At 54.6% G+C, this 136,220-nt stretch overlaps 8 protein-coding genes across 32 annotated transcripts in view; 4 read left to right on the forward strand and 4 right to left on the reverse strand.

Moving 5' to 3' along the window:
• Positions 1-520, reverse strand: part of LOC103563136 (hemoglobin subunit alpha) — a 1,141-nt gene extending 621 nt beyond the window's left edge. Inside the window, exon 1 of the mRNA XM_070568895.1 lies at positions 236-520. Within this exon, the coding sequence (XP_070424996.1) occupies positions 236-330 (95 nt within the window). The 5' untranslated portion in view covers positions 331-520. The remainder of the gene's footprint in view (positions 1-235) is intronic.
• A 13,167-nt stretch (positions 521-13,687) lies between these two features.
• Positions 13,688-15,094, reverse strand: HBZ (hemoglobin subunit zeta). Its single transcript, XM_070568923.1, has 3 exons — positions 14,893-15,094; positions 14,064-14,268; positions 13,688-13,911 (listed from the first exon to the last, which is right to left on the reverse strand). Exons 1-3 carry the CDS (start codon positions 14,985-14,987, stop codon positions 13,783-13,785), a joined length of 429 nt encoding a protein of 142 aa, XP_070425024.1. The 5' UTR covers positions 14,988-15,094; the 3' UTR covers positions 13,688-13,782.
• A 10,390-nt stretch (positions 15,095-25,484) lies between these two features.
• NPRL3 (NPR3 like, GATOR1 complex subunit) lies at positions 25,485-63,415 on the forward strand. 8 transcript variants are annotated; one of them, XM_008538367.2, is made up of 14 exons: positions 25,485-25,825; positions 28,484-28,553; positions 33,189-33,227; positions 36,667-36,796; positions 38,335-38,409; positions 44,316-44,469; positions 46,082-46,163; positions 53,544-53,681; positions 54,492-54,648; positions 57,732-57,838; positions 58,308-58,437; positions 60,392-60,581; positions 61,205-61,397; positions 62,350-63,415. In XM_008538367.2, exons 1-14 carry the CDS (start codon positions 25,708-25,710, stop codon positions 62,513-62,515), a joined length of 1,749 nt encoding a protein of 582 aa, XP_008536589.2. In that variant the 5' UTR covers positions 25,485-25,707; the 3' UTR covers positions 62,516-63,415. The 8 variants fall into 8 exon arrangements, with proteins under 8 accessions (XP_008536589.2, XP_070425010.1, XP_008536590.2 ...); XM_070568912.1 differs by having other exon boundaries at positions 25,499-25,781; XM_070568914.1 differs by lacking the exon at positions 25,485-25,825 and adding an exon at positions 25,900-26,046.
• Positions 63,371-72,453, reverse strand: MPG (N-methylpurine DNA glycosylase). The gene is made up of 4 exons (XM_070568915.1): positions 72,240-72,453; positions 69,426-69,659; positions 66,455-66,659; positions 63,371-63,814 (listed from the first exon to the last, which is right to left on the reverse strand). Exons 1-4 carry the CDS (start codon positions 72,261-72,263, stop codon positions 63,438-63,440), a joined length of 840 nt encoding a protein of 279 aa, XP_070425016.1. The 5' UTR covers positions 72,264-72,453; the 3' UTR covers positions 63,371-63,437.
• Positions 72,454-74,350: 1,897 nt separating this feature from the next.
• On the forward strand, positions 74,351-92,966 carry RHBDF1 (rhomboid 5 homolog 1). Of its 15 annotated transcripts, none has more exons than XM_070568903.1 (19): positions 74,365-74,550; positions 75,127-75,327; positions 85,870-86,010; positions 86,080-86,210; positions 87,153-87,366; positions 87,790-87,999; positions 88,071-88,193; positions 88,264-88,421; positions 88,937-89,194; positions 89,308-89,419; positions 89,545-89,619; positions 89,724-89,885; positions 90,484-90,584; positions 90,741-90,804; positions 91,172-91,266; positions 91,507-91,582; positions 91,655-91,755; positions 91,882-92,035; positions 92,270-92,966. In XM_070568903.1, the coding sequence occupies exons 3-19, from the start codon at positions 85,894-85,896 to the stop codon at positions 92,687-92,689; spliced, it is 2,571 nt and encodes an 856-aa protein (XP_070425004.1). In that variant the 5' UTR covers positions 74,365-74,550; positions 75,127-75,327; positions 85,870-85,893; the 3' UTR covers positions 92,690-92,966. The 15 variants fall into 15 exon arrangements, with proteins under 15 accessions (XP_008536596.1, XP_070425004.1, XP_070425006.1 ...); XM_008538372.2 differs by lacking the exon at positions 75,127-75,327 and adding an exon at positions 86,483-86,587 and having other exon boundaries at positions 74,411-74,550; XM_070568898.1 differs by lacking the exon at positions 74,365-74,550 and adding an exon at positions 86,483-86,587.
• Positions 92,967-93,364: 398 nt separating this feature from the next.
• SNRNP25 (small nuclear ribonucleoprotein U11/U12 subunit 25) lies at positions 93,365-96,633 on the reverse strand. Of its 2 annotated transcripts, none has more exons than XR_011524970.1 (5): positions 96,315-96,560; positions 95,355-95,445; positions 95,003-95,108; positions 94,367-94,598; positions 93,365-93,912 (listed from the first exon to the last, which is right to left on the reverse strand). XR_011524970.1 is itself a non-coding variant. In XM_008538375.2 (5 exons), the coding sequence occupies exons 1-5, from the start codon at positions 96,354-96,356 to the stop codon at positions 93,855-93,857; spliced, it is 372 nt and encodes a 123-aa protein (XP_008536597.1). In that variant the 5' UTR covers positions 96,357-96,633; the 3' UTR covers positions 93,365-93,854. The 2 variants fall into 2 exon arrangements, 1 of the variants encoding a protein (XP_008536597.1); XM_008538375.2 differs by having other exon boundaries at positions 94,367-94,441; positions 96,315-96,633.
• A 59-nt stretch (positions 96,634-96,692) lies between these two features.
• Positions 96,693-100,166, forward strand: POLR3K (RNA polymerase III subunit K). 2 transcript variants are annotated; one of them, XM_070568916.1, is made up of 3 exons: positions 96,693-96,867; positions 98,025-98,112; positions 99,608-100,166. In XM_070568916.1, the coding sequence occupies exons 1-3, from the start codon at positions 96,757-96,759 to the stop codon at positions 99,733-99,735; spliced, it is 327 nt and encodes a 108-aa protein (XP_070425017.1). In that variant the 5' UTR covers positions 96,693-96,756; the 3' UTR covers positions 99,736-100,166. The 2 variants fall into 2 exon arrangements, with proteins under 2 accessions (XP_070425017.1, XP_008536631.2); XM_008538409.2 differs by having other exon boundaries at positions 96,706-96,978.
• Positions 100,167-106,533: 6,367 nt separating this feature from the next.
• On the forward strand, positions 106,534-120,265 carry IL9R (interleukin 9 receptor). 2 transcript variants are annotated; one of them, XM_070568908.1, is made up of 9 exons: positions 106,534-106,774; positions 109,575-109,688; positions 110,022-110,133; positions 110,267-110,445; positions 110,977-111,122; positions 111,610-111,811; positions 112,332-112,437; positions 113,884-113,968; positions 115,599-120,265. In XM_070568908.1, the coding sequence occupies exons 1-9, from the start codon at positions 106,747-106,749 to the stop codon at positions 116,067-116,069; spliced, it is 1,443 nt and encodes a 480-aa protein (XP_070425009.1). In that variant the 5' UTR covers positions 106,534-106,746; the 3' UTR covers positions 116,070-120,265. The 2 variants fall into 2 exon arrangements, with proteins under 2 accessions (XP_070425009.1, XP_070425008.1); XM_070568907.1 differs by lacking the exon at positions 106,534-106,774 and having other exon boundaries at positions 108,426-109,688.
• Positions 120,266-136,220: the final 15,955 nt, after the last annotated feature.

A 136,220-nucleotide genomic window follows, 5' to 3' on the forward strand; every position in this document is an offset into this window, starting at 1 on the left:
GCGGCGGCGGCGGGGGGCCGGCGTGGGTGTGGGGTAGCGGGGTCGGGGGCAGGGTCCGGAGCCTCGGATTCGGAAGAAGGTGCTGGCCGGGCTCCTCCGGCTGGTCCGCGGTCAGACCCTGAGATCTTGGGGGTCTTTGCACCAGCCGGGCCAGAACCCACCGAGGGGTTGCTGGCAGGCCCCTGGGGCGGCTGCTGTGCCCGAGGGTCCCGGCCGGGGAAAGGAGGGTCCTCACCTCTCTAGGGCCTCTGCGCCATACTCGCCAGCGTGGCCGCCAACCTTACTCCAGGCGGCCTTGACGTTGGTCTTGTCGGCGGCAGACAGCACCATGGTGACTGTTTCTGAGTCTGTGCCGGGACAGCAGTGTACGCGGCTGACAGAGCGCGCAGCTTTATGGTCTGGGCGCGGGGGGCACGCCCGCCCGGGCCGCGCTCATTGGCTGGCGCGGTGCCGGGAGCTGCGGGCTGGGAAAGCGCTGAGCAGAGCGAGGGGGGCAGGCAGGACTCCCTGCGCCCGCGCCGGGAGCCAGCTCTCCTCCGCACCCTCGATTCTCTCTCCTGTGGTTCCGGGAGCCCACGCGGGTTCTGAGCCACCCAAACCCACTGTCACTCGCCTTTGGCTCGGGCTGGGGGATAGCTTCCAATGTGTATATTTGCGGGTTCCGAAGTGAAACAAGCTGCTTTGGCACCAAACTTTGCCCCAGGCCGAGAGCTGCAAACTGTCCGTGTAAACGACGCGGGGAAGGAGATAATGTGGGGGACGTCCTCCAAGCCCTCCTCCCCCGGTGGTGGGCAGGCGCTCCCGGCAGCAAGGGGTAACGGGCGGCCTGGACCGCGTGGGCGCGGGTTTCGGCCGAACCACCGTCCGGACTTAGCCTCCAGCGTCCCCCTTCGGACTTGGGCGCCGATGGTCCCGGAACGGTCCTCATCAGAGTTTGGAGGGCTCCCAGGGTCCCTCTCCGGGCTCCTGTCCCCTTGTCCGCAGAGGTTCTGGGTTGAGCGCTAAGATTCCTGCCCCGGTGCCGCAGGCGGGAGAGATCGACCCTGGGGCCGGGCGTGGTGGCCGGGGACGCGCGGAGACTGGGGCGCCGCGGCTGCGGCTGGGTGGGGGTGGGGTGGCCGGGGCCAGCCTGGAACCGACCCTGCATTCTGATCGCGTAAATTATTTCAAAGACCCAGCGAGGCCCGAGGTTTTCCCACCTGATGCGTTAGGCTCAGATTGCTCGGGGACATGCCCAGTGAATCGAGTTGGAAACCTGTTCCGCCAGATTGCGGCCGTCGAGAAGTTCCTCCCTACCCCCATCCCTTGCCCCCAGGAGATTCAGAGGAAGGGGATAATTTGGCCCAGGGCAAGATTTGCTGCAGGCTAGGGGGAGGGGAAGCGGAAAAGGAACAGAGATGGGTGTCCGAGGAACCCAGGGCCGCAATTCTGTTTAACCTCAGGCCAGGAACTTGGCCCCTGGGCCTGGGAGCCCGCGTCTGTCTGCAAAAGGGGCAAAGATTCACGTTCCCCGCTTCCGCGCGAGGTAGGGATGGAGGGAGAATGACTGAACGAACGAATGACTGCGGACGTGCTTTGAGAAGGTGGGGCCACCGCGCAAGCCGAAGCCTGACTCTCCTCCGATCCGAGCACCCACTCTGCCCTACCACGGCCCCCCACCGAAGCTCCACCCCGCCGTCTGGAGGCGCCCTCTCCTCGGCGTCCACACCCTCCCGCCGCCGGGCCGTGTTCGCCCCCAGCCCCATTCCAGGCCGGGCGGCTCCGGGCCTGCCTCCTGGCTTCCAATCAGCCCCTGTCACCTCTCCTCTGGCGAAGGGGCCTCCTTCCCAGCCCTTGATCAGGCTTCCTGTTGACCCTTCTGCCGGAAATGCTGCCCTCTCCAGCCGTGTCCCAAGGAAGGTCTCTGCGGGGACCCTCTGCTGACACCGCCCCCAGAATGCGAGACCCTGATGCTGTTGCTGCCTGGCGCCCCGGAAGACACTTCTGTTCTCTCGGGAGAAATGTGTGCAGCCCCTCCTTGTGGGGACCTGGGCCTGTCCCTGCTCAGGCCTCAGCGGGGGTCAGCCAGACATCCGAGCGATTCACCTTTCCCGACTCATGACCTTCTCCACTGTCCCTCCTGACTGTGCCCTCCTCACTGACCCCTCCTCGCTGTCCCTCCTCACTGGCCCCTGTCCTCACTAAACTCACGCTGTCACCTACACCAGTGTCACCTGGGACACTGTCACCTGTCCCAGGCTGTCTGGCACTCACCTCTGCAGGGCCTCGGTGCCCACGGCATCCGCCTGCATGGAGATCTTGCCCCATATGGACACGACCATGGTCCTCTCAGCCTTGGTCAGAGACATGGTGATGGCTGGACTGGAGCTGGGTGTCCTCAGGACTGGCCTCCATGGTGCTCAGCCCCCAGGGTCCCCTTATATACACGGAGCTGGGGTGGGGGCCAGAGTGTGGCCATTGGTCAGGAGGGGAGGGGGCCGTGAGGGTGGTGGTCTCTTATCCGATCCAGTGACGAGCAGTTTGGGGTGAGGGGGTGAGGGTATCACCCACTGGGCCACAGCCAGAGCCCTGGCCCAGGGAGATGGGGGCCCAGGCTTGGGTCGAGGGTCCACGTGTCAGCCCAGCCCAGAGACTGGCCTCCGTAATGCTGGTCCCTCCCCTCCTTGTCCTTGCAATGGAAGGATGACCTGAAACCCGTCGGGCCCTGACAGAAGCACCCTGTTCCTTAAGCTTAAGCTTCAGCAACGCCACCTGATGAGTCACCGAGGCCCATGGAGGGAAACTGAGGCCAGGCATCACTGGGTGTGAGTGGCAGTCTTGGCCTCAGACCCTCTCCCGCCTCTTCTGTGTTGCCCCCTCCTCACCTAGATGAGGGTCTGTCTGAGGTTCTCCCCAGCATGGGCCAAGTCCCCCAGCAGCTTGGGGGGGCTGCTTTCCAAGCAGGGCCCCCAGGCCGCAAGGAGCCTGGATTCTCCCACAAAGGCTGGGCCACACGCGCCTACGGTTCCACCTGTCACAGCCTGGACAAGACCCTTTGTTTCTCTTTGTCCACGCAGCTTCGCTTCCCTTCCCTTCCCGTAAGGCGGCCATTCTAATGAGCCTGTATCTTCCTCTCAGTTCCTATGGGTTCTTGCAAAGTGCACTTTTATGCATGTATTTTTAAGTTAAATTATAGCTTGATTTGAATGTTGTAATTATAATAAACATTTTTTATAAGCACTTTTTTAAAATAGAAGATTTTTTTACAGAACATACAATATGATAATGTTTTTCAGTAGTAGAAAGGGCTGGATAGGACAGCACCAAACTAGTGACAGTAATGACCCCTAAGTGACGAGGGTTGTGGTGTCCTTGTCGGTTGGTCGGTTGCGTGTGTTGTCACTGGGTTTCCACATGGAGCACGTGTTGCTGTTCAGTGGAGCTGAGCTGTGGGCCGCCTGACCCTGTCTTTGTATCTGAGCCGAGAGTTTGGGGCCCCTGGGCACAGGGGGCTGGCAGACCAAGCCCAGGCCTGAGTCTGGTGGAGAAGCTTCTTCTGTGGCTCCTCCTGTTACACATCCCCCGACGGCCACCTCCCTGGCTGCCTCAGGGAGACCCTGGGTACTCGGAGAAAGGGGCAGAGACCCCCTCACTGCTCTGACCCTGGACTGAGCCCTAACATCTGCGTGTGGACCAGTTTCTCCCTCCCCAGCCAGCGCATGAAGGGGGATGGCTGTCATGGCGATCCGTGTGGTGGCACCTGTTTCCACTCGCTGTTGAGGTCGCACACTTTCCCACATGACAGGTAAGATCTGTTGGTCCATTCTCACTGGTCAGATGCACTCAGGTTGTATTTCTGTAGTTTGGTTTTTTACACACACACTCACAATCTCCACACACTCAGGCTTTTCTTTCTACATTTTCTTTAACACATGTTTCGTGCATGTATTTAAAATTTTTTAAAAATTTTAATTTATTGATGTAAACTATTATAAACTCAATAAAAAAATTAATTTAAAAATTAAACATTAATTGTAGTAGCAATCCTGGCGGAAGTATAGCTTAAAAAACAAAATTTCCCTTCTCACCTCCTCACCTCCAGAGATAGCCCTTTAATCATTTCCTAGGACTTTTCAATAAATTACGAATATATATATATATTTTTTTGAGGAAGATTAGCCCTGATCTAACATCTGCCGCCAATCCTCCTCTTTTTGCTGAGGGAGACTGGCCCTGAGCTAACATCCGTGTCCATCTTCCTCTACTTTATATGTGGGACGCATGCCACAGCATGGCTTGCCAAGTGGTGCCATGTCTGCACCTGGGATCCAAACGGGTGAACCCCCGGCCACTGAAGCAGAGCGTGTGAACTTAACCGCCGCGCCACTGGGCTGGCCCCACGAATATGCATGTGATAACCCAACTAGACCTGGAGTTGTTGTCCCCACTCAGAAGTTGGGGCCGGGGAGTCCGCGCCTCCGCAGCCCCAGGGGTCCAGTTGGCATGGGGTCCTCATATAAAAAACACCCTTTCTGCTCGTAAAAATGATACACGCTTCTCTTGGACCCCGGGAGGGAGTCTGCAGACTCTGGGGAGGAGAACACAAACCACTGCCTCTCAGCAATCGCTGACATCTCAGTGCTGTGCTCTCTGTTTAGCTGAATTATTGAAAACGCAGCTCCATGCCCGGGTTCCTTTTGCTATGACACATCAGTCCCCCAGTTCAGCGAGTGTGTGCGCATCACAGCTGGCCCTGAGAGTGAGCCTGAATCAGCCGCCTAGGAAGCTGACTCTGGAACCTAGACTTATAGTCCCCAAATTAGCCACTTCAGGCTCACCGTGGGTGCCTCCCCGCCCTGGCCCAGGTGCTGTCACTGTCACGGGGAGAAAGTTTGAAGTTCAGTAGAAACATGGGCGTGTCTGGCCCCCGACAGACGACAGGGACACGTTCAGGCCCCAGGCTGGGGAGCAGAAGGGACAGACAGGAGACTGCCAGCCCCTTATCTTGGAAATTCCTCCTAGGAGGGGGTCTCCAGCCAGAATCGGGGGGAGGGATTGGAGGGACTCAGAGTGTGCCAGGCCTGGGGAGTGGTGGGGTGGGCTTGTGGGATGGGGAACAGCACACAGAGATGGGAGCGCCAGGAAAGCAGCCTGGAGGAGAACCTGAGCTCCCTCCCCTGAGGCAGCGGGACCTTGACCCCGCAGGGGTTCAGGCAGGGGCAGGGGGCTGCAGACGAGACCACCCCTTGGCCCAAGGGTGCACTGGGGAGGGCCTGAGGGAAGAAGATAAGGACTCGGGCCCAGTCCCTGGGGCAGGCCCACAGGTCCCCTCCTGCAGGCTGGGGCCGTGGTCTGAGGGCCCTCTCCTTTCTCCAGTCTCAAGCCAGGCCCCAGCTCCCTCCCAGCCTTTGCCCACGTGGTTGCACCATCATGGTAGGGGCACCTTGGACCCCACAGTTCTCCACCCTTTTTTTCTTCTCCTGGATACTCTTGCGTCCTGACCCGCCAAACCTATGCGGAGGTAGTTGCATTTAACTGGTGTCTGGCTCCGTCCCCGTCTTAGCCCCTCCCTGTCTGCCCTCAGTCCACCTCCTGGCGTTAGCCTCCATTTGTGCCCCATGGCTCCTTTTGGTGGTGTGTCCATGCTGATGTCTTTCCTGAGCTCAGGCTCTTATCCAGGGAGAATTTCACGGCCTCACTTGTGTGTCTCAGACGGAGCCCCCATCTTCCCCACAAAGTCTGCGCCCCCTCCTCCTGCCCTTCCCCTGGCCTCCTTGACCAGTGATGGCAGCAACGTCCTTCCTTCCCAAGGCTCAGGCCAGAGACCACAGGCCCCCAGACCTTTGGGGGAACCCCGCCCTCCCCGCTCCTGCTTCCCGCCCTCCCCGCTCCTGCTTCCCCCCATCCTTGGCCACCTCCCTCCCACCTGGGGCCTCTTCCCTGAAAGCTCCTTCCCCAATATTGTCACACCCTCAAACGTCACCTCTCCACGTTGACAGGCCCACACCCTGACCACCCCATTTAAGATGACACCCCCCACCGCCTGTCCCATCTCCCACCTGCTTTACTTCCTCTTTTCCGCAGAAAGAAAGTTTTCGTTTATTATCCACTAGAATGTAAGCTCAGGAAAGCTGGGAATTTTGGCTTCAGTTTTGTTTACTGGTCTATTCCAAGCATCCCAAACAGTCAGGGTTGCCCGAGCAGGCTCCCCAAAACACCTGTTGAGTGAATCATTGGTCCTTGTGCCTCCGCTCTCCAGGGTGTGCTGACCGCCCTCTCCCTGAGCCGGGCGCCCTCCTGCCTGAGTCCTGGATGCTGAGCTCAGGGCCAGGAGCACCAGGAACGTTCCGTCAGAATCTGCCCAAGGTGGGCAAGGAGGCTGGCACCTGTCTTCACAGAGCTGATGGCACTCGGGTCTTCAGGTCCACCAGCACAAGCAGGCGCTGGTCCTTTAGAACACGAAGGGTCCCCTGAGTCACCTGGGGCCATGGGGAAACAGGCCCAGAGGGGAGGAGAGGCCAGCCATGGTCACAGAGCTCATTAGAGGCAGGATCGGGCCTCAGAAGAGAGGCTCCTTGGACTCAGGCCTCTCCCTGGGCCTCTCTCCATGCTGAGGCCCAAGGCCCAGCCCCTGGCAGGTGGCTCCTGGACAGCCAGCATGTGGGACCACATCCCACACCCCTCACCCTCTTGGGCAGGAGTCCCTCTGGGTCATAGTCCTCCCTGGAGAAAGGGGGCCCACTTCAGGCACCTCTCTCTGAGGACAGAGTCTCTCTGGAGTGCTGGAAACCCCCAGACCCTAAAGTCAGGCGAGCACAGCAGCAGCCTCGGGCAGGCTCCTGAGAGCCCCACCTGTTCCTCATGGGTTACAGCTGACCACCTATCCCCTGCTAGGCTGGCTCGAACAGTTGGGGACACAGCAGGGGACAGACAGAAACATGTGCTCTTGAAGCTGACATTCCGGTGGGGAAGTGTGCGTACAGGATGAGGGCGGGGGTAAGCACACCTGTGAGGAAGGAAGGCACCGGGGCCCAGGTGCTCGCTGCAAGCCTGTGTCCTCCAGCTGAACAAAAGCACTGGAACACGGGCACCAGACATGGTCACCTGCGACATGAGGCTCCGGCAAAACAGGGAGAACGAGGCCTGTCCATGCCGCAGGGGGAAGAGGGCCTCCTTACCTGTCCACACCACAGGAAAAAGTGGGTCTCCCTCCCTGTCCACACCACGGGAGGAAGTGGGCCTCCTTACCTGTCCACACCACAGGAGGAAGCAGGCCTCCCTCCCTGCCCACACTGCAGGAGGAAGCCAGCATCCCTGTCCCAGTGACATGGGGCTGCTCTTTGCCCATCGCCTCTCCAGCCTCCTTTTGCTCCTGTCATCTTCTAGGTTGTTAAAACACTCCATCGGAGGATTACTCCCACCTCTTGCAGCATCCACTCCAGAGCGAAGCCCTGCGTCCTTGCCCTGAAAGCAGCCAACACCAGGCTCAACCTCTGACTCAGACGCCCACAGTTCCCTGTGGCGGGCAGTCCCCTCCGAGGCAGCGAGTTAACACACCCAGCTGTGTTTGACTGCAGGAACGTTCCAGGTGGCCTCTGGCTGGATGGTGCTGACGTCAGGACAAGGCAGGGAAGCTTGGCAGGTGGTGCTGAGGGGACTGCAGTGTTCGAGAAGGTTCTGGGGAAGGCGTCACTGAGAGGGCACATTTGAGCAGACGTTTGAAGGAGTTGGGAGAATAAGCCGTGAGACGTTTGGGGGAAAAGTGTGTGGCGAGGAGAGGGAACAAGCAAGTACAAAGGCCCTGAGAGGCCATCCTCCACTGATCAGGGGACAGCAGGGAGGCTGGTGGCCAGGGCAGAGAGAGGAGGGTGACAGGAGCAGCACTGACGGCCAGCCTGGTGGAGGAAGGACAGTGTCATGAGCCCCTGGGGCCAGTAGTTCAGCACTCGCCATGCTCGCTTTGTCGGTCTGTCTCGGCACGTGTCTGAGTGCTTTACCTCCTCCTGGACCGGATGGAAGTGTGTGGTGGGCGTCCAGAAGCCCCGTCTCTGCATTCCATTCCTCCCGTGTCTCCCAGAATCAGGAGTTTCTCCCACACAAATAACCACAAGTCTATTGTCAATCTAAGTGAACGGCAGCATTCCTTTGCATCCGATTTCCCCATTCATCCTCCAGATTCTTCAATTTGTTCAAATTGGGATCTGACCCAGCCTCACACGTAGAATCTTCTCTGTCTCTTTATTCTTATTCCAGAAGCTCTCCACCCCATGCACAACTCTGCCCCATATGAATGACTTTTTGCTGTCTTGTAGAATGTGTCACCTTTTGGGTTGGTCTGATGGTGTCCTTGAAGTGTTACTCAGCTGGTTCCTCTATCCATGTGTTTCTGGTGCCCCGAAGTCAGATCTAAAGGCTTGGTTAGAGTCAGCTTAAAACTTATCGGCAATGAAAAGGCAGCCCACAGAATGGAAGAAAATATTTTCAAACCATATATATGGTAAAGAACTTGCATCCAGAATATAGAAATAACTCTTACAAGTAAAGAACAAAAAGACAAACAATCTAATTAAGAAATGGACCAAGGGGCCCGGTGGCATAGCGGTTAAGTTCACACGCTCCACTTCAGCAGCCCGGAGTTCTCACTTTGTGATCCTGGGGGGGGTACTTACAGACCACTCATCAAGCCATGCTGTGGCAGGTGTCCCACACACAAAATAGAGGAAGGTTGACACAGATGTTAGCTCAGGGACAATCTTCCTCACCAAAAAAAAAAAAGAAGGAAAGAAAGAAAAATGGACAAAGGACTGGAATAGACTTTTCTCTAAAAATGACAATACACAAATAGCACATGAAAAGATGCTCAACTTCATCATTCATTAGAGAAATGAAAACCACAATGAAGTACTACTTCACACCCAGTAGGATAGCCATAATAATAATATTCAAAAAGCAAAATAACAAGAGTTGGTGAGGATGTGAAGAAATTAGAACCCTCCTACGCTGCTGCTGGGAACGTAGAGGAATATAAAGTAGAGGAAGATGGGCACAGATGTCAGCTCAGGGCCAGTCTTCCTCAGCAAAAACGAGGAGGATTGGCAGCAGATGTTAGCTCAGGGCTAATCTTACTCAAAAAAAAAAAAAAAACAAAAAAACCCATACATCCATACAAAATCTTGTACAAGAATCTTCGTAGCAGCACAACTCACAGAGCCAAAAGGCAGAAACAACCTAAGCATCCATCAGTGGATGAACGGATAAACAAAATTTGGCATATCCATACAATTGAATGTTATTCAGCCATAAAAAGGAAGTATTGGCACATGCTACAATGTAGATCAACGTTGAAAACATTCCGCTAAGTGAAAGAAGCCAGACACAAAAGTCTGCATGGTGAATGATCCCATTTATATGCAACATCCAGAACAGGCAAATCCGTAGAGACAGAAAGCGGAGTGGTTACAAGGGGCTGAGGGCTGCGGAGTTTCTGCTTGGGATAATGGAAAAGATTTGGAACCAGATGGAGGTGATGGTTATACAACATTGTGAATGTACTAAATGCCACTGAGTTGTTCACTTTAAAGTAGTTAAAATGGTAAATTTTGTGTTCTGTGTATTTTATCACAAGAAAAAAATAACATTGGCTAACATGATGCCATCGCTCAAGGACTTGCATGATGCTAGGAGGGGTCCACTGTTGGTGATGCCAGGCTTGATCGCTTGGTTATGGAGGGAACCACCAGGTAGCTCCATAGCAAAAGTATCTTTTCCCCTTTTGCAATTAGTTAGTAATTTGGGAGTAATAATGTTGACACCATGGAAATATTCTATGCCCAACACACTTCATCCTATAGTTTCAGCAATCATTGATGATCTTGCTTGACTCCGTTATTTCACTGGGGATCATAGAATTATGGTTTTCTCATTTTATGATTCCTTCCATATTAATTAGCTGACATTCTTCTGTAAAGAGGGTTTCCTCATCAGCTGGGGATGAATGACAGTTGCTCTAAAAGGTAGGATTTGTGCTTAATTATTTTCCTTTAGTTACCAGTTTTTATAGTAAGCTGTTGATGGTGGCAGATTCTTACTCAGTTTATTATTCTTATTCTTACTTACATTCTTACTGGAGTTCCCTTTTGTGAGGGATGGTATTTAGAAACCCAGATCCTGGTTTCTAAAGGTCACCTTGCTGCTGTTGGGTGTCATTTCTCCCAGGACCCTCACGGTGGACAGAACTAGGAAGTATATTTTTTTACAACATGACTTTACAGTGATACTTCCAATTCAAATTTGATATAATTTTTAATAAAAAAACTTTTTAAGTCATAAAAAACTTTTTCAAATAAAAAAATTTCATTGTTTTTATATATGCATCTATTTTCACTTACTAAAAATATTGGTTCCTAATGACATTGTTACTTATTTGCTTTTTTCCTACAGAATAGATGGCACAGTTTCAAAATTACAATATCAGCTACTGGTGCTGACTGGCTGGTGCCAGTTGGCATGAATTGGCTCGATTGAGATATTGGTAATTAAAAAGGGAATTGAGCAAATAAGTAAATATTTTGAGTACAATGAGAGCCTAATTTTTCACTATTGCAGAAGGGTGCACCAATATGGGAAGGGAGGAGACAAGAATAAACCATGTGGTATTGGATTGTAATTACAAATACTGGTGTGAGGTCATGGTTTCTAATATACTTAGATAGGGGTAGAATAGATGTAGATATAGCTATGTGTATATATTTACTTATGGGTATGTGTGTATGTAAGTGTATCTCTTCGTTCTGTCCACTGAGAGGGACTGGAAACTGTGTTACTCTGGTAGCAATGAGCACGCCCAGCCCCCAGATTTTGCTTTTCAAATATCATTCTCCACTAGGAAGAAACAGAACTATGTGGAGAAATGGCTGATTTCAGGCGGATACCGGGAAAGTACGAGATGAGCCTGGAACCTCTTATGGCAGAAATTAAGAATGTACTCAAAGAATGGTGGGGACGTGTCAAAGGAGACAGGAGCCAATTTGAAGGGGCTCCACTGTCTAAATCTGGGGCAGTTTAGGATCAAAATTAAATATGATTGGCAATAGATTATAACCCACTGAACAAAATGAGAATTATGAGTTAATATGATATAAATTTAAAGAATGGAGAAGGAAAAGCTTTTCCTTACAGTAGAATGCCTGTTAATAAGTACAGAAAGAGTGATGGAGATTTGTCATGGGGTAACCATCATTGTAACAATTGATGTAGGCAAGAATCACCAACAGATGCTAAGACCCGTGGGTGAAATTACCTAAAGAACAGAGTATTTACATAGTCTCAATGTATCACCCTGCAAAATACTTATTAATTATTTACCAATGAAAAGGCATAAAATACTTATTAATTAACTTCGCAATGGGGAAACACAGCAGACACGATTTCAACTAGGCGATCAAAGCAAACATCACCTATAAGGGACAAATCAGTGTCTTATGCCCTGTGAGATGCCTGGAGGTGGACACAGCATCACTTCTGTGATGTTCCTACCAAAAATGCGTACACTCAATCTCATCCTGAGGAAGCATCAGACAAACCCAAACAGAGGCACATTCTGCAAAATAACTGGCATGTGCCCTTCAGAGTTATTAAGATCATGCAAGGAAAGACTGAGGAGCCAGACTGAAGGACACTAAATGCAAAGTTTGACCCTGGACCAGCAAAGGACCTTACTGGAAAGGACAACATACAGATGAGATCTGGGCATCAGTTGATGAGATCAGTGTTGATCTCCTGATTTTGGTGGTTGGTCTCTGAGAATGCAGGTGAGCATTCTTGCTGATTTTAGGAAATACACAAGATATCAGGGTAGGAAGGATATTAAAGGAGCCTACTCTCAAACGGCTCAGAAAGAAAGGGTGAGTGAAGGCTAATGTGGTGGAATGTTAACAATTGGGGAATCCTGATGAAGAGTGCTTGGGAGTGTTGTGTCTTATTATTTCACTTTACAGATTTATTGAGATGTAATTCACATACCATACAATTCACCCCCTTAAAGTGTACAATTCGATGGTTTTTAGTATAGTCACAGAATTGTGCAACCATCTCCACAATCAATTTTAGAATATTTTCATTACCCCCCCAAAAAGCCCTGTACCCACTAGCAGCCACTCCTATTTCTCCATCTTAGTCTTATCCTTGCAGATTTTTTGAAAGTTTGAAAATGTTTCCAAATATAAGGTTATGAAATGACAATATCTGTGTTGTTATGACCGACAAACCACTGAATGATGTTAGAATTTCTTGGCTGTTCTTTTGGTCACAAAGTACTGTGTTTGGAAGTCACTCAGGACAATTCTTTCTTCTGTTGATTATATTACTCCATCCATACACAGGTTCATTTAAGTTGGTCTTCAGTTTTGATGTTTTCATTCTTTGCTCTTCTTAATTTTATTTTTGATGATGTAAAACATTTACCTGATGCAAAGTTCAAACCCCCTGGAGAGTAAGACGTGGAGGAGCTTGCTGCCCCTCCCCTCCCTCTCCACTCACCTCAGCAATTGTGGTCCTTTCCAGTTTACCCTTGCATGGTTTCCTCTTTTTAAAAAAACAAACACACATGAACACATGCACACTCATGAGTGCAAACACAGGGCTATAATAACTCACACACGTGCACAAATGCACACATGCAGTGTACATTCACACACGTGTGTTCAATTTCCCCTCTTTTCTTAGGGAGAAGCTACCATATTATATGTACATCATTCTACTTATTTCTTTTTTCTTTTCTTTTTTTCCGTAATAAATCCTGGCCATCACTTCACAGCCACTATTAGAAGTTGTCCTCATTCTTTTGTCAGTTCCCATCGTGTGCATGTTTGTGGTTTGTTCAGTCAGTGCCTGATCGTGGATTCTTAGGTTTTCTGTCCTTAACAAAGGAAGCTGCCCCAGTTGCTTTGTGCGTCCATGTCCTGCTCCCACCACCGTGTCGGGAGGGGCCGCCAGGAGAATGTGGTCAGTCTTGGACTTTTGCCCTCAGGTAGGTGGGAAATGGATCTCAGTGAGGTTTTACCTTTAGTGTAGTGTTTTATTTATTTATTTTTTTTTAAAGATTGGCCCCTGAGCTAACAACTGTTGCCAATCTTTTTCTTTTTCTTCTGCTTTTTCTCCCCCCCACCCCACCCCACCCCACCCCGCAGTACACAGTTGTATATTTTAGTTGTGGGTCCTTCTAGTTGTGTCATGTGGGACACCGCCTCAGCATGGCCTGATGAGTGGCGCCACATCCGCGCCCAGGATCCTAACGGGAGAAACCCTGGGCTGCCCAAGCCGAGCGTGTGAACTTAACCACTCGCCACGGGGAGACCCCAATAAATGTTGTTTAATGGATGAATGAATGAGTAAAAGATCACATTTCATACTCCTTTCTTGCTGCGATCAGACACAAACTAGGACCTAGTATAAATTCCGGAGGGAGAAGAAAGAGTACCACGTGGGCCGCAGAAGTAAAGGCCGAGGGGCGCCCTTTCTGCCGCTCCACCCGGATCCCGAGTGCCCCCCAGCACCCCGCAGCTGCCCTCTGCCCTCCGAGAGACCCTGGGGTCAGTGCGAAGGATCCCCGCAGCCCTCCCGCCGCCCCCTACCCCTATGCCGCCCCCTACCCCTATGCCGCCCCAACTCCCGCGGCCCCAGTGACCACAGAGGCGAGGTGGACGTTGATTCGTTTATTGGAGCATCACAGGGGAGCCAGGGGCATTGGGAGACCCCCGACAGCAGCGCAAGGGTCGCAGCCTATCCTTGGCGTCTGGGGTACGCTCAGCGGTACTTCTCCGTCAGGACGCTGGACACGATGGACAGGAACTTGTCCCAGGCGGCGTGGGCGTCGGCCGTGAAGTCGGCGGGGAGGCGCGAGGCCAGCGTGACCAGCAGACAGTGGGACAGGAACTGGGGGGCGGGAGGGCGGCTCAGAGCGCGGCCGGGGCGCGGCGGGGTGTCTCCGGGTGGGGGGATACCTTCGGCCCAGACCCTGCGCGCTGCGCACCCCGCGCACCCCGCGCACCCCACGCGCCCCGCCGGGACCCCCGCCCCGCGCGCACCTTGAAGTTGACCGGGTCCACGCGCAGGATGTAGGCGTGCAGCTCGCTCAGCTTGGCCAGCGCGCCCGCCACGTTGTCGATGCTCTTGACCGCGTCGCCCACGGCGGCCGCCACCTTGGAGCCGTGCGCGCGCAGCTGCGGGGAGCCCTCGTGCAGGTCGAAGTGCGGGAAGTAGGTCTTGGTCTGCGGGTAGCTGGAGAAGAGCCTGCGGGGGCGGCGCGTGAGCTGGGGGGCAGCTGCGGGGCGCAGCTTGGGGGGGGGGGGGCGAGAGCCGGACCAATGAAGTCGGTGTGGCGCTCGCCCTGGGCGCAAAACTTAAGGGATGCCCATCAACCCAGAGTCAGGATAAATCACATTTTAACGCGGGGTTTTAAAACAAAAATTAATGCAAAACATTCACATTAAACAAAATATTACAATTTTAAATAAAGACAACATCGATACGGCTGTTTTTTCCTGCTGCCCCAGGCTCCAGTGTGGCGTTGCACTTTCTCACCCTCCTGCCCCCTCATTCAGGCATTTGTTCCTTCCTTCATTCAACAGATGTTTGTGGAGACCCGTGAGAGTCAGAGTCCTATCCTCGTCTTCGTCCCCATCCTCGTCCTCTTCCTGATCGCTGATGCCGGGGACCCCTCCTCAACACACTCATACTCACTGATCTCTCCCTCAGAACCGGGTCCTCACAGTTCCCCACCACAATTACCCCTCCACACTGTCGCTTCCTCATTGCCCCCTCTTCACTGGCCCCTGTCCTCACTAAACTCACGCTGTCACCTACACCAGTGTCACCTGGGACACTGTCACCTGTCCCAGGCTGTCTGGCACTCACCTCTGCAGGGCCTCGGTGCCCACGGCATCCGCCTGCATGGAGATCTTGCCCCATATGGACACGACCATGGTCCTCTCAGCCTTGGTCAGAGACATGGTGATGGCTGGACTGGAGCTGGGTGTCCTCAGGACTGGCCTCCATGGTGCTCAGCCCCCAGGGTCCCCTTATATACACGGAGCTGGGGTGGGGGCCAGAGTGTGGCCATTGGTCAGGAGGGGAGGGGGCCGTGAGGGTGGTGGTCTCTTATCGGATCCAGTGACAGTGGGCAGTCAGGGCCCAGTGGGACTGGTGGTGAGGGGCTATCACTCTTGCCACCCTTGCTGGGCCTTAGAGGGGGCGTTGGCCACAGCCTGACCAGAGTCCAGGAGAGATAGGGGCCCAGCCAGCCCAGGAGGTCACGCCTGCATTTGCAGCCCGGCACTGCACCATCTTGTCCACTTCAGAATCACAAAATGGGGAAGCCAGAGGCACAGGGCCCAACACACACCCTCCTTGGGCTGGCACAGGCACCGAGCTGCCCGCACCACTCCTCAGTGGGGTCCTGTGGCCGGCCCAGCCTGGCCACATGTCGGTCCCCTTCCCCTCTGACTCTCTGTTCCCCGGTTTCCTCTGAGGCAGCTGTGGTTTTGCCCACCCGGCACTGAGAAAAGATGTACTGTGGATCTGTCCCCTGAAAAACTGGAGGAGGTGACAGGTCAACAAAAGAGAATTCTTCTAAGATCACGTGCTACTAGAGATTGCAGTATTGCTCACCATATCATCATTTTAATATAATGGGGGAATATTCCTTTTATTTTAACATACAATAAAATGGACTTTTTTTAGTGTACTGCTCTGTGAATTTTGACACATGTATAGATTTGTGTTCCCCCCCACAATCCCCCCACACACACAGCAGCTCCATCACCCAAAAGCTCTCCCAAGCTGCCCCTTTGCAGTCTCGCCCTCCTCTGTCCCAAAACCCTGACAGCCCCTCTAATTTTGTGTGTGTGTTTTTTGAAAAGATTTTATTGTTATTTTTTCTCCCCAAAGTCCCCTGCTAAATAGTTGTATATTTTTAGTTCTGGGTCCTTCTAGTTGTGGCATGTGGGACGCTGCCTCAGCGTGGCTTGATGAGCGGTGCCATGTCCGCGCCCAGGATCTGAACTGGCGAGACCCTGGGCTGCCGAAGTGGAGCACGCGAACCTAACCACTCGGCCAGGGGGCCAGCCCCTAATTTTGTGCTTTTCAAGGATAGCACATAAGTGGAATCATACAGCCTGTCATCTTTTAGGATTTACTCAGCATACCCCTGAGACCCATCCATGTTGTCACACGTGTCCATAGATGGCTCCTTCTTGCTGCTGAGTGCTTCTCCATGATATGTTCATTCATTCGCCCACTCAGACATTTGCGTGTGTGTGTGTGTGTGTTTTTTTCCAGTTTGGGGCTATGACATAAGCTGCCATGAACATTCTTGTGCAGGTCTTTATGTGAACGTAAGTTTTCATTCCTCCAGGGTAACACCATATCTAGGAGCAGGATGGTTGGTTCATGTGCTGAGTATATGTTTAACTTTTTGAGAAACTGCTGAACTGTTTTCCAGCGTGGCTGTGCCATTTTGCATTCCTATCAGCAATGAAGGAAAATTCTAGTTGCTGTGTGTCTTTGCCAGCATTTTTACATTTTATTCATTCTGACAGGTGTGTGATGAGATGTCATTGTGGCTTCAATTTGCATTTCCCTGATGGCCAATGGGGTGGAGCATCTTTTCAAATCCTTATTTGCCAACCATATATCCTCTTTGGTGAAATATCTGTTTTGGTCTTTTGACCGTTTTTAAATTGGGATGTTTTCTTACTAGGGAGTTTTTTTGTTGTTGTTGTTTAAAGATTTTATTTTTTTCCTTTTTCTCCCCAAAGCCCCCCGGTACATAGTTGTGTATTCTTCGTTGTGGGTCCTTCTAGTTGTGGCATGTGGGACGCTGCCTCAGCGTGGCCTGATGAGCAGTGCCATGTCTGCGCCCAGGATTCGAACTAACGAAACACTGGGCCACCTGCAGCGGAGCGCGCAAACTTAACCACTCGGCCACGGGGCCAGCCCCTCTTACTAGGGAGTTTTGAGAGCTCCGTATATAATCTGGATTCGATCCTTTGTCAGATATGCGATTTGCAAATATTTTCTTCTGGTTTATAGCTTGTCATTTCATCCTCTTAATTGTGTCATTTGTAGAGAAAAAGTTTTAATTTTGATGAAGTCCAAAATATTTATCAAGTTTTTCTTTTTAATTCATGTTTTTAGTGTCATGCCTGAGAACGCTTTGCCTAACCCCAGGTCACAAAGATTTTCATCTATGGTTTCTTCTAAAAGTTTCAGTTTATATTTTACATTTAGATCTATAATCCATTTTGAGATAATTTTTGTGTAAGATGTGAAGTTTAGGTCCAATTTCATTTTTTTTGCCAGCATATCCAATTATTCCAACACCATTTCTTGAAAAGACTGTACCTCCTCTGTTGAATCGCATTCTCACACTCCTTTGGAAAAAGTAAATTGGCAGGGCCGGCCTGGTGGCACAGCAGTTAAGTTCACACGTTCCGCTTCAGTGGCCCGGGGTTCACCCGTTTGGATCCGGGTGCAGACATGGCACTGCCTGGCACGCCGTCCTGTGGCAGGCATCCCACATATAAACTAGAGGAAGATGGGCACGGATGTTAGCTCAGGGCCAGTCTTCCTCAGCAAAAAGAGGAGGATTGGCAGCAGATGTTAGCTCAGGCTAGTCTTCCTCAAAAAAAAAAAAAAAAAGAATTGACTGTATTTTTGCAGGTCCAATTCTGAACTCTCTGTTCTGTTCCATTGATCCCTGTGTCTGTCCTTCACTGAAACCACACTGTCTCAATTACAGTAGCTTTATGTAAAGTCTTAAAATTAGATAATGTTCCAAGAATGAGAGAAGAGAATTCGCAAATCATATATCTAGAAAATATAAAAAATATCTTACAAGTCAACAACAAAGAGACAAATAACTGAAAACTCAGTAAAGGACTTTAATAGATATTTCTCTAAAGAAGATCTACGAAGGGCCAATAAGCACAAGAAAAGATGCTCAACACAATTATTCATTAAGGAAATGCAAATTAAAACCAAAAAGAGATACCACATCACACCCACTAGGAGGGCTATGTTAAAAAGGCAAAATAACAATTGTTAGTGAGGAAGTGGAGAAATTAGAATCTGTACACACTGCTGGTGGGAATGGAAAATGGTGCAGCTATTGTGGAAAACAGGCTGGCAGTTCCTCAAAAGGTTAAACATAGAGTTCCCATATGACCCAACTATTCCATTCTTAAGTATATACCCAAGAGAAGTGGAGACATAAGTCCACACAAAAACTTGTATGTTCATAGCAACATTTACTGATGAATGGGTGAATAAAATTTGGTATAATCCATACAATGGAATAGTATTCGGTTATAAAAAGGAATGAAGTACTGATACGTGAGTGAACCTTGGAAACATACATATTGTGTGATTCTATTCATATAAATATCCAGAATAGGCAAATCCAGAGACACAGAAAGTAGGTTAGGTTGTCTAGGCTGGGGTAGTTGGGAGGTGTGACTGTTAATGAGTTTGGGACTTCTTTTGGGGTGATGAAAATGGTCTAAAATTGTGGTGATGGTTGCACAACTCTATGAATATACTAAAACCCATTGAATTGCACACTTTATGTGGGTGAACTTTATGGTATGTGAATTATGTCTCAATACCGCTGTTAAAAAGCCGGGCCTGGTGGCTAGTGGTCAACATTATGTGCTCTCTCTGCTGCAGCCTGGGCTCCTTTCCTGATTGGGGAACCACACCACCCGTCTGTCAGTGTTGGACTGTCACGGCTGTGTGTCACTGTGATGCTGAAAGCTCTGCCACCGGTATTTCAAACACCAGCAGGGTCACCCATGGTCGACGGATTTCAGTGGAGCTTCCAGACTAGAGAGACTAGGAGGAAGGACCTGGCCACCCACTTCTGAAAAAGTGGCCATGAAAACCGTAAATGCATAGCAGCAGAGCACTGATAAGCGCTGCAAGGTGGGAGGATGGCGCAAAAAGACCATCAGGGTTCTGCTCTGCTGTCCACAGGGTCCCTAGGAGTCGGAATCCACTTGACAGCACTAACAAAACCCCTGTGAAAAGATCGAGCGTCACTCCTCCTACTTTATTCTTCTTTTCCAAAATGGTTTTGGCTATTCTAGTTCCTTTGCCTTTCCGCTTGAATTTTAGAGTTAGCCAAAGAGTTGTCTGTCCCAAATCCTGCTGAACTTTTTTTTTTCCCTGAGGAAGATTAGCCCTAAACTAACGTCTGTTGCCAATCTTCCTCTTTTTTTGCTGAGGAAGATTCTCCCTGAGCTAACATCTGTGCCAGTCTTCCTCTGTTTTGTATGTGGGTTGCTGCCACAGCATGACCACTAATGGGTGGTGTAGGTCTGTACTTGGTATCCAAAGCAGAGGATGCTGAACTTAACCACTTGGCCACCGGGACGGGCCCGTGCTGGACTTTTTATAGAATCAGAGGCAAATGCTTCCTGTATGCAGAGTTTTGATCATAGCCATTTTGCTGAATTATTCTTAGGGAAAACTGTGAGGCTTAGACAAGCCCTCTGAATTGGAAAACAGGCATACAAACTTAAGCAAGTATTGAGCACCTTCTGTATGCCAGACGTTTTACTCACATGATGGTGCTCATTTCTTCTGTGCCTGAGACATGAGATGACGAGATTGTCAGGGGTTGAGGGCAGGAGCAGCATCTGAGGATCCCTCTGCCCCGTTTAGCAGGGGAGGGACCTCGCCCCGGCTGTTTGGTATCTGCGGCCTGGAGGTCGAGTCTGCCTTCCTGCAAGCCCCTCCCAGCACTGCCTGGTCCTTGTCCTTCCTGGTCTCTTCCTTATTTACCTTTTGCTGCTGCCCCCTCTTCTCATGTGACAGGGATTCCCTGCCGTAGGGGTGTGCCCACCCTGCCTTGGCCTTATGATTGCTTGCTGACGGTCCTGGGCAGTGCGTTGCTGACCCCAGAGGGCCCCAGCATGTTTGCCTGGAGTGTGGTTTTGCCTGTATGGGTTCATTCCAGTCTGAGATGAGCCTGGCCCTCCCTGGTCACCTCCTGCTGTCACTTGCTTCAGAAGGAAACTGCAGGGCCAATTCGGGCATATGAGCCTGCTGGGAGGGTGTGTAAGGCTGTGCCTGAGGCTTCAGCTCCTAGAAAGGAGACAAGTTTTGAAAGGAGAGAGACAGAGACAGATGGACAGACTGGCAGAGAAGACAGAATGAGTGAGTGAGAGAGAGGAGGCTTAGGGTCAGGTGGAAGGTCAGACAGGGGGAGGGAGTCTGGAGGTCTTGGGTGAGGCTAGAGCTGGCCTGCCAGGTAAGAGTATTGGGCTGCCTGAGCGGGAGGCACAGAGCAACTCAGAGAAGGATGTGTCCTGGAGAATCCCTCCAGCCGCCGTGTCTGGGGACCTGTGGCCGGAAGACACTGCAGGGCTGCTCTGTCTCCTAACAGGAAGTCATGACTGTGGATTCCAGGATCCCACTCCCAGGCAGCTGCCTGCCACCACAGGGGGCGGTCCCCACCTCCTCCCAGGCCTCCTCTTTCCCTCCGGGCAGCACCCCAACCCCACATCCTTGTACCTTCCTATTCACAGTAGCCAAAAGGGAGAAATAACCCAAATGTCCATCCACAGATGAATGGGTAAACAAATTATGGTATTTCTATACAATGAGATGTTATCCCTCCATAAAAATGAAGCAGCGACACACTACAACACGGATGAACCTTGAAAACATTATATCAAGTGAAAGAGGCCAGACACAAAAGGCCACATATCGTGTGATTCCACTTACATGAAATGTCCAGAACAGACAAATCCACGGAGATGAAAGTAGATGAGGGAATGCCAGGGGCTGGGGGAGGGGGAATGGGGGGCAACTGTGTATGGGCACTAGGTTTCCTTTTAGGGTGATGGAAATGTTCTGGAACTAGATAGTGATGATGGTTGCACACATTGTGAATAAATTTACAAAGTGCCACTGAATTGTTCACTTTAAAATGGCTAATTTTGTGTGATGCGAATTTTACCTCGATTGTCTAAAAAAGGGAAACAAGCCTTGTGCCGAATGCCAAGGTGAAGATAATCTTCTGTGTTACCTTTCTAAGAACTTTACTGCTTGCTGTCTCGAGCTGGGCGACCGTGCACTGTGGACTGTTTCATGTGTGGGGTGTGGTGAGGTCTGTTGCCTGGTGTTGGCTGACATCATCGACTGCTTTCTAAGTGCCGGGTCAGCACCAGACGCCCTTCACATTGCGTGTTTGGCCCTCACAGCTGTCTGTGGGAGAAGCTATTTTATCATTACGTGTTTTAAGATAAGGAAACTAAGCCAGGAAGCTATGAAGCATGTGCAAAGTCTCAGTGGAGGAGGGAACCGGCCCTGCTTGGGGGAGGAGACAGGTTTGCTGTGGGCCAGGCTGGTGGCTCTTTGGGGCTCAGGCAAGTCCCTTCTGTCTCTGGGCCTTACTTTCCCCACCTGTGACACAAGAAGCCTGAGCCTGTGCAGCGCTCCAGGACGCTGAGACCTGGTTTCTGGGCTGAATTCCAAGCCCCAGGCTCGTTCTGAGCTTGTGTAGCTGGGGCTGAGCTCAGGGGGGCCCTGGTCACTCAGTGGAACGCCCAGACGGGGCCCACAGACCTTCCCCTGGCTACAGCCCTTGGGTGACCCAGGGCAGGAGAATTAACCCTGTAAGCCCCATTTTCATTGTTTTAACCTCTCATGTTGGGGTTAGAATAGGGATAATCTGTTGCCATAGGACCTCAGGACATGGCAGCGTGAATTCAAGATCATTGTAGATACTCTTGTGGGTGAGTGATTCTTCCTGGGGAGGAACACTGCCGCCAAGAAGGTGGAGGTGTTGAGGCGGGTCCAAGACAGGGCTGTGAGCCCCACCCAGCCCTCTGACAGACTGTGATGGCTCTATCAGGCCCAGACCAGGTGGCAGAACTGATAAAGCCTGGACGTCCAGGCGGTCTCCTGGCCCTGCCCAGGGGGACCCAGGCTGGGAGGAAGCGTTCAGAGTTTCCAAGAATCCAGTTACCTTCAAAAAAGTAGGTTACGAGAGAGAGTTATTAAACTACTCAGCCAGAAAAAAAGACAAATTCATCCCATTTGCAACAACATGGAAGGACCCAGAGGGAATTATGCTAAGCGAAATAAGCTAGTCTAAGAAAGACAAACACCAGAAGATGTCACTCATACGTGGAATATAAACAAACACATGGACAAAACCAGTTCAGTGGTTACCATGGGAAGGCGGGGTGGGCAGAAGGTGTGAAGGGGAGCACCTATGTGGTGACAGTCAGGAAATAATGTACAACTAAAATCTCACATTGATGTAAACTATTATGAACTCAATAAAAAAATAATAATCATGAAGACTGAGTAATGATACAGAAAAATGTCATGATACTAAGTAAAAAGCAGAATATAAAAGGATTTGTATATTATGATCATCATCTTTGCAGATAGCTGTGTCTCCATGTAGACAAGAGCTGAAAGGTAATATTCAGAAATAAAAACAGTATTTTAGGTGTTATGATTTAAAACGTTTATACTTATATATTTTCAAGATTTTCTTTAATGTTGTACTGTCTTCTCTATTACATATATGTTTTTCAATTCTTTCTGAAATGTTTGGATTTCTGAGTTTTTCTCTAAAAAAAAAAGAGTTATTTAAATTTAAAATGCGGACTTAGCGGTGGAGGTGGGGGTAGTGTCAGCAGGGGGCAATTTGAGGAGGCAGCCAGCAGGGAGCAGAGGCTGGCCCTGGGCACCTCATGATTCAGGAGACGGTGTGAGGGCTGCCAGCTAGGACAGCACTTAGAGAGCAACTACTCCCAATCCTGTTACTGGTGGGGAGGCTGAGGCCCCAGCAGGGCCAGCCTACCCTCGGGGCCCTCTGGCTCCTGGCACCAGGCTGGACTGGCCAGGGAGCGACAATGAGCTCTGACGTCCGTAACAGCCCCATGGGGCAGACAGAAGTGAACACTGAAGTGTGCCGGTGAGGGTGGTGTGGGATTCAGACCTCTGCTCTCTCCAGTCCAGCCCTGGACAGCCCTGCACCCAAGCCCTGCGAGGGCAGCCTGGGGAAGGATGTACTCAGGACCTCTGTAGGCCAGGATCCTGGTGACTGCCCGTCACCTCTCATGGATTCCAGTGCTCGTTACAATGAAGATATTAACCCCATAGCCAGAAAAATAGACGATGAATGCTCTTGTGAAGGTTGCTAGCAGGACAAGGGGGTAACCCTGAGGGGGTAACTGGGGAAAGGTGGGTTCCTCCATGTCTGGGCCTCCCCCCAGCCCAGAGTCGGCCACCCCAGAGCCCCTGGACACCAGACCTGCTCTTCCAGGTTCTGGGGCCATGAGACTGTCCAACGGGGCAGAAGCATGGCCAGGGAAATCGGAGGAAAGAGGCCTGTACCAGAGTCCTGGGCCGCATGTCTGTGCACCTGCAGATGCCTAGGGCTCCTGTGGGGAGACCCCCGTTACCACAGTTGGCCATCCCCCCAGACACTGGGTTCCCCCTTCCCCATCTGCCCAGCTCTCTCAGCCTCACCCCCGGCTCCTGTGCCCTTACTTCCATTCCTGGGAACCATGGGAGAACTCAGAAACCTTTTGATTATACATAAAGTCAAAACATATGAGAAAGGCTGGGGAAAATGCTTCCAGAATCTGTACCAAAGGGCCACTCTTATTCGCAGAGAAAGAACACGTCTAAACAATCAAAGAAAGACAGACAACCCTCAAGGAAACAAGAAGGCAGTTCTCAGACACTGGCAAATAATCAAGTGACACAGTCCTCTACCTCAGTGATAATCAAAGAAACGCAATGTAGACTAAGACACCATTGGCCTGTTTGGAAACTTTGGAAAAAAATAAATCAATGCTATGCAGCCCTGTGCAGGGTAGTGCGTTTGTAACGTGACGTCTGAGACATTCCACATGCACGTACCGTTCACCCTGGTGGCTCCGACCCAAGAATCTGTCCTGCAAAACACACACGTGTGTCAGCCTCAGCGTGAGGGTTTACTTCTGCAATGAAGAGGCTCATCTCTCAGCCAAGCGGTCACATTCTCACCCATTTGTCGTACCTGAGAAAGATCTGGAAACAGCCACAGCGGACTGTTAACCACGGTCACCTCCTGGGGAAGACTGGGATGGGATGGTGGGGTGCATTTTTTGACTTTTGAAAAACAGCTGTATTGGGATATAATTCCCTTACTGTAAAATTCACCCATTTAAAGTGTGCAATTCGGTGGGTTTTAGTATATTGATAGAGTTCTGCAACCACAATCAATTTTAGAACATTTTCATCACCCCAAAAGAAATCCCATACCTGTTAGCAGTCACACCCCCAAACTACCCCAGCCTAGACAACCAAACCCACTTTCTGTCTCTATGGATGTGCCTATTCTGGACATTTATATAAATAGAATCACACAATATGTACGTTTTTAAGGTTCATTCATGCATCAGTATTTCATTCCTTTTTATGACAATACTATTCCACTGTGTGGATTATACCATGTTTTATTCACCCATTCCTCACTTGATGGACATTTGGGTTGCTTGGACTTTTTGGCTATTATGAATACTGCTGCTATGAACACACAAGTTTTTGTGTGGACTTATATCTCCACTTCTCTTGGGTATATACTAAGGAATGGAATAGCTGGGTCATATGGGAACTCTATGTTTAATCTTTTCAAGAACTGCCAGCCTGTTTTCCATAGTAGCTGCACCGTTTTATATTCCCACCAGCAGTGTGTACAGATTCTAATTTCTCCACTTCCTCGCCCACACTCGTTATTTTGTCTTTTTGATTCTAGCCATACTGGTGGGTGGGATGTGGTATCTCTTTTTGGTTTTGATTTGCATTTCCCTAATGAATAATTGTGTTGAGCATCTTTTCATGTGCTTATTAGCCATTTGTCCTATTCTTTGAAGAAATACCTATTCACATCCCTTGCTCATTTTTCAATTGGTTACTTGTCTTTTTGTTGTTGAGTTGTAAGAGTTTTTAAAAAACATATTCTGGATACAATTTCCCCATCAGATACATGATTTGCAAATATTTGCCCCCATTCTGCAGGTGCTCTTTTTATTTTCCTGGTGGTGTCCGTTGAAGCACAAATTTTTAACCTGATGAAGTCTCGTTAGTATTTTCTTTAGTGGCTTGTCCATTTGGTGTCTTAGCTAGGAAACCATTGCCTAGTCCAAGGCGGCGAAGATTTACCCCCACGTTTTCCTGTAGGAGTTTTATAACCTTAGTTCTTACGTTTAGGTCTAGGATCCACTAAAGTGAATTTTAACTTTTCATTTTAGTGCTTTATATTGCTAAGTTGGAGCCTTCTGCCCAAAGCAAGCGTTACTTTCACAATGAGGAGAGCAGCACTTGCAGACAGCCCCAGGTGCCCATTCACGCGGATGCGAGATTCCCTCCTCTCCACGCGAGGAGGGGGTGGCCACACGCGCGTGCGCGCAGCTTCCCGGGGAAGACCCTGCGCCTGCGCACAGGGCCGCCCGCGCCTGCGCAGACGCCCCCTCCCCGCGCGCCCGCGTCCTCCGGGCTTTCGCCTGGCCCTGTCTCGGAAGTCTCGCGAGCCCGGAGGCGCGTGGGTTTGGCGACTGTCGCGCTGGCCCCGCGGGCTTGGCTCCCGGCGCCGGGCACTGGCGGCCTGGGGCGTGTGCTCGTCAGGCCCCTCAGTCCCGCCTCAGCCCCGGCCGCGGCGCGATGGGGGACGACACCAGCCCGCTCAGCGTGATCCTCGTGAGCTCGGGCAGCAGGGGCAACAAGCTGCTGTTCAGGTACCCCTTCCAGCGCGGCCGGGAGCACCCCGCGGCCCAGACAAGTAAGTGGGCGCGGCCGAGCCCGTGCCCCGCCCGGTGCTGCTGTTCCGGCCCCGGTGTCCGGAAGGGACGGCCGTGCGCGCGCGCGTGCGCAGACGAGCGTCTGTGGGATCCCCGGCCGCCGTCCCCGTGCGGACCTCGGGCGCGCGTCCGCGGGGGCGGGTCCTCCGGGCGCCCGGGCGCTGTCCCTGGGCGGCGACGTGCTGCGGCCCCTCCCACCCAGGTCTCCGAGCCCAGTTCGGCCCTGTAGCGTTCCCTCCAAGTCCGTCCACGTGGCACCCGGCGGCTCAGACCGGAAAAGAAAGCCGGTCCCCCGGGGACCCCGGCCGGCGCCCCCCGCATCCGGAGCGCCGTGTCCAGAGCCGCGTGCGCACGCGCCGTTGTCCGCTCTGGGCGCGCCGTCCGCCCGCGCGCGCTCTCCCTCGGGGCGCGGGCGCGGGGCTGGGGCGGGACCGTGGGGGGCGTGCCCTGCCTGACCCCACCGGCCTGAGTGTCCTCTCTGTGAGATTGTCGGTTTCCAAACGGCTCCAAGTCGCCGTAAGGGGATGGCTGGGTGTAGGAGCGAGTGAGCAGAGCTGTTTCTAATAGGTCAGATGTCCTGTGTTTGTTGCCGAGACAGGTGAAAAGTTGCATCTGATCGTCTTAGGATGAGGGGTCACGTTTTCCTGTTTTCAGACCATTTGCATTTCCTTTTTAGTGCACCTGTTCCTGAGCTTTGCCTGATTTCCTCTTAGGTGGTTTGAGTTTTTCCTTATAGATGGAAGGAGCTCTTTATATATTTAGGATGAAAATAGGCCTTTGTCCGTGATAAAGCTGTACACGCCAAGCCAGGTTGACTCTGTGTGGCTTTTGCCACATAGTTTTTTTTTTTTTTTAGGAAGAGTGGCCTTGAGCTAACAGCTGTTGCTAATCTTCCTCTTTTTTATTGTTTTATTGTTTCCCTCCCCAAAGCTGCAGTACATGGTTGCATGTCCTGGTTCCTCTGCGTGGGAGCTGCCCCAGCATGGCTTGCTGAGCCGTGTGTAGGTGCCCCCCCAGGATCCCAACCAGCAACCCTGCCCTAGAAGCAGAGTGCGGGAACCTACCCACTATGCCCCAGGCCGGCCCCTGGAGTTTTGATTTTTATAGTCAAGTCTTCAGTCTGTCCTTTTGTGGTCTCTGAGTGGTTATCCATAGAGAGGCCTCTCCTCTCCAGGATTATGTAAAGAGTCCCTCATGTGTTCCTGTCGAATGTCTGTTGTCTTCTTTTTGAATGTGTTTATCTTGTGCATTGCTTCTGCTAGGAGCTGGTATTTTCTGGGCATTTGCTGAGGGTTGAGCGCGCCTCCTGTTTGCCTCCTGGAGCCCCGCGGAGCAGGCGCGGTGGGTGAGGGAGGCTGTGCAGACATGGGGCCCCACAGCTGGAGAGCGGTGGGTTCAAGAGCCAGCATGATTTGCTCTTCCCTGAGGCACCCTGGTCCCAACGTCCCAATGTTGTTTTGTAGAATGTCACCTTGCCTGCACTGATTGGTTCTGCTAGAGTCCCATGTTTGTTTGAGTTTATTTCTGACCTTTTTTCATCTCTCCCACTGATCTGTTTCTGTGTGGGTGATGAATTATTCTAACTCTATACCACGTTGCACTATCAGGTAGAATAGTCACTTGTCATTACCTTTCTTTTTCAGCGTTATCCTGGCTGCTCTTGCTTCCTCTTCCCTGTAAGCGTTGGTACTGCCTGTGTTAGACCCTGCAAACCGTGGGTGGTGTTTTGGAGGTCATGTTCCACGTGTTGAGTAACTGGGAAGAAGGGGTATCTTCAGGTTGAATCTCCCCGTTCAAGGACATAGTGTGTCTCCTGTTCGTTCTTGTCTCCCTTGGTAGCATTTCATTTTCTTCCTGGGCTTCTTGCCCATGAAGAACTTCTTAAGTTCATCCTTAGGTCTTTAAACTTTATGACTCTTGTAAGGTATTGTTTGTGTATATGAAGGATGTTGGTGTGTGGATATTTAAAAATTCTTTCCTTTGCCTGTGCTTTTTCCAACCTAGTTGCCAAGATACACTGAGAGGGTGTGTGTGTGTCTGTGTGTATGTATGTATCTGTAATCCTTTTTTAAAAACTTTACATAGTACAAAAGCGTTTCCCATGTTATCACTTCTTGGAAAGCATAGTTTCTTTTGGAAAATTTCTTATTATGGTAAAAAACATAAAATTTGCTATTTTAACTGTTTTTAAGCATACAATTCAGTGGCATTAATTACATTCACCATAATTAATTCACCATATTGTGCAACCATCACCACTGTCTATTTCTAAAATTTTTCATCACCCCAAACGGAAACTCGTAACTATTAAGCAATAACTCCCCTTTTTCCCTGTGTTCCGTCTCTGGTAACCTTCTAGTCTACTTACTGTCTCTATGAATTTGCCTATTGTGGATCTTTCATATAAGTGTAATATTTGTCCTTTTGTATCTCATTTCTTTTACTTGGCATCATGTTTTCAAGTTCATCCATGTCGTAGCATTTATCAGAACTTCATTCCTTTTTATGGCTGAATAATATCCCATTGTGTGTGTGTGTGCCACCTTTTAGAAACCACCACTTTCTGTGACTCCGCAATCCTCCTGTATGCGAGTGGACCCTGTTTTCTTAGCCCTTCTCCCTTTTTTGCCCTCCCTCAGATAAGCCTCGTAGCAGATATGCTGTCAACAACACCGGAGACCATGCCGATGACCAGGATGGTGACTCCAGGTAAGGGCTCTGCAGTCACTCCACGATGGGCTGGTTCTGCCCGGCCGGGGCGGAGCCCCTCCTCCTGTTGTCGTTTTCTCCTCAGAGCTTTTCTCCCTGAGAAACCCGGTGTCCGTTTTTACCATTTGGTAGGGGGTTCAGGTCACACAAACTCGGGATTGTGCTGCCAGTGTCTGGCCTGCTGTGTAGTTGGGTCACATGTTCCAGCTGCGGGCTGTGTGGCTGGTACAGCAGGTCGAAGAACAGATGGGGCCACGTCCCTGTAGGACGTTTGTGTCCTGTGAGAGGGGCGTGGAGGGAAGCAGACTCTGGTGCTGTCCTCATACCGTATTCCCCGAGCGCGTCCCAGAGGCCAGATAGCGGTGCTCGGGTGCAGCACAGCCTGTCGGGGTGGCGATCTGGCTGACAGCCAGCCAGGGCTGATTGGACCCTTGCTCTTTCAGGGCATGGATGACGGGCAGGTCCTGTTCCTTCCTCTGTACGCTCCCCTTTCTCACTTTGGGAACTGCTCTCAGGGTGGCAGACATCAGAAATCACCACTTCCGCCTTCTTACATTCATTTTAAAGCTAAGTAAATGGTAGCACAGGCCAGAGGAAAGATTGTAAATTGCCTTTCCTGGGGTCCTCTAAACACTGCTGGGGCCTGCATGAGGTGAAGGACTCAGCATCCCCTGTCCCTTGGGAAGGTAGCTGAGGTCCCCGCACTGGGTCTTTGCCATGCAGGGCGTTAGGACAGTTGCCCTCGCTTCTCTGACGGCACTACACCAGCCATAGTCTTGCGTGGCCCCAAGAGTATGGTTTTTATCTTTTTTATGTGAGGGTGTCGGGGCCCCTGGCATGCCCAGTGACTGTCTCCATGAGGAGCAAGCTCTGGAGGAGGGGCCAGGTTGTGGGGGGCCGTCGGACATGCCATGGGTCGTTCTGCTTGATGTAGAGGCCTGTGATTGTCTTGTCCTTGAAAGTGGGCAACTTGGAACAAACTCCTGTTTGTTGTAGGCACATAGAAAGCTTTTTGCCCCTGCACGCTGCTGGGTGGGTGCATTTTGTTCTCCACCTGTGCCCCTGATTGGTTTAGAGCTGTGCTGGCTGGCCACCTGCCTGCCATTCTACCTCCAAGCTCCACGGACATGAGGCTCAGGCTGCTGAAGATCCAGAAAGAGCTCTTGGAATGATCTTCACAGAGGGATTTCCTAGGAGTGCTGGCGGCACCTAATTCCCGCAGCTAATTTTGAGAGGATTATAATAAAAGACTTCGAGGATGTTTTCTAGGAAATTAATTCAATATTTAGTGTAATGAAGAGGGAAACCATGAGGAGAGAGTAAGATGTTGTGAGTCTATTGGGATCATAGACATGCTTGTTCCCTAGGAAGAGCTGGTTCTCTTTAGACTCTATTTCATTAAACTGAAGAATTACTTCATTTGGTAATTTTAGCACATTATAGCATCTGATGGTCCCACTCCCCACCCCTCACGTTTTCAGAGATGCAGGAAAATACCCTTAGGGGCCCAGCTTTATTTTGTCACCTAGGCCTGCAGAGCGCCGCTCTGCCCCTGGCCCCTGGGGGAGCCCTGTCGTGGCTCAGACATCTTCCTGCAGCAGTGCGGTGAAGGTGCGTGAGACCCATTCTCTGTATTTTCCGTGAGTGTTGTTCTCAAAGGTGCTTTTCTTCTGGAACTAACGGAATGTCCTGCTTGTCAGTTTGCCAGATTGAAAGCAACATGGGTAACTTCTGAGTGTGGTGATGGCCTGCCGTAGAGAGGCTGGGGCGCAGCTGTGCTGCCTAGTGTTAGAGTCACTGGCCACTGTGCCGTTTTAGTTGCGATGAACTGAAACTAAATAAAATTAAAACTTCAGTTCCTCACTTGCACTAGCCACGTTTCAGATGCTCAGTGGCCACGTGTGACTAGTGGCTACTGTATTGAGTGACACAGATTTAGAATATTTTCGTCACTGTGTGAAGTTCTGTTGGGTAGCACTGGCTTAGAGAGTGGGCTGCTTTTATAAGGTGAATCATCAAGATGATGTGTTTCAAGGTATAAGAATTAACTGTCACTTTTTTTTTTGTTGTTTGTTTGGTTCTTTTTGGTGGTGGGGGGGTTTAGGCCTGAGCTAACATCTGCCGCCAATCCTCCTCTTTTTGCTGAGGAAGACTGGCCCTGAGCTAACATCTGTGCCCATCTTCCTCTACTTTATATGTGGGACGCCTGCCACAGCCTGGCTTGACAAGTGGTGTGTAGGTCCACACCCGGAATCCAAACTGGCAAACCTCGAGCCACCAAAGCAGAAGGTGTGAACTTAACCACTGTGCCACCGGGCCAGCCCCTCAATTTTTTTTAAGTAACTTTATTATTTTTTTTCTAAGATTGGCACCTGAGCTAACATCTGTTGCCAGTTTTTTCTTCTTCTTCTTCTTCTCCCCAAAGACGCCAGTGTACGGTTATATATTCTCGTTGTAGGTCCTTCTGGGTGTGTTCACTTCTTTTTTTAACCCTTTTCTAGAATTGAGTGGGTAGAAAAGAGAATGGATATTGTCTGTTGTCTGTAAGGCTTGAGATTCAAGTTTAGAAAGTTGTAGCATTCCTGTCGGTTGGGTTAGGGGCACGGGGCCTCCTGCTTGATTGCATCCTGCATCCCCCACGCTGGCGGGGGTGAAAGCCATCTGGAGAGCTCTGAGAGAGAGCCTGGCATCGGCCGGAAAGGCTGTCGGGGGGTGATCCCTTCTGACGTGGGTGGCGGTCTCTGGCCCCCCTCCAGGTTTCAGGCAGTGTTCTGGCCACTGTCTCAGAGAAGGAGATGCTGTGGCTTGGAGAAGACTTGACTTCATTTCAAACTGTTCTGAAGTCATTTTACTTTAGACATTATCCAGAAGCCCTCCCCAGACCTATAACAGGTTTCCATCTCTGTCCTTTGACTCCCCCTTGGCATTGTGGGGCAGTGGGGTCAGGTGTCAGTGCTGCCCTCCTGAGGCTCGTGTGCCTTTCTCGAAGCAGTGGGTCCAGCGTTGGGGCACAGTCACGCCCTGGGCCGGACGGGGGCCCCCGAGGGTGAGCCCCAGTGCTCGCTGGCACATGGCTCCCAGGCCCTCCACGCCAGGTGTGCGTGGGGCTCCGCCAGGGCCTCTCTTGGTGGCTTCGCCTCTACTAGCGTGTGTGTTGAGATGTGTTAGGAGGATGCCCCTTCTTCCTGGAGCTGAGGTCGATACAGAAGAACATGGACAAGCAGTGTTGTCCCCAAGCTTGGGCACCTTCTGCCCCGTTCCTGGCCCAGCCACTGAGGCCACACTGGTGCATCCCTGCAGGGCAGCTGGGACATTGCAGGTTCAGGGCTCCGGGTCTGAACCTCACTTGGTGTCCTGTCATGCATGATCTTGGGCATGTTCCTTAGACTGTGAGCCTCAGTTTCCCTGTCTTCTGGAAGATGCCTAAGGGAGGCAAGGCATCTCCACCTCTGCCTCCCTGGTCTGGATGTCACAGGAACGTCTGTGTCTCACTGAGAGTACTTGCTGATGGCTCTGCCTCCCTCAGAGGGGCAGACGCAAGTCCATGAAACAGGCCTGTGGGGTTTGAGATGTCACCACCACACGACAGGATGGAAATGGCATGCCGCCGGCGTTCGGAAGCCCCATGTGCTCCTTCCCTTTTGAAAGTCAAGGGATTTCGTTGGGTCTTGTCTGGTTGTTGGGGATAAAGTTGTAGGAGTTGTGCTCGAGCTTCTGTGGATTCTGACTTTCTGGGCAACCTTGGAAAAGTCCATGAAACGTCTTACCCCTTTAGTACTATCCCAACTGTTGAGCCAGGGTCTGGGGGCTGCTGAGAAAACACACAATGATGTGTGTTTTTCTTGCGTGAGTCTTTGGCAATGTGTGTTTCTCGATAAGACCTCTGGGAGTAGCAGGCCCAAGGGGCAGCCGGTGGGTGTGGCATGGCATCCTGTCAGCTCTCATCCCTCGCTGCTGTCTCTACTCCAGGGTGCAGGCCTCCCTTCTGTGCCCGGGGTACCTGGAAGGCAGCATGTCCTAGAACACAGAATCTGCAAGGAACTCCAACTCTTTTAAATAAACTCTCTAGAAGCACTCAAGTCGGTAGTGCAGAGGTCTCAGGCATTTTCCAAGACACGTGTGTCCAGGTCCTGCCACAACTGCCTCCTGCTGAGGGGCCGCAGTCCTGGTCTGGGCAGAGGCTCAAGGAGGTCAGCTCTGCAGGCAGTCACAGCGTCTCACGAGTGTGCTCAGGGGCATTCTGCGCTTTTCATAAGGCTTTCCCTGTGGGGCTCTCACTCGATCTTGTTGAGGTGGTTTCATCAGGAAGGTTGAGTCCTTGTGCACAGGCGTCTGTCCAGTGATGTGTGTGGTGCTGGGCTCTGACCCAGGTCTGCCAGCCTCGCTCTTGCTTCTGAAAACTGACTCGTTCTTGCCCAGCCTGTGTTTCCATGTGAGCATTTGAGCTTTAGTGAGAAAACCCTGTGGTAAGTCTTCAACTTGGGGAATCTCTGTGTCCCCTTTCTTGTCCGGTAAGTTGATGGTGGTACTTGTGCCAGACTTGAATACTGTTTAACAAGATGACCTTGTAACTTTTCATGCTTTTTAAAATCACTGTGTTTTTGTTTGGTCTTGATGGTCCTGTTCCCATTTCAGCGAGCCATGTCCTCCAACCGATGAGCAATTGGTTGCAGGGTAAGACCGAGACTTCTCCACCGTCTTTCTGTCTTGATTCCTGCTGCCTTCTCTTGTAATTGTGCTTAACTCCTGACTTCCCACAATGTTGAAAATTGACTAACGAGGCGCACAGGCTCTGGCTCGACCCTCACTGCCCGATCCCTGCAGTGCCCCGGCTTCCCATGACACCTGCCCTTTCTCCACCTGGAGTTGATTAGCTATTTCATGTTACCTGAGAGGCCAGGGCAAGGTTGGCTGGCACCAGGGAGACTCCTGCGCTCAAACCTCCTCCTCCTCCTCCTCCAGGCAGGCACCAGTGGGGGGAGGTAGGTGAGCAAGAGCAAAGTTTCTTGTCTCCCTAGCCTGTTGCCCCCCAGAGAGGCCTTTGATTGGTCACTCCTTGCCTTCATTTATCGGAGGGGGCCTCTCCCAAGGGCCAGGTGTTAAAGTGTGATGCTTGGGCTTAGATGCTATTGTGTGTACCCGTTAGGGGCAACAATGTCCCCGTGGAGTTTATATGGCGCTTCTCTCTGGGGAACATGGATAAGGTGGGACTCTCCTGTTCCACTGACAGGGCATCCCTCTGGGAGTTGGACGTGCACAGAGCATCTGTGAGTCCCCCAAAAGAGGAGGGGGCAAAGTTGAGCTCCCATCCGTACTGTCCCTCTGCCCCCTTTTTGTGGCCAAGCTAGAGAACAAGCCCTGCTCCCTAATGTCTCAGCAGAAATGGACAGTCTTGGCCCGTTTTCCAGCTGTGCTGGTTCATCTTTCTAAATGTGTGTTTTTTAAAATTTCTAAGTTATTCCAGGAATGTTAAGTTTTTCTAACAGCTATTTCATTGTATTGCAAAGTGTTTACCAGACCTTTCACCATCAAAAGAAGGGAAAGGGATTTTTGTAAATTTTGAAGCAACAAATATCATCACTTGTTCTTGTCTCAATTCGCTATTTATAACAGTTACATCCCCCAACCCCAGGTCTCATGATGCAGCTCTGTCTTTGTGCGTCATGTCAGCAGACACAGTCGAGAAGTGTAAAGCCACTCAAGTGCTTTTTTCATCATCAGTGTGTAATACTAAGCTGTGGTCAGTGGGTTTCTGTGTGGGCCAGACTCAGGCAGGCAGAGTGGCACAGTCCCACCCTGCTGGCTGCCCTGGAGGGGCCGCCCTGAATGGCCACTTAGAGTAGTGTGGTTCTTTACTCAGCAGCACGTGGCTTCCAGCTGGCTCCCTCCGCAGACCCTGGCCTCTGGTCTCAGAGGGGGAAAATGCTTTTTATTTGGCCCCAGGAAGGGTGCCTTTGGACTTGGATGTTTATAGCTGTGAACCGGGCCACCACTGCTTGCCTCTGAATCTCAGGACCCGTCCCCCAGCCAAACTTAGGTTCCTGGACCGTGGCTGAGGGCCAGGGCTGAGGCCCGGCTGCAGTTCTTCATGACAGAGCAGAGGTTTTCAGTGGAGATTTTTGGATATCACAGGAAGAAGTGAACTCTCTGGAGTGGTGGGAGGTTGCTTTTCTGTCCGTTATCTCTGTGTCCCTGAGTCACTGGGTGGCAGACTGAAGGGGCACTGTTTGTTCAGATAAGACGTGAAATGTTGGCAGTGGCTCAGTTGCTAGGGCAGAAGTACTTGTTAGGGTTTTATCACCTGGGCCCTCCCTCACCATCACCGTGTCCCTCATGCAGGAGTTACAGGGCAGAGGGAGCCATTCAGAGTTTTTGAAGAAAGCATAGAAAGCCTCTGGTCTAAGACACTGGAAGCTTCCGTCTCTGGTTTAATCACTGCAGAGAGCAGTATTCCAGGGGAGGAGAGACCCACAGTGGACAGCAGGGGCTTGGGCTGTGGGTCCCGCGTTTCCCAGAATGTGTCCGACAGTGTTGGTGTTGGAAGGTCTGACTTCAGTCCTGACTGTGCAAGAGGCGAGGCAGCCCCTTCTGCCCCAACCCTCTTCATCTGGTTTGTTTGGGGACCACAGGGACGCCTAGAGGACCCCGTCAGTCTTGGAGGGAGGCTGGAAACCAGCCTGTACCTCCCCACCACACCTGGCCTCAGCAGCGCTGGGCTCCCTGCCTGCTCGCCGCCGGGGAGAGGCTTGGAAGGGCCACAGCTGCTGCTCCTGCATTTTGTCTGTGTGCTGGCCGACCAGCAAGGCTCTGGCCGCAGGCCAGCTCCCAGTCACTCCTCTTACATTAGGCTGTGAGCGCTGCCACGTGTAAGGAGCCAGAGCAGATGGCCTTCCCAGGTCCTGTATCCCAGAGTCACTGCTGTTTCCGAACGGAGCCAGAGCAGACCTTCGCTTTTCGTCAGAAAATGGAGTTACGGTGTTAGTCTCCCCTCCCCCAACTGGGAGGTTCTCCAGGAGAGAAGCGTCTCGTACGCTGCCAGATTCCCTGTCGCTCCTCAGGCAAGGCCCAGGACGCCCACCGGAGTGTGTGTCCTCGATGGCCTCCTTGGGACTACAGGGGTCTCCCTGCCCAGGGGCAGAGCATGGCCCAACACAGTGTGCCCTCTCGACCTGGATGTTAGAAATGCTTTTCCAGGTGGAGGAACGAGCACAGGACTCAGGGCTTGTCTCTCTCCTGGCTCCAGATCAGTCGTGGTGCATCAGTGTTTCTAGAGCCGCCTCCCATCTCCCCCTCCCCGAGCCTGGGCTCTGAGATGAGTCTGCCCTGCACCCCCAGCTGTCTCCTCCCTGTGGTGTCTCTCCCTCATCTGGGTCACCCCAGGCACAGGGTGGCCAGTGAGGACACATAAGTGCACAGATACACCTTAGGCAGGGATGGGCCCAGCAGCTTGCAGACGTCGTGTCCAAACCTGCTGGCACCTACGCCACAGCCACTCCTGCTTCTCCACAGTGCCTGGTCCTGTGCGTCCCTCTGTTTGTGTCACATCAGTGGGCCTGCACATCTTGCACATCTTAAAAGTTTCTTCCTACTGAAAACTGGAAGGTTTAAGTGTTTGGGATGAGGGCAGGGCCGGCAGCTGTGCGGTGAGGAGGGTCACGAGCTTGCTGCAGTCAGTGCCGCCCCTTTGCCCCTTCCACAGCACTGAGGGGCGGGGGCTCCTGGGGGCTGAGGGTGTAGCCCACAACCCTGGGCCAGACGGGGAGCCTTAACGAGCAGCTCCTCAGGGCAGTGCCAGTTCCAGCTGTTGTTCCTTCCTTTAAAAGCAAACTGCAGCTTGTTTCTCTCTTGAATTTCATAGAGCATGCCAAGAAATGACAGCATGTGCCTTCAGTCTGTGCTTCTCATGCCTTCCCTTGTAATTCTGGTGATTTTACGTCCCTGGTCCTGGGGATTGCTTCAGAAGGGAGACTGATAGAAGCTTCCGGGTCAGCAGGGGTTTGGAGCTTCCATGCACGAAGCTGCCGCTTCCTGAGACCCTTCCCCTGAGGGCAGCAGGCATGGTGCCGTGACACTCCATTAACTTCTTTCCACTCTGCCTTTTCTTAATTTTAAGGTTTTCGGATGTCATTCTGGCAACAATTTTGGCAACCAAGTCTGAAATGTGTGGCCAAAAATTTGAACTGAAGATCGATAATGTGCGGTTTGTTGGGCACCCGACACTGCTACAGCATGCTCTGGGGCAGGTATGGCCCTCCCTGGGCAGGTGGGCTGCTTGCTGGGCGGACGGGGTTCTCCCTGGGCAGGTGGGGTCCTCTCTGGGAAAACAGGGTCCTCCCTGGGCAGGTATGGCCCTCCCTCGGCAGGCGGGGTCCTCTCTGGGCAGGCCTGGCCCATCCTGGCTTGGGGCCCTCAGGGAACTGTGGCTGATGCTGGCTCTGGGGGCGGCAGCCGTCATGCAGCAGACCTGAGCAGGTGCTTGCTATCAGCCGTACATCCTCATAGGCCCTGAGGGTCTGGTGGAGACACAGACAGGCATCCTTGCTGCAGGTGTTTGGTCCCTGCCCTTATTCTAGGTCTACTGACTCTGGCCTTCCCTTTTTCTGTAGGATGTCTGTTTCTAGGGAGGCCAAGAAAATGAGTTCAACAGCATTTGTGAGACCTTTGAACTTTATATAAAGTGGTGTAAGCATTTCTTCGTATTAAATGATATCATAGCCAATAGTATTATTAATTTAGCTCTTACTGTTGTGCTAAACCCTCTATATACATTCTCTGATGAATGAAATGCTACAGTACTGAGGAGTTTTAACAAGATCAAATGTACTGTTTCCCAAGGGTATTTGCACACCAGAACCTGCCAGTCAGTTCTTTGCACACAGGCAGAATCAGCAACAGCATCACTAAGATTCTGCAGGGTTTTGATGTGACAGTATAAGCTTTAGCCCCACTGACATGATCTAGAAATTGCCTGGGGGTCTGTGGTGTGATCCTCAAGTCTCTCCATGACTAAGCCCATGGAAGGAGCTTCCGAGGTGGTTGAAGGTACGGGGACATGAGGCCATGGGTGGGTGCCCCTGGCCCCATGGACAGCACCCTCCCTCCTCAGTGAGGCCCCTGCAGGCGGGGCTCCGTCCCCACTGATGGCCTAAGGGTGACAGAGGGGAGATTTGGCAGCCTGCTGGCAGTCACACCCTGCAAAACTGGATGGTGACAACAGGTTGGGATGGCCCAGGGAAAGCTGTGGCCCTGGAGTCCTTTGCCCCCTGGTGGCAACCCTTGTAGATGGCTTGGTGTTTGTGACCTGGGCTGCTGGATGCCAGAGTTGCAGCCGTGTCTCTGCTGGCTCTGAGCACTGTCCTGTGTCTTCATCGTCCTGGATACTTGTCATACCTGGCAGAGACAGCCCGGGAGGACTCAAATGGACACTGGGGACTGCCGTAGGGGAGGGAGAGTCTGGGCAGAGAACATTCCATCCACTTGAGCCCCTTTCCCTCTTGTCTCCTCCGGGCACCTCACTGACATCTGTTAACTAGGACAGCCTTGTTGCTTTGGGCCCGAGCACTGACCTTCCTGCCTTGTCTCCGCTGGGGCTGCATCTGTCCGTGCAGCCAGCACTCACCCAGACGGAGGCACTGGTCGCTTCCCAAAGACCCTCGGGCTCTGTTTTTCTCCGGTCCTGCGATATTCTGGAACTTGTCCTGCGCCTAAAGTAGAGTAGCTCCAGACAGCTTTTGCTGGGAAGTGGTGGCTCTCATTCATTGGAATTTTGCCTCTTTTGCAGGTCTCCAAAACAGATCCATCCCCCAAGAGGGAAACTCCCACCATGATTCTTTTTAATGTGGTGTTTGCGCTGAGGGTGAGTGTTTGTAGAAATGGCTGGAGAGCGTGGGTGATCGGGGGGAGGCCCCAGGGAGGCTCAGGGAGTGGCAGCAGCTCATTTCCCTTGATGGTGTTGTTAGCTCAGAGCCCAGACTTGGGGGGCACGCACCGGCCCCTCCTGGGTGTTGGGAGGGTCCATCTGCACTGTTTCCCTCTTGTTTTTTTTTTTTTAATAAAATACACATAACAAAATTTTCCATTTTAACCATTTTAAAGGTACAGTTTGGTGGCATCTAGTAACAATGTTGTGTAACCATGATCATCACTGTCCAGTTCCAGAGGGTTTTTATTGCCCCAAAAGGAGACCAGTTATTCCCCATTCTCTCCCCTCTCCGGCCCCGGGAAACCACTGATCTGCTTTCTGTCTCTACAGATTTATTTGTTCTGCATGTTTCATATAAATGGGATCCTACAGTATGGGACTTTTTGGTGTCTGGCTTCTTTCACTTAGCATAATGATCTTGAAATTCATCCATGTTGTAATGGGTATCAGAATGCCATTCCTTTTTAAAATTTTTTATTTTATTTTATTGAGGTCATAATAGTTTATAACATTGTGAAATTCCAGTTGTACATTATTATTTGTCAGTCACCATATAAATGTGCCCCTTTACCCCTTATGTCCACACCCCAACCCACTTCCTGTCTGGTGACCACTAAAGTGTTCTCTTTGTCCACGTGTTAGTTTGTCCTCCACATGTGAGTGAAGTCGTGCAGTGTTTGTCCTTCTCTGTCTGGCTTATTTTGCTTAACATCATACCCTCAAGGTCCATCCATGTCATTGTGAATGGGACGATTTTGTCTTTTTTTATGGCTGAGTAGTATTCCATGTGTATATATACCACATCTTTATCCAGTCATCTTGGCTATTGTGAATAAGGCTGCAGTGAACACAGGGGTGCATAAGTCTGTTTGAATGTTGATTTCAAGTTCTTTGGGTAGATACCCAGTAGTGGGTTAGCTGGGTCATATGGTATTTCTATTTTTAGTTTTTTGAGGAATCTCCATACTGTTTTCCACAGTGGCTGCACCAGTTTGCATTCCTACCAACAATGTATGAGGGTTCCCTTTTCTCCACATCCTCTCCAACATTTATTTTTTGTCTTGTTAATTACAGCCGTTCTGACAGGTGTAAGGTGATATCTCATTGAGTTTTGATTTGCATGTACCTGATGATTTGTGATGTTGAACATCTCTTCATGTGCCTATTAGCCATCTGTATATCTTCTTTGGAAAAATGTCTGTTCATGTCATCTGCCCATTTTTTGATCAGGTGGTTTGTTTTTTTGTTGTTGAGTTGTGTGAGTTCTTTATATATTTTGGAGCTTAACCCCTTGTCGTATATATGATTTACAAATATTTTATCCCCATTGTTGGGTTGTCTTTTTGTTTTGATCCTAGTTTCCTTTGCCTTGCAGAAGCTTTTAGTCCGATGAAATCCCACTTGTTTATTTTTTCTTTTGTTTCCCTTGCCTGAGTAGATGTGGTATTCGAAAAGATCCTTCTGAGACCAATGTCACAGAGTGTACTGCCTATATTTCCTTCTAGGAGTTTTATGGTTCCAGGTCTTACTTTCAAGTCTTTGATCCATTTTGAGTTGACTTTTGTGTATGGCGAAAGATAATGGTCTACTTTCATTTTTTTTGCATGTGACTGTCCAGTTTTCCCAACACCATTTATTGAGTACTTCATTCCTTTTTGTGGCCAAATTGTATTCCATTGTATAGATGGACCACATTTTGTTTATCTGTTCATCTGTTGATGGACATTTGGGTTGTTTCCACCTTTGGGCTTTTATGGACAATGCTGTTAAGGACATTTGTGTACAAATTTTTGTGTAGATACATGCTTTTGTTTCCTTTGGGTGTACACCTAGGAGTGGAATTGCGGGTCCCGTGGGAAGTCTGTGTTTAAACTTTGGGGGAGCTTTCCAGGCTGTTTTCCACGGTGGCTGCACTGTCTTATATTCCCACTATCAGTGTACTGGGTTCCAGTTTCTCTGCATCCTCGCCAACACTTGTTATTTTCCTTTTTTTTTAATAATTAAGCCTAATTATTTTTTACAGCAGTTCCCAGTGCTGTTTGAAGTTGTGTTTTCAGTAGTTACGAGAAATTTATTTTCCATAAATCTGTCAAAGTAAAAGGGACCCACATAAACATGAGAGGCACCCCTGGGTGGGACCGGCTTCTGTCATGAAGGGACTTTGAAATACCTGGGAACTTTATATTCAGTGACTATTAAATCATGACATTCCTCTGAAATATCCCACTGTCAGCGTTCACCAAAGAATCCAGTAGTTCCTTCTGGCTGGGCCCGTGTGATGTGCATGCCAGCTTTTGTGCAGAAGTGTCAGCGAGAAAGTGACTGGATCTTGGTGACAGGAACAGTGTGTGCTCTGAAACGTTCACAGGGCAGAAATGAGACTGTGCAGATAGGTAGCCTGTGAAATAGATGCCATTATAAGTCTCAAGGTGTTTTTTTCCCACTGAAGCTTTTTTGGTGTGGAGACCACAGGTCGCCCTGTGAACGGTTCAAAAATAAAAATAATGCTAGAGAAGAGCTCCTTTAGAATAGAGCTTAATTTTTAAAACTGGCCTACCTAATTGGTAAATAAGGAACTCTAAGTTAAAACAGAATGATTTGTTGGTGGTGGCTGTCCTGGGGGCACGAGTTTCCAAGAGGAGGGTTCACTTTCTACTTGATGCACTTTCCTAGTGTGTGTTTGCATTTCCACGGTATCCTTGTATTGCCCATATAATTGCATAATACAAACATCCACAAAATAACTTAAGTAACAAACAAAAACCATGACGAGAGCTGTCAGCTGCCTGCACTGATAGCCCCTGTGGGATGGGCAGTGAGAAGCACCCATGGCCCCACCCCGACGTTGCGAGCAGGCCCTCATCTCTGGGGAGCAGTGTGTGATAGCAGAAGATATGACACCCTTGGACATAGCAGTCAAGAAAACATGCACATTTTAAAGTTGCATAAAGGTTTTTATAAGACAGGCCCACCTTGGAGATAGTGCTGGTTCCGTTCCAGATCACCACAGTAAAGCGAACATTGCAATAGAGCGAGTCACGAGTTTTTTGGTTCCCAGTGCATATGAAAGCTGTGTTTACACTACACTGCAGTCTGTTAAGTGTGCCATAGCATTATGTCTAAAAAATCAATGTTCACACCTTAATTAAAAAATGCTCTGTTGCTAAAAAATGCAAACCATTGCTGAGCCTTCAGTGAGCCATATTTGCTCGTGGAGGGTCTTGTAAGAAACGCCAGTATCTGCAAAGCACAATAAAGTGAAGCATGATAAAGCAGCTATACCTGTACTAATTAGGCTGGAATTAATCCTGGTGTCCATTTGTTGGAGAATGGCTGGCCAGGGTGGTGGTTATTACACATCAGCAGGTCTCGTGGTCATGAAGGATGAGAAATGGGGATGAGGCCCGAGCGAGGCGCAGCGTAGACGGGTTACTGCCAAGTAGAGCAGGAGGAAACAAGATGGTGTGCTGCTTCAGATAGCGTAGGCCGTAATGCTGAGGAGTGGGAGGGATTTTAAATAACGTAAAGAGTGACTATTTTAGAGTGGAAGAGCTATTTTCTTTTCAGTTGTCAGATATAAAAACGTATACTTTTTTACTTTGAGAAGTTTTAAGTAAACCCCAACCTGGTGACAGTAGTTTGATAAACCTCGTACGCCCATCTCTGGGATCCTGCAGCTGTCCCCTTTGCACCCTGGCGTCACCCTGGCCACCTTGCTGTTCAGGTATTTCAAGGTGAGTCCCAGACCTTGTGTCTGTTTGCCCCACACACCTCGGAAGGCCTCTCTGTAAAACATGGACGTTTATTTTATACCATGACACCCTTTTCACACCTGACAAAATTCACCTTAAGTTGTATCAACTAGTACCTGGTCCATTGACAGTTTCCCCCATTGCCGCAATATTTTTTCCAGTTGGCCTATGTGAACCAGGATGAAAACCCAGCCCGCACAAGCGTGTGTGGCTGTGTCTCTGGGTTTCTGCCAGTCCAGGACTCTCCCCTCCTTTGTCCCGTTGAACGTTTGGGGTTTGGACTCATCTCACTGTGCGGACAGTCAGACTGGCTCTCTGTCCCGGTATTTCCTACAAACTGAACATTGCCTCTGAAGTCTGATTGCCGTTGGGTAGGAGTTTTGGGGATGAAGTCTCATAGGCTATGCCCTAAACTTCATGCTGCTCCACATCATGTATGGGGCGAGTGTAGCTAGTACGCCGTAGGTGGTTGCTTTCCCAGTGTGGCCACACGGCCTCAGGCTCTGCAGGCGCCTTGAGTGCTGCTCGGCCTCTGCAGCCAAACAGGAAACCCTGGCACACCTGGTCAGTGCAGGCCGTCGGGCCTCGCCTGGGGAGCTCTACCGTGCGCGTCTGGGAATGTGAACAAAGGGGCTCTGGGTATCTGACCATGATACTGCTGTGGCCCAGCCAGTGGCACCTCCAGCGTAGGGTTGGGCTCTCAGGTGTGACCTGCTTACTTCTCTTCAAGGGACTGTTCACATGTTCAGGATCACTCTCCTCCCTGTGCTTCGCTGGTGGGAGTATTTTTACACAGATTCTTCTGAAAGTGTATTTGTACATATAGACCCCCCAGCTCCATAATCTTTGTAGGGACACTGTTGAGGGGGTGCCCTTGGCGTGGAGGGCAAGGCTACTGCTAGCAGTGGGCGTGGCATGGGAGCAATGCTCATTCTCTCCCTAGCACAGGTGTGCTGCCCGGTGTGAGTTCTGTTTGTGAACATGAGATCTGCTAGGAGTTTGGAAACCTCTCCAACTCCAGGTGATGAGGGTGTGTAAAGTCTGGGGTCAGGCTTTGGCCCGAAAGTCTAGCTGGGGACAGTGTGTGGGCAGGGCCCTGCCTGCCAGATAAGCAGGAGGGGCGGCAGAACCAGCGCTTCTAATCAGCAGCACCACCCCTCCCTCTCGCTTCTCCCACCTCCACCCCAAGGAATGACTCAGCTGCCCTGCTGGCCTCCTGAAGCCCTGAGTCATGGTTGGCCCGTTATCTGCCCCTTGGAGCATCTTCACAGATCCCACAGCCACCTGCTCCGCCCTTGGCCAAGGCAGATGTGCCTGTCTGGCCCAACTGTGGCCCCTGATAGGTTCCAGAGTTAGGTCAGGGTATGGGGGAGCTTGGGGGAGGGGTGGCCTGGACCCTGCTGGTGGCTTCTGTTCTCTGGGTCATCTCTGCTGGGAAGAGCTTCTTAGCGTTGAGGATGAAGCCTTCAGCAAACAGTTGGCCTGGTGCTTCTGTTGATTATACTGTGTGTCCCTGTGGTAATATGGGCTGTGTGACTGAGTTCTCACAAGCCCCATTGTGTCCACTGATGGTCAGCAGTACCCTGGTGACCACACATGCTTCCAGGCTTTGCTCTGGGCAGACTCTGTGCTGAGTACTTGACACGTCTGACTGATGGGTGAGGGAGGTGCCCCGTCGTCCTGTCTCCCACGGGAGCCTGTGTCCCAGGGTCACACGGCAGGTGGGTGGCGGGATCTGTGTTCTCAGTTGCCCCAGTGGGTTCCTGGAGAGCCCTGGCGTGGTGCCCTGCAGCAGGAGAGCCTTTCTCGAGTTGTGATGCCTGTGACCATCCCCCACCACCCACCGTGGAAACCCCACGGGGCCACATGTGTGCTGCCTCCAGGCAGCCATCCCCAAGATTCTGTGAACAGAGGCTAGGGGGCACAAAGGAAGCTGGGGAGAGTGCTGGCACCTGGAGAGGGGCCTGGTGCCAGCCCCTCTTTTTGCAAAAAGCAGAGGAAGATTCTTTGAAAGGATTGAGTCTTTGCTGTACGTGTGCCACCTGGGCGCGGATCCTACCTTTGAGCCGCATGCGGTGTCTCCCGCAGGCCAACGCAGACCCATCGGTGATAAGCTGTCTGCACAACCTCTCCCGCCGCATCGCCACGGTGCTGCAGCACGAGGAGCGCCGCTGCCAGTACCTGACGCGGGAGGCCAAGCTGATCCTGGCGCTGCAGGACGAGGTGTCTGCTGTGGCCGATGGTGAGTGTTGGGGGATCGCTCCTGTCCCAGGATGGAGCAGGCCTGGATGCCCAGGGAGCCCCCTCTGGGGCGCGGTTGCAGACCCCTTTCCTGGACGGATGTGCTGACGTTGGTTCCCAGCCTGCAGCCTCCTCCCCACAAACCTCTGCACGATGGCTCTTCTCCCGGTCAGCCACCACCGCCTGCTCTGGTCCCGCTGCACGTGTTTCCCTGGGTGGGAAGACGTGTGGGGGTGCCAGTGGGGACACTGAGCTGGCAACGTGGACGGCTCCCAGTTATTTGCTTTCAGCTAAATTCAAAGAGGACATAATTGAGTTATCAGCTGACAATTACTAGAAATACTTCTTGTTGCTAGATCACCATGGGATTTTGGCATACCATAAACCTTTCAGAGCCCAGGGGGACACCTGCCTGTCACAGACATCCACCTCCATCTTCTCATGGCGGTACCTCTGTGACAAAAGGGAAAATGGGAACAAATTGAAGGTGAACCCAGTCTAACTTCAGCAATAAGTAAAAGTAGTGATCACCATCCATGAACTCTCTCACTCAGGTGCATTTTCAATAAAAATTTGCCTTTTATGTTTGACAGGTAGCTGTCAAAATGTGTAGTATATTTCTGTTTTGGCCAGTTATGTACTAATTAATAACAATCCAGAAGTTTTGTTTTTTTAAAACATTCTCTTTGGAGTCTGTGACTTTATCACCAGAAATTAAAAAAAAAAGTTTAAGTACATGTATTTTTTGTTAGTCATTTATGAGAAAGAATTAATCAAAGACTTTCAATCAATCATAAAAGTAAATTGTATTAGCATAAATGTGTCAGGGAAGAGTGGGACAAGGCGTGAAATACCTGGTCACTGAGGTGGAGGGTGGCTCTGGTGCTCTGAGCAAAGCCTTCAGGGGAGGCCAGTAGAACGGTCTGTTCTGTGATCCCTCTGACTAGTCAGGTAGTTCCAGTGGTGAAGTCTAAGTACAGATGTTCTGGATAAGGTGATTGAACAAATCGGCCTAAGTCTAATTTTAATTCAACTAGATGCAAAGATTTTATAAAAAGCAGCTGGGGCCCAGCCCTGTGGCCTAGTGGTTAAGTTTGGTGTGCTCCACTTCGGCGGCCTGGGTTTGGTTCCTGGGCACTGACCTGTACCACTCATCAGCGGCCATGCTGCGGCGGCGACCCACATACAAAGTAGAGGAGGATTGGCAACAGATGTTAGCTTAGGGCTAATCTCCCTCACGCAAAAAATCAAAAAACAAAAGCAATGGGGACTATCCTGATTCTTGATCTAAAGTTACTTAAAATTCTTTTTTTCTTTTATTTTTTTGTGAGGAAGATTGTCACTGAGCTAATATCTGTGCCACTCTTCGTCTCTTGTATGTGGGACTCTGCTGCAACGTGGCTTGATGAGTGGTGCTAGGTCCACGCCCCTGGGATCCGAACCTGTGAACCCTGGGCTGCTGAAGTGGAGTGAGTAAACTTAACCACTCCGCCACCGGACCGGCCTCTTAAAATTCTAAATTGAACTTGTTTTAAAAGGTATTTTCCATTCTTGCTTCTGTAAGTTTCCTTGCTTTGGAGGCTGTAAATCCTTCTGTGTTTTGATTTTTATAGCAAATGGCGGCCCTCAGTCCCCATTCCATCACATCCTGCCCAAGTGCAAGCTGGCCAGGGACCTCAAGGAGGCGTACGACAGGTAAGGAGGTGGGCGGTGCGCTCTGTGTGCTGCCTCCTTGTGGGCCTCCTTGCTTGAGCAAGACAGGACTCCCCCGCTGGGTGCTTTTCTCCTGTTGTGCCTCTGAGATGGGGCGAGAGAGGACAGGGGAGGACCAGCCCCATTGCTGAGTGGCGAGCTGGGACAGTCACCTCCAGATTTTTCTTAGAAAATGAACCACAGTGGCACGTGCGAGCATGGAAGTGCTTTTGAGTGCTCATTGCACGGTGACGTTTGTGAGCATAACACAGTGCCAAGTTCCAGGTCCACCTTCGTTAGCTGGCTGTCACTGCCACCATGTCACCCTTGAGGAAACTGAGGCCCAGAGGGTGGAGCTGGAGTTGGCCGTGCTCCTCCCTGCTCTGGGGGACACAGTGTATGAGGATGCTGAGACACCGTGGAAACCTCACAGTTGTTCTGCTTGTATTGGTGGCTTGGCACCAACTCGCTTAAATGTGGACAAGCAAAGAATGTCTTTTCTTTTTAAAGGGTGTCCGTGTGGCTCTGATCACCACTCCCTGGCCCTGGGTCTGCAGCGGGGGCTGGAGGCTGGGCAGTGGGGGGTGAGGGGCGCCTAACACCTAGAGGCAGCTTCACCTTTCCTGCCCTGAGCCGGGCTGGTTGGTTCCCGAGGGGCCATCACTTACAGCCGAGGGGACCATGCAGCGCCAGGTGTGTTGCTGGACAGATGGCGCTCAGGTGCAGGCTGCTTTGGGGGCTTCCTGTCCCATGGCCTCTCTCTGCCTTCTCCTCCCTCCCTGCCTCTTGGACTCTCCCACCTCCTCCCTTGCAGCTCAGGCGCCCTCCTGCCCTCCCAGGGCTTCACTCCCTTCTGGTGGACTCTGCGTCCCCACTGGAGTCATCTAAGAGCTGTGGCTGGCGACACCACGTCCAAGCCTGAGATGGTGGCTTATCCAGGATTCTTTCCTTTTTTTTAATGTTAATATGTTTCTTCTGATATCACCAACAATACCTGTTCATTATAGACATTTAGGAAATAAAGGAAAGTATAAAGAAAATGAAAGTCATCTATAATCCCACACCCAGTGGTCATCACTATGAACATTTTGGAAATTTTGGGTTTTCTTTCTTTCTTTTAACTTAAGCTTCTGAAAAGGTCACACATGCATCGAGTCTGAAAATCAGGGTGTTAAGTTTTTCCCTACTGCACCCCATCAAGTTCCATCCTGGTGGCCAGCTGCATCTCAGCAGGCGGCCACGGGTCGAATGTCATCCCTCGTGGAGGGTTCGGGCGCGGCCTGCTTTCTCCCCTTATGCAGTGGGAGCCTGCGTGCCTGTTCGCCCTCTGCTTTCTCAGTCTGACAGCATAGCCTAGATTCCTGTCCGTGTTGGTAAATAAGGACTTTTCTTTTGCTGCTGTGACATGTGAGTTGACCATATGCACCAGTTATTTTGCCTGTGCGCCCATATACCCATAACATAAATTCCTGAAAGTGGACTTGCCAGCTGAACAGGCAAAATGCGTGTGTACTTTTGATGCATCTCCTGTGGGGTGTGTGCCTCCTGCCAGCAGCACGTGAGATGGCTCTTCCTCCAGCGTTGCCCACACAGGGTCTTGGTGAGCATGTGGATTTTAGCCAGTCTGATGGGTGGAGAATGGCATCTCATCTGAATGCAGTGGTGCATGTCTTCAGGCTTGAACCATGCCTGTTCCCTTTTCTGTGCGCTCTCTGCTCAGATCCCTTGCTCGTTTTTCTTTCAGGAGGTGCAGGTGCCTTCCTGTCGGGGGAGTCATCCTTTCTGGCACACATTGCAGCTGTTGTTCCCTTTGTCTTTATTTTGGTGACCACTGGGGCCTCTAGGTGTCAGAGAGCATCAGATCCTGGAACAGCTCTTGTCCAGGGATTGGTTTGGATCCTGGTCCCTCCTGCTTTGGGGAGCTCCTTGATGCAGCCTTCATCTTGGCCCAGAACAGGATTTCTGATCTTATAGTCCGACCCTGTCTTTTTATCCCTCACGATCACGTTGAAGTTTTCTCTGCAGTAAGAGAATTGCTGCCCTGTCTTGAGTTGGCTGGTATCAGAAACCCCTTCCTTGGAAACCTTTGCTTTATTCTGAGTGGGAATTTGCACACCTCAGCTAGGATTAGACTATAAGTGAAATTCAGGCTGACCTGGAGTTAAAATAAAAAGCAGACCAGAGGCAGACTTTGCATTTCTAAGGGAAGATGGACTGCGATTTATCATGTTTGAGTTGTGCTGGGAGGTTGGAGGGACTGAGATCTCGCATAGCTGACTCCTTACTGCAGGATCCTCTGGGCCTGCGGCAGCTCAGAGCCTGTGTCTGCCCAGTGCCTGCTAGTGGGCATGAGTCTAAAGGAGAAGGACAAAAGCAGCTCTCGGGTCAACTTTTGAGCACTTAGCTTCCTTTCTCCAGCCCCGGCATTCTAGTCCAGCACCCGATGTTGGTGCTCAGGATCACCTTCCTCCAGGTGAGCCCCCACCCCAGCCTTCCTGCTCCCAGACCCTACCCCGACCAGCCCTGGGCCTGGGGCCTGCCCCAGAGAAGCCCGCAGCAATGCTGTCCTCCCTGTACCCTGTCCCGGCCTGGCAGCAGCAGCAGCTCTGTGGCTGCCCAGGAGCCCCCCGGCCTCCCCTTTTTCCTTGTCCTTCAGATCTGTGTTTGCCTTGAGGTCCTGGCCTGGCCCATCCTCCTGCTGCTCCTACACCTCGGAGCCAAGAAGGGGGACTGTGTTTGCATTACTGATCAGGCAGCAGGGAGCACAGAGCCCCTTTGTCCTGGTGGCGACTTTCTGACAGATCCTGGGAGAGGTTTTCTCAGAGCAGGAATGAGAGCTGCAAGCTGTGAGACTCAACGCGTCTGGAGATTGGGGTGGGACTTTCCAGATGGATTGTTCTAGATGTGCTGCTTTAATTAAAATCCAGGTTTATGGTGTGGCTGAGTGGCCTGGTGGCCCGTGCCCCGGGACCTGAGTGAATATAGGCTGGCAGGGTGACTCCTCCAGGAGGCCACTGACTGTTCCAGCGCTCATGTCTTCCTCTGGAGCCTGGTGACCTGAGGGACGGTGTTCCTCTCGTCTTGTGACTGTCAGGGTGAGGTCAGGGCCAGCCCTGCACTTTCTGTAACACAGCCCTGTGCTTGGCATGTGGAGCAGCATGCTTGTCCACTAGTGGTTGAAGGGAGGAGTAAGCAGGGGTCGCATCGATGCGGACTCCAAAGGGTTTGAAGAAGTTTGTTGAGCAGCTCTCGGAATTAACAGCCTGTGGTGGGCCCTGGGCAGCTCAGAGCTCGGGGAGGCTGCCCAGGGCCTGGCTGGCGGGTGGGTTGAGTGTCAGGGACTCTGCTCCTGCTCCTCGCGGCCTCACGCTGTGGCCTCTCCAGAGCAGAGATGGTCCGCAGACACCTCTACAAATGTGCTGGAAGTTTTAGTCCCTATTTCTATAAAATGCACCTGTGTATAAATGTTTGTTTGCTATTTCAAGGTGGGCTTTTTGGAGCCTACCCAGACCTCCTGGGTCGTGTGCGTGTCCCACTGCGTGTAGGAGGAAGCCTGGCCGTGTGGAACAGAGGGTGGAGGGCTGGCTTCTCAGGTCTGGCCTAGGACAGGAAGAAGGGTGACAGAAGGAGACAGAGGGGCATGTTTCAGTTACTAGCTGAAGGTTAGGAGCTGATATTTTCGCGGGTCCTGAGATGTGGGGGTGCTGGAGTGAGCTGGTCCACACTTCCACCTGGGATGTGGAAGATAAGAGCGTGTTCAGAGGCCGGCGTGGTGCCTTATGCCCCGTCATCGCTCAGGCCTCAGGGCTCTGGCAGGAGCATCTATCTCACGTTGCAGACAGGGCTGGGCTCTCCCGTCTGGCCCGGAGCCGTGTGAGGGGCTGGGTAAGCCTCACATGGGCGTAGTGTTTCCAATCAAACCATTAACTGCCCTGCAGACAGAAATACAAGCTTAGCAGGGACCTTTTAGGGCCCAATCCCCCACTCGCTAGAGTCTTGTCTTAAAACCGCACTTTAAAACAGGGACAGCCCTTTCTCTTCCTCCTCCTGACGGACTTCAGTGTGGCTCCAGCTCACCTCCTGCTGTAGGGGTCACAGGGCTTCCCCGGGAGCTCGAGGCCGGCAGGCGCATTCCCAGCGCAGCCATCCTCCCTCCGGACTTGTTCCGTGGTGCTCCAGGGATTCTCCGGGCTTCGCAGCTGGTCTGCAGGGGGCGCTGCTGGAGGCGGCACTCGTCTCCGCACTGTGGAGCTGGGGTCTGTAAAGAGGCACCAACCCCAGTGTGGAGCGTGCCAAGGGAGGAGGGTGCCGGCAGGTGAGCAGACGCCTGAAGAGTGGAGTAAGAGCCACATGGAAACCTGGGTGCCTGCGTGGGCCCGTCTCCCCGCAGAGAAGGGGACCCCAGGTCGTGTGTGCACCAGACTGTGTGGCCAGGGCTCCGGGACAGCTGACATGGTGCAGATGCTCCCCTCTCGCTTCCTTCATACCCACGAGGGCCACACACACCTCTCACCCTCCTCCACTTGTCCCCTCTCACACAGCTCTCTCTGCCTTCTGATGTCCCATACAGCGTGTTTACAATTACCTGTGTCTTTCCCGACACTGCCGAGTGGGAGCCTCTCAAGTGCAGGCCCCTCAGTTGCACCCCAAGAGCCTGAACCAGTGCTGGGGCCTCGCCCATGTTGGGCTTGGCATCGCTGGGCTCAGGGGAGCAAGAGCAGCTGCATTTGAAATAGTGGGATTCTCAGTGCATTTGACTCTGGTTCTGGGTGTTCCAACGGCTCCTTTGAGTCCGAGCCTAAAGAGGACAGCTCGGGAACAGAAAGATCTTTATTTTCAGTGGACCAGCTTCCCTGACCAGGCGTAAAGTGGAACAGGAGGAGCTGGCCTGCCAGCTTCGTCACTTCACTCTCCCTGCAGCCCGAGGGTCTCCTCGCTGTCCTCTTCCCTTTTGTCTATGGATGCTGAGAGCATAGATGCTGCTCAGTCAAGTGGAGCGATGCACCTGGGTCCCCTGGGCGGATCTCTTGTGTGTGGCCTTTGATTTCTGAAGAGGCTGGGCTGTTTCCCAGGGTTTGACGTGAGTTGTCCGCCTTCAGAGACCCTCAGCCAAGGAGGGTGGGGCTCTGAGAAGTCTGCTCAGATATTCTTGCTTAGCACTCAGTTCTGGAAGGAGCCAGGAGTGGTGTGTCCCTCTGGGACCTTGGGGAAGGACCTGGGGTCCCTTCCCCAAGTCGTGACACTCATCAAACCCGCTCACGGATATCACTCTGAGGGACCATGGCATCTGCAGCAACCAAACCTTCGCCTTCCAGACTCAGCCACAGCCTGTGGCGCCCCCTGCAGCCGGGGGCGCGCTGACCGGCCCTCCTGGGGACCCGCCGTGGCCCTGAGGCCCTGGGAGAGCGGCCTGGGTTTCTCGCTGCTCTTGAGGTGGTGCAGGCAGTGGGCGTGTGGGCGCCATGGGCAGTTTGCCGTGAGCGATGGTGGTGGTGGTGGGAGTCCTGGGGGTCCTCGAGGTCACAGATGTGTTCTGTGCTCTTTCCATTGTCTACTCGCCCCGCTGCCCAGTCCCTGCTGGGGAGAATAACAGCTGACTTCCGTGTTTGAAACTGCTAACCACAGAGTCTGCTGGCCCTCTGCTGGACCTGTGGGGAGAAGCTTGATGGTGTTGGTCTGCTGCTTGAGGCTTCAGGGGAGGGGCTGTAAGGACAGGCTGTGGGTGTGGGGAGCTGGGGCCATTGGCGCCCCCCAGCATTGTGCATTGTTGCCCCCGAGGGACGTCTGAGACCTGTGCAGGCGGCAGCTCCCGCCCAGCCTTGAGTGGCCCGCCCTGTCTGCCCCACACTTGGCCGGATGTGGGCATCTTGGCCTTCTGGCCATCTGGGAATGGCAGAGCGGGGTTGGAATGTGATGGGAAGAACAGTGCTGGGCCGATCTGGGTCAGGCAGGCCAGGCCTGGACAGCGGGATCCGTCTGGCCCACCCGCCCAGGGCACAGGGACGACCAGCCCCGGGGGCTCAGCTGGAGCAGTTGCTGCTCCTCCTGTGAGACACCAGCTGCTGTCGGCAGCTTGTGCAGCTGGCTTCTCCTTCAGCAATGTGCAGAAGCCCCGGCTAGAAGCAGCCCCTTGGGGTGTGGTCCCCCAGTGCAGGGTGCATGGGGCCACATGCCTGCCATGGAGCCGCCAGGAGCCGCTCTCCAGGCAGGGCTTCCTGAGAGAGGCCACCCAAGTGGGCGGCACGTTCCTGGGCCCCTTTCCTCCCTCCAGTCAGGGCGTGCGTCTCAGTGCCCCTCAAGCACCCCACCCTTTACCAACCATGCAGTGGCCATGAGTGAAACATGGGACCCCATCTCCTTATGGTGAGTTCTGGTCGGGAAACAGTGTGAGCCAACAGACAAGCAGGGGCGTCCTGCGGGCAAGCGCTCAAGACACACATGGGTACTGAGCAGTTGGGTGGCCTGTGGTGCCCCGACCGGGGTCAGGGTTCACCTCACTGAGAAGCTGGGGCTTAAGTTGAGACCTGGAGGATGGAAGGGGCCCTGGGGCACTTGGAGGGAGAGCTTGTGGCCGAGGGCAGTTACAAAGGCCCTGAGAACAGCAGGGCAGCCAGTACGGCTGGACCCACCTGGGGTAGGAAACAAGGTCAGAGGAACATGGGCAGGTGGCACGGGGCTCCTGGCGTTTTGGGGTCTTGGTTGGGACTGCCGAGGTGGGAGCCGTGGGGGTCTGAGTGGGGAGGGTAGGTGGAGGGAGCTGGTGCTGAGGAAGCCTGGACTTTGTGGGCTGCAGGTGGAGTGGACAGGGTTTGCTGATGGTTTGAAGTGGGCCATGAGAGAAGCCAGAGGTCAAGGACAGGGTTTGGGCCTGAAGGCACCAAGTTCCCGGCTCAAGAAGCTTGCCTCTGTGGCTGGTGTGGGTGGTCGCCATGGTGCCCCAGGATGCTGTCAGCATCTGCAGGGAGGCAGGTGCCGTGTGCTCCTCCCCAGCAGGACGTTCTGGGGGCCTTGGTGCTTTGGCCCTTGCTCTCCTGCCCACCTCTCCATTTTGGAGACAGCCCTGCCTGGCTGCCCCCGTGATGGGCTGTGTTGGGGGTGCAGGGGGCCCGCTCTCACCCCTGCGCGGAGGAGGCCTTGTCACAGCCCTGGGGCACGGAGCCTCCAGGACAGAGACTGTCTGGCTGGACTACGGGTTCCAGGGCCAGCCGGAAATAGACTTTAGAGTGTGTCCCTGACGCCTTTCTTCTGGAGGGACGCTCTTGCCCTTTGAGCAGCAGGAGGTGTGCTGGGAAGGGGCGCCCTGCGGGCTTTAGGGGTCCGCGTGGTCGGGAGCTGCTGTGAGAGTAGCCGTGGTGCCACAGTGATGGTGCCCGCTCCCCGCAGCCTGTGCTCGTCGGGCGTGGTGCGGCTGCACATCAACAGCTGGCTGGAGGTGAGCTTCTGCCTGCCGCACAAGATCCACTACGCCGCCGCCAGCCTCATCCCCCCCGAGGCCATCGAGCGCAGCCTGAAGGCCATCCGGTGAGTGGCCCTGCCCTGCAGGCCTTCCCTGCAACTTCTGCCTGAGGTGTCACCAGCTACTGGGCTCCAAAGATTCTCTTTTGCTTTTCTTGCCACAGAAATGGTGGCTAGGGCTCTCCCATCTATAGAAGTAAAACACGTTTCTGTGTCTGGTTTTGGGCAGGTTTTCCCTGGGCCTCTGGGCACTGCCTGAGGGGTGGGACTCCGCGCTGCGGGCCTCACCTCGGGCCTGAGTCAGAACTCCTGGGAGCTCAGGTTCTTAATTTAACTGATTTTCTGCCCCAATCCCCTCCCCCCGCCCATCAAGTTCCCTGTTTCCTTAAATAGTTTCTAACTAAAAAAGGAATTCCTGGCACATTAATTTGGAGATGACGAAAGCAAAGTCCTCGCCTGGTCCTCCGTCCCTCGCCCAGTCCGTGCAGGGAGTCCGTGTCTCTTCTCCTGGGCTTCCTTGCTGAGCGTGTTTCCATGTAGCTCTAGTGGTAGTCTGCCCTGGGGATTTTGCTTTTCCTCATATTTGAGACTTTCCTTGGGAAAGATTCATTCACTTGTTCGATCAACAAACGTGTGCTCGGCAATCCCAGAGGTGGGTGGTAGAGTCAAGTGGTTGGGCCTTCCTCAGTTTTGTTTTTTTCTGAGGGTGACAGTAATCCTTGCAGATTTTTAAAGGCCCCTGGACACGCTCTCTCACGGCCTCTTCTCTCTGAGGTTCGGTGCCTGTGGGCTCTGCACACCTTTGTGTCCCAGGTGCACACCTAGTGCAGGGGCCTGCGGCTCGCGTGTCCGCTGACCTGTGACTCTGCTCTGCAGCCCTTACCATGCCCTGCTGCTGCTCAGTGATGAGAAGTCCCTACTGGGCGAGCTCCCGCTCGACTGCTCCCCGGCCCTGGTGCGTGTGATCAAGACCACGTCTGCCGTGAAGAACCTGCAGCAGCTGGCCCAGGACGCAGACCTGGCCTTGCTGCAGGTATTGCCTTGGGGGCCGGGGGAGATGGACCAGAAGCATGGGCAGGTGGGAGGGGCTGGGCACGTCCAAGCAGGCGACCTTGGGTGAAGGCGGAGGTGCCGGGGCGTCAGGAAGGCAGGCCGCCTGGGTGCTGAGAGCTGCTGCGCAGCCTGCCGTGGTCACAGATGCTTCCGGGGTTGGGTTGAGGTCCTAGAATGTGCGTCAGACCTGGGTTCGGGGCTGGCTTTGTGCACTAGCCACGGGACTGTGTCCACGTCGAGAGCTGGTGAGGCTGCAGCAGAGAGGAGTAAGGCCGTGCTAGTGCTGGGGACAGGCCTCTGGAGGACGGGATGCCAGGGCTGGGGGCTTGAAGGGCTGAAGCAGGGCATGCAGGGTGGTACCCCGTGAGGCAGCAGCACGTCCTCCCCACTCGGCTCATGTGGGCAGTGAGGGCAGGAAGCTCAGAGGCAGGCCTGACCACGTGCAGAGCCAGGACTAACCTGGTGGCCTTGACCACCCCCCTGCATTGGGGGGAGTGAGTTTGTGCATGTGCAGGCCTGTGTTCTGTGCAATGTCCCACCCCCCTGCCAAGCCACGTGCCTGTGGGCTGCCCTTTCTGATCCGACAGAGGGCCCCTCAGCCCTGGCCGTGGATCTGGTTGGAGCCTGGGGTGGGGGGCAGGGGGCGAGGAAAAGCCCAGGGAGAAGTTGGAGGCCACGGGCACCTTCCGAGTGACAGCCTGACGGTGACACCCAGGGTCTGGTGGCACTGGCCACCAGGGGGCAGCAGGGCCTGGCCCAGGGACCTGCAGTTCCTGCAAAGGCCACCGGGCAGCAGCCTTCTCAGGCCCGGCTCCCGCAGAGGGCTCAGGCATGAGGCAGGCCTGCTGGCTCTGCGAGGCACATCTGGGGAGCTTGTCCAGCAAGGCCTCACTCTTGGGCCCCTTTCCCCAGTTAGCCTTTTTGGATTCTGTCATCCAGAATAAGTCCTTCCCTCGTCTATACCTCATGACCTTTATCTGCCCCTGGTGAAAGTGTTTTCGGATTCTGCCGTGGTGTTTCATTTGGACGGGACCCAGCAAGGACCACATCTTGCTCGCCTTCATCGCGTCCACAAGATACAGAACCTTAAACGTGCTGGCCGTCCTGTGTGCAGAGTCTGTGTTCTGGTGGATACCCTTAGTGTCTGCAGCCCCATTTCAGGCTTTGAAAGGGGCTGGCCCCTCACTGTCCACTGAGCCTGCCCGACACGGAGACTCTGGATGCTGTGCCTCAGCTTGCTGTCATTCTCCTGCAACAAAGACAAAGCTTTGATGATGTCCCCTTGGCTTCCCTGCCCCAGCCTTGCTATGGGGACACTGTTACCGTTTCCTTCCGTACCCCTCCCCACTGAACCCGGTGCAGATCAGGGTTTGCTGCTGGTGTGGTTGTGCGGAAGCCCCCTGGGGCCCAGCCCTGGTGGCCCTCACTGACCTCTGAGACTCTGTTTCCTGCGGTAGATGGCCCAGTGGGGGCTCTGTGGGGAACGGAGGCTGGAGCCCAGCTGGAGCCTCAAGCACAGAGGCCCCACTGGGGAGGGAGTGTCAGCCTCAGGTGTGAATGTCACCAGATGATTTAAAGTCACTCATGTTCCATCCCAGGCAAAGAGAATCTAGAAGTATTGTGGGCTTTTTGTCACAATGAAATTAATATGTTCTTTTTTATAAAAATTCAAATTTCATACACATTATAGACACAAAAAGAGAAAATCCTCACAATTCCACATCCCAGAGGTGACAACTGTAGATTTCTCCAGATTTTTTCCAAGTATATATTGACACATTATCTTTGAATAACAAAATTAGGATCACGATGCTTGTGATTGGCTAAACAGTGGCCCCACAGACCTCCACATCCTAATCCCCAGGACCTGTGAACGTGACCCGCTGTGGGACTTTGCAGATGTGATTAAGGACCCTGAGATGGGCGGTGATCCTGGATGATCTGGGTGGGCCCAGAGTCGTCACAGGGGCCCTCCACAGGGAGGCCGAGGGAGACTGGAGTGCAGAAGGGGAGGTGGGATGTGATGGTGGAGGCAGGATTGGCGTGATGTGGCCACACACAGAGCCGCAGCTGGAGGAGGCCAAGAGCAGATTCTCCCCTTGTCTCTGGGGAGAGCGGCTTGCTGAGGCTGGACTCCAGCCCCGCGATCCTGAGTTCAGACTTCCGGCCCCCAGAATGGTGCTCTGGCCACAGGGAAAGGTGGGAGTGGAGACCCCTGGGTGAGGGGGTGGTGGGGATGGGGAAAGTGGGCATGGCCTTGCTTTAGAGCGAACGTCCATGGGACTTGGGATGAGAGAAGAGGGTCAGTGATGGAACTGTGGTCTCCGCTGTGGTCAGGTTGGTGCCAGTGGGGGTCCCGCCTGCCGAGATGAGGTGGGGGGCCCGTGGCGGTGCACAGGTGTTGCGTGCCTGTGGGGGGTTCACCCCTTGGGGGCGTGCAGCGATGGTGGGGGGGCAGCAGGCCCACCTAGGGTGATGCCCAGTGAGAAACGCCCGGTGCCTGTCCCTGAGTGTACCCACAGGGCCGGGTCCTGAGACCTGCCCTCCCCTCATGAGGCTCGAAGGGGTTCCTGGCGTCCTGGTCCGTCTGTGGCCCACCTTGATGTCTGAGCCCAGGAGAGCAGGGTGCTGGGATGTTCTGCAGGGATGCTGGGGTACACAGGGACGAGCATGTGGGGTGGGGGCAGGTTCAGCGACCCCATATCCACTGTCGCATGGAAACCCATCCCCATGGGCTCTCGGTGAGGGGAGGGCGCTGGTCTCTGCCAGGATGTCCAGGCAAGCCCCTTGCTCAGCCGAGCTGCCCCTGTGATCCTGGGTGCCCCAAATGCCTCTGTGCTTGTGGGACCTTTCCTCACTGCCAAGGACAGCACAGGGCCCTAAATGGGAGACAGTCCCAAACCACACAGGGACCAGTGACAAAAAGGCTTGTTGCTCTGAGCACAGAAAACGCTGTGCTGCGCTGGCCTGTGCCCAGTGCCCTGGTGGAGGTTGCAGAGTCAGGAAGGCAGCCCTAGAGGGTTGGCCTCCCAGCAGTGTCCTCCAAGCGCCCTCTGCCCACAGGTTTTCCAGCTTGCGGCTCACCTGGTGTACTGGGGCAAGGCCATCATCATCTACCCGCTGTGTGAGAACAACGTCTACATGCTTTCTCCCAATGCCAGCGTGTGTCTGTGAGTACCTCTGGCTGCAGGAGCCCTGGGCCACTGAGTGGGACGGGGGGTGGCCAGCAGGGCCTTCCAGGTGGTGCTCCCGGGTCAGCCAGGCCCTTGCTCTGACTGACGCCTGGCATCTGCCATGCCCAGGGTCCAGCTCTGGTCTGGCCCAGCCCTGCGTGGCCCTCCAGCCTGTGCTCCTCCGCACCCGCTGCCTCCAGGAAGGGCTGCATCTGTGCTTATCTGCCGGACCCTGGGCTCTGACAGGGTACCTGGTGGGAGGCTGGGAACCTTGGCTCTGCTCGGGGCTCAGAGGGGCTAGGGATGGCCTGAGCCCCTGGCTCTTCCCGCCCCTTGAGGGAGAGCACCTGGGCCCTGCTCACTGCCCTGTCCTGGCACCGCCCCGCCCCCCCACCCTGTGCTGCGCTCCCTGCTGCCGTGATGGGGGCCGTGGAGCTGAGGGACACGCTCTCCTCCTTGTCCCCAGGTACTCCCCGCTGGCTGAGCAGTTCTCCCGCCAGTTCCCGTCTCATGACCTGCCATCCGTCCTTGCCAAGTTCTCCTTGCCCGTCTCCTTATCAGAATTTAGGAACCCCCTTGCCCCCCCTGTGCAGGAGGTGAGTCGCAGGAACTCGGAGAGCCCAGGAACCACCCACCTGGCACCAGTCCCCGATCCAAGGGCCCTCCATACTGCCGCACCCTTGGCCTGGTTGGGGGCAGGGGGCTTGCTGTGTAGGTGGTGCATGCCCTGCCAGGGTGACCAAAAGCCGGCTCCCTGGCCAAGCCACCTGCAGACGCTTGGCCAGCGACCCAGCACTCAGGCAGTCCCAAGTCCCTCCCACCCACCATGCCCCGTGGAGCCCACCCTGGTTGTGGTGGGCAGTTGCCCGGGTTAGAGCCAAGCTAAGAGGCCGAGCTGGCAGGAGAATGCTGACCTTTCCTGGGAGGATAGAACCCCCTTCTGGGCCTGGGATCCCACAGCTGGAGGCTGCAGAGGCAGCTTGGTTTGCCCCAAGCCTGGGCCCAGCCATCACGCTCCCTTCCCTGCCCAGTCCCGGTGGCCACAGCATCTGTGTGGGTTCTGGGCCCGCTGGTCCCAGAATCTCCGCATCCATAGGGCCTGGAGAGGGCAAGTCTGGGACAGGCCCTGCCCAGTGGGCCTGGGGCAGGACAAGGGGCAGGCGGGGGTGCTGGGTGTGGCGGGGACCTCCAGGGAGGTGTGGTGTGTGCAGCGAACTGGTGACTTCTGTGCCTGTGGAGGGTCGCGTCCGGCCTGGATACGAGAAGGCGGCTTTGCCCCCCTCCCGGCACACGTGGGCTCTGGGCAGGGGCCCAGGCGGGCCAGCTGGGACAGGTGTCGGAGAAGGGCTGGCATTCTCAAGCCTTTGTCTTCAGAAGTAAAGGGTTTGCTTTAATAGGTGCCAGATCTGTTAGGCAAAACTGGCCTGAGAAGTGAGCCCTTTCCCTTCTCAAATTGTGAATGAGGAGACCCTGCTTCCTCAGTTCATTTAGATGCTGAGCGTGACAGAGCTCTCAATGCCGTCTTTCATGGAGCCTTCGGTCTCCAGGAACTGTGCCAGGTTGTGCCAGCTCAATGAAAGACACACTTTGCATCTGCACCCCCCTGCCCAGCAGAAACTTCCCGATGGTCTGGACAGCGGGTGGATTTTCCAGGCCATGCCTGTCAAGGGGCCAGAGGGAGCCGAGTTCGGCTCCACAGTCCCAGGGCGAGGCCGCAGGCCCCTCACACGTCCTGCTTCAGGCTCAGGATGTGCTGTCAGTGCTTATGCAGCCTCTTTTATTCCTTAGTTTAATTAGGTTTGACCAGGTCATGCACGCCCACGGTGCACCCCTATTCCATGTCTGGTCAGCCAGCCCCTCCCAGGAGGGACCCTAGGGACAAAAGGCAGGTGTGTCTGTGCATGTGGATGCCATCTGCGTGCGCCTTCCTGCCTCCCAGTGCTCGAGTGCCTCCCGCACAGGGCTCCTCACTGTGCCTGGTCAGGGGACAGCCCAGGGGCCACGGGTGACTCATGCCCAGGGGCTGCACCCCTTACAGGGGCCCTGTCCCGGGGCGTGCTTTCAGGGTGACCCAAGGAGAGGACTTTCTGCTCCCTGGTCAGCTGCCCACAACCTCTTTCTGAACAGTGTCCAGGCCACAGGGAGGGGGTCACCGTGGGCCCAGCTGTGTGTGGTGGTGGGGCCTGAGTGGCAGGGCCTAGTGGGCAGGGGAGACGTGGCAGAGCAGGGGTGTCTCAGAGCCAGAGGGCACAGGGGCCTCCACGTCACAGGTCCTACTCCTCATCTGGGCAAGAAGGCAGACGCGTGGGCAGCCCAGGTGTGTGGTGGGAGCAGTGCGCGCATGGCCCTGGTGTCCTGGCCCTGCTGCCTTCCCTGGGGGGTGGGCTTGCAGAGCTGCCAGCCCCTGGGAGCTGGAGCTCATGGTCCCCTGACCTGCAGGTGGCTGTGGGGCTGTGTCTTTGGCCATGGCTCCCCAGTCCTCAGGGAGGGGACAGGGTGTGGTGGGGACCCGCCTCCCCTACCCTGGGCCTCATGCCGCCCGTCCCACAGACCCAGCTCATCCAGATGGTGGTGTGGATGCTGCAGCGCCGGCTCCTCGTCCAGCTGCACACCTATGTCTGCCTGATGGCCTCGCCCGGCGAGGACGAGCCCCGCCCTCGCGAGGACGACGTCCCCTTCACCACCAGGGTTGGCGGCCGCAGCCTCAGCACACCCAACGCCCTCAGCTTTGGCTCCCCAAGTAGGAGCCCCCTGCCCAGGGCGTCTCTCTGGTGGGGGGAGGAGCATGGGGAGCACTTTGGAGTGGTGGCCGGGAGGCCCAATGAGGGCCCTGCTGGGAGTGGCCGAGGCCCCCTCACATGGCCACACGCGTGCGCACACCCATCCCTTACAGGCAGCTGGGTCCTCGAGCAGACAGCCACCGTCCCCTGCTGAGCAGCTTTCCCTTGCAGGAGGACTGGAGTCCCCTCCCCTGCCTCCTTGCGCTTCTGTGGCTCTGAGGAGCAGCCTGCCCCAGCCTGCCACGTCTCCCCACCTGGGGTCAGAGGAGTTGAAATGTCTGTCCCAGGGCCTGTGAGGAAACAGTGACTGTCACAATCACTTCTTGAAAGAGCCGTGGTGGCCACAGCGTGCCCCCAAAGGCTGCAGCCTGTTGCCAGGCTTCTGGTCCCTGGGGCTGGGAAGACGAGAGCCCAGAAGGCTTTGGGGTGGCGATCCCCCAGGCTGAGGCTGGGCCTCGGGCTTCAGGCTCATTGCCAGGACCCAGCCTGCCCAGGGCTCTCCCTTGTCTGCACTGGTTGGGGGGGGGTTGCGCGGTAGGATGCCCGGGGGGCCGGCTGCCCCGTGACCCATGCCCCCCCACAGCCAGCAGTGATGACATGACCCTCACTAGCCCCAGCATGGACAACTCCAGTGCAGAGCTTCTCCCCAGTGGGGATTCACCGCTGAACAGGAGGATGACGGAGAGCCTGCTGGCCAGCCTGTCAGAGCACGAGCGGGCAGCCATCCTCAGTGTGCCTGCGGCCCAGAACCCGGAGGACCTCCGCACGTTTGCCAGGTGGGGCCAGTTCCAGGGCAGGACAGAAGGTGGGGTGAGGGACCCAGCACAGCCCCACTTAGATCCATTGATGACCACAGCGTCCCTCGTCGAGGTGGCATCTCAAGTGCTTAGGTGTCTCCACAGGCCACGCTGCCGGGCATGGGGGCGCGTGCTGGGCGTGGGCGGCATGGGGCCCATGTGTGCTGGGTGTGGGGAGTGCGGGGCCCATGCATGCTGGGTGTGGGGAGTGCGGGGCCTATGCGTGCTGGGTGTGGGGAGTGCGGGGCCCATGCGTGCTGGGTGTGGGGAGTGTGGCCTCCTCAGTGCTTCCTGGGTGTTTCTTGTCCCTTCTCGGGAAGGGACAGCAAGTTCTCATCCTCATGGGCTTGACAGAATTTGTTCCCGGGCTCTTAGCCTGGGGTGAGGTGGTCCAGGATCCCCACATCATAGGCGACACAGACTTTGTCACATCCACTCCTGACTGGGGGGCCCTGTAGGTGTCGAGTTTTCCAAGAGTTCAGGTTGCCAGGGATGAAGCCCCCAGTTGAGAGCCACATGCCAGGCGGCTCTTGCAAGCAGCCGTCCGGGCCCCGTCTGCCAGCCCCAGCCAGACACACTACCCCTAGGGCAGGGGCCCTGCCCGGATCCAGAGCCGCAGGGGAACAAGGGAAACCTCTGGCAGACCGTCTCTCTGCGTGGCGCCACCCCAATGCCAGAGCGGTGTGACCCTCAGGCTCGGTGGCTTCAGGGCTTGAACAGCCGTGTGTCCTCACAGATCTACTTCAAGGGGCCAGGGTGGGATGGGCCCAGAACACTCACCTGCCCCTGGTGGGGGGCTGGTGTGCAGCTGCCTCCCTGGGCCCCCAAGACCCCCCCCACCAGCTCTGCTTAGGCCTGTGGGTGCTCAGTGCTGACCCCACTGGCAGCTGTCAGGACAGAGGCCAGCCTGGCTGTGCCACCCGCCCCGCAGGCTCCTGCACTACTTCCGCGGCCGCCACCACCTGGAGGAGATCATGTACAACGAGAACACGCGGCGCTCCCAGCTGCTCACGCTCTTCGACAAGTTCCGCAGCGTGCTGGTGGTGACCACTCATGAGGACCCGGTCATCGCCGTCTTCCAGGCGCTGCTCACGTGAGCCAGCTGGGATGCAGAGGCAGGCCACTGCATGGGTGAGGCGCTGGCCTCTGCCCACCCCGGGGCTCCCCCGTGCTGGGCCCTCTTAGCCCTGCGGCCCAGCTTGACAGTTCAGCAGCCACTGAGGGCCACTGCCCTCTGCCTTCTCACTCTTGTCCAGTCCTCGAAGCAGCCTGTGTCTGAGCTGAACAGGTGAGGCCCCGAGCCAGAGGAGCGTCCAGGACTCATGCCCGAGTGAGGCCTGCATGCTTCTCACACACAAATTTGGGCCACAGGTTTTTCTCAGACCCTCCTCCTGACCCTGCCCATGTTCCCTGGCCCCTGCTGCTGCCCTCCTTGCAGCCACCCTGGGGAACATGCAGAAACACGTCTGACCCGCCCCTGTCCTTCCAGTGGCCGTAAGGAGTGTGAGGTCCTGGTGCCTGGCCCAGCCTGCATGGTCCAGCACTGCCTGTCCTTGTGCTCCCGGTTCTCCAGCTTGCTGTGTGCCTTTCCTGCCCTGGCCCTCTCCACTGTCCTTGGTAGCCACCAGGAAGCTCACGGCCAAGCTGGCACCCCCTTTCCCATCTGAGGCGTGAGGGCCCGGGGTGATCATGTCCTGCAGTGGTGGAGGGGCCCCTGCCCTCCAGGCCTGACCAGCACGCTTCCTCGGCTCCCCGTTGGGGGGTGTGTACCTGCACACTGGATCCTCCGTCGTGGGGCTGCGTGGGGCCTGAGGAGGGATGTGTCCAGCTGGGCCTGGCTCTCTGGACACCAGGCACACACACAAGGCCTTGACAACCCTCCCTGGAGGAAGAGCTGACCCCAGACATGCTGACGACCGAAGGGGGCTCTGCCTGACACACAAGCAACAGTGTTTTCTAGAAATAAAGCATTTATTTGGTTTTTAAACAATTAAAAAGCCTTGCCTGAGCAGGCCTTGCTCAGGCCTGTACGTCCCGCTCGGCTGCCCTGTCGACCACGCTGACCCAGGGGCTGCCCTGGATGTAGAAGCGCAGGGGCTTGTGGGCCCACTCGCCCGCGTGGCCAATGCCCACTCGGGCTGCTGCCACTACAGCCGGCTCAGTGGGCCCTGGGGGGCCGCGCTCCAGCCACACAGCCTTGTCCTTGGCCAGGTCCCGCTGGTCGAAGCTCTTGTCGATGGCCAGGGCCTGGCACAGCTTGGAGGGGCCGCTGCAGAGCTCGCGGTCTCTGAGGGCCCGGCCTGCCGCGCCTTTCCGGAGGGTGCTGCGCAGCTGCCGCATGGTCTCCAGGCCCCCCAGGGGCTCCAGCGCTCGCAGGAGGACACATGCCCCCTCCCCTGTGGGTCAGAAGGACGGCCTGGGAGCGGAGCCCACCCCACCCCACCCCACCCCCGGCAGGACGCTGAGCACACCTGCGCTCACTCAGAGTGCCTGCCCCTCCTGCACACCTGTCCCCGCAGGTGGCCTGCCTCCTGTGGGTGCCTCTACCAGGTGGGGCCTCTCCATGAAGCCAGCAGGCCTGAGCCCTAGCTGGCAGAACCTGTAACAACTCACATGCTCGTCCTCGGCCTTCCCCTGGCTACCTCTGGTTTGGTGATTGGCAGCAGCTGTGAGGCTGGCAAAGGAGCCCCCCCACCCCCAACCAGAGAGCCGGTCCTCCTGGGCATGGTTACCCCACCAGCAAGGAAGAAGCCTCAGGCCTGGCCCAGATCCCTACCAGGCCCCGGGGCCCCCCGTCGGCATCACCCACTTGGGATCTGTATTGGGCAAGCTGGACGGCTGGCTCGGAGCAGCCCCAGTGTGCACAGGGCACATGAGCCCCAGCCCTGGCTCAGTGGAGAGACTGACGGGCAGGAGGAGGTGCCCACAGAGCCCTTATCTCCCCTGGGGGGCCCCTCCCTACCAGTCCAGGCCACTCCAGAGGCCAGAAATGGCAAACCGACACACTGGGAGCCCCTCAGACTCCTGGCTGGGGACAGTGATTACCTGGACCCTGGTCAGAGGAGCCCTGACCCCAGCAAGGCCGCTCTCCTGGGGCAGCCGCTCCCCTGACACACTCAGCCATCTCACCGCCTAGGATCTAGGAGGCTCAGCATGAGGGGTGGCCAGGCCAGTCCCCACTCATGGGCCAAGGCCACGCAGGCCCCCATCAGCACCTGAGAGCTGGCCCCGAGTGGCCCAGCAGCCATGTCCTCCTACACAGCCAGTAGCCGGCAAGTGTGGGGGTTTTTGTGACCAGATGCACCTTAACCAGCCTGTTCTCAAAGGACCTCAAGATACACTCAAGGGCAAGTGATGCCTCGAAGTTCCAGCCCCTCCACGATTCCTGGGCCTCCCAGCCCACTGGCCTCAGGACTCCGCTGGGTCCACCCGGAGCCCTCATGGGTACAGCACAGGCCCTGTCTCACTGAGCCCCCAAAGCCGCCTGCCCCTCTTGCACCCCCATCTCCTGGAACGCACCCGAGTCCCCATCCGACAGAAACACGGCACCCCAACCTCTTCCTGCCGAGTCCCCGTGCCCTCACCCCACTCCACCCGCACAGCTGCTCAGTGCCCTCACCCCACTCCACCCGCACAGCTGCTCAGCCTCGGCAGCCTGACCCATCTGCTCTCCGGACCATCTCTGCATCCCCTCTCCCTGCAGGCAGGCAAGGACCACGTCCTGGCCTCCCCTCTCCCTCGCTCCACTTGGGGACCCCTGGCTCTGACTGTCCACACTCATGTGGTTCCCTGCCCCCCAACCTCGGTGTTCCTGGCACATCTTGGTCACACGTCCTGAAAGTAACACATCACCTCCCACGTCTGCCCCGTCCACGTCCCTCACAAACCCTGGGCTTCTCTGGACTCAGTCTCTCTCCCTGACCGAGTTCAGTCTCACCTCACGTGAGGGGGCTGGTTCAAGAAAAGCTCCATGACCCAAATGAGCTCTTGGGTGATTGACAGGTCCTCTGGCACGGTCCCCCCCGCCCCCCATGTCTAGTCTCTCAGTTTCACTAACACCTGCTTTGTGCCGGGCACAGGGCCAGTCATGGGTTCCCCGTGTCCTCTAGCCCCTGCAGCTCTGGCACTGGACATCCCCAGCTGTCCACTCTGGGTGCCGACAACTCCCATGTCACTGGAATCTCTCAACTAGTGAGCATGACCTACAGCATACCGGGCCCCGAGCCTGAGTGGCCTCGGGCCTTGGCTCATGGTGGGATGGGCGGTGGGACGGCCATCCAGAATGGGCTGGGCAGGCCCTGCTCCAGGCCAGCAGTGGCTCTGACAGGAGGTGCCGTGGGCTCTTCCTTCTGAGCACAGACCACCCAGAAAACACTGCCACCTGCTCACAAAGGACCGAGGCTGCCCAGAGCAGCTCCCACAGGTGAGTGGGTTCTCCCAGGAGCTCGAGACCAGCATCTCTCCGCTCGGCACTACTGATGTTTGGGGGCCGTCCTGTGCACAGAGCTTTCAGCAGCATCCTTGGCCTCCTCCGTCCACTGGATGCCAGAGCACCCCACCAGCTGTGCTGACCAAGAACGTCTGCAGACACTGCCTAGTGCCCCCTGGGGTGGCAGAATCATCCCAGGTTGAGAACAACTGATCCAGACCCCATAGCTGGCTGCCCGGCTGCTCCAGCCCGAGTCCCGCTCAACCGAAATCCATCTTACCCTCATTCCCCCAAAACCAGCCCCTCCTGGGTCTACCCTGGGCCACCAGTGCCTCCAGCTCTGAGCTTGGGGACCAGTGGTGGCCTCATGGCGCCTGTCTGCTCTGTGTTCAAGTCAACCCATGACTTTGATTCTGTGGGGGCCCCCGGCCCCTCTAACTCACCTGTCTGAAGCCACAGGTCCTGAAACCCTGACCTAGCCCACCAATGGGACTTCCTTGCTCAAACACCTACCCCACCCTGGTCCTCCCAGTGGTCTCCCAGCTGCCAGCTGAGGGGCTCAGCCCAGGCCTCCTGCTTCCCAGCCCCAGTGCCCAGCACTGCTCACCTCGGCTGGAGACATTCATGCAGAAGTACATGCCGTAGATGAGGTACACGTACAGGGTCCCCGGCTCCATGAACATGCTGCGGTTGCGGGGGGTCTGCCGGCCGCCTCTCGAGTGGGCAGCTTCATCCTCTGGCCCCAAGTACGCCTCCGTCTCCACGATGCGGCCGCGGAGCTCTGTGCCGTTGTCAAGTTGCCGGACCAACACCTGTGGGCAGTCTCTGCTCAGGGCAGGGGCAGGGGTCCACTCCACCCTGACAGTCCACAGCCTAGACCTCACCTCCCTGGCTCGTGACGCATCAGGCTCCAGGTGCAGCCAGGTCCCCAGCAATGCTCCCTCCATCCTGCTGGACCACTGGACCACAGGCCTGCTCACTGAGTGTCCTATCCATAGGCGGCAGCCGTCTCAAGCTCTGGCTGGGGCCAGGCTGGAAACCAGCAGTAGGGAATTCGCGTACTTCAAGTCCCCTTGGCAGGGTCCTCCAACCCCCTGGCTCCTCCTCCTCCCCGAAGTCCCCTTGGACTTAAATGCTTAGCCTGGGGCAGTGCAGTGTGGATGGCACGGGCCTCAATGGTGTCCCCACAGGGCTGCCTGGGACACTCCAGGGCCTGTGGACTCTCCACCTGGACTGTCCCGCACACCACACTCTGAGTGGCCTTTCTGAGCAGCAGGACCGGCTTCCTGCATGCCCCAAGCCTGGACCACAGCCCTGCGTGTAGCCTGCTCCACAAGGAGTGGGCCAGTGTGGGCAGTGGGCCAGAGAGACAAGACTGGCTATGGTTGGCTCAGACAGCACCCTGGGCTGGGGTGGGGCCAGAGGGCCGGGCCGAGGACAGGGCAGGGGGAGTGGCCAGGGCTGTCACCAGACGGGCGGGCATTCTCAGGTCAGCAGAGCCCCTAGGAGAGCAGCCCAGGCCACGGAGGAGCCAGGGAGGGCCAGTGGAGTGCTGAGCGTGCTGGGAATCGAGGCCTCCCCAGCCTGGAGCCTTTCTGCTCTGTGGCAGTGACTATTTCTCGGCTGTGTGGCACAGGATGGCCCTGGAAACGGCCAGCAGTCATGCCCTATGTCTGGAGCTCTAGCCTTGACTCAACCAGGGAGCACAGTGGAGCTTCAGGCGAGGACATCCCCAGCACCTGGCTTGTCATTAGGCCAGAGTATTCAGTTGGATGGCCAGGCCACCCCTGACTCAGCCCAGAGAGCCCAGTGTGACCACGGCCAGGGTCAGCGACACGGGATGGGGCAGGTGGAGCCTGGACACTCAGTGGGATAGTGCTGGAGGATGCCTTCCTGGAGACAGGGTGGAGGAGAGAAGGGGTCGATGCCTTCCATGGAGGCCCAGAAACCCCCTTGTGCATCCACACGCTGGGATTGGCCAGACCATCTCCAGGCGAGAAAGGGCGGCCCTGTTCCATCTCAGACAAGGCCTCGCTTCCATCTTTCCAGGAGATCAGAGGGAGCGCTCCCCACTGAGCTTCATTCTCTGTCTCGGTGCTCCGTGAGGCCTGCTGGGGCCCAGTGCTCTTCCAGAGAGGAGCTTCCCACGGCTCTTTCCTCACTGTCTTCTTTCCCATTTGGATTTTCCACTCTGATGTCATTTCCAGATAGCAGACGGTGGTTCCCCTCACCCCCATTACAAATGTGTCTCCTCCTTGCTGGGGGAGGGTCCTGGGGCAGGCCACCCTTCTCAGCCAAGCAGGTGACTCGAGAGTGGTCTGGGTTGTCACAGCAAGTCATGCTCCTTGCAACAACCTGTTCAGGGACGAGTGCATGACCCGAGCCTGGCTAAGGGGGTCTGCAAGGACAGCCACTGGGAGGTTATGGAGAAGGCTGTCCTCCTGACACAGGACACACATGGTGGAACACGCCCTTGTCTGCTGCATACTGCCCGTCCAGCTCGGGCTCAAGTGGGTGTGACGGGAGCCTAGGGGACACTGTGACAGGCTGCGACCCCTGGGCCCTCGACCTACTGCTTGGAGTCACCGCCCCACGTGCCTTTTTATGTGAGATCATAAACCCTTGTTGTTTAAGGTGCTTTTAGGAAGGTCTTCTGGCCCTGGCATCCCTCATGGGAACAGAATCAGGTCCCTTCCCCACCAGGTCACCTTCCACTAGCACACATTTTAGGATTTGTTCTTTTCAACACCCAACTCCAGCCACCAATTTTCCTATTAGTCACAGAAACCGATTCTCCTTGGCCATTTTAACCTAAAGGCAGACTCCAGGAAAGGATACAGGGTAGGCCACGGGCCTTGAGGAGGACCAGCTAGATGGTGCTCCAGATGGGATGTGGCCAAAATTCCCCTGCTGCCAGCACACGCCGACGTGCACACTCTGCGTGGCCACAGACCCCACTCCCACAAGCCCTGGACAGTCCCTGATCTCTACTCCAGATCCTGGACCTGCCTTGAGCTGCAGGGGCCCCTGGAAGCCAGCACTGACGCTGTGAGGCACTGTGGTGAGGAGGAGGTGGTCTCAAGGTGACCCCAATGCTGGGCAGCCCACAGGCCATGGCCACAGCTCTCATATGTCTACAAGCTGTCACTACCACTCACAGGCAAGCCCCAGTAGGGGCACTGACGGTGTCAGGGATGGGGCAAAGGCAGCGCCTCACAGACACAGGGGCCACTCCTGACCTTGGTCCTTGTAAGAAACCTGCCTGCGGTTGATCCAGGTGGAGCAGGGACAGCAGTCCTGTGTCCCAGGTGGAGAAGGTTGCAGCTGCTCCTGTCCTCAGCGCCTTGAGTGGCAGGCGGACAGTGGTCCCTTGCCTCCACCTGGGGTAGGGCCCACCAACCTCAGCATTCTCCCCGGCCCACCTCGGACGCACCCTGCGCCCCAGACGGCTGTGGGGAAGCTATGCAGGGACAACTGTGGCCAGGTCAGGGACGTGAGCCCAGTGGTTAGAGGGCTGGCCCACAGAGGCTGCACAATGATGCCACTGCTGCAGAGGCCACTCGCTATAGTCACATTACCTGTCCCAGAAATGCCCGGGCTAGGGAGACAGCAGGCTGGTCGAAAAACTCTGATCCCAGTCGAGCGGGGCGGCCTTGTGGGCTTGAGAAATAGATGCTGCGCTGGGGGCCCGGAGTTGCAGGCAGCCCCAAGCTGGGCTCTCTGGGGGAAGGCGTCCAGGCTCCATCGGGGGGGCTCTGATGCTGCTCTGCCTCCAACAGTCGCTGCTTTTTTTGCCCCAATCTTCGGGAAAGCTGTGATGGGAAAGGACAAAAGGTTGTGTGGTGAAGTCAGACTCACAGAGCTCAAGGACCACATTCTACTTCCTGCCTCAGTTTCCTCACCTGCAAAATGGGGGCAAGCACTGCATGGGCTGTCACAAGGTGTGAACAGATGCCCTCCCTGATGTGCTCAGCCCCGCGCTGGGCCCCAGGAAGGCTCGGGAAGTGACTGCACGTGAGGACCGGCTGGTGGCAGGGGTGACAGGGTGCCACTCTGCTCCATGCGCCCTCCACACTTGGGAGATGCACAGCTTGGTGGCAAAGGGCTGTAGGGCCCCGGGAGGGGACAGTGGGCACCTGAGCCTAGCACAGGAGGGCTGGCACCCGGATTCACACTCATCACTTGGACCCTAAATGAACTTCTGAGTCTGCTCTGGAACCCAGCCCTTTGCATTTGACCCTAACCAGGAATTTAAAAACATAGCGGTGACCTCGATGGGGCCTGGCCAAGGAATGAATTGTGGGTCTGTGCGTCATTCATGCCCCTGCCTCCTGACTTGGCTGACATGTGCCAGATCCCTCCTCAGAATGACCCAGAAGGTGCCCCACACACACAGGTGGGTGACCATCTGCCTGGCCCCACTCCAAGTGCTCAGGGCACAACCCCCGATGAGTCCCCAACTGTCCTCTGCCTCATGACACAGGACGTCATCGTGATACGAAGCAAGTGGGGCAAAGAAGAGGTCTCCAGAGGGAGGAGGAGGACCTGCTGGGACCCAACACTTGGTCTGCCTCCCACCTGCCGCCACGCAGCCTGGAATCCTGGCCACACACCCTCTGCTGCTCTGGGACCAGCTGCTCTCCAACATGTGGAGGCAGACGAGGGGAGCAGGCGAGCACGGGGTGATGGAAATACGCTCCTCGAGGGCTGGTCCTCAGCAGGACCCACGTCTCCCTGGCATGTGACAGACCCCTTAATTTTTTTTTTTTTAAAGACTGGCACCTGAGCTAACAATTGTTGCAAATCCTCCTTTTTTTTTTCCTTTTTCTCCCCAAATCGCCCCAATACATAGTTGTATATTTTAATTGTGGGTCCTTCTAGTTGTAGCATGTGGGATGCTGCCTCAACGTGGCCGGATGAGCGGTGCCATGTCTGCGCCCAGGATCCGAACCAGCGAAACCCTGGGCTGCCGAAGCAGGGCACGCGAACTTAACCACTTGGCCACAGGGCCGGACCCAGACCCCTTATTTTTAACATAAGTGCTGATGTTCTGTGTTGAATGGAGACTGCCAGTCTGTTGAGAATGGATGCTGATGTGACTGTCTCTACAGCCAGCCCATGTGCCCATACTTGCCAAGGGCTCAGACTCTGGGACGCCCTAGCCTGCCCCATGGCGCTCTGGTGGGTCTGGGTCTCTGCCCTGGCCCGCGCTGGGTGCTGGGGGACTCATGGCTGCCCAGGGACTGAGGCTCAGAGAGGCCTTGGCTTCCCCACTGCAGACCCAGGATTCAAACCTGCCTCAGAGGCCTTCACCGTGACGGTGAGGCTCTGTTTGGCAGTGGCCGAGGAACAGGCTGACCCTGCTGTTGCACCCAAGAGTGAGCACTGCCTCAAACATGCACCTGGGCGCCTCACCCCACCACCTGGCCCTGGTTAGAAAGAGGGTTCCGGGCTGGCCCTGTGGCCGAGTGGTTAAGTTCGCACGCTCTGCTGCAGGCGGCCCAGTGTTTCGTTGGTTCGAATCCTGGGCGCGGACATGGCACTGCTCATCAGGCCACGCTGAGGCAGCGTCCCACATGCCACAACTAGAAGGACCCACAACGAAGAATATACAACTATGTACTGGGGGGCTTTGGGGAGAAAAAGGAAAAAATAAAATCTTAAAAAAAAAAGAGGGTTCCCTGGGTGAGTGACCCCAGAAAGCCACCCGTGGTGTCTGTGCCTCAGTTTCCTCATCTGTAGAAGGGGATCAACACCACCTGTTGCACAAGACTGTCCCGAGAATGCAGTGAGAAGCCAGCCCAGCGCTTGGCTGGCATACAGCAAGCACCCAATAAGTGTTCGCAAGAAACATCTCCACTGGGGAGGCCTCTGGGCAAAACCTGGGGACAACTGTCTCTCACCAGGTTGGGCTCAGCGAGCAAAGGGCAGGAAACAGCCTGGCCTGGACGAGGGGATCCAAGAGATCCACCAGCGCTCCATCCAAACCTGGGCAAACGGGTGAGTGACTAACGAGGGTATTCATCAGCTGTGACCGACGCTGGAATGAGGATCGTGGGAAAGCGGCCCCTCGGGCCAGCTGCTCGGCCAGCCCCACGGTCACCTCCGTCGGCAGGCTGGCTCCCAGGGAGGAGGCGTCCCAGGGGGCCCGAGCGCCCAGCACTGAACCAGGAAGCCGGCGTCGGGTCCCCTTCCAGACCTCACCGGTGACCTCGGGCCTGGCCCGGCCGGGGATGGGGGGGGCGGGGGCGCTCGTCCGCTAACTGCAGACGGCCGGGGCCGGCCCCGCGCTCGGCACTGGACTCCCGGGCTCGGCTCAGCGCCTCACTGGTAGGGACACTCCGCTCCCGAGCCTGCCCCTCGGCCACACAGCCCACCTGGCGCGCACTCACCTGCGCCCCGCCGCGCGCGGGCATCCGGAGGCTCGGCGGGGGCTCTCGGGCTACAGCCCGCCCGACACGGAGCCCAGCCAGGAGCGGAGCCCACCGGGAGCAGAGCCCACCGGGAACTGAGCCCTCCCTGCAGCCGACCACGGAAGCGCGCCGGCCCCGGGGGTGGAGCCGGCGCCTGCGCAGAGCGGGACGGAAGCCTGGCGAGCGCGGGGCGCGGGCTCCGCCCCCGGAGGAGGGCTGCGGCTGGGGGCGGTGGACGGGGAGTGTGGTTACGGCCGGTCACCCTGCCCGGCGCCCCACCTCCCGTCCTGGAGAAAGGTCCGGGGCTGCTGGGACACCGGTGGCGTGAGAAGGAGGAGAAGGTGGCTGGAGTTGGGACGAGCGACCCTGCACCCCGGGGCCCCTCTGCGACCTGCCCCCCGCCCCCACTTGCACCCTGGTCCCCGCACCGCCGCAGAGCCCACTCCATCACTAGCCGGTGGTCAGACCGCCGAGAGGACTGGTCCGCCTTGACCTCTGAGTGGGCCCTTGAAGGGCCCCGGTTGGAGGTGTAATGGTTTGGGGGTGGCCCATAGACGGCTTGGTGGGGTGCACGTGGCGTGCGCGTGAGCGAGGTGGCGGCGCAGCCGGGTCCCCGGGACACGCCTTCCTGGACTGCAGAGGGGTATTACGGACTCGCTCCGGACCTCGGGAGGCATTTGGCTGGGGCGGTGGGTCAGGAAGACTGTCTGGGAAGCGGATGCCAGGCCTATCCGGAAGCCCCCGCCTGGTCATCATCGCAGGCGGACGGGGATTCTGTTTCTGCCGTGGAGCCCCCACCCCTCCCTGCCCAAGGATGCGGAGAGGAGCCCGCCCACGTCCTGGGGTGGGCCCGCTGGAGCGAGGCCAGCCTCCTAAAGAGGCCGAGGCGGAGGCTGGGGCTCTGGGGACCCGTGAACACCCGCCTTTCAGGGCGGTGGTCTGGGGCCTTCCGGGGAAGCCGCTGCCCTCCGCCTGCTGCCCCAGCCTGTAACTTCTCAAGGCGGATTTGTGCCCCCAGGGAGGGGAAGGGAGTCTGGGGAGGGCGCTGCCTGGTCTAGAGGAGTGAAGGGGCGTGGGTGGGGGATGTTCAGGCTCAGGGCTGTGCTGCGGGGTGGGGGGTGAGGGGCATACTGCCCGCCCTGTGGCTCAGTGGACCTGGGAGGGCAAATGCAGTCCACATACCCAGCAGAGCCACCCCGTACCTTCGCTCTAGGGTGTATCCCCATCTGTAGGACCCCCCTGCTGTTGCAGGCACGGTCCCATGTCCTTGTGGAGCCCGCCTCGGCCCTGGAAAAACTTGAGCATGTCCTGAGCTCTGTTTGATTTCTGGGACCCTGGCCCTCGTGGGGCCCCGGAGAGCAACTGGGCATAGATGGTGTCAGATGGGAGGTTCTGGGCTGGCCGTGTGACTTGGGTCCTCAGTTAGCGTGGCACCTGGTGTCAGGGCAAGTCCAGCTGGGAGGACCGAGGTCTCCAACAGCTCCTCCTCCTCCGGCCAGTGACCAGCCCAGGGGCTGAACTCCAGCCCAGACCCAGGCAGACTGCCCCCAGGGCCCCAACCAGGACTTCCTGCGGAGGGAGGGGCAGCAGCCTTCCAGCTGTTTGTGGCACTGTGTGCTGCTTCCGGGGGTGGGCAGTGTGTCATAAAGCCAGGCTTGGAAGTGACTCGCAGCCCTTTCTTTCCTCCTTACCCCCTGCAGCCATTCTGCCCAAACAATGACACCCCTTCCTGCCTTCCTGTGTGCCCAGCCCCACTTCCCTCCTCCCCTCCCCCAGCTCCCCCCTCCAGGAGGGAAACTGAGGCCCCAGTTGGGCCAGGTTCCCTGGTAGGGGCAGAGGCTGGGTGGGTGCTGTTTTGTGTTAATTTTTATTTGGATTTCACAAATGGTGCCAGGCCTTGCAGAAAACATGGGGAGTCCACACGTTCCCAGAGGGGTGTTTTATCCCCACCTTAGGAAGAGGAGAGAGAGGCCAGGAGGGCAGCCCTGGCTCCCAGGAGGAGGAGGCAGGGCCGGCGCCAGCAACCCACTTCTCCAGATGTTCGGGCCTGAGTGCCGGGGCTTGCGCAACCCCTGCACCCCCCCCACCCCCCACTTCCTGGTTTGTGGTCTGAGGCCCCACCACAGGCTGGAAGTGGTGGGCTGAGCATTCCCACTGTGGCCTGCAGGGCCGGCAGGCGGGCTGAGGGACAGAAGGTGGTGCTGGGCAGGAGGGGCATGGGCCGCCTCCGTCCACGTGCCTGCTGCCGGGCTGGGAGAGGCTTATTGGAGGATGCCAATGGAAGATGGAGGTGAGGACACCCTCGATGCTTTGAAAGGGGTCAGCGTTGGGGTGGGCTGCTCTGTGCCCTGCAGGGAGGGCTCACGGCCTGCAGTGGGGCCGTCAGTCTCGGCGGCCTTGAGAGAAAGGACAGGGGCTCTACCAGCCACAGAGGCCAAGTTCCAGCACAGCACTGTCCCAGGGCACCCAGCTCACTGGCTCAGTGTCCTGTCTAACGTAGGGAGGGCTGACACAGTCGATGGGAGAGTCGGGTCAGAGTCCTGCCTTGGCTTCTCAGCAGGGTGGCTTCTGGCATCCTGACTGGCCTCCTAGGCCCTCGGTATCTGACGGGCGCTGGGGGGTCAGAGGCTCCTTGAGTGGAGAGGGAGCAGGAGGAGGTGTGTGGGGGCTGCATCCTCCTTTCCTGGAGCGTGCTGCCAGTGCTGCTGGGCCCTGGGCCCAGGTATTTTTGGGCCCCCTTGCCATGCCCTGAGACAGAGGGAGGGGCAGCTGCCTCAGAAATAGCCAGTGACTTCAGGCCCCTGGCTGGCTTGGCCCACTTCTGCCTCCTCCCCAAATAGCGGGGGGCTGGTCCTGGCCCACACAGGCTCCCCAAAGCCCAAGGACTGGCCAGCCAAGCTGAGGAGGCCCGGGTGGCTTGCAAGGACCCCTACTGGTCAGGGCTCCCACCCGCTCCAGTCCCAGAGTGAAGTCTGCAGCCATGGGGGCCGTCCAGACACCAGCCCATCCCCAATCATCTGCCCACGTGCTAGGCAGTTGCAGCTGATTTCCGCGTCTCCAGAACCAGGTAAAGAGGGAACAGAGGGACCAGAAGCTGGGTTTCCGTGTAGGGGGCTTGTCCACTGGAGCACAGGGCAGTGGGGCAGACATGAGACAGAGCGCACGTGTGCACGCTTGTGTCTGTGTGAACTGGGTCCAGGCCTGAGCACTCATGTGTTGACCCTCCTCGGCTCACACTGTCCTTCTGAGGCTGGGGTTTATGACAGAGGCTGCTGCGGACCCCACTGGAGCTCGAGACCTGAGGGGACCTTTGGAGTAGCCCAGTGAACACAAAGGGAAGCCATTTACCTGTCACTGGACACACAGACAACCCTCTCTGGGCAGGGAGCATGGTGTTGGGTGCTCTTGTCACTGAAGGTGACTCCTTGAGGGGTCTCATCTGTGAGGCAGCTATGGCCAGGGGTCCTGGCAGTTAGGGCTGAGTGTCTGGGTCATGGAGCAGGTCTCGGTGGCGCCCTGCAGTGTCCACTGCAGGAGAGGATCTGCCAGCACCGGATGCCCAGCCGTGACATGCTTTGGAGGGGAGCCCAGTTCCTGGTCTCCAGAGATGACACTCCCGCTGGCCCTGACAGCCCAGTCTGGGCATCCGGGTGGGTGGGGCTTGCTTATCCCTTGCAGGGATGGAGAATGCCAGGCATGGAGACACTGTCCTATCTCTGGCTGAGGGCCTGGCATGGGAGGGATGGTACTACTGGGCTGCGGGAGCCCTGAGCATCAGCGTCAGGCAGCCTCCCTCTTGTCTTGTGTCCCCAGTGTATCTGTAGTCACCCCCCCAGTGAAGAAAACCCCCTCTAGCCCCTCCAAAGCTTTCATTATCTCCCTCTACCTAAGGATCGGGTTGATAGACCTGTGTTCATAGAGGATCCAGTATGTGCAGCCACCACTCTGTCCTATGGGATGGACGAGCACACGATCAGAGGATTCCGTCCCTTGCCCTTGCCTGTAAGTTGGCTGCCACCTCAAGTTGTCAACTTTCTTTTCTGTGTAGCCAAGGACAAGGACACTGGGCACGGCTTGCTGACCATCATAGCAACTGTTCAGAGAGGGCCAGTGCCACCAGGTCCCAGGCCAGCAAAGGGCCTGAGGACACATCTGTGGGCCCTCTGAGGCTTGAGGGGCTGGGCCTCACGTGCCCCAAGGTGTTCTGGTCTCCAGTGGAAGGGTCCTTAGGAGACCTGTGGTCCCAGTTCTGTTTTCTCCAAGGGAAGAAGGGAGACCACCGTATCAGCTACCCAGAGGAGGCCTGGGACCCTCCGCCACTCACAGCTGCTGGTCAGACCTGCCTGTTCCCTGCCATTGTCACCACCCCCCCCCCCACCCCGACTCCCAGGTGTTTCTCTGGGTGGTTGGGACCCACCAACTCCTGCAATGGCAGGAGAGAGGAATGCTGGGAAACTCACCAGCAGCCTCAGCCTAGCACAGATGGGCCCTTTAGTGTCTAGCTCAGACAGTGCAAGAGAGGAGCCCTCCGTGGCAGTGGATGGGCCAGAAAGTGTGCAGGTTTCAGGGGCTGCAGGCCCAGCCTGGCCCTCCAGTGCCCGGGGAGGGCAGGCATTTGGGGGGAGACAGGGACCTGGGGAGGGCATAACTGCTCTGATCCTGCCTTTGTTGTGGGTGCGAGTGTAAGTGTGCATCAGTGTGTAAACACACAAATGGGAGTGTACGATTGTGGTTGTGTGCCTATGTGTAAACGTGAGAGTGGGCATGGAAGTGTACAATTGTGTGTGAGTAGATGTGTGTGAATATGAGTGAGCATGAGTGTGAGCGGGTACAGAGCGTGGTGTGAGCGCGTGACCGCGTGAGCATGTGTGTATGAGTGTGGGTGTATGTGCGGAAGTGCGAGTGCTCATGCGGGGCTGGGTGAGTGTCGCCAGTGTGGGCCTTTGGAGGAGGCTCCTGGTTCCGTTTACGGAGATCCAGGGGCGCTCCCTGTACCCCTCCTCCTTTCTCAAGCACAAGGCCAGCACTCACTCTGGAGTCCGGGAGTGGCTGAGGAGCTGGACTGTCGTCGGCCGTCAGGCTCCCTCCAGCCGGGCCACCGGATCCTCCCTCCCTTCCTTGGCCAAGGCGCTCGCAAACCCCAGCCACAGGTGTCCCCGCGGGCGGGCACAAGGGAGAGCGGAGCCCAGCGGCCTTCCGGGAGGAGGTGGCTCGGGCCGGGCGGGCCGTGCGCATTCCTGAGCCCTGAGTCAGCGCGGCCGCCCCCTCCGGCCGGGCCCGCCCCCGGCACGCACGCCCCTCGCTCCATGGCATTCCGGGGCGGGCGGGCCGGACGGGCGGGCGGGCGCGCGGGCGGGGACTCGGCGCGGGCGCCCTCCCGGCCGGCGGCGGCAAGCCCCTCCCCGAAGCCCTCAGGACCCCCGAGGACCCCGGTGCCGGCGGGGCGGCGGTGAGTGAGCGCGGCGGGAGGGGTGCGGGTGCGGGTGCGGGTGCGGGCGCGGCGGGCGGGCGGGATCCGGGGCTGCATCCGCTGCGCGCGGGCCGGTCCTCTGCCCAGCGCGGCCGGAGCCGCTCGGGCCGCCGGAGTGGGGCCGGGCTCGGGGTCCGGGTCCGGGTCCGGGTCTGGGTCCGGGGTTCGGGCAAGTCCCCGCCCAAGGCGGCCGGACTTTCCTTCGCGGAGTTTCCCGAGCCGCCCGCGCAGGCGGCCCAGCCCCGGATTCCTAACCCGGCGCGCGCAAAAATAGCCCGTGGCCGGATTAGCACGTCCTAGCGGCCTGACCGGGCCGGACAGCTTGGCTCCAGCCCCCGCCCAACAGCTGAGGGTCCTGGGAGCGGGAGGGCTCGGTCGGAGTCGGGGGTTGTCCCCAGGCTCCTCGGAGTTGTCCCCTCCCCCCTTACGTTTTCCTTCTCTGCCTCCACCGGTGGGTGGTGTCTCCAAGTCGAAACTCCGGCTCAGAGGGTGGGACTTTTCGGGATCGCCCCTGTCCCAGCCGTCCTCACTGGGGATGGGAATAGTATCAGCAGGAACAGCAGGAGCTGTGGAGCTGACAGTGGGGGCCGGATCCCCCTTCCGCTTCCGAGCCCCATCTGCCTCATCTCTAGACGGTGGAAGTGCAGTGAGCCGGGAGCTACTCCCGAAGACGCCCTACCGTGCTCAGTGGTCAAGGGGAGGGGCCGGGGCTGAGCCTGAGGCCGCTAGAGGTGCTTTGGAGCAGGCCTCTTGGCTGGGAGGTGGCAGGTCCCCGGGTGCTTAGGGTGCAGGGGGCGGACCCCGCCGTCTGCCCTGCTGGGGGCCCTTCTCTGGGGCTGTGTGGGGAATGCGCAGGGGGTGCCCCAGCTGTGCCTGCCCAAGGCCCAGATGGTCCTGACCGAGTTCCTTCTTGTATGTGTGCAGCTTGGGGTTGTGTTTGTGTGTGTCTGTCTGGGTGGGCGGGGCCTGGGTCTGGAGGCCCTAGCCCTCTGCCCGGGAAGGCCCCCGCCTTGGGACTTCCTGGCAGAGAAGATTCAAGGATGAAACTGGCTTTTCAGGTTTGGCCCAGCTAGATGCTGGGTTCTCCCCACCCTGATGGAGCCGGCCCCAGCCCCCTAGCCCCCACCCGGAGGTGGGAGGAAGCCGGGGATCAGGACGGCTGGCTGGGGCCCCAGAGGTCCTGAGGCTGAGACCCCTGCCACCAGGGGTTGTTCTGGGCAAGCTGAGTCCTTTTCCCTGACAACAGGGCAGGGCTGGCAGTGGGGCACAGGAGTCGAGTGGGCTCCGATGGGAGGTGCCAGGCCCCAGGCCCTTTCCCAACCCCTCCAAAGCAGCCTCGATTGGCCAACTGGCCTCCCATCACACAGACAGGCTGACAAGGGCAGCAGAGCTGGAGCATTGCTATGACCAACATCCCTCGTCCCGCCCAGCGTGCGTTCCAGATGGATCCCCGCCCTGGGAGCTCGTGTTCTTGCCGTACCTTTGGTTCAGAGGGAATCCCCCGGGTCTCCTGCCTTTCGGGGCCCTCCCTCAGTTCCACCTGTTGCTCGGGGCACCCCCATTGCTCCTCTCCTGGCATGTGAGGGGCTCCCCCACACCAGCTCCGGTTCCCCCACCTCGGTGTCTGTGACGGGATCGATTTTCTGTGCATGGATCAGATTCCTTCGCTTCTGCCTCTTCTCTGGTGGCGTGTGTTGGAGGGCGACGCCCTCTTCTCTGACCTGAAATGCTCCGGTGGAGTGGGTGGAATAGGGTCCCAGAGGGGCCTGACAGCCCTCACAGCCTGAGGAACCCTATGGTCTGCCCCCTGCCTGGGCCACCCTGGCGGCTCCTGGGCAGGCGCAGACCAAAGCTTTGAACCCCTTGGAGGCTCAGCGACCTCAGGTGGTGACTGGCCTCTCGGAGCCTCAGTTTCCTTATCTGCAAGGTGGACACAGAGGACCGCTCCCTCCCAGGGGTTGGGATAGGTCAGTGGGATCAGTCAGGGTCAGGTGACTGAAGGCATTTCTGCTCTGATAACGGACTTCGGGGACTTGGTTTCCCCTCCACGGCCTCTCTGATACCGTCCGGTGGCTGGTGAGTTCTGGGAAGTTCGCTAGGCCTGAGGGTGTCTGGGCACCAGGGAGCACAGGTGTGGGGTCAGTCAGGGGCACTTCTGGGGGCTCTGACTGGTGATCAGGCTGGGCATCTGCCTCTGGCCAGGTGTGCTAATGGGGTGTGGGCCTGTGCCCTCTGCATCTTGAGGGGCTGCTTCCATCCAGCATCTGCTGTAGCTCAGTCTGGGCCCTACCCCCTTCATTGTGTGGCGTGGACAGGCCCTCCGACCTCTCTGAGCTTTGGGGCTCCCCGACCCTCGGTGTGTCCGCCCCTGTGAGCCCCAGTGAGGTCAGGGGCTTGGATTCTGGTACCCGGACTGTGGGTCGTCTGCGCCCTCTGAGCCTTTGGGCAGTGCCCCTCCCCAGGGCTGGCGTTCCCTTCGTGTCCGGGGCACCACTCTCCAGGTCAGGGCCCAGCTGCGGTTGTCAGGGCTTCTCACAGGGCCTCCCGCAGGAGGAAGCCCCCTGTTCTGGTCTTGGCCCTGTGCATGCTCGTTTGGGGTGGTGGCAGGTGTTGGGTGACGTGAGGAGGCAGGGATCTGATGTGTCCTCCTGGGCACTGGCAGAGGGCACCGTATGGACCCTCAAGCGGGTCTCAGGCCTGCCCTGCTCCCCTGCGAACCTCATTTCTTCCACAGAAAAGTGGAGGGGTCGCTGGGAGGGTTTTAGAGGTTGAGGGCTTGGCTAGTATCATTCCCGACATGATGCCATTTACAGATGAGGCAAAGAGGCACAGAGAGGCCTGGTGCCTTTCACTTTGCCGCATAATAGCACATGGTGGAGAAGGCCTGGATTCTAGGCTGTCAGCTGCTGATCTCCCCTCCCAGGGAGACCTGGGGTTGTGCATGAGACTAAAGACTGAGGGTTAGAGATCATGGCTGTGGGGAGGCTGGAGGAGTCAGCTCTCCTGGGACCGTGCTCAGGTGAGCTGGGGACATGTCTGGGCACATGTCCACGGGTGGGGCCCAGTGCTCCTGCTGACCTTGGCAGTCGGCCGTCCCCTGGGCAGGGCAGGGCCTGGACTTGGAGGGTCTGGTCCTGAGGCCGGGCCATCCACTTGGCCTCCAGCCCCCCTGCCAGTGTTGTCCTGTGTGTGTGGGGCAGTGGTGAATGCTGCTCACGCCTGAGGATCCAGCCACTGGCCCCGGCCACTGTCCAGGTGGGCCAGACCTTCTCCCCAGTCTTCTCCTGCCTCTTGGCCACACCGTCCCACCCTGGGCCTCTCTGAAGGGTCCCCTCCCTGGCCCCCGTGGCCTGTGCTCTGGTGGTACACGTGCTGGGCCCTCTGACCCGGGTCCCCGGCCCTTTCTGTGGCCACCCTCCTCAGCGAGCCCCACAGGAGGTCGCATCACTAGCCTTTCTGGGTTAGATTCAGCTCCTGCTTCTTGAACACCTGCTTGTGCCAGGCAGCTGTGGCCCCTGACTTTCAGATGGGGACACTGAGGCTTGCCTGGGGCTGCAGGGGGTGGAGGTGAGCGGGGTCTGTGCACTGCATCTTGGGCCAGGCTCTCTTCCCTCCCTGGCCTCTCTGCACTGGCCCCTGCTTCCTGGTCCCTCCTGCACCATGCACAGTGTCCACTCGCGCTCAGGGTCTCCAGTCGTCCACAGAACAGGAACCTGAGTCAGTGGGACACTCCCCTGCTCCTCATCCAGCCCTCTGCCCCCAGGCTGCGGCCACTCCCGTGCTTCTTGCTGCCACTTCACACAGCCCTAGTGGTCCTGTGACCCTTCAGGGCCCTTGTCCTCGGCCTCATCGTGAGTTTGCCCCGCGCTTGTCCTGAGCTGCTCGGAGCACCCGGGGGGCAGCGAGGGTGCAGTGCTATTTCATGCCTCCGCTGGGCTCACCTGCAATGTTTGCTTCGCTGGCACGTCCCACTTCACTGCTAGATGCCCCTTTGGGTGTCTCCTGATGGGGCCGGGCCCCGGGTGGGCAGTTGTGAATGTTGCCAGTGACTCAGATGCTCTGTGACCCGGGCGGTCCGACCCTCCCTGGCCTGCGGTTTCTCCCTGCACTGAGGGCTCAGCAGAGCGGACATGCTGTTGGGACTCCCCCGGAGGAGCTCTCTGGGAACAAGAGCCCACTGTGCGCCTGGGGGAGGCCTGGACACTGAGCCACTGTCTCCTCTGGGCGGACACTGTGCCCCTCCCTGGCCCAGACTCTTTGTCTGGCCTGGGCCTGCCCCTCCCCCAAACCCTCGAGGCCCACTGTGGAGCCCCCACTTTGTGAATCCCACCCACTTGAGGCCCAGATGGGGAACTGGATACACAGGGGCAGGGCAGGCCGGGGCCCACAGCACTAGGGCAGGCTGGGCCTCCTGGCGGCGTGTGGGCCACAGGGCACCCTCCTGCCTCTGCCCCAGACACACGAAGGATTGGCTGGAGGTGAAGGACACCAGGAGATCTGGGTGTGCAGGCAGGGAGCTGGGCCTCCCTCCTGAGCTGTGCGGCTCTTGTGTTCTTGGGGTGAACTATGGGCCCAGGCTGGCAGGGCCAGGGGGTGTCCAGCTCGCTGTGCACTTTCACCACTTTCTTCCCACCTCTTTGCTGTGCTGTTCCTGCCCTGACCCAGTCATACGGTCAGCTCCTCCTCCCAGACCCAAATGACGGGTGATCGTCAGGGATCCTGCATCACCCAAGACCTTGGGGATAAGCCCCTGCTAGCCTGTGCTCCAAACTGACCAGTGTTTACCAATCAGTGGCTCCGGGGCAGACCTGTCCTGGGCACTGCAGACTTGGCAGCGACAGGATAGGACAGCACACACGTGGGTGAACTCCTGGGCTGTGCCAGGAGAATCCCGGTCCCGGAGCACCTGTCAGGGGTGGGGCAGCGCGACTGAGGCTGCGGGTCCTTGAACATGTGGGAGGTTGGGCAGAATGCACATGCAGGGGCCGGGCATGGTTAGAGCCAGGTGTGAGGAGAGGCCGTGGTGGGTGGTGGGAGCCATGGAGCGTCGTGGATGTGTGTGGTGGTGTGAGCCAGTCAGCTGGCAAAGGTTCCCAGCTGGTGTCACCCAGAGGTACTGGGCACGCATGGGGAGCTCCTAGAGATGCTGACCCCCGGCCCCTAGGCTGCGGATTCCCAGTGATGACCCCAGGTGCCACTCTTGGCCCTGTTCCTCTCCGGACCTTGCAATGGCTTCATCAGAAGCACTGGCTCGTTTTCCAGGTGAGAATATGAGGCTGCGAGAGACATGTGGTTGTTGGGTGGCATGGGTGGACCGAAGGTGGCGTAGCCACCCCCATCGGAGATGTTAAAGTGGTCCCCATCCTGTCTGGCCCCTGACCCTCAACGCCTTCCAGGGCATAGCACGATCTTGCGGGTCAGATCCCCCTGCCTGGCAGGGCTGACCTGACTGTGGCTCAGGATGCTGTCACAGCAGTGCAGGTTCTGGAAGCCTCTCTCTGAGCACTATCTGGCTTCCCAATGTGCTGGATACTTCCCAACCCCCCAGTGTGTCTGAAATTCCCCTGTTACTGCTTGAGACTCAGATTGTCCTTCCCAGTCATTTCCTTCCCAGCTGGGGATCTTCCAGTCTGCATCATCTGTGAAGGGAGGGCTGGCCAATGATGAGGAAGCCGCCGCCCTCCCAGGATGCTGACCTGTGACCTGTTGATGCTATTGCTGGGCTGTATCAAGGGACACACAGGTCTGGGCTGGGTTTGTCATGTGAGTTGGATGCTGATGGCTGGTCTGGTTCAGATCCTAGAGGGATCCAGTTCTCAGTTAGGATTCCTTCATGTCGGACCCTACCCTACCAATCCTGCCTGCCACCTCCCCCTCCAGGGAACCCACCATCTGACCCCACGTTGTGGGGCTCGGCATGGGCAGGAGGCCCAGAGGAATTCCCAGTGATGTGGGAACAAATGCTGCCCTTGGCCTTTGCCTTGAGGTCAGACTGGGTGAGGGCCGGGGAGAGGGGCTTGGCCCTGAGGGGGCTATGTGGATGGAAAGACCTCTGGGTACATAGCTCAGAGAAGAGACTGGAATGTGAGGGATGGGGTAAGAGCCAGGCATCCCCAAAGGACTCCCTCCCAGACCAGGAACAGTCTGGGCCTATTCCTATTCAATGTGGGCCAGTAGGAGTGTGAGCAGTGTGCTGGGCCTGATCCTGGTTGGTACAGAGCCACAAGGAGTGTGAGCAGTGTCCTGGGCCTGTCCTGGTCGGTGCAGAGCCAGTAGGAGTGCAAGCAGCGTGCTGGGCCTGATCCTGGTCTGTGCAGAGCCAGCAGGAGTGTGAGCAGCATGCTGGGCCTGTCCTGGTCGGTGCAGAGCCAGTAGGAGTGCAAGCAGCGTGCTGGGCCTGATCCTGGTCTGTGCAGAGCCAGCAGGAGTGTGAGCAGCGTGCTGGGCCTGTCCTGGTCGGTACAGAGCCAGAAGGAGTGTGAGCAGCGTCCTGGGCCTGTCCTGGTCGGTACAGAGCCAGTAGGAGTGCAAGCAGCGTGCTGGGCCTGTCCTGGTCGGTACAGAGCCAGCAGGAGTGTGAGCAGCGTCCTGGGCCTGTCCTGGTTGGTACAGAGCCAGAAGGAGTGTGAGCAGCGTGCTGGGCCTGTCCTGGTCAGTACAGAGCCAGAAGGAGTGTGAGCAGCGTGCTGGGCCTGTCCTGGTCGGTACAGAGCCATTAGGAACTGTCGATGGTATCCTGGGCTCAGCCCTGTTTTGGATAGGGCTGGTAGGAGCTGCCAGCCACATCCTGGCCCAGTCCTCGGTCAATATAGGGCAATATATTAGGACCTGTGAGCTGGGTTCTGGGCTGCTCCCTGATTGGCACAGGGCCAACAGAAGCTGTGAGTAGTGTCCTGGGCATGTCCCTGGTCTGTGTAGGGACAGGAGCAGCTGTGAGCCGTGTCCAGGGTGTTAGTGGGTGGGTTACTGACCCCGCAGTTCAGTCTGTTGGGGTCTGAAGCTCTTGGAGGAGGCTGAGGAATTTTGGGGTCTCTGCCCTCCAAGCATTGCTCAGCCACTGCCTGCTCCATGTGCCCCTCTGTGGTCAGGGCACCCTTCCAATCTTGGATTTCCTTGTTTGCAGACTCCTCGTGGTCTTTCTTTGGGGAGGGGCAGCCAGATCTGCCCTGAAAGTGACATTTTGTAAATGGAGAAATAGAGTTCCAAGGAGGCCGTGGTCACATGGCCAGGCAGTGGTGGCCCCCATCACACCCTGGCCTCTGCTGAGTCCTGGGCCCTGCCCCTGTGCCAGGGTGATGGGTCTGGGGTTGGGTCTCAGATGCACAGGGTGGCGGTACGCCACCTTGGTGCTGTTCCTGGGCACGTGGCGCCCCCTGGAGGTCACAGCAGCTCTGTGCCCAGGCGGTTTCACGGAGCAGCTCTCACCCGGGAAGCCCAGTGGCCTCTCCTGTTGAGATGGCCTGTCAGGCACCCTGTCCTGGGCGTGGCGGGCCCTCTGTCCTGAGAGATGGCACAGTGGTTGAGAGTGGAGGCCTGGGCCAGACAGGCTTGAGGTTTGCCCCCTGTACAGACTGGGTGAGCCCCTCCACCAGCCCCTGCCCTCGTGCTCACTCTGGCCTCCACCCTGGCTGTTCTCTGTGCCAGGTTGCCCCCAGCCTGGCTTGCTCCATCACCTCTTTTAAGCCTTTGCTCAGATGTCACCTTGCAGGGAGACATCACTGCCCCTGGCAACTGTCACGTGCTGTTTTTTCCCTGTCACACTTGGCGTCTTCTAACTGACTTATAGGTTTGCGTGCGTCTGGACTGTGGGCTCCAGGAGGGCAGGGATTTGGGGGTTTCATCCATTTTGGTTTCCTTGTTGCCCCGCCGGTGTGTCCCAGTCACCCAGGAGTGTAGGTGCTCAGATATTGTCACATGAGTTTGTGTCATCTGAGGACCTAGTTTGTGCCTGGCGGTGTCTGTCAGGATGAACGAGGCAGGAACTCAGTGAGTCAGTGCTGAGCTCACAGTAGGATGTCAGCAATGGGAGCCGTGACCACGCTGTGGGGTTATCGCTGCTTCTCCCTCCTCCTGGCTCTGTGCCCAGTGAACCCCCAGAGATCTGTCAGCATTGTTACTGAATAACTCGCCACCCCCTAGGCCCGCCGTGCTCCACCTGGAACCATGAGCGAGGCCCGCAGGGACAGCACGAGCAGCTTGCAGCGCAAGAAGCCACCCTGGCTGAAGCTGGACATCCCAGCTGTGGTGCCCCCGGCAGTGGAGGAGCCCAGCTTCCTGCAGGTAGGCCCTGGCCAGCAGGGGCTGTGGGTGCATCCTGTGCAGCCCCCTCACCGTGACCCCGTTGCACAGCCCCTGCGACGCCAGGCTTTCTTGCGGAGCGTGAGTATGCCAGCTGAGACGGCCCACGTCCCCTCGCCCCATCACGAGCCCCGGCGGCCGGTGCTGCAGCGCCAGACGTCCATCACGCAGACCATCCGCAGGTACCACACTGGCCTGGCTGCTCCACGGGCTGGGGGCTGGGGGCTGGTGGGACAGAGGCAGATGTGCAGGATCCCCTTTGGGTACTGGGGCTGGGAATGCAGCCAAGCCCCTCCCATCTCGGCTTTCTCCTCCATCTTGTTCCCCATGTCACCCTGTCGTTCTCCTGCTCTGAGGACCAACTGCTCTCCCCTACCACCCTTCTCTGCCTCCCCCCAGCGCTCGCTCTCTCCTTCTCTGTCTCCCCCTACGCAATGCTCTGGCCCCTGAACAGCCGACAGGTGCGCTTTGGGTGTGTCCACACTCTGCCCCTCTTGGGCCCCCCTGCTGCCCCCAGGGCCCTCCCGCAGCGCCGGTCTCTCTCTCGGTCCCTGCTCAGGTACCGTGGGCAGGGCATGAGTGTGTTGGCATCAGCTGGTGTGTGCATGGCTTGTGACCTCTAGGGAGCTGCCAGCGCTTGTGGCGTTCTCTGGGGCTCCTAATGGCCAGTGCTGACAGTGCTTCTGCATGTCTGAGGGCTGTGGGCACCCTGCCTGGGCGTGCAGCGCCTGCTGCCTGAGTTCTCTGGGGTCTAAGGTTTCACAGTGCCTGGGGCTAAGCTCTGGCTGGCTGAGCGAAGGGCTGAGCTCTGAGTCTGTCTCTGGACTCGGTGTCTCCCCACAAAAGCCCCCTGTCAGGGATGGGGGAGGCCCGTGTAACATACTCACCTGGGCAAGGCCTGCCGCCTGCGGTTCTGTGGGAATCTGGAGTTGGCTGATTGTTCAGGGGTAGCCAGGACTGCAACCCACTCATCCTCTTAATTAGACTCAGGCTACAGGGACCCCTGACCCTGCAGTGACCGGAGCCTGGGGTGGGGCATGCTGCCTGGGAAGAGGGCCCCTCAGGCCCCTGCTGGGGAGGGGGGAGATCTGACTTCCCCCTGCTGAGTCCCTCCCCTGTGGCAGGGGCACAGCTGACTGGTTCGGAGTGAGCAAGGACAGTGATAGCACCCAGAAGTGGCAGCGCAAGAGCATCCGTCACTGCAGCCAGCGCTATGGGAAGCTGAAGCCCCAGGTCATCCGGGAGCTGGACCTGCCTAGCCAGGACAACGTGTCGCTGACCAGCACCGAGACGCCCCCTCCACTGTACGTGGGGCCATGCCAGCTGGGCATGCAGAAGGTATGCCCGCTTGCCACTGTCTCCACAGGCCTCTCCCCCTGCTCCCCTGGGCTGGGGCTGGGGACATAGCCAGCCTGAGCAGCGGAGGTTTCTCGGAGCTCGTGGTCTGGGAGGGTGGTCAGATGGTCCCATAAAGGTATCTAAGATATTGTCTGGGAAGGGGGTCCTGGGTGAGGGGACAGGGTCCAGGTACTATGGTGCCAGCCTCTAGGTGGGGGAACATCCAGGATGAGCGGCCCTGTAAAGGCACTGCAGGCTGGGAGAGGGCCCCTCTGGGTGCAGTGGGGTGCGGGCGTTACCCACACAGCTGTCCAGGGACCCCTGGGGAGTGAGAAGCAGCAGCTGTGTTTTCCACAGTGGGGTCCAGGGTGGGGAAGGAGCTCCGTGGCGATGACACAGCCTGCATCTCCTCCCATCCGCCAGATCATAGACCCCCTGGCCCGGGGCCGGGCGTTCCGGGTGGCGGATGACACCGCCGACGGCCTGAGTACCCCGCACACGCCCGTCACGCCGGGTGCTGCCTCCCTCTGCTCCTTCTCCAGCTCCCGCTCTGGTTTCAGCCGGCTCCCGCGGCGACGCAAGCGCGAGTCGGTGGCCAAGATGAGCTTCCGGGCGGCCGCGGCGCTGGTGAAGGTGAGTGCAGGGCTGGGGGCTGGGGGAGCTGAGCTGGCCACCACGCTGCATGCTCACCTCCTCCCTGACAGGGCCGCTCCGTTAGAGACGGTACATTGCGCCGGGCGCAGCGCCGAAGCTTCACCCCCGCCAGCTTCCTGGAGGAGGACACGGCGGACTTCCCCGAGGAGCTGGACACGTCCTTCTTCGCCCGGGTAAGAGCTGGGCAGCCTCGCCTGCGACCCCTTGGCCTGCGTCCCACCCTGACCACGTGTGTTTGCTCAGGAAGGTGTCCTCCACGAGGAGCTGTCCACCTACCCAGATGAGGTGTTCGAGTCCCCATCGGAGGCGGCGCTCAAGGACTGGGAGAAGGCCCCGGAGCAGGGGGACCTCACGGGCGGGGCCCTGGACCGCAGTGAGCTGGAGCGCAGTCACCTGATGCTGTGAGTGTGCAGGGGGTGGAGGGGAGCATGGCAGTGGGGAAGCTGGGGTTGGGGAGGGGTTGTGTGGGAGCCTGTGGCTGTGAGGACCAGCCCTGCCCTAGGGCACCATGCCCTGGAGGACTGAGGGAATGGTCCCCTCCTCCACTGGGAGCTCAGCTTGGCTATGATGGCTGGGGGACCCGGGGCTGGGCACCAATCGAGTCTCTGCCACCCACCTGTGGAACAGGATCACAATCCCAGAGCCCACAGGCTGGACAGAATCCAGCCGGAAGCAGGAACTGATGTGGTCAATACTTGCAGGCAAGCCAGGGAACCCCGTAGGTCAGGTCCCCTCCCTGCCATACCCAGAGGGGCTCAAGATGGCTCTTTTACTGGTAAGGAGCAGGCTGAGGCAGAGAGACGTGCAAAGTGTCTTCACCGCTAAAGGAGAGCAAGACAGAGCCTGAAGGTCGCCCTGGTCTCACCCGCCCAGGTGGGGGGTCTGGGGCGGGAGGTGACTGCGCCCCTTCCCCCAGGCCCCTGGAACGCGGCTGGCGGAAGCAGAAGGAGGGTGGCCCGACCGCCCCGCAGCCCAAGGTGCGGCTGCGGCAGGAGGTGGTGAGCGCGGCGGGACAGCGGCGGGGCCAGCGCATCGCGATGCCGGTGCGCAAGTTCTTTGCCAGGGAGAAGCGGCCGTATGGGCTGGGCATGGTGGGGCGGCTAACCAACCGCACCTACCGCAAGCGCATCGACAGCTATGTCAAACGCCAGATCGAGGACATGGACGACCACAGGTAGGCTGTCGGGGGATGCGGCTTGGGGATGCGGCTTGGGGCGGGCCAGGCTGGGGGATGGGGGCGGGGCTCCTGGTTGGGGATGCCCTCTCCGTTGACGCTGCGACCCGTAGGCCCTTCTTCACCTACTGGCTCACCTTCGTGCACTCGCTCGTCACCATTCTGGCCGTGTGCATCTATGGCATCGCACCCGTGGGCTTCTCGCAGCATGAGACGGTGGACTCGGTGAGCCCCGGCGCCCTTCCTGGGCCCAGACCCCTGGAGTCTGGCCTTTCTGGACTCCCTCCCGCCGCGCTCTGGAAGAGGGGACCCGAGTGGGCTCCGTTCACTCGCTCTCCCCAATCTCCCAGGTGCTGCGGAACCGCGGGGTGTATGAGAATGTCAAGTATGTGCAGCAGGAGAACTTCTGGATCGGGCCCAGCTCGGTGAGGGCGGGGCCTGGCGGGGCGGGGCCTAGGTGCTGGCGGGAGGGGACGCTGGGCTGGCGGGCGGGGGCCGCAGCTGCACATCCCGCTCACCCTGCCCGCAGGAGGCTCTCATTCACCTGGGTGCCAAGTTCTCGCCCTGCATGCGCCAGGACCCGCAGGTGCATAGTTTCATCCGGGCTGCGCGTGAGCGCGAGAAGCACTCGGCCTGCTGCGTGCGCAACGACCGGTCCGGCTGTGTGCAGACCTCGGAGGAGGAGTGCTCGGTGTGTGCCCCCGCCCGCGACTCGCGCCCTCGTCTGCACCGCGTGTGCTTGCGGTCACTTTGGGGCTTCACGTGGAGGGGTTGAGTTATCTTTTACCCTGGTTCTCGGCGCCTTAAACCATCTGTCTGTGCCAGGCCCCTCGGGTCGCATTCATTCTTTCTTAGCCCCCAACTCCGTGTCCTCTCCGCCCACATACACCGTGGTCGTGTGTCTTTGATTTGGGCGTGCTCTTTCTGCACGTGTCTGACTTGTTTTTGTGCATGTGTCTTACATAAGTGGTATTGCCTCATTTTCTCCACTAAACAATTAAAAAAAGAGACTCATCCAAGTTTATATTACATGTGGAGGTGCCATAGTTTATGCCAGTTCCGATGTTGGCTACAGGTTGTTTTTAGTTTTAAGCCAATAGGAATTATGCTCTTGAGCCTATAGCAGAATCTCCCAACATGCACACACATTTCTGGAGTGCAAAGCCAGAGGTTGGGTTGGAGGGCCAGAGGGAGGTCTCAGTGGTTTTGGTTTTGATCCCTGCCTCCTGGAGACTGTACTGGGTGAGGGGTGGGCTCTGACCTGAGGCTGACTCCATGTCCTCCCGCAGTCCACACTGGCAGTGTGGGTGAAGTGGCCCCTCCATCCCAGTGCCCCAGACCTTGCTGGCCACAAGAGACAGTTTGGCTCTGTCTGCCACCAGGACCCCAGGTCAGTCCTGCTGGCCCCTCCCTTGCCTCCCTTTGTCCACATCTCCCTGGGGAGGGGGGGAAGAGGGTGTAGCTGCTCCCTTTGTTGTCGACTTGGGCGGAGGGTGCCAATGCCCAGGACACAAAGCAGGGTCTGACCACATACTGGGTCATGCAGGGTGTGTGATGAGCCCTCCTCTGAGGACCCCCATGAGTGGCCAGATGACATCACCAAGTGGCCAGTGAGTCGCGGTGGGGCGGCTGTTGGGGGGTCACCCTTGTCATATGGGGGGACTCCACACCTCACCTGTTAGTGATGCCAGAGAGGTCCCCATTGTGGGACCACCCTGTGTTTCCAGATGCTATGCCCCTGGGCTTTGCCCCGTCTGCCCAGCCACCATCACTTGCCTCTGAGCAGGTAGTCAGAGCAGGAGACCAGGTGGAGACTGGGAGGTCGAATGACAGAGGGCCCGATTGAGGCTCAGGGTGCGGCAGCCTGAAGTCATTTCCTACCCTAGGAGCCTGTTCCTCTTTCCCTCAACCCCCAGGCATGGTGTGGGGCTCAGGCTTGGGGGGGCCCTGACCCCACTCATCCTATTTGTGACCCAGATCTGCACCAAAAACAGTGCTGGGAACCACACCAACCACCCACACATGGACTGTGTCATCACAGGCCGGCCCTGCTGCATTGGCACCAAGGGCAGGTAGGGGCGCCTCTGCGTGCGTGTGCGGCTGGTCCTGGGCACACAGCACTGCCCTGGGGCTGTGCCCTGCTCCCTTACCAAGTCCCAAAATGACCCAAGATACCATGGGGTGTGGGGTGAGGGCCAAGAGAGGTGGGTGAGGAGGGCTGCAACCTGGGCCTGGGTATAGTCAGGGCTTTCTGCCCGTGGACCCAGCAGTCCTCGCTGGCAATCCCTCCCAACCCTGGCCTGACCTTCCAGATGCGAGATCACCTCCCGGGAGTACTGTGACTTCATGAGGGGCTACTTCCACGAGGAGGCCACACTCTGCTCTCAGGTAGGCCTCCAGGCTGTGTCCCTCCTGCTCTCCCCTCAGCCACGGCGGGTGCTGACCAGCCACTCTGCACAGGTGCACTGCATGGATGACGTGTGTGGGCTCCTGCCCTTCCTCAACCCCGAGGTGCCCGACCAGTTCTACCGCCTGTGGCTGTCCCTCTTCTTGCACGCTGGGCAAGTGATACCACAAGGGCTGAGCAGGGATGAGTGGAGTGGGTGGTCTCAGGGACCCCAGGAGTGGCTGGCTGGGGGTAGTGGAAGGGCGGCCTTCCCTGCTGAGTGCCCCCCATGCGCCCACAGGATCCTGCACTGCCTGGTGTCCGTCTGCTTCCAGATGACTGTCCTGCGGGATCTGGAGAAGCTGGCAGGCTGGCACCGCATAGCCATCATCTACCTGCTGAGTGGCGTCACCGGTAACCTGGCCAGTGCCATTTTCCTGCCGTACCGGGCAGAGGTAAGGCTGCCCCCAGGGTGGGGACCCCCATGTGCACCTGCTGCCCAGCATGAACTGGATCCACAGCCAGCACTGTTTGGGTCCCTCCAGTGCCCAGCCCTGGAGCATCTCCATTTGGCTTCTTAACCCTGATGTGTCTGGGCCATGGGAAGTGAGACGGGGACATGAGGCTCTGGGTCCCTGGGGGCCTGCACAGCGCTGCCACCTCACAGCCACCCACACTGCCTCCCCCAGGTGGGCCCAGCCGGCTCGCAGTTTGGCATCCTCGCCTGCCTCTTCGTGGAGCTCTTCCAGAGCTGGCAGATCCTGGCGCGGCCCTGGCGTGCCTTCTTCAAGCTCTTGGCCGTGGTGCTCTTCCTCTTCACCTTTGGGCTGCTGCCCTGGATCGACAACTTCGCCCATATCTCAGGCTTCATCAGCGGCCTCTTCCTCTCCTTTGCCTTCCTGCCCTACATCAGCTTCGGCAAGTTCGACCTGTACCGCAAGCGCTGCCAGATCATCGTCTTTCAGGCGGTCTTCCTGGGCCTCCTGGCTGGCCTGGTGGTCCTCTTCTACTTCTACCCTGTGCGCTGCGAGTGGTGCGAGTTCCTCACCTGCATCCCTTTCACCGACAAGTTCTGTGAGAAGTACGAGCTGGACGCTCAGCTCCACTGAGCTGGCCGGGGCACTGGGGGCTGCATGCTCCCGCAGGCCGGAGCCAGGCAGACTGTCCACCCCGAGCCTCACAGGCCACGGGACTCCACCGACAAGCCGTGTGGGGTCCCGTTTCCTGAACACAGACCTCTTGTGCCTTGTTCACTGCTGTTGAACCGCTCGTCCTTCCGGGCATTTATTACACTACTTCCCGTGATTACCTGCTAACCAGTCTCTTGACGACCACCCCATGTGGCCAATAAATGGACCGGGAGCGTTTTAGCTGCCACTAACTGGACCAGGGCTGCCTCCTCCTTTCTGGTTTCTGGCTGGGGGCTGTCGGGGAGGTCCTTCAGGCCCCTGGCCTGCTGCTCACAATTGCCCAGAACACAGCACTGTCAGGCACACCTCCCTATGGAGTCCCTCAGTCAGGTGGACCCACCTTGCATCCTGTCCTTAGAGTGACTGGCAGGTGACAGTGGGACAGGGCCTGTGGATACACTGTCACATTTCCCCCGACACTCGGAGACGTGCCCCGCCCCAGTCCTGCCTGCCCAGCCCGCAGCTCCCTTGCAGCCCCAGGCTGCCTCCCTTCCCTGGAGCCGGTGGAGCCCCCGCTGCAGGCGGACCCTGTGCACTGAGGCTGGAGGCTGTGCTCTCGGACGCAGACCTGTCTCCCACAAGCGGAGTCAGAAGGCCAGCTGCTCTGCTTTTATTTCCTCCTTGCTGTAGAGATTACAGTAGCAGGGTCATATGGTTTGGGGCACAGTGTGGCCACAGGGCTCAGGTGTGGCCCCTTAGATCTTAGGACTCACCAGCACCGTTCTCTGCCCTTGCCTCCCCTCTGTGGTGGGGCAGCGCCAGTTCCTTCTGCCCCGGGTACTGTGGCTTTTTGAATTGTCAAACTAAGAGGCAAAGAGATTTATTCTGTACCTGGGGCTAGGCCCACAGCCCTGTGGGATCCACCACATGGTTACAGGGTTACGGTGTTTGGGCGCAGCGAGGTCAAGCTGAGGCCATGAGCACCAGCTCACCGGTCCTAGTCCCGAGGGACCAGCGTTCATCCACTTGGAAGCAGCTGGGGTGAGGCCACTTCAACACTCTTCTCTGAAAGGGGGAGAGTGGCCAAGTCCTCCTGCTGAAGAAGAGCTCGGCCACCAGCACAGAGGTGTCCTTGTCTGGAGGTTCATTTTTGCCTCAGCTTTTTGATGAAGGACACTTCATCCCGATTCCGGATACCGTAACTGAAAGAGGACAGGTGTAAGGCGTCTGATCTACAGAAGCGTACGTTTGTGACTCCTCACCTGAGGCTCGTGAGGGACCAGGAGAGAACAGGTGGGAGGAGTGTGGCACCCAGAAGGCAAGGGGGCAGCAGTGGCCGTCCTTGCACTGACCCACACTGTGCCGGCGGGCAGCCCCTCACCTCCATGCACACCCTCCTCTCCCTTCTGCTGCTGCTGAGGAGGAGCAGAGGGCCCTCCCCTCTCCTCTGCCTCCCACTCTCCTAGCACGGAGGCCCCAGGAAGCTCCTCACAGGAGGGCGTCAGTCCAGCCAGGGACTCTCCTGGTCTCCCACATTTCCCAGGAACTGCCTCAAGATTCCCCCTTCCTGGGGGGCCCAGCCGTCTGGCAGAGCATGTGGACTAGACGCAGCGGTCCAGACGCCTCCCTGCAGCTCGGGGCGTGGCCTGAACTCACTCTCGGAGCTTCTTCCTGTCCTCTGTGAGCTTCTCTCCTGCAGAGGTCAGATGGTACGTCCTCCACACGTAGGACCTACAAGACGGGGGCTCAGGTAAACCATGAGCCGGGTGAGCTGGGGACCACTGGGAGGCAGAAACTGTGTGGGACGGGCTCCAGGCGTTCAGCTCTGTGGGGCCCCGGGCAGCCGGCCTCCTCTCTGGGCTCCTCCTGAACGACGTGTGCACTAGGCCTGGGGCAGCGACAAGGAGGCACTGCTCTCAAAGCGCTGTGTGGGGTGGCTGGGGGCCAAACACACCTTGCTGATGAAACAGGTGAGGGCTGACAGCACCCAAGTGAGGAGGGGATGGCGTTGCACCACATCCGTAACTAGGGAGACCACTTCCGGACACACTGCAAGTGCCCTAGGGTGTCCCTAAGTGAAGACACCCAGCTGCCTAGGTGGGGTGATACAGATGACAGAGCATGAAGCAGGACCCGAAGCACAGAAGCAGCAGCCTCGGGCAGGGAGCCCATCGCTCCAGGTGGCATTCGTAGCAGAGCCCAGGTGATTAACAAGCACACATCCAGCGGGCGCTCCCGTGGAGTCCCACACCAACCCCAGGAAGGGCTGCAAGGAGCCACCGCTCCACTCACCAGCTGATGTGCTGAATGCCTCCTTCACGCTCCTGCCTGAGCTGCACGTATCTCTGGATGGCCTTCTTCAGATCCAGGACCGTGGCGTTCTGTACTACAACCACAGCTGCCACGGGGACACAAACCATGATGAAGACCCATGGTGGGAACTGACAGCTACCGCCTCAGATGGCAGGAGGGGAACTCAGGAGCTCTATTGAGCCTTGTTTCTGACCGAGGCTCAAATCCACGCAGGGTGGGCTTGTGGGTGCCCCAACACCCCTGGGCATGGCCCTTGAGCTTCCCACTTCCCCGTTTTTTGCCCCGGGGAAAGCTCAGACCCACCGCCTGAAGGAAGGAGGGCAGCACTTACGCATCACTTCTCCGTCCATCTTGCACACTCGGACTGTCATTGCTTGGCCGTATTCTAGTGCTATCTGGGAATTGACCTCTTCCAAAGTAACCTAGAAAAGACAAAGGGTGGAGGTGGGTGGCCTGGCTCTCTTCACCACCCCAAACAACAGAAAAAAACAAGCTCGTGGTGTCCAAAAAGTGGGGCCATATTTTACAAAGGACAAGACAGGGACAGGGTGCTTGCTTATATGTTAGGGTCTCCCAGTTTCTCAGCACTTGTCTCATGTCTCATCCACACTTTCTGTTTAACGTCCAAACTGGACAGAGGCTCGGGAGAACGGGCATAGAAACAGGCAGGGGAATGAATCTACGTCAGGATCAGCCCCAGGTCCTCTAGCCCAGCGGCTGGACAGGAGAAAGAACACTGGGCTGGTCAGCCCAGTATGAGAGTCCTGGATCACTATGATCCAGGCCAGGGCCTTGGGACAAAGTTGAGGCAGGTGGGCACAATTTACCAAGGCGCCAAAAAATGGTAATGATAAACGTTTCAAAGCAACTTTCAAGCAAACAAGTTAATTTTAAAACTCCATGATAGGCAAAATGACAAGGATTTAAAGACAGGACGGTGCCAAGCCGTATTGAAGCTTGAGAAGAAAAGCCAGTAACACTGATCTTGTCTTTATTTACAATTTTGTTACTCTGTTTACCAGACTTTTTTACACCACCTTAGAGTTTTAAAAATATCGTATTAAAATTTCCCGTATCCCGAACCCACGTGTGCCGGGTTTTCTGGAGCCCCTGTGAATTCTCGCTCGCCTCACCCTGGGCGCGGCCCGGTTAAGACCCCCGTTGACGCCCACAGGCGCCTTCTTGAGGCCTCCGGGCTGCAGCCCCCCAGCGGGACCCCCGGGGGCCTGTTCACGCTCGCCCTGGCAGGGAGCGACCCCGATCCCGACCCCAGCCCCCGGGCCGCGCGCACCTGGATCGGCAGGTCGCAGAGCAGCGGGTCCTGCACCACCATGGCGAGGCCCTCCTGGAACACGTCCACCGCCTCGGAGTGCGGCAGCGCCTCCTCTTCGTCCTCATCCTCCTCCAGCGCCGCCGCCGCCCCCGCCGCCGCCCCCGCCGCCTCCAGGACGCCCCTCCGGCCGATCCGCTCGCCCAGCCAGTCCGTGCGATCCAAGGACGCGCGCGCCGGCCTGCAACCACGGCCCAGCCCCCGAGGGGCCCAGGGGCGGGGCTTCCGGAGGACCAATGAGGAGCTCGAGGCAGCGTGCCGCGGTGCTCGCCGGGAGCGCGCATCCTTGTGTCCACTGGGGGCCGAGGGGCGGGGCGGCTGTCAGGACCAATCCGAGCTCGGGGCGGGCCCGCGTCGGCGGCGCGCGGCGCGGGGGCTGCCGGGAGCCGGGGCGGCCGCGGCCATGCTGCTCTTCTGCCCGGGCTGCGGGAACGGGCTCATCGTGGAGGAGGGGCAGCGCTGCCACCGCTTCGCCTGCAACACGTGCCCCTACGTGCACAACATCACCCGCAAGGTGCCGGAGCGCGCGCCCGCCGCCCTGTCGCGGCCGGGGGCCGGGAGTCGGATCCGGGCCTCCTGCGCCCCAAGACCCGCAGCCGCTCCCCGCGCGCCGGTGGCCGCCCAGGTTCTCCCCGGCCCGCCAGGCTCTGGCCGGAGCCCTCCCCATCCTGCTCCTCCGACTTGGCGTCCTGATGCGCCCTCGCGCCGCCTCTCGGAGGCTCCCCTCGTGCACGGCACTGTCACCGGACCTTTGCGCGTGTTCTGCGCGGCTCACCCTTCCCCGTGTCTTTACTTCAGTGATTCCTTAAAATTGCAGCTTCTCTCGCTGTTTTATCCTTCTCCCCTGTTTTATTTTCTCCGTAGGACTCGTTGCCTTCTAACATACTTTGTACTGTGTGCTTTGGTTATTAATACCCGGACGTAAGCGGTCGGCGGGCAGGGTTTTTCTGTCTGGTTCTCTCTTACATCCTAATCTGAGCAATCGAATGGGACCTAGAATGTCGTGGACGTTCGGGACGAGCGATACCCACTGTGGCGTACTTGCTGTTTTCACTCGATGGGACACTTTTCCTCTTTAGAAGTGGAGCACGTTGGTGCTGCCTCATTCCTAATGTTTGCTTGCTGCCCGCCCGTGTAGCCGTCTTGTGGAAGTTTAGAGTCTGAAGCTCTGGCAGGAGTGAACTCTTATGTAACCCTGAAATTTCAAGGATGTTTGGGAAAACTTGGGAAAGAAGCCAAGTGTGACCTCCTTGAAAGCTCTCTGCTTCCGAGGGGTGTGGCCGGGCTGCCCAGCCAAGTGGTGCTCTTTGGTTTCGGTTGCATGGTTTCTCTCATCTTGGGTTATCAGCTATCTTAGAGGTGTGGGATGGGAGGATGGTCACACCTAAGCCGGTATCTTCTTCCTGCTCTGGTGCTTCACTCAGTCCTTGCAGAGATCTCTGACTGCTGGAGCTCTCTCTTCTCTTGGGGGCATCTGATCCTGGATCGTCTGAATTCCAATGGAGCATCTTGCTCTGTGGGAGCAGGAACTTTGCTTTCATTCCATATCCCTCCAGTCTGTGTTGAAGGAAGGAAGTCTGGGGAGACACTTGAGGGCAGGGGTAGTTGGGTGGCTCGGGTTTGTACTGTTCACTCACTTGGAGAGTCTGAAGACTTGCTCTTGTTTGGTAGGTAACAAATCGGAAGTACCCGAAGCTGAAAGAAGTGGATGATGTGCTTGGTGGAGCAGCTGCCTGGGAGAACGTCGACTCTACTGCAGGTGGGGAAACCTTTTCTGTTACCGGCCTGTTTTTGAGTGTGAGGCTGCTGACTGTGCCACTCCATGTCGGAGTCCGTGACATGAAGTCGCTTCTAAAAATAAAAAGTGTATTGTTTTGTTCTTTAATAATTTGTTAGTTACACAAACAGTATTGGCACAAGCCTTGGAGTCATACAGGCCTGAGTTAGAGTCTTGGGGTGACTTTGATGGGGGTCCTTTGACGTCTCTGGGGCTGATCCATACTCACAGATTGTAAGAGCATGAAGTGAGTTATACAGGGTTTGGCATATGACAGGTACTCACCAGGTGGTAGCTATGATGATAGCAACAGTGACAGAAGTAGTAAATATCAGTCTAAGGGAAAAATTTGTTTTTTTTCTTCTAGTGTAGATTTTTAAGAGTTAATGCCAGAGAACATTAAACTGCATCTCAGTGAAATAAATGTTTTTTTTTTTATTAAAGATGCTTATTTTTCCTTTTTCTCCCCAAAGCCCCCCAGTACATAGTTATGTATTTTTAGTTGTGGGTCCTTCTAGTTGTGGCATGTGGGATGCTGCCTCAGTGTGGCCTGATGAGCGGTGCCATGTCCGTGCCCAGGATCTGAACCAGCAAAACCCTGGGCCGCCGAAGCAGAGCGCATGAACTTAACCACTTAGCCATGGGGCCGGTCCCCAAAATAAATGTTTATTTCAAGTCTTGATTCACTTCTGAGAGAGACAGATGTGACCAAGGAAGGAAAGAGGAGAGTCCCTCACACAACCTGTGCTGAGAGAAGGGATGGCTAGCTCATGATTAATACTGTCTTTTTCCCCCACAGAAGAATACCCAAATCTGCTATGTTAAAAATGTAGCATTGGCAGAGTTTGCTGTTAAAAGGTGAATTATGTACCACATGTTCAAAATGGTGTTTGGGAGTGTTCGAAGTTGTTTCCACCAAGAGCAGGGTCAGGTTCTCAAAGTGACATCACTTTGAAGGGAAGTGTGTGCCTTGGGGCACTCTGCAAAGGTGTGGATGTGTGAGAGATCGTGATAAGAACAGCTGAAGAATGACTGCCACAATGGATTTCTAACTACATGGGGAAGTGGACTGGTTATCCGTAGGGAGCTCCTCTGAGAAGCTGAGGGCTTGTTGGTGCCCAGGTGATGGAGACGCACTTATTAGGGGATCTGCAGGGTGGGGAGCCGGGGATGCACATGGATGTTTCCCACCAGTCTTCAGCCAGATTTGAGAAGAAAAGTGGGACCCAGGGAGAGTAGGAGGAGTGTTTTCAAGGTCACAAGTCCCTTCCCTTCCCTCAGTGTGAGAGCATAGTGGGAAGGATACGACTGTCTGTGGCCTTAAATTGTACCAGATGCCCTGGGCAAGGGGTAGCAGATGTGCGAGGGGGCGAGGCTTCTGCCACCTTTCACGTAACACCTGCTTCGAACGGATATGTTGGTCACAGGCATCTTTTTTTCACAGCGTGGGTCACTTGTTTGTTTTTCTCATTGCCAGAGCCGTGTCCCAAATGCGAACATCCTCGAGCCTATTTCATGCAGCTGCAGACCCGCTCTGCTGACGAGCCGATGACCACCTTCTACAAGTGCTGCAGTGCCCAGTGTGGGCACCGCTGGAGGGACTAGGCTGGGCTGGTCCCGCTGCAGCAGGGTCTGCTCACCCGTCCCCAGGATCCCATCCAGGAGTGTGAACTGTGTGTCCTGAGGGTCTTTGCTGGTGTGGCGGAAAGCTAACCCTTTCGGGGGGCCGACCCAGGGTGTCAGGAAATGCAGCCCGTCTGCCAAGCAGGCGTGAACTCATTACTGTCCTGGGGCTTTCGTGTGTGGGGAGGATGTCCCTAACTGAGTGCACTTTGCTGAAGATCCTGTTTGTTCATCCTTTTTATTTGTCAGCATTCACCATCCAAACAACACTCTTAAATAGCTACACTGTTTGCACAACTAAGAAAGGAAAACATTAATTTAGTTCACCAGATGTCGCTAAATATTTAACTGTTAAATGCAAACTTATTTAATCAAAGTTTATTCTGAATATTTGATTAAAATGAAAAGTCTAATATTGTCTTCTTGGTGTTTTAAGTACCTTCAGAAGTAGACATCAAACCCCAAATCACAATTCCAAAATGGACTACTCTGGGTGAACTGGTTACAAGATTGCTAAGAATGTGAATTTCAGTTACTGTATTATTTTTGTTCTTGTTTCCTAGGATTGCAATAAGTTTATTAGATACTATGGGTTTTTTTTTTTTCTGCTTTTATCTCCCCAAATCCCCCTGGTACATAGTTGTATATTTTATTTATTTTTATTTTATTATTTTTTTTTTTTGAGGAAGATTAGCCCTGAGCTAACATCCGTGCCCATCTTCCTCTACTTTATATGTGGGACGCCTATCACAGCATGGCTTGCCAAGCGGTGCCATGTCCGCACCTGGGATCCAAACTGGTGAACCCTGGCCTGCCAAATCGGAACGTGCGCACTTAACCGCTGTGCCACCGGCCGGCCCCGTATAGTTGTATATTTTAGTTGTGGGTCCTTCTAATTGTGGCATGTGGGATGCTGCCTCAGTGTGGCCTGATGAGTAGTTCCATGTCCGTGCCCAGGATCCTAAACCCTGGGCCGCCGAAGCAGTGCGCATGAACTTAACCACTCAGCCACGGGGCCAGCCCCCCATAGATACTATGTTTTTAAACTTTATGCTTTGTGTTCATCTTTCCACCCTCAAAAGAAAGAGGACACTTTAGACTAGCTGGGGACAGGATCTAGGTGAGTGTCAGACTTAATTGCTTTTCCACATCTCTTGATAATGAGGTCTCACTTGTGAAATCATGGGACTTAAATTTGTGCTTTAGATAGAGATTTCTACTTTTTGAGACTTGGTATCTTTTCCAGAAATGATTAATCTCTTATGTTTCACGTGACTGTTTTCTGATTGCTGTAATTTGTTGACCAGGTTCTGAGCCCATTATCTCTAATTGGTTCTATTTCAAACAGCTTATTGTGGTTTTACAAATGGGATTTTTATCGTGTGGGTGTTGTCTTTAGTATCTTCTGTGCCCGCCGTTAGTTTTATTTCCTCGGGTGCCAGTTCTTCCGTTTGCATTTGTTGTTGGAGGCAGCTTGGCTCGGTGGTGGAGATCATGTGCTCTGAAGTTAGCCTGCTGTCTCTGCCTTAGCTGTGAGACTGCTCAAGTTGCTGAACCTCTGCCTTCATTTCCTCACGTGTGAAATGGAGACAATACAGTCATGCGCTGCATAATGACATTTCGGTCAACGATGGGCTGCATATCCCATAAGATTAATATCACACAGCCTTGGTGTGCAGCAGGCTGTACCATCTAGGTTTGTGTAAGTGCACTCTATGATGTTCATGCGATGATGAAATCGCCCAACGGCACATTTCTCAGAACGCATGTATGTCATTAAGCAACGCGTGACTGTGGCCTATTTCAGGGGTTTACAGACTTTGTGTAAAGGGCTGGATAGTAAATATTTTAGACTTGTGGATCAAGAGTGAAAATCTAGGAAAACACAAGAAGACAAACTTCTACAGTTTTTTTTATAGACAAAATTAAAAATATCAGAGTAATTGAGTACCATATTTTGTTATGCAGGTCTCTTGATAGAAGAATGGGTATCATTTTGCTTGACCTGGGGTTCAGAGTTAGTGTTCCTTAGCATCAAAATCGGTGGCAAATGCCTGTCTCTTAAAGCTGGTTCAGTGCCTGAGCGCGAATGAAGTTCCCTGTTGACATTTCTGCGATTTGGTAGATTCAGTACTGATGAGAGAGGCACATACTTTCTGCAAGTTATTCATTTGCTTTGTATAATACAGTGAAAAACCGTGGGCTTTAAACACTTGATGTGTTTATGAGCTTTGTAGATTTGTCCACCTAAGGTTTTCATGCTCTGCTGTTTCACCACCATCACTTGTGAGACACGTGAGCAAATTCCACTTCAGGTTCTAGCGAGTTAGTGTTTTCTCAGCTCTGAGGATGTTCTTGCCCGCAGTCGCTTGTTCCTTGCAGACTGCGCATGGAAGCTAATTCTTAGTCGCTTCCCCATGCAGTGTTGAGGCGTTGACTACTCGGAGAAGCAGCCATTGAGCAGTTCCAATGACACCTGTGGATCCATCAGGAGCCTCGGAAAATCGCTTTAAGTCATTGTCCTCTTTTTCTTTCACGCTAACACCCTTTTTGTTTTATTCTGCTGCCCGCAACTGAAACTGAACCAGAGGGATTCTAGAAACAGGCGTGCAAGCTGCTCAGTGAATTCCTCAAAAGCAGAAATTCTTTTCCCATTGCTGCTCTGCCATCCTTGGAGGCTTTTGTCCTCATAATTGCGAGATGATTCCTGCACTTCTAGATGTCACATGTTGAAGTCCCAGTAGGAAAGCTTCGGGTGGCTCCTGCTCAGCTGGCTGTGAGGCTCTGCTGCTCGTGAAGGTGGCTTTTTTCTCTCCACAAGGGATTTCTGCCTCTTCCACCTCAGTCAGGACTGTCCCTTGCTGTGGGGGTTCTTTTTATCCAGGTTTCAGTTTTCTCTCCAGGGCAATTTTTCCAAGAATAGTTGTAACCTGGTTGTGTCTGTGGAAGGAGGTGAGTTCAGAGTCTGCCTTTGCTGCCATCGTGACGAGATCCCCTCATTTGCCTCATTTTTTTTTTTTAAAGATTTTATTTTTTTCCTTTTTCTCCCCAAAGCCCCCTGGTACATAGTTGTGTATTCTTCGTTGTGGGTCCTTCTAGTTGTGGCATGTGGAGTGCTGCCTCAGTGTGGTTTGATGAGCAGTGCCATGTCCGTGCCCAGGATTCGAACCAATGAAACACTGGGCCGCCTGCAGCAGAGCATGCGAATTTAACCACTCGGCCCCGGGGCCAGCCCCGACTCATTTGCCTCATTTTTAATTGCCTGTTGCTGTTGCTCCGAGTCTCTTAACTTTTAGAACAGCTGTTCTGGCTGAAAGACTGGTAGTCTTGTTTTCTGTGGACATCCTTCTTCAGCTACTGCAATCAGACGGTGGACTCGCCGTCACTAAGTGGCTTTCTTTGCTTGGGCAACAGATGAACCCCTTGGAAATTTAATTTGGTTGCCTTATTTTCACTTTGAATTTTTGTAAGGAAACTGTTGTGCACTGAGAAGAGTGCCAGTGGAAGTGCTTGGTCTGGTCGTGTCAACCAGCTGTAGTGTCGTTGCATAGTAAACACAATCCTTTGCCATCCAATTTGATGACAAGATAATCCACGCCCCACTGTGCCTTAGAAATGTGACTTTCAGATTCTACTCTGTTTGGGCGTGATGGCTATGCACTGCTAATAAGCAAAAAAACCGTTGCAACACAGCCACATGGTGGCTTTTGAAACGCTGGCTCGTGACCAGCCTGCTGAGCTGCAGCGCGTTGAACAGGAGCGCAAAGCCCTGTCCCCACCACTCAGCACCGCTGTTAGAGGGTGTGAGCAGCCATAGACAGCACACACGTGTGTGGCTGTGTTCCGATGAAGCTGTGGTTGCTGAAATGTGAATTGCATAATATTTTCACCTGTCATGTAGTTTTTTTTTTTTTGAGGAAGATTAGCCCTCAGCTAACATCTGCCACCAATCCTCCTCTTTTTGCTGAGGAAGATTGGCCCTGAGCTAGCATCCGTGCCCATCTTCCTCTACTTTATATGTGGGACGCCTGCCCCAGCATGCCTTGCCAAGCAGTGTGTAGGTCTGCACCCGGGATCCAAACTGGCAAACCCTGGGCCACCAAAGCAGAATGTGGGGACTTAACCACTGCACCACCCAGCCGGCCCCTCATGTAGTTCTTTAAGCTTTGTCCCAACCATTTAAAAACGTGCAAAGTATTTTTAGCTCACAAGTTTTTTAATTAAGGAGTGGGCTGGATTTGGCCCTTGGGCTGTAGCTTGCTAACCGTGGTCCACCTTGGGTTGTGAGGTTGATGCAGCTTGGCATGCATGAGGTCCTCACCGCCTGTCTGCCTGATGGTGCTTGTCACTGGTGCCTTTCTTTCTTGTTTGTCCTGGTTTTCCACGGGTGTTTGGTGGCTCCTGGTTGTGTTCTTCATGTCAGGTTTTCCCTTTGTTTACGGGTGTTGCTCTCTGCATACTCCATTTCTTACGGGGGAGGAGTGGGGTGATGGAGAGCCGTCAGCATTTTTCTGGGCAGAGGCACTGGGCTTCCCGAGTCTAACAGTCCAGTAGAGGAATCGGTGCTGCCCGGCATAGTGCAGGTGGGGGATGAAGCTGACCTGCTCGGCGGCTTCACGTTTAGGCCTCTGACTAATCCTCATGATGGTCCCGGGCTCTCCTTGGCCCCTCCCATCTCCCTGGAAGAGCGAGGTGCCAGCTTTCACAGATGTCGTCTCCTCTGTGCTCTTAGGATGTGATTCCTTTGTCAATGAGTCAAATCTCACTTCCCTCCCTTCTTTCAGGGATTCCTTATGGTTAACACTCCATCTGTTTTTTGTGTGGTTGTGACAGTTTCCTTATATTTAAGATACTGTGTTTTTCACTTACATGCTTTCTTTTTCTTTTTTTTTATAGTTTCTATTTCTCCTCTCAGATTTCCTATTTGTTCATTGTGAACATGTTTTCCTTTATATCTTTGAGCATAGTTAGAGTAGCTGCTTTAAAACCTGTGCTGTTACCCACAATTTAGTCTTGGGAGTCAGTCTCTGTCAGTTGTCTTTCTTCTTAAGTATGGGTCACATAGTTCTGTTTCTTCACATGTCTAATAATTTTGGGTTTCCTGGAAATTGTGACTGATATAGATTGTAGAGGCTGTGGATTCTGTTATGATTCTCTGGGGACTGTTGGTTGTTAAGCAGGTTGTAAACTGTGTCTCTGGCATGGGCAGCCGCTGACAGCTCTGTTCATGTTGTTTGGGTGGGCTGCTTGGAGGTGGGCTGCACATGTGTTCAGGGCTCGTCCAGAGGTTTTTGTAGAGTTTAGATGTGGCATTTGGGGCTCTCTGGCTTTTTTCTTTCCTCCCTTTCCAGCCTTTGTGGTCTCCACTTTCAGGGTTACCGTGTGGGTGGTATGGCCTGCTGTTCTTAGGTTAGTAAATCCTAGCTTCAGCAAGGTGGCGGGGCCCTGACAGACAGAAGGGAGCTCTCCCGATAAGGATACTAAGAAGGGAGAGTTCCAGTGAGTATAGAAGTGTGTGTTTGTAATAGGTGACTGGGAGCCATGCTGATTAAAATTTAAATATTGGAAAGAAATGTCATTCTGTCCCTGGTCATTCCCATGGTGCTCCCTGGCTCAAGCCTTTGATCCATCCCCCACGGGTCCTGAGAGCTGCAGCTCAGGGTACCCAAACCTTGGCCCAGATGTTTTGATGCACAGAGCACATATGCACACTGACATAAACATCCATGCTGAAATGTGACCTTATTTGGTACCCTAAAGAACATAAGCCAATAAGTATATGAATAGATGCCTATCACCACTAATAACCAAGGAAGTGAAATTAAAGCAACGTTGAAATATCTTTCCCTATCAGATTAGCAAAGATTAAAAAGACTGATAATCTGTACTGTTGGTGAGTGTCACAGACATTCTCGTACTTCTGGTGGGAGTGGAAGTTGGTATGTTTTTGGAGGGCCACTTGGCAGGACCCATCAATATTTTAAAATGCTGAGCTTTAGACCCCACAATTCCACCCATAGCAGTTTTTTGTACAGAAGTACTCATTCTGATGATTAAAGATCCATGCCCAGAATTGTTCGCTACCTTCATTTAAAATAGCATATATACATGTGAAACCAATAAAATGTTATATGTCACCTATATCTCAATAGAAAAAGTTAAAATAGCATATATATAGGCAACAATCCAAATTTCCATCGGCGAGATTATTAAACCCTGCCGGTACCTCCTTTAGAGGCAGGAGGCAGGTTTCTATGTGCTGAGCTAGAAGGATGTTGAAAATAGCCAGAGGAACAGGAGGCTGCAGAGCTCACAGCACAGTGTGAGTCCATTAGAAACGTGCATTTGAGCTTAGAAATTGTCTGGAGGGGCTGGTGTCCAACTTCTCATGGGGTACCTCTGGGTCCGATAAGGGGACCACCGTTGTATATTCTGTGTTGTTTGTCTTTCTGTAACAGACCATGTCACTCGGATGTTCTGTGCCCCCCCCCCCCCCCCGCCCAGTGCTCAGAGGTGGCCTTGGCTGGTGGAAGGAGCCCCCGCGCCTCTGTCCTAAGAAAAGCCTAGAAAGGGACGGGGCCTGCTGCTCTGTGCCTGGTCAGGGTTCTTGCCTCCTGGGCTCATTTAATGCATTTCAGTGGTGTCCCTTGGGAGGAATACGGTGGACACTCATCTACCGATCAATGGATGAATCACCACAGCCCCCGTGTGGCACCCTTCCGTGTCATGGGCAAGGAGAGGCGGCCCCACCTCTTAATCCCTGGGTTCTGATTCGTGGTGACAGTTGCCTGCCAGCCCTGCTCAGGACCGCTGCTCCGCTGCTCTCCGTGGTTTCAGCTGTGGGCGGCCGTGTCAGCCTGCCGTGTGAGGCTCACGTCACCCGTTGCTGCAGTTATCTCCCGAATCAGGCTGAGGGGCTCTGCTGTGAACACAGGGACGGTTGGGTCACAAGTCGCCTCCAGGTCTGGAGGGCCGGGGCCCCTCAGACTTGCCATGGGACCTGCCAGATGCATTTGGGAAGGTGAGTCAGTAGCTGGGACTTCCCAACAGCTCGAGTTGGTGTGAAGCACAGGGGGCAAAGGGGTGGGCAGCCGGCTGGCCCTGGCCCGGGAAGGGCCCATGGAGGAGCCTCGCAAGTGCAGTGTTTGGGAGCATTGCCTTGTTTTACCTTGGGCATCTCCAGGGATGAGAATGTCAGACTCCTTCCAGGCCTGCAGGGGTCGTGAGTGCCTCTGGGCAGAGGAGGCCACTGAGCTGCTGGCAGGTTTCTAATTAGGGAAGAGAGTTTGCTTCCTTGATGACTGAGCTCGCCTGGGTGGGCATGAGTGCGAGGGGGTGTTCTGGGGCCGCATGGGCTCAGCTGTGACGGCCACGAGTGGAGATGGGGTCCAGGCCATGGGACTGGTAAAGCCCCTTCAAACCCTTTGCCTTTGGGGGTCTTTAGGGCAGAAGAGCAGCCGGGAGTCTGGGGATCTCCCTTGGAGCTGTGGGTGGGGCAGCCAGTGAGGGTGGGATTGCAGAAGGAGGGTCAGCTCAGCGAGGGCAGAGAAAGCGGGGAGAGGGTTTATGCTCAAGTAACGCCCCCCAGACCTCCTCCCAGGTGCCCCAGGCTTTACAGCATCTGGAGGCAAGGGCAGTGTCTGCGGGGACAGCTGGGTGCAGGGGCAGCAGTGTAAGTCCAGCACTTCTCCCGCGGGAGGGGCCTGGTGTGGGAGGCGGCACAGCAATGAGCTTTGCTGACACAGTGGCACAGAGGCAGTGAGGGATACCCAAGGGGCGCTGGGCAGAGGAGGCCACTTGGCAGGTGCGGGAAGAGTAGGGGCGTTTTTTGCCCCCATTTGACCTCCAGGGCCCCCCAAAGAGAGGTCTGTTGACATCCTTATTGTAGCCCTGCCCACAGCCTCTACCGGCTCCCTGTTCCTGTTGTGAGCCGACTGGGCCTGGCTCGGGGTGTCTGGTCTGGCTAGGGGGACAGACCCCGGGGCTCAGAAAGGGCTTCACAAGGAAGAGGCATGTGATGGGGAAGGAGGCCAGGCAAGAGGGTCCAGTGTGAGAGAAGGCCGGGCTCCTCTGCCCCTTCTAGCTCTCAGGTGTCCCTGTGGGTCCTGTCCACCCCATGCCTGCCTCCCGAGCCTGCTGAGGTTGCAGGCACGCCACTCTGCACTCTCAAGCCATCTGCTCCTGGGTTAGCCTGGGTTAGGGTTGGGCTGGCCGGATTCTGCACAGATGCAGGTGTCCCTCCTCTGCTGGGGCAGTGGCTGTCCACCCTGGAGCCCGGGTCACCTCTTAGCTGGGAAGTGGCTGTTATGCCCGAGCTCCCACTGGATCCTGGTGCTCACTCTGATCTGTCCTCACACACCCTGGGAGTGAGCTGTTGTCCCGCTGCTCCCCTGCTCCATCCAGTAACTGCTACTGCTGGGTAAACTTGCCTGGGCCTCTCATGCTGCGGCTGGTGGTGCCAGGTGATGCTCCATCCTAGGGAAGGGTGGGGTCTTCCTGATTGCTGATCTTAACAGGGCTCCGTCCTCTGGGTGCATGCATAGGCTGCTGGCGGTGCGGGGCGGGGCTAGCGTGGTGTCTGTTGCCTGAGAGGGTGTGTGGGCTCCCTGAGGGCCTACATGCTGTGGTCTGTGTGCATGTCTGCTTCTTTTTGCTTCCTTATCACCCATCAGGTTTGCACGACCAGGCTGGCCCTGCTTCCTGCTCAGGAGCTATCAGTATACCATCTGGAGCTGCAAATAGGGTGATGGGGCATCAGCAGCCTGCCGGCACCAGGCACTTCCTAGCACCCAGCCCCTGTCTCCAGCTAACCTCTGGCTCTCCCGGGGATCCTGGGGCCTGGAAGGCACTCTAGCACTGAGCCTGGCTCTCCTGGGATGCTCTCCTCCACAGGGCACCTTGGAACAGGGGTGTGACAGTTTAGGAAGTGCCGTCTGTTGCATGGACACCCCACTGCCATCCTCCTGCCCTTTTCTAGGGCAGAACACTGGGACAGGTCTTTATTTAAGGAAACCAAGGTGAGAGAGGATGTGCCGAAGTTAGCTGTGTGACCCTGGGCAAGGTGCTTCCCCTCCTTGAGACTCAGCTCCCTTGTGGGCTGGGACAGGCTTCCCACGCACATGGCTGTTGCGGGAATTCACATGGATCATGCATGTCACGCAGTTGGCACTGTGTGACACCAGAGGGTTCGGTAAATCTTATCTGTGGCTGTTGCCAATGGTGACTGATTCCCTTCACCCTGCGTCCCCTGCAGGTGGGGACCTGGGCCCAGAGATGGGGGCTGGGCTGGCAGAGGACGCTGGTCCCAGAAAGGAGCTCGGACAGTGCTGCCCAGCCGCTTTCATGGGACACAATGAGGGTGTGGGTGGGGACCCACTCGGTGTACTCTGCTGGGGAGCACCCCTCACAGAGAGTCAGTCTCACAGAACATGCCTCACGTGGAGCACCCAATGAGGAGCACCCCTCACAGGGAGTTGACATAACAGGAAATGCCTCACCCAATGAGAAGCACCTCTCACAGGGAGTCGACCTCACAGGACATGCCTCATGGGAGCACCCAATGAGGAGCCCCCATCAGGGGAATACTCACAGGAAATCCCTCACAGGGAGCACCCAATGGGGAGCATCTATCACAGGGAGTAGACCAGAGAATGCCTCACAGGGAGAACCCAAAGAGGAGCACCCATCAAGGGAGTACTCCTCACAGGAAATGCCTCATAAGGAGCATCCAATGGGGAGCATCTTTCACAGGGAGGATCTCATGAGGAGCCTCCCATTGTGGGTGCTCCTCACACGGAGCCCCTCAGGCCAGTCCCTTGCAGGTTGGACTTGGGAGAGCGAGGCCCTGACACGAGAGACGGGCACCTGGCTCCTGATCTGCACCTGCATCAGTACCTGGGTCGGCTTGGGAGTCTCTGTCCCAGGGGAAGGAGGAGGTGAGGCTGGGCACTAGTGTCTGTGTGAGGTGGGTGGGTAGAGAGCTTGGGGGCCAGGGCTGTCTTCTGTCAAACTCTGTGGGGAATGGTTTGGCCTGAAATGTGCTGGGGCCCATCCTCCAGGGATCAGCCTGGACTTCACTTCCTCCCATGCACCATGGGTCAGAGCCCATCGCCTCCCCCATCTCCCAGCCCTGCCCTTGGTGAATTCTCCTGGGATCATTCTCTGGGGACTGCCCTGTCAGGGAGTCAGCTCCAGACCCTCCCCTCCCCCAGCCCTGCCTGGAAGCAGCCCCTGAGGGTTCCCAGGGGTCCAATGGTCACTGTTCCCAGGGCTAGGGGCTGGAACTTTCACCTGCCTCACCAACAACGTCCTCAGGATTGACTGCCACTGGGCTGCCTCAGAGCTGGGCCAGGGTGCCAGCCCCTGGCTCCTCTTCACCAGGTAAGGCAGGAGGGCTAGGCCCACCTGGGCAGAGGGCAGGGGGCAGGGGGAAGGGGTGAGAGTCGGGTCCCCTGATGGCAGCAGGGGCCGGGCTAGCGTGGTGGCCCCTGATGCCAACACTTCCCCTTTTCAGCAACCACGCGCCGGGCAGCGTGCACAAGTGCGTCTTCCAGGCCAGTGTGTGCACCCTGGTGCTGCCGCCCGAGGAGGTGCTCGTGCCTTCCGACAACTTCACCATCACTTTCCACCGTGACATCTCTGGGAAGGAGCAGGTCAGCCTGGTGGACCCACAGTACCTGCCCCGGAGACATGGTGAGGCCTGGGCTGGGAACATCCTGGCTGCGTGGGGGTTGAGGACAGGGCCCTGCAGCCTGTGACACCCGTGGCCCAGCGAGTGCTCTGGGTCCCTGCTAAGAGAGATCCAGGGCTAGGGGCAGTCTGCGCCCCTGGGAGGGGAGGTCCCACTAGTTACTGCAGGGGTAGGATTTTGGGGGAGGATGAAAATGCTGGGCTTCGAGTTGAGGCAGCGGCTGCAGCTTGAGCTGCTTGAAATACACTTAAGTTGTAGCAGGAAAGACTGCAGTAAGACACTGGGAAGAACTTCCAGCAGCAGCTTATGAGGGAAAGGAAAGGCAAGATTTGAAAATCACCTTGTCTGGCTGCAGGGGCTGGAGGAAGTCAGTGCCATCCTGTTCCACCTTGGGCTTCTCTGGACCAGTCTCACAGTGAGGCCCCTGGTCTGAGAGGCCCTTGACCATGTCCCCCACACCCCCAGGAATCTTTCATATCCCCAGTCCTGGGCATGTTGACTGACACACCCTCATGTGGCCTCATCTGTTCCAGTGAAGCTGGATCCTCCGTCTGACTTGCAGAGTAATGTCAGCTCTGACTCCTGCGTCCTGACCTGGAGCATCACTCCCGCTTTGGAGCCGCTGACCTCGCTCCTCACCTATGAGCTGGCCTTCAAGAGGCAGGAGGAGGCCTGGGAGGTAGTGCTTGGGCTGCGAGGTGGTGACCCTGGGGGCCTCTCTCTCCTGGGACAGCAGCCCAGGGCCCTTCCTCCCCCACATACAGAGATGTCGGCTTGGAATTATGAGGAGGGGAGGTAACCAGAGCCAAGAGTGTGTGGGTGCAAGTGTGGTGAGTGTGACTGTGCACATGTGTGTATGTGTGTGCACGCAGGTGTGTCTGGATGTGAGTGTGTCTGTGCATGACTGTGTGTGTGTGCGTGCAAACATGGTGAGTGTGCCTGTGTGTGCATGAATACATGTATTTATTTGCAGGCTGTGTGCAAGTGTGGTGTGTGCACATGTGAGTGTGCATGCAGGTAGATGAGTGTAAGCCTGTGCCTGTGGACATGTGCATGCGTACACATATAAGTGTGTGTATGGTGAGTGTGTGTGTGTGTGTATGTTCTCGAGGGCTGATAGACCCAGTCTCACCCTTGGCACCTGCTGATTGTCCTCGACCCCATAGCGGGCGCGGCACAAGGATCGCATTGTTGGGGTGACCAGGCTCATCCTTGAAGCTGTCGAGCTGGACCCTGGCACTACCTGTGAGGCCAGGCTTCGTGTTCAGATGGCCACAGCAGAGGACGATGTGGCGGAGGAGGATCGCTATGAGGGCCAGTGGAGTGAATGGAGCCAGCCCGTGCGCTTCCCCTCCCCTCAGAGACGCGGTAGGCACGGCCACTGCCTTTTGGGCATCTGGGCTGGGTCTCCCCTCCCCTGCTTGTCCCACCGTCCCATCCTTTCCCCCTCCTGGAAGCCCCTCCCTGGGGCAGTCATGCCCCAGCCGACCACCCTCCCTTGGAGGTCTGGGGTGTGCAAGCAGGAAACAGACGCTGCCGAGCGCTGGGCTTCCCATGACCTGGTGCTCCAGCTGTTTGCATTGAGTGTGCCCAGAGCTGCACGCCGGGCCTGGCGCTTCTGGCTCTGGTGCCTGGACATGCCCATCTCCTTAGGGAGGGCTGGCTAACCCTGTGCACAGGGGTACCGGTAACCATGCAGCTGGGAGGCAAGGCTCAGGGTGCGTGGTCACCCACGGTACTCAGCAGGCACAGCATGAACCTCCGAGGCCAGTCGCAAACAGTCCACCTCGGTGTGGGGCACTCCTGGTGGTGCCTTTGCCATGTGTGTGTCTGGAGGAACATGCTGGTGCTCACACTACTCACAGCTCGGGGCCCTCCCTGCTCACAGGCCCCCTGATCCCACCTTTGCGGCAGCCCGACAGCACCCTTGTCGCTGTGTCCATCTTTCTCCTGCTGACCAGCCTGACCTACCTCTTGTTCAAGCTGTCCCCCAGGTCAGTGCTGAGGGGAGTGTGTGCACATGTGTTAATGTGTTATCTATCGTATGTGTGTGTGTGTGAATTGTGTGTGCATGTGAGTGAGTGTGTGTGCACCCGTGGGTGTGTGATGGGGAGATGGAGGGCCAAGCCAGCCTCCCCCTCTTCCTCCCCTCCCCGCCATCAGGTCCTGGATGCAGTGAGGTTTTCAAGCCTCTGCTCTGGACTAGTGGGGAGTTCCCAAGTTGCCAGGTTTACGGGGAGGCAGTGTGGCCCCAAAGAGCCGTGAGGGAATCCAAAGTCACCGAAACTAAGTCACCTGAGGTCCTCCGTCTCCTGCCTCTGGAGGTGCTCGGAGGTTCGCTCATGTGTTAACACATTCTGTGAAAATACAGTTCTGGGCCTGGTGTGCCCAGGCCCTTGTTCTCCACCCTGGTGAATGCCACGGAGAACAAGACAGACACAAGGGCCCTCCTGACATAAGCTGTCACACACATCGTGTTACAGGACGGGGCACAGGGGCCTCGTCAAAGAGGGGATCCCAGATGAGACTGGCCAGGTGCAGACAGGTAGCAGAGAGGATGAGAGCAGAGGGAACGAAGAGCACACGGGGGTGGGGAGAGAGGAAGAGGGTGCTGGGTTGGGGTGGGGAAGGCCGAGGAGGGCTCCCGGCTTGTCCTTGGAGCAAAGGAAAGCGCTTGAAGCCTGTTCAAGAGTGTGTGATGTGATCCGGTGTGTATTTTGAGAATGGATTCTTGGGGACAGGGGGATGGGAGGACCAGCTGGGGGGCCCATGGTGGTGTCCAGAGAGAGGCAGCCGGGCTTGAGCTGGTGACAGAAGCAGAGATGGAGCGAAGTGGAGGGAATTGCTAGGGTCTTAGGGGGAGAAACCCAGGGGACGCGTGGGAGGATGAGAGATGATCTGTGGCCCCTGATGTCACCCCCGAGGTGGGGAACTTGGGGGGGCCAGGCCCCAGCGGAGGTTGACTTGGACCTATTGGGTTGGAGCCCTGTGTGGCATCCTTAGGGGTGGACCAGTGGGTGCTGAGCAGATAGATTTGGTGCTCAGAGGGAAGTCACATGGGGCGGGAGTTGCCATCTGTCTGCTCGTGGCACCAGTTGGCGCCCTGGAGGTGCTGGCTTTCTCTGCAGGCCACGGACACGCTGGTCACCCATGCCCCTGCCCCTTCCATCACAGGTCACCCTGTAAAGGACACATGTCTTGGTATAAATCAGTTCTATGGGGTCATTATCCAGGGAGGCCACAGGGTGCCGAGGGTCAGGGCCTGCCCTGGCAGCAGGTGTGGACCTGGTGAGAGGTGGGTGTGTGGCAGCAGCATGGACGAGGCGGGGCTGGTCACCTGCTGGCTGGAAGAGGGCTAAGTTCTCCACAGTGACCTCGCCCTCTGGAGGAGCCCCCACCCAGGTCTCCACAGGCCCCTGACTGTCCTCTCCTGGCCTCAGGGTGAAGAGAACCTTCTATCAGAACGTGCCCTCTCCAGTGACGTTCTTCCAGCCTCTCTACAGTGTGCACAACGGGAACTTCCAGGTTTGTGACGCAACCCTGAAGGGGCTGCCTGACTCTGCTCAGGATGTGGGCTTCAGGCAAGGGATGGGGGAGGGCCTGAGGGCCTTGGTCAGTGCTTCGAGATTTTTGGTACACATAGTGGGCTTAAATTTACACACTGTGTCTCAAATGGGGAAAAAAAAAGATCTTTCTTCTCTACGGCTGATTTCTTTTGCTCTGGTGTTTCTAATTCCATTGTTGATGTCGACTTTCTCTGACATCATCTCTGTCTTTTCTGGTTCATGGCAGCGCCTTTGAGGTAAATAGTCAGTTTAAGGTCAAACAATGGGGCTGCCTGTTCCTGCCGCCATCTCGTCCCTTCTTTCTCTCCCAAGGTGTCTTTCTGCTGGCTGTGGGGATGGTCTCTGGTGCTTGTGCTGTCCCTGGTCCCTGGGCTACAGCTCTGGTGGCCATCGTGCAGTGTCTGGCCTCCTGGTCCCCCTGGCAGCACACTGGCTGATGAGGAGACTCTGCATTGCCCCCTTTGTGGTACCCTGGTGGGCTCCCACAGGCTACGGGCAAGCTGAGGACAACCTGGGGGGTCGCACCAGCCCCTCTGTGCAGACCCCTCCCTTGCCTGCTGGCCTGGTGGTTGATGCCCCCGTGGCAGGAGGCTGGGGTGGGGGGAGGAGAAGCTCTTGTGGACAGTCTCTGGTCTCCACTCTCTCAGCCCCTCCCTTGGGCCAAGGACGGCGGGGCATGACTTCCTGGGTCCGCTGACCCGCTCTCCTAGGTTCTCCCCTCCTCGTGTCGCACAGTGTCCGCCTGGCCCTTTTCTCTCTCAACAGGGAGCCTAGTTTTCAAGATTCTTGTGCAAAAATATAATCTGAAGCTTAGAACTGAGCCTTTCGTCCTTGGCGGAGTCCCCTCTTTCCCCAAAGCAGTGGATGGGACCTGCCGAGATCCTCGAGGCAGCTGAGGACGGAGGCTGAGTGGGGCACAGATTTCGATGGCCCCTGGACTGTCACCTGGGTTTCAGGCACCCAGCCCTTCTCTGTAGACCCTGGGCACCTGTCAGGGCTTACTTAGAGCCCCTGGGTGGTGGTCTGGAGCCAGGGGTCAGCTCTCCAGGGAGCAGGGCAGTAATGGAGGACGTGGTGTGTGTGATGCCTTCTGTGTAGACTCCAGGTCCCACTCAGGGGACCACTTCCCTGTTGGAGGTGGGGCCTCCTGTGGAGGGGTCCAGGTCTGCCTGCCTCAGCCCCAAGGCCCCAGTCTCAGTGGTGTCTCCTGTCATGTGTGTGTGTGTGTGTGTGTGTGTGTTAGTGGGGGTCGAGGTTGGCTGCCCCATCTCCGTGCCTGCTGAAAGTGGCCGGAGCTGCTCCAGCGGTTTTCTTTGTCCTTGGCACCTGTTGCCATCTGTGCTCTGGTTCAGGCTGCTCTGAGCATTAGGCCCTGTGCTGGGGGAGTGGTGAGGGGCCTGAAGGGACTCAGTCCCATATTGAGGCTTGACTGGCACTTGGAGGAAAGACAGAGTGTTCTGGGCACGGGCGCTGCTTGGCTTCTGGATGTGGTTGTCAGGAGGGCTTCCTGGAGGAGGAGGGGAGGCTGCTCCCAGGGTGAGTCTTGAACGTGCTGCTGAGCCCTGCCTCCTCCCTATGCTCCATTCCAGAGCTGGACAGGGGCCCACAGGGCTGGTCTGCAGCTGAGCCAGGACTACGTCGGTGCCCAGCGGGGAGCCTTGGAGCCCGGCGTTCAGGAGGACATTGCACTGCTCACCTACGACCCGGCACATCCCTGGCAGTCAGTGGGCCTGGAGGAGGCGGGCATTGGCACCGGCCTCCCTGTGGAGTGGGGAGGGCAGCTGCCTGCCTACCTGCCGCAGGAGGACTGGGTCCCTGTGGGCCCCGCCAGGCCAGCACCCCCACAGCCAGAGGGCAGCAGCAGCGACTACTGCGCCCTGGGCTGCTATGGGGGGTGCCACCCCTCGACATTCCCAGGAAGCATGCAGAGCTCCGGGCCCACCCTGGCCTTGGCCTGTGGCCATTCCTGTGACCAGCAGAGCCTGGATGCCCAGCATGGAGGTGCCCATGTGGGAGCTGGTCACGGTCAGACGCAAGACCCTGGTGAACAGGCTGCATGAGGATCTCCAGGGCATTTGTTCCCTCCTACCCCTGGCAGACAGCAGGCTCAGTTTGGGAGGTTCTAGAGCCCTGACTTGGCCAGCTGAATCATGTCCATTTTGGGGAAAACAGACTAAAGTCTCTGGACATGACCCTTTACTGGACTGGACCTTCTGCAGAGGGCCACCTGTGCAGTGGTCAGACGTCCAGTGTAGATGAAGGCAGAGGCTCTGCCAGCCCCACCCCATCCAGCACTGGGGGGAGGGGCCTCTGCCTTCTGCGTCCTGCCATCCAGGCCCCTGCCCGACTTCCCACCCTGCTTTCTGGTTTGACCCCAGGCCCCTCTGAGAAGAGGGGTGTTGACCCCACAGCCTGTTCTGCCCTCACCCCCTTAAAGGGCCAGCCCGGGCCTAGGGGACATGGGTTAGAGTCTGTGACAGGCCGACTGTCCTCTCTGCTCCTTCCTGAGGCTCTTCTGCTCCTGAGATCACAGGGCAGCGGGAGGCTGTTCCAAACTGCCAGTGGCGGGGAGACGGGCCCAGAGGAGGTGTGGGGGGCTGGTCTGCTCTTCCTGGGCTTTCTGGGCTCCAGGAATAGCAGGGTGGAGGGCCAGTGGCCACTCTATGGAGGCCATGCCCCCGACCCTCTTATCCTCTCCTCTATGGGCCCCAGGAGGCGGAGAGCTGTGGCCAGAGCTCCTGGACAGTCAGGGCCAGAAGTGACCGCCAGCACCGGTCTGTGAAGGGCCCTGCCTCTGCTCGGCCCTGCAGTCTGCAGGCAGTGAGGACAGTGTAGGGGGTGCCTGTGCCGTCTCCCAGGGCTGCTGTGACAAAGCCCCACAAACCGGGCGGCTTAGAACTACACAGATACATTCCCTCATAGACCTGGAGGCTGAGAGACTGAAGTCTGGGTCTCAGGGCCGTGGTTCAGGGCTTCCACCAGGCCTGGACAGCACAGCTTCAGTCTTCACCGGGCATTTTCCCTGTTGTCTCTGTCGAAAGTCCCCCTTGTTATCCCAACACAATTGTAGTGGATTGGGGCTGACCCGAGTGACTTCATCTTGGCTTGACGGCCTGCAAAGACCCTATTTCCATATAAGGTTGCTTTCACAGGTGCTTGAGGGTTAGGACTTGAACTTATGAATTTTGGGGGAACACAGTTCAGCCCATAACAGTGTCCCTGACTCTGCCCAGGGCGCCAGGGGCCCTCCCAGTGCACGCCCGTCACTCTGACTGGGCGCCTCCGGCAGCAGACCCTGTTCCTCCCGGCTGCTGGACCTGGGCTGGTGCTGACATCCTCTGCCTGGGGAGGGCTGGGACGAGACTGTTCCGGGGTTGGAGGTGCTGAGGTTCAGAGGGGCGGATAAAATGGGGGCCTATCTCTCTCTGGGTGCTAACCTCTCTGTGGGTCTCCAGTGTCCCCTGTGGCCTGGGCAGAAAAAAGCACTTGCTGCCCCAGGGTCCCAAAGGCAAAGGTCCCTCTTGGCTCAGACAGGCACCCCTCCTTCTGTGTGCCTGTGGAGCCTCTGAGGGTTTGTGGGGAGCCTCAGCGGGGCCGGATTCTGGTCAGAGGGGTAGGCGGGACCCAGAATGTATCTTTAGTATACAGAGAGCGAGAGGGGAGTGGATGGAAGTCAGATGCACGCATCCTCTGCTCTAACCAAGTATAAAAATACTGGCTTGAATCCACTTCCTGGAGCCAAGCCCCGGGCAGCCCCAGCTGGTGTATTTATAACAGCATCTGTGTGGCTCGTGTGGCTTCACGTGGGACCTGGGCCACCTGCATGTAACCCTACCGTGGGGACGCCTCTGCCGTGCGGCCAGGCACAGCGTTCGCACACTTTCTCTGCAAGGCGCCAGGAGACCTGACGCTGAGTGTGAAGCGGCTCAGAGGTGTGTGAGTGTCGGTGAGTCACGCTGACACCTCCTGGAGTGGCTGTGAGTTCACCTGGCAAGGTGCCTGCACATCAAGGGGCTCAGAAAACACTAATTTCGCTGTTGAGATGAGACACGCCTTGGAAGCCGTGTGCTGAGGTCCGGTTTACAGTGGAGCAAGGTCTGAAAGATCTGGATCCCCGAGGAGGGAGGTGCTCGTCGCCGGGCATCTGTAAGCAGCTGGAAAGAAGCTGGCCCGGGACTGGAATTACGAAATGCTGGTGGCTGGAGGAGTTGCATGGACAGCATGGCTGGAGCACAAATGTCTGACATGAGGCTGGCCAGGCCCCAGGCAGCGCTGGACTGGGGAGGGCCTTGAAGGCCAGGCCAAGGGAGCAGTGAGGGAAGAGGACACGTCTAAGCAAGGGGATGCCGCGGAATAGTTTCTTTTTCTTTGTTTTTCAATGAGATAAAAAATTCATATAACATAAAATTAACCATTTTAAAGTGTGCAGTGACATTTACTACATGTATAGTATTGTGCAACCATCACCTCTATCTTGTTCCAAAATGCTTTCATCCACCAGGAAATCCCTGCCCAGTAAGCACTTACTCCCCCTGCCAACCTCCCTCCCACCCCTGGCAACCGTGCATCTACTTTCTCTCTCTGTGGATTTACGTGTTCTGGTGATGCTGAACATCTTTTCACGTGCTAGTTTTGTATATTCTTTGGAAAAAAGCCTATTCAAGTCCTTTGACTATTTTTCTCCTGGATTGTTTGTTCTTCTGTTGTTGAGTTGTAAGAGTTTTTTATATATTCTGGACACTAAACCCTTATCAGATATATGATTTCCAAATATTTTCTCCCATTCTGTATGTTATCTTTTTACCTTCTTGATAGTGTCCTTTGATGCACGAAGGTTTTAAATTTTGATGAAGTCAAATCACTGATTTTTTCTTTTATTGCCTGTGCTTTTGGTGTCATACCTGAGAACTCATCGCCAAATCCGATGGCAGTAAACACATGAAAAGATACTCAATATCACTAGCCATTAGGGAAATAAAAATCAAAACCACGATGAGATATCACTTAACACCCATTAGAATGGATTCAATAAAAAAAGTGGAAACTAGTGGTGGCAAGGATGTGGAGAAATGTGAATTCTCATCATTGCTGATGGGGAATGAAAAACGATAGTGGTGACAGTCGCACAACGATGTGAATGCATTTAATGACACTGAACTGTAACGTAAAAAATGGTTAAAATGCTAAATTTCATGTTATGTATATTTTACCACACACACACGCAACCTTCCTCAGAACTGGTCATGAAATAGTTACACATGGAATGGAAGATGGCCCTTTTCTCCTAGCGTGAGAAATAGCCTTCTTGTTCACCCTGGGGCTCCGGACCCCAGACTTTGTCAGACACACCCAGCGTGATCTCAGCAACCAGAGGGAGTCCACTGCCGCCAGGCCCATTTGCACCGCCTTCCATCACCCTCGTCCCCCAATCCCTCTCCATCATGGCTCTTTTACCATCTCTGTAAGTTTTTCTCCCCAGAATGTCATAAATGGGATCTGCTCGGTGTGCGGTCTGTTCACATTGACTTCTTTCCCTCAGTTAGGTGCATGTAGATTCATCTGGGTCTTTGCACGCCTTGGTGGGGCATTCCTCTCTGTTGCTGAACAGCATTCCATTGCACGAATGTACCTCACTTGGTCGTTCATTCACCCACTGAAGGATGTCCTGATTGTTTAAAATATTTGGCCATTATGAAGAGAGATTCTGCACATAACTGCATGCTGGATTCTACTTGGACATACGTTTTCAGAGCACTTGTCTAAATACCTAGGAATGCGATTGTTGGCTTATGTGATGGGATCCTGTTTAGCTTTGCAAAAAACTGCCAAACTGTCTTCCTTTAGAATTATGCATTCCACCAGCAATGAACGAAAGTTCCTGTTGCTATTGCTATTTTTTTCCTTCAGATTTTAGCCATTTTAATAGACGTGCAGCGTAATCTCATTGTGGTTTTAATTTGCTTTTCCCTCATGACAAGTGATGTTGAGCATTACTCTGCATGCTTATTTGTCATCTATATGTCTTCTTTGGTGAGATGTCTGTTCAGATCTTTACCCATTTTTAATTGGGTTGTTTGTCTTCTTGTTGAGTTTTGGAGTTTCTTTTTATATTTTGCATAGAAGTCCTTTTTCAGATGTGTTTTCCAAATATTTTCTGCCTGTCTGTGGCTTGTATTTTGTTCTCTTAACAGGATATTTCACAGAGTAGACACTTTAAATTTTTAATAAAGTAAACAGCATTTTTTTTTTCATTCACGAACTGGCTTTTGGTGTTTTATTTAAAAACTCATCGCCAGACCCAAGGTCATGTTGATTTTCTTCTATAATTTCTACATTTTTGCATTTGAAAACTTATGCCTATACAATATTTTGGCTGAGTTTTTGTCCAAGTTGTAAAGTTAGTTTCTATGGTCATTTTTTTCCATATGGTTTCTAATTGTTCCATTGCCATTTGTGGAACAGACTTTCCTTTCTCTGTTGAATTGCCTTTGTCCCTTTGACAAGTCAACTGACTACATTTACATGGGTCTACTTTTGTGCTCTCTGTTCTGTTCCATTTATTTATTCTTTCACCCATATCACACTCTCTTCAGTGTTATAGCTTTAAGATAAGTCTTGGGTCTGGATGTGTGAGTTCTTTCACTTGTTCTTCAGTCTTATGTCGTCTCGTCTAGGTTTAGAGGCACTTTCTCAATATATTTCATGGGAATTCAATTGGAATTCCATTGAATTTACAGATCAAGTTAGAAAGAGTTGTCATCTTAACAATACTGACTGCTGCTCCTGAACAAGGAGCATCTCTGCATTTCTTTGTATTTTGTTTGATTTCTCTCAACTGTGTTTCAGTGTTTTCTGAATGCATATTTGTATATATTTTATTAGACTCACACTTAAGGACTTTAATTTTTGTGGTGCCATTGTGAAATTCTTTTTTCATTTCAGATACCAATTTGTTCTATACAAAAGGACAGCAGAGGGCGCCCGCCCCGCCCGCCGGACCCGCGGGAGCGCATGCGCGTCCCGTCCTGGGGAGGATGCGCTGGGTCCAGGGATGCGCCCCGCCGCTTGGGGATGGGGGTGCGGCGAGGGCGGGGCGACGACGCGGCTGTCGCGGCGGCCCTGCGGGCGCGGGCGGATCTGCTGCGGCTCCTCGCAGACACTGGTGTCCGGTGGCGAGCACAGAACCCTGGTGTCTGGACTTTCTCAGGCTTTTTATCTTTGCTTTCTCATGCGGTACTTCCGCAGGATGCGTTTTACAAAAGCATCCCTATATAAGGCTTTGCACGCTGTGGGACTTCTTCCAGATGCGGGTTTGTCCGGGGAGAAGTCCCCGCAGAGAGTCAAGAGAGACCCTGAGACCGTTTCGGGCTACAGGTGCTCCTGGACGGGTCGGTCCCACCGGCCATCAGGGCCAGCCGCCCCTGCGCTCTTGCTCTCGTGAGGGTTGTGATGGTCTTTTTGTGTTACGGTGGTAACGCAGTTGAAAACCTACTGACACATTGAAAAGTAGGTGTATTAGAAATCGCAACATTAAGTTTAAATATGTTATTTATACCAAACCTAGAATTTATTAAATGCTTTGTCTGGCTTCGATGGAAGTAAATTCATCAACGATTTTTTTCCTTTTGTTGAGAAAGTCGCAGTTTAATTGGCAGCATATTTGTAACTGTATATAACATAATATCTCAGTCCTAGTATCAGCTGTTTCTTCAAAGAGCCCTGGTTCCCTTTATTAGAGAGCGGTATTAAAAATTACACGTGGGAACTAAATGTGCTCAACTGACAATGCAAGGAAATAGATGCATGTATTCCAACCTATGTATACACACCTAATTATAAAGATTTCTACCTGGAACTCTCTGCATCCATACTTGGCTAAGGACGAGCTTATACTGATGTCTTCAGCCTGCTCCATCTTAGCATATTGCAACCTTCTCCCCTGGCTTATCTGTAACCTCCCACTCCAACAGTGAGGAACCTGGCTCCCACCGTCTATCATTTGTCTAATTCATTGCTCCATTCCAAATTACAGATACACTGGTTTCAGAATTGCTAGCTACTACCCCCCCATGGGAAAGAACTTTATAAACCAAAGTCCACTTTGCCTTTAGTCTACAGATTCCATTCATTTCCAAAGTTACCTAGGTAAGCACCTTTTGCCCCATTACCTATAATTAGATTTTTTGTCACATTCTGTATTTCATCCTGTGCCAGTCGCACATCCTAAATAACTTAATTTGAGCAGATCATGATTTACTCGTTGGACTGTAAAAATATACGGGTTTTGACAAATGCATAGTGGCAGTTATCCATCACTAACATATCATATGGGATTCTTCAACCCCCCACGCCATGATCTGTTTACCATCTCTGTAGTTTTTGCCTTTTCCGGTGTGGATGCAAATAACCAGCTATTCTATAGATATAGGAGAGATAAGCTAGTTGTACTTGAGCCGAGCTGAGAATTATAACCTGGGAGGCAGTCTCCACAAAGGTAGAAAGCGCTCAGGAGACATCAAACATGCCCAGGATACAGACTCATCAAAGTTTCAGAGAGGTATTCAGTTGCAAATTATCAGGTCAACGTGACCCGGATGTCTTGGAAAGGGAACTTAGCTTCAGTGGTGCTGAGACTGGAGTCTTAGGAGAGGAAGTGTGTGTTCTTATCTTCAAAGGGTGCTTCTTTTACTCAGAGATAATGTCTACTGCATTTTTCCTTTAATGGTTAAAGCAGATGTACAATGTATTTTTTGCCAAGCCATAAGTCAGTTTTCTTTTAGTTCAGGATAAATGAGGTTTAACCCAAAATAGCTACCCCACATACCTCAATATGTGAAAATTTCTTATCATCAGAATGTCATACAAATGGGATCACACAGTGTGTGGCCTCTTCACACTGGATTCTTTCATTTAGCGACATATGTTTAAGATTCACTGATGTCTTTATATGGGTTGATGGTTCGTTCCTTTCTATTGCGGAATAGTATTCCTTTGCTTTGGGTTGGGGGTTAAGGCTTAAGTTTTGGGAATTAGGGTCAGGGTCAGTGACTAGGCTAAAGGTCAGCATGAGGGTTACAGTGAGGGTGAGAAGGTGAGGGTGTTAGGGTTTAGGGGTTTGGGGTTAGGGGTTTCAGTTTTAGGGTGCAGAGTTTAGAATTAGAGGGTCATTATTAGAGGGTCAGAGTCAGGGTGAGGCTTGGGACTCGAGGCTTGGGGCTCGGTTAGGGTTAGGGTGAGGGTCAGGGTTAGAGGATTAGGGTTAGGGTTAGGGTTGGAGGGTTAGGGCTAGGACTAGAGCTTGGGTCTGGTTCTGGGTCCTGGGTAGGGCTAGTGTGTAGGGGTAGGGCCAGGTCCACGGCCAGGGGTTGGGGTTGAGGTCGGGGTTGGAGTCAGGCATTGGGGTTAGGAGTTAGGGGTAGAGGTACAGGTAGCGGTAGGAGTCAGGGTTAGAGGCAGGAGTAGGGTTAAGTTTAGCGTTAGAATTAGGGGTCAGGATCAGAGTAAGTGTTTAGGGTTAGGGTTGGGGTTTGGCTTAGGGTTAGGGCTAGGGGTTAGGTCTAGGGTTAGAGTTAGGGTTAGGTTTAGGGTGGTTAGGTTTAGGGTTTGTGTTAGGGTATCATTTGCAACAACATCTATGGACCTCAGGGAGTTGGAAACACTTTGGGCGCTTGTACACAGCAACATGAGTGCCTCTTAATAAAAAACAGAAATAAAATGGTAAATAGAACACTATCACATACATAGACACAGATACACTAAAAACACATGCATGTAAGACAATAATACCCTGCCTTTGAGGACATGCACAAGGAAAAGATGCGTACTGACCTGTTAGAACGGGGGAGGGAGCAGGAATCCTTCCTCCCCTTGACTGTGATAGGAGGCTCCAAGCCCTCACTTGAAGCACAATTTGAAAACATCCCCTAATAGTGTCCATTGATTGGGCTCAACTGAGGCCCACTCAGCCTGGCTCTGCCTGAGATGGCACTCACACGATGCTGTGCGCTCTGGGGCTGCTCTGTGCCGCTGAGGCAGCTTCCCAGGTGACACCCTCAAGGATGACACCTTCCCAGGTGACACTCTTCCAGGTGACACCTGCAGAGGTGAGCAGGGCTGGGTATCGCCTAGGAGCTGCACCATTGAGTCTGTGGGGCTGGCTGAGGCATTTGGTGGTTGTTCTCTTTACTCTCATTAGTGAAAACGAAATGATTGACAGGGTTTCTGAAGACCACGCCTGGCGCCTTCTGCTCCTGCTCCAGACCTTTACTTATAATGAGCAGGTGTGCTGTCTCCAGATTCTCATCATTAGACTGAGATTTTGTATCACAGAAGAATGTTACTGTCAGTCGTGCTTACAATAAATATATGAGAAATTGATAAAGTATGTTAATATATTAATAGTATTAATATTTTCTAGAACACTGGGTTCCCATATTTAGATAGGTCCCACCAACGACAACATACAAAAATGAAAATATTTGATAAAATAATATCTTAAAAATAACTTGCTTACCCGTATCTTTAAAAAACACTTTCGAGACAATAGTTATTAACCTAGACTATCTCAAAATAAATTAAATTGCTTACAAATATCCAGAAGGCAAGATATGATTGTTTACCAAATAAACTATAATATGACGATAATTCTTCTCCAAACGTGTTTGAGAACTTTTTTTTTATTGAGTTAATGATAGGTTACAATCTTGTGAGATTTCAGTTGTACGTTAATGTTTGTCATTCGTGTTGTAGGTGCACCACTTCACCCTTTGTGCCCACCCCACACCCCACCTTTCCCCTGGTAGCCACTAAACTGTTCTTAGTCCATATTTTTAAATTCCTCATATGAGTGGAGTCATACACAGATTATCCTTCTCTAGCTGGCTTATTTCACTTAACATAATTCTCTCAAGGTCCATCCATGTTATTGCAAATGGAATGATTTTGTTCTGTTTTGCAGCTGAGTAGTATTCCATTGTATATATGTACCACATCTTCTTTATCCATTCGTCTGTTGATGGGCACTTAGGTTGTGTCCATGTATTGGCTATTGTAAATAATGCTGCAATGAACATGGGGGTGCATAGGACTTTTGGGATTGCTGACTTCAAGCTCTTTGGATAGATACCCAGTAGTGGGATGGCTGGATCGTATGGTAGTTCTATTTTTAATTTTTTGAGGAATCTCCATACTGTTTTCCATAGTGGCTGCACCAGTTTGCATTCCCACCAGCAGTGTATGAGGATTCCTTTTTCTCCACAACCTTTCCAACATTTGTTACTATTAGTTTTAGATATTTTTGTCATTCTAATGGGTGTGAGGTGATATCTTAGTGTAGTTTTGATTTGCATTTCCCTGATGATCAACGATGATGAGCATCTTTTCATGTGCCTATTGGCCATCAGTATATCTTCTTTGGAGAAATGTTTGTCCATGTCTCCAGCCCATTTTTTGATTGGGTTGTTTGATTTTTTGTTGTTGAGTTGTGAGAGTTCTTTATATATTATAGATATTAAGCCTTTGTCAGATATATGACTTGCAAATATTTTTTCCCAGTTAGTGGGTTGTTTTTTCGTTTCAATCCTGTTTTCATTTGCCTTGAAGAAGCTCTTTAGTCTGATGAAGTCCCATTTGTTTATTCTTTCTATTGTTTCCCTTCTCTGAGAAGGCATGGTGTCCAAAAAGATCCTTTTAATACTGATGTCAAAGAGTGTACTGCTTACATTTTCTTCCAGAAGCCTTATGGTTTCAGGTCTCACCTTTAGGTCTTTGATCCATTTTGAGTTTATTTTGGTGAATGGTGAAAAAGAATGGTCAATTTTCATTCTTTTACATGTGGCTTTCCAGTTTTCCCAGCACCATTTGTTGAAAAGACTTTATTTTCTCCATTGTATGCCCTCAGCTCCTTTGTCAAAGATAAGCTGTCCACAGACGTGTGGTTTTCTTTCTGGGCTTTCAATTCTGTTCCATTGATCTGTGCACCTGTTTTTGTACCAGTACCATGCTGTTTTGATTACTGTAGCTTTGTAGTATGTTTTGAAGTCAGGGCTTGTGATGCCTCCCGTTTTGTTCTTTTTTCTCAGAATTGCTTTAGAAATTCGGGGTCTTTTGTTGCCCCATATGAATTTTAGGATTCTTTGTTCTAATTCTGTAAAGAATGTCATTGGGATTCTGATTGGGATGGCGTTGAATCTGTAGATTGCTTTAGGTAGAACGGACATTTTAACTATGTTTATTCTTCCAATGCATGTACATGGAATGTCTTTCCATCTCCTTATGTCGTCATCCAATTCTCTCAGAAAGGCCTTGTAATTTTCATTATATAGGTCCTTCACTTCCTTAGTTAAACTTACCCCAAGGTATTTTATTCTTTTTGTTGCGATTGTGAATGGTATTGTGTTCTTGAGTTCTTTTTCTGTTAGTTCGTTATTGGAGTATAGAAATGCTACTGATTTATGCAAATTGATCTTGTACCCTGCAACTTTGCTGTAGTTGTTGATTACTTCTAAGAGTTTTCCAATGGATTCTTTGGGGTTTTCTATATATAAGATCATGTCGTCTGCAAACAGCGAGAGTTTCACTTCTTCCCTCCCTATTTGGATTCCTTTTATTCCTTTTTCTTGCCTGATTTCTCTGGCCAGGACCTCCAGTACTATGTTAAATAAGAGTGGTGATAGAGGGCATCCTTGTCTCGTTCCTGTTTTCAAGGGGATGGCGTTCAGTTTTTGCCCATTGAGTATGATGTTGGCTATGGGTTTGTCACATATGGCCTTTATTATGTTGAGGTAGTTTCCTTCTATGCCCATTTTGTTCAGAGTTTTTATCATAAATGGCTGTTGGATCTTGTCAAATGCCTTCTCTGCATCTATTGAGATGATTGTGTGGTTTTTATTCCTCAGTTTGTTGATGTGGTGTATCACGTTGATTGATTTGCGGATGTTGAACCATCCCTGCGTCCCTCGTATGAATCCCACCTGATCATGATGTATGATCCTTTTGATGAATTGCTGAATTCTCGCTGCCAAAATTTTGTTTAGAACTTTTGCATCTATCTTCATCAGTGATATTGGCCTGTAGTTCTCTTTTTTCGTGGTGTCCTTGTCAGGTTTTGGTATCAGCGTGATGTTGGCCTCATAGAATGTGTTAGGAAGTGTTCCATCTTCCCTAATTTTTTGGAATAGCTTGAAAAGGATAGGTATTAAATCCTCTCTGAAAGTTTGGTAGAATTCCCCAGGAAAGCCATCCAGTCCTGGGGTTTTATTCTTTGGGATGTTTTTGATTGCTGTTTCAACCTCTTTCCTTGTGATTGGTCTGTTCAAATTGTCTGCCTCTTCTTGAGTGAGCTTTGGGAGATTGTAGGAGTCCAGGAATTTATCCATTTCCTCTAGGTTATCCATTCTGTTGGCATATAGTTTTTCATAGTATTCTCTTATAATCCGTTGTATTTCTGCAGAGTTTGTTGTTATTTCTCCTCTTTCATCTCTGATTTTGTTTATTTGAGCTTTCTCCCTTTTTGTCTTTGTAAGTCTGGCTAGTGGTCTGTCAATTTTATTTATCTTCTCAAAAAACCAGCTCTTTGTTTCATTGATCCTTTCTACTGCCTTTTTCATTTCAACAGTATTTATTTCTGCTCTGATTTTTATTGTTCCTCTCCTTCTGCTGACTTTGAGCTTTATTTGTTCTTTTTTCTCTAGTTCAGTTAGGTGTAGTTTAAGATTGCTTATTTGGGATTTTTCTTGTTTGTTAAGCTGTGCCTGTATTGCGATGAATTTTCCTCTTAATACAGCCTTTGCTGTATCCCATATGAGTTGGTATGGCATGCTATCATTTTCATTTGTTTCCAGGTGTTTTTTTATTTCTTCTTTAATTTCTTCAATGATCCATTGCTTGTTCAGTAGTGTGTTGTTTAGTCTCCACATCTTTGTGTCTTTCTCAGCTTTTTTCTTGTAATTAATTTCTAGCCTTATAGCACTATGATCGGAGAAGATGCTTGTTATTATTTCAATTTTTTAAAATTTGTAGAGGCTTGCCTTGTTTCCCAACATATGGTCTATCCTTGAGAATGTTCCATGTGCACTTGAGAAGAATGTGTATTCAGCTCTTTTAGGGTGAAGTGATCTATATATGTCTATTAAGGTCAATTGTTTTAGTTTTTCATTTAGCTCCACTATTTCTTTGTTGATTTTCTGTCTGGATGATCTGTCCATTGATGTGAGTGGGGTGTTGAGGTCCCCAACTATTATTGTGTTGTTTTTAACATCTTCCTTTAGGTCTGTTAATAGTTGCTTTATGAATCTTGGTGCTCCTGTGTTGGGTACATAGATATTTATAAGCATTATTTGTTCTTGATGAAGTGTCCCTTTGACCATTATATATTGTCCCTCTGTGTCTCTCTTTACCTGTCTTATTTTGAAATTCACTTTGTCTGGTATAAGAATTGCAACACCTGCCTTTTTTTCCTTGCCATTAGCTTGAAGTATTGTCCTCCACCCCTTCACCCTGAGCCTGTGTTTGTCCTTGGGGCTGAGGTATGTTTCTTGGAGGCAACAGATTGTTGGATGTTGTTCTTTAATCCATTTTGCCACTCTGTGTCTTTTTATTGGAGAGTTCAATCCGTTCACATTGAGAGTGATTATTGATGCATGTGGACTTAATGCTGTCAATCTGTCGCTCATTATCTTGTTTTCCTGCATTTCTTTTCCTGTGTGCTTTAGACTACCCATTTAATACTGCAATTCCTTATGCTGGGTTTCTTAGATTTTTCCTTATTTATGATTTGTGACTCTGTTCTGTATTTTATTTTAGTGTCTACCCTGAAGTTTGTATTTAGAATCTCGTGTATAATATAGTCTATTCTCTGGTGGTCTCTTACTTACTTGACCAATACTGATTTAGACCCTTTGCTCTTCCCCTCCTAAATAATTATTTTCATTTCTTATTCCAACTCGTGTTATGAATTTGTAGTTAGAGTGATAAGATCATCCTTTCTTTGGTAGTTTCCTTACCTTTACCCTAATGCTATAATTGAATATTTGCTATCCTGTTCTGGTTCTATCCATCGGTCTCCCTAGTCTGTGGATTGTGACCCCTTTCTCCCTTTTTTCTTTTTTCAGGTATGAGAGCCTTCTTGAGGATTTCTTGTAGTGGAGGGCTTTTAGTTACAAATTCCCTTAACTTTTGTTTGTCTGGAAAAGATTTAATTTCTCCCTCATATCTGAAGGAAATTCTTGCTGGATAGAGTATTCTTGGCTGAAGATTTTTATCTTTTAAAGCTTTGAATTCGTCACTCCATTCTCTCCTAGCTTGTAAGGTTTCTGTAGAGAAATCCGCTGACAGTCTGATAGGGGCTCCTTTGTAGGTTATTCTCTTCTTTTTTCTTACTTCCCTGAGTATTCTTTCCTTATCTTTCCTTCTTGCCAATTTTACTACTATGTGACTTACAGTAGGTCTTTTTACATTGACAAATCTAGGAGATCTAAAAGCTTCCTCTACGCACATTTCTCCGTCAATCCCTAGATTTGAGTTCTCTTCAATAATTTCGTTAAGCCCACTTCTGCTCCATTTTCCTTTTCCACATTCTCGGGAATTCCTATGATCCTTAAGTTCTTACTCCTCATTGAATCCACTATCTCTTGGAGATTTTCCTCATTTTTTTAAATTCTTAGTTCTCTTTCTTCCTCTGTCTGGAGCCATTCAGCCTGTCTATCTTCAATTATGTTAATTTGCTTTTCTATGGTGTCTACGTGGGCATTCAGGGAATTGTGTTCTGTTTTATCTGGTCCATTGTGTTTTTCATCTCTAGTAATTCTGTTTGATTCTTCTTTATGATTTCAATCTCTTTTGTGAAGTAACTCCAGAACTCGGCTTGTTTCTCTTTCTTCTACCTCATTGAGTTTTTTTATCATAGCTGCTCTGAACTCATTATCACTTAGTTTACCTAATTCCAAGTCCTCAGGACTTAATTCTATGTTTTATTGTTTTCCTTCTGGTCTGGGGCTTTTATAAATTGCTGGATGGTAGAGGAGCGGTTTTTTCGCATGGTGGTAGAATTCAGTTGCAGTTACAGCCTGTCGCCACTAGATGGGGGTCGAGAGCGGCGTGTTAGCTCTCCGCCTTCGGGGCAAGATGGCTGCGCCCACTGGCTTTGCTAGGGGGGAGGGGCTGTTACTCACACGCGCCGATCTGGGTTCAGATCAGTTCTGTTCTCTGGTCTCCCAAGGCCCTTGATTTATGGGGTCCCCACAGACAGAAGCTTTCCCCCGTCAGCGGGTCTCCACTGAACCAGCGGCAGGAGTCCTGGATGATCCCCAGGTCGCGCGGCCCCTCCCCCGCTCCTCCGCGACCTGCGCCGCAGCGATCGCAGACTCTAGGGGAGGGAGTGACGTTCTCCCCTAGCGTTCCAGCACCTCCGAGGCCGTCTGCAAGGTTTATGATCTCCACCTTCTTGGTATTGTAGGTCTCTAACGTGTTGGCATTAGATTTATTCTCTGAAATTCAGTTTTTCCAATCCTTTGTTGTATTTTGGAGGGGAGAGAATCCCGGGTCAGCTCACGCCACCATTTTGCTCTGCCTCTCACGTGTTTGAGAACTTATGAATGAGTTTTCCCTTTTTTAGAGGACACTCTCCACGTGGAATTTGGGAGACAACAGCCAATGCAAAATGATCGCACTGATGCGACCCGACTCAATGTTGCCTCAAGTGAGAGTTCTGCACATGCGCTGCGCGGCTCATAAGAGAAAGATGCTTATCCCTGAAGCTCGTGCCTTTGTTTATGCAGAAAAGCATCTGTTGACAAGTGGTGGAAGTGCTTTCGCATCTAAACAAAATGTCCTTTGGTCAGGATCCAACCAAATACACTTCAGAATCTGTCAAGTCAAATACCTAATCTTCAACAAATATGTTTCTAAAGCCGCCCTGGGGTTTTTACCGAGAAAATAAAGATGTCTTGATTCAGCAATTCTAGAAAACAAGAGTAACTACCGCCCTACGTTTCACTCTGAATTCAAAGCAAGTCTTCCAGTGCAGCACATGGGTGGATGGGAATAACGTCCTCTTCCTGGGGCAGGGAGCTGGGGCTCTGCCCATGATGGTCAGTGTGCCCGCTGTGCCCCGCCGCCCGGAGCCAAGAACGAGCAGGAGCCAAAGCCACTCCCCAGAGGGCTTCCCACTGTCTCACCCGGCTTCCTTGTGGCTACATTTCTTGGAGATGGTTAGAAATTTGGAGCCTTTCTTCTTCTCTTTTGTTTAAATCTTCAGTCCTAAGTTAACAGAACATCTACTTGCATGTGTGAGGGTGTGTCAGGGAACTGTCGTCTCCTCGGTCCAGCAGACGCTTCCCTGTGGATCCGGCTCCTCCACCTGGTGATGCACCCATGAGGCCTCTGGGCAGACAGTCTGGGTTCCAAGCCCTGCTGATCCCTGGGCACTCTGTCTTCATTTTTGTTTCTTTCTCTTTATTTGATTATTCCAATCCAATTTGTGCTGCCTTTCCTCTTCTTAGTGTTTTGAATAGGTGATTGGAGAGGGACAAAGCAGCGACCTGGATGGGTGTTGTCCTGTTAGGGTAACACCTGTGCTCCTGATGTTCCCAGACGGGCCTGGCTGGGTGAGGAGACTCGGCCCCCGACTCACAGGGCGTGTCTGTGTCTTGCAGAAGGAGGAAGTGCCAGCATCCACTGTGTGTTTCCATAGGGACTCGGTCAGATGCCGGAGCACCTTCAGACTCCTTCTGTCCCTCCTTGGGGTTGGGATCCAATTGCTTACAGTCCATCTCGGAGCTGGTGTAGAAGCTGGTGAGCCATCAGACCCTCAAGGGAAACAGAAGGCAGAGGGACTCCCCCATGGCTTGCAATTCATTCTGCAGCCGCACATACGGGACTGAGAAAGCAACCAGCCTGTCCCCCGGCGAGCGCGGAGTCAGAAGCTCTGCCTGAGCATGGACTCAGGGCTCGGGACTCAGGACCCCGGCCAGGGTCTCTCTGTGGTCAGTGGTCCCAGGAGCCGGCCACGGGGCTCTGTCCTGCTTGCAGGATGCTTAGCTGCCAGCTTCGTCCACACAAAATCTCAGTTACAGATGTGTCCCTGCGTGTGCAGCTTTCAAACGGCTCATGTGCAGCCTCTATGATTACTTTTCTACCACGTAACATTACACCATAAAAAATGGGTTGTTTCATCTTCTACCCAACATAAACCAAGAGTCGTTCCTCCCAGGCTGATGGCTGCCTGGTCCAGTGGTGACTGAGCAGAGCAGTCACTCGACCTTCACAGGTGTCTCTCTAGGTCATGGCACCTGTGACACGTCCACACCCGGGAAGACGTTTTTGTTTCTTACCATAGACATGTGGAAAAATCAGAGTGTGTGGTGCTTGTGGAGACTCAGCCCCGACAGCCCCCCTCCCTCCCTCCCTCCCTCCATCTCCCTTCTCGGGCTCCAGTGGGCTGAACCCATGAGGCTGATGACACTTGGAGTCTTGTCCCTGCAGGGTGTGTTTTTAGGAGGGTGCAAACCAACCCAGGCTGCCCACAGACACAGAGCGTGGGTCCAGGAAACCCAGGCTCCTCCTCCCCATCCTCTTCCTCCTCCTCCACATCCTCCTCCTCCTCCACATCCTCCTCCTCCTCCACATCCTCCTCCTCATCCACATCCTCTTCCTCGTCCACATCCTCCTCCTCATCCACATCCTTCTCCTCATCCTCCACATCCTCTTCATTCTCCACATCCTCCTCCTCTTCCACATCCTCCTCATCCTCCTCCATATCTTCCTTCTCTCCCTCCTCTGTGCCCCTTCAGCTCTGTGTCCCTATTCAGAGCCCAAGCACATGTCTGTGCCAGGGAACAAGCCTGGGGTGGGTCTGGGGCTAAGGTGCCCGCTCCTAAGAAATGGGGCAGTGATAATGGGAACCTTCATTATAGACAAATGGCAGCTGGAGAATCGATCAGGTGTTTTCAGATGCTAAAAATTCTGTGTAAGAAAGAGAGAGATTGCGAGAGAGAGCAAGAGAAGAGAAGAGAGAACCGGAAAACACCCCTAGATTTTCACCGTTCACTTAGGGCAACCTGCCAGGTCCTGGTTCTCTGCCTTATTCCATTTTGCCACTCAGGCCAGTCTCTCTTGTTGACAGAAGGTCCATAAGGAGCATTGAGCAATCTTCCTCAAGCAAAAGGAGGAGGATTGGCAACAGATGTTAGCTCAGGGCCAATCTTCCTCACACAAAAAAAGGGGGGGAGCGGAGGATCTGAAGAGATATTTTTCCAAAGAAGATGTACAGATGGCCGACGGGCACAGGAAAATATGTTCAACATCACTAATGACTAGGGAAATGGAAATCAAAACTCCAGTGAAATATCACCTTACTCCTATCAGAATGGCTATAATTAACAAGACAAGAAATAACAAGTGTTGGAGAGAATGTGGAGATAAGGGAACTCTCGTCCACTGCTAGCAGGAATGCAAACCGGTGCAGCCACTATGGAAAACAGGATGGAGATTCCTCAAAAAGTTAAAAATAGAACTACCATACAACCCAGCTATCCCACTACTGGGTATTTATCCAAAGAATCCTCGTTTCAAAGGTACAGACGCCAACAATAATTTAAAAAGTCAGAGATCTACAAACATACTGACATGGCTAAGAGTAAGTATATTATTTTCATTAACAAGAGTGTTAATATTTTAGGGGATGAAAGTAAATACTTAACTACTTCTGACTTTTACAATTTCAATCTAAAACAAATGCATATGGAAAAGGCAGCATTTCTAATAAGATGTTGATTTATTATAAAGGAGCTAACTAATACGAATGACAGTGCTGGAGACACCAGGAGTAGCCTGTTTTATTTAAGTGAGTACAACAGGATAAAACTAGTAATTATTAACTGTGAGATTTTACTTCTCTTAAAGTAAAAACAGCTCTGGTTAAAAGAATATTAAAGGGGCCGGCCCGGTGGCGCAGCAGTTAAGTTTTCGCGCTCCGCTTTGGCGGCCCAGAGTTCACCGGTTCAGGTCCCGGGTGCGCACCGCTTGACAGGCCACACTGTGGTAGACGTCCCACATATAAAGTAGAGGAAGATGGGCACAGATGTTAGCTCAAGGCCAGTCTTCCTCAGCAAAAAGAGGAGGATTGACAGCAGATGTTAGCTCAGGGCTAATCTTCCTCAAAAAAAAAAAAAAAGGAAAATGCAAATCAAAACCGTAATGGGATACCACCCCACATCCCTACACCCGTTAGGATGGATCCCCTTGCTGTCTGCTCATCACTGGTGGCTACTTTCTGCATCCTCCCTTCGTCATGACAGCTCAGAAGAAAGAATTGAGGGTTATCCAGCTGCGACATGGTACTTGGTGGGCACAAACCCAGACTAACTTTTGTATGTCATTTTAGATCAGAAAAGAAGGAGGTCTTTTTGCTGACAGTGTCCTTCGAGCTCGCTCCCTCAGTGCTCGTTTCCCGTTTGTGGTTTTGTCGTCGCTGCCTTCTTTAAATAACCTGCCTCTTTAAATGGCCAATCCCTCCTTTATCAGCCCACACCCCAGCCACAAAATCCAACATTTTAAACCATTGTTAGAGATAGGCAAGGTTGAACAAAGGTTAGCAAAGGTTCCTTAAATGATTCTGTAATAAAAGAGATGCAGTCAATTGCATAACTTTCTAAAAGTCACAAAAGTTAACCAAACAAAAACACTTTGTCCCAAAGAAGCACTGGTGTTCAGAGACACAAGGTCACAGAATCCCACTGAGGTCGCTACCCAAAGACTCGCTAAACGTGGCCACAGAAGGAAGGACAGACCCTGCAGACCGCAAGTGGCAATTTCTGCATTTCTGCACATGCCAGGAACGGAGGTCGTTCAGTGGTGCCATTCAGAAACTTGGGATCAAAGGATTGGAGACAACGGCCCCTGTGTGTGTGTGAAATGACTCGGAGACAGTGCGGCCTCCATGCTGTGGCACACAGCTCGTTACATGCGATGCTGTCCACACGTTCAGTGAAACAAAGGACTTTCTCTTCAATTTTTCCAATATGCTCTAAAATGATTTCACTTTTGGAGACCTGTTAAGTTATGCGTGTGTCATGCATCTGAAAATGCACAAAAACCTTGGCAAAGTAATTCTGCAGGTTCCATTTCTCTGCTGGATTTGAGACATTTGTGGCTGGGGGAGGAGTCGCTCTGATGTGGCTCTGGGAGTCGTATCACCCCAATGGGACGTATGGAGAAGCTTTCCTCCCAGTACTGCTTCCAGTTCCTGCTGCTGTCACTGAACATCAGGAGGTAGCTGGTCACCAGGTCGGACCTCCCGTACCCACCCTGAGTGGCCACCATGGTCTGCCCTCTCTCCAAGGTCGATCTGTAGCCACTGGTTCTTGTCAGACATGAGCGGCGTCCAGTCCCCAGCTCTTGTTGGGGGAGAGGAAACAGGAAGGACACAGGAAGAGGACGAAATGTTAGAATGCATCTGGGAGGAGGTGAGACCCGGGTGAGAACGTGTGCATCTCTAAACCTAGAATAAATGCCCTCGTGATTATATGCACCACATAATGAAGGACTGAATGGAATCATCTGTGTGCTGCCAGGTCATGTGACTTCCTCACACTGGAGGCCAGGTGTCCACTGAGGGTCCATGCCAGAGTCCAGCTCCAACAGAGTCCAGGTTCCTGAGGGATGAACGGCGTCGGCGAAGAGATTGAGACTGCACACCAAGTTGGTGGAAGCAAGTCTGAAGTCTCTATTGTCAAGCGTGCATTTATGTACATTTTGAGGATTACGTAGCGTCTGGAATACATCTATTTTCTCCCCTGAAGTAGCTTGATTTTTCCCCATGATATCATTTTACTTCCTTAATTTATCTGGGTCATCAGCAGTTTCTAAAGGTTATTTCCCTTATTCAGTCCTGGGAAAGAGCTGTTCTTTTCATTTTCTGGGTAAGTGCAGTTAATATTTATAGATCTCTACAGTAGTCTTTGCAGGGGCGAGACTCGGGTTATGCTGGACGGAACAAGCCTTGGGGCAAAGGTGAGCTAAGGTAAGTTTAGACCAGGCACATGCAGGTCCCCACATCCTCTTATATAACTCCCACACCGAGACATCTGACCCTTTAACCCTCTTTCCATCTATTTCTTTCCAGCGCCCCCACGTGTCATCATAGTCCCATCTGTATTTCTTATTTACTTTGAACAGCCATTGTTCTATGTTTAGACTGGATGTAGGTGGCGTAG

This window comes from Equus przewalskii, chromosome 12 (genome assembly GCF_037783145.1).
Source record: "Equus przewalskii isolate Varuska chromosome 12, EquPr2, whole genome shotgun sequence".
NCBI classification, from domain to species: Eukaryota; Metazoa; Chordata; class Mammalia; order Perissodactyla; family Equidae; genus Equus; species Equus przewalskii.

Excerpts from the sequence above, each read along its gene's own strand:
- HBZ (XM_070568923.1), bottom strand. The coding sequence starts at position 14,987 with ATGTCTCTGACCAAGGCTGAGAGGACCATGGTCGTGTCCATATGGGGC. Across the intron at positions 14,269-14,892 it reads GGCACCGAGGCCCTGCAGAG|GCTCTTCTCCAGCTACCCGC; the intron begins GTGAGTGCCAGA and ends CCGCCCCCGCAG. Across the intron at positions 13,912-14,063 it reads TGGACCCGGTCAACTTCAAG|TTCCTGTCCCACTGTCTGCT; the intron begins GTGCGCGCGGGG and ends CCCGCCCCCCAG.
- NPRL3 (XM_008538367.2), top strand. The coding sequence starts at position 25,708 with ATGGGGGACGACACCAGCCCGCTCAGCGTGATCCTCGTGAGCTCGGGC. Across the intron at positions 54,649-57,731 it reads CAGACCTGGCCTTGCTGCAG|GTTTTCCAGCTTGCGGCTCA; the intron begins GTATTGCCTTGG and ends CTCTGCCCACAG. Across the intron at positions 58,438-60,391 it reads TTGCCCCCCCTGTGCAGGAG|ACCCAGCTCATCCAGATGGT; the intron begins GTGAGTCGCAGG and ends CCCGTCCCACAG.
- MPG (XM_070568915.1), bottom strand. The coding sequence starts at position 72,263 with ATGCCCGCGCGCGGCGGGGCGCAG. Across the intron at positions 66,660-69,425 it reads CCCGGGCATTTCTGGGACAG|GTGTTGGTCCGGCAACTTGA; the intron begins GTAATGTGACTA and ends GACTGCCCACAG. Across the intron at positions 63,815-66,454 it reads CATGAATGTCTCCAGCCGAG|GGGAGGGGGCATGTGTCCTC; the intron begins GTGAGCAGTGCT and ends TCTGACCCACAG.
- RHBDF1 (XM_008538370.2), top strand. The coding sequence starts at position 82,912 with ATGACCCCAGGTGCCACTCTTGGCCCTGTTCCTCTCCGGACCTTGCAA. Across the intron at positions 88,000-88,070 it reads CGGCCGCGGCGCTGGTGAAG|GGCCGCTCCGTTAGAGACGG; the intron begins GTGAGTGCAGGG and ends CCTCCCTGACAG. Across the intron at positions 89,420-89,544 it reads AGCATGAGACGGTGGACTCG|GTGCTGCGGAACCGCGGGGT; the intron begins GTGAGCCCCGGC and ends CCAATCTCCCAG.
- SNRNP25 (XM_008538375.2), bottom strand. The coding sequence starts at position 96,356 with ATGGTGGTGCAGGACCCGCTGCTCTGCGACCTGCCGATCCAG. Across the intron at positions 95,446-96,314 it reads TCTGCGACCTGCCGATCCAG|GTTACTTTGGAAGAGGTCAA; the intron begins GTGCGCGCGGCC and ends TGTCTTTTCTAG. Across the intron at positions 95,109-95,354 it reads GATGGACGGAGAAGTGATGC|CTGTGGTTGTAGTACAGAAC; the intron begins GTAAGTGCTGCC and ends TCCCCGTGGCAG.
- POLR3K (XM_008538409.2), top strand. The coding sequence starts at position 96,757 with ATGCTGCTCTTCTGCCCGGGCTGCGGGAACGGGCTCATCGTGGAGGAG. Across the intron at positions 96,979-98,024 it reads GCGCGCCGGTGGCCGCCCAG|GTAACAAATCGGAAGTACCC; the intron begins GTTCTCCCCGGC and ends CTTGTTTGGTAG. Across the intron at positions 98,113-99,607 it reads GAACGTCGACTCTACTGCAG|AGCCGTGTCCCAAATGCGAA; the intron begins GTGGGGAAACCT and ends TCTCATTGCCAG.
- IL9R (XM_070568907.1), top strand. The coding sequence starts at position 109,106 with ATGAGGGTGTGGGTGGGGACCCACTCGGTGTACTCTGCTGGGGAGCAC. Across the intron at positions 111,123-111,609 it reads GGCAGGAGGAGGCCTGGGAG|CGGGCGCGGCACAAGGATCG; the intron begins GTAGTGCTTGGG and ends TCGACCCCATAG. Across the intron at positions 113,969-115,598 it reads TGCACAACGGGAACTTCCAG|AGCTGGACAGGGGCCCACAG; the intron begins GTTTGTGACGCA and ends GCTCCATTCCAG.